General features: G+C 37.2%; 3 protein-coding genes, 1 long non-coding RNA gene and 1 pseudogene across 5 annotated transcripts; 3 read left to right on the top strand and 2 right to left on the bottom strand.

Moving 5' to 3' along the window:
- Positions 1 to 1,926: 1,926 nt before the first annotated feature.
- On the bottom strand, positions 1,927 to 17,168 carry mlycd (malonyl-CoA decarboxylase). Its single transcript, XM_059565190.1, has 5 exons — positions 16,548 to 17,168; positions 7,531 to 7,643; positions 7,280 to 7,436; positions 6,877 to 7,029; positions 1,927 to 3,940 (listed from the first exon to the last, which is right to left on the bottom strand). Exons 1-5 carry the CDS (start codon positions 17,091 to 17,093, stop codon positions 3,395 to 3,397), a joined length of 1,515 nt encoding a protein of 504 aa, XP_059421173.1. The 5' UTR covers positions 17,094 to 17,168; the 3' UTR covers positions 1,927 to 3,394.
- Positions 17,169 to 23,891: 6,723 nt separating this feature from the next.
- On the top strand, positions 23,892 to 48,993 carry LOC132155771 (DNA topoisomerase 1-like; annotated as a pseudogene).
- Positions 48,994 to 50,020: 1,027 nt separating this feature from the next.
- LOC132155708 (uncharacterized) lies at positions 50,021 to 51,445 on the bottom strand. 2 transcript variants are annotated; one of them, XR_009437343.1, is made up of 3 exons: positions 51,229 to 51,445; positions 50,294 to 51,034; positions 50,021 to 50,160 (listed from the first exon to the last, which is right to left on the bottom strand). It is a non-coding gene; the product is annotated as an uncharacterized LOC132155708 (long non-coding RNA). The 2 variants fall into 2 exon arrangements; XR_009437344.1 differs by having other exon boundaries at positions 50,043 to 50,175.
- Positions 51,446 to 52,239: 794 nt separating this feature from the next.
- Positions 52,240 to 87,118, top strand: LOC132155707 (solute carrier family 66 member 2-like). The gene is made up of 5 exons (XM_059564422.1): positions 52,240 to 52,483; positions 55,501 to 55,740; positions 56,726 to 56,859; positions 77,745 to 77,961; positions 86,910 to 87,118. Exons 2-5 carry the CDS (start codon positions 55,541 to 55,543, stop codon positions 87,082 to 87,084), a joined length of 726 nt encoding a protein of 241 aa, XP_059420405.1. The 5' UTR covers positions 52,240 to 52,483; positions 55,501 to 55,540; the 3' UTR covers positions 87,085 to 87,118.
- Positions 87,119 to 105,277: 18,159 nt separating this feature from the next.
- LOC132156262 (potassium voltage-gated channel subfamily G member 4-like) lies at positions 105,278 to 143,904 on the top strand. The gene is made up of 3 exons (XM_059565189.1): positions 105,278 to 105,469; positions 106,879 to 107,797; positions 142,604 to 143,904. The coding sequence occupies exons 2-3, from the start codon at positions 107,048 to 107,050 to the stop codon at positions 143,468 to 143,470; spliced, it is 1,617 nt and encodes a 538-aa protein (XP_059421172.1). The 5' UTR covers positions 105,278 to 105,469; positions 106,879 to 107,047; the 3' UTR covers positions 143,471 to 143,904.
- The last annotated feature ends 275 nt before the right edge of the window (positions 143,905 to 144,179 follow it).

Genomic DNA, 144,179 nt, shown 5'->3' with positions numbered 1-144,179 from the left:
TGGTCTCTCAGTTTGGTTCACTAGGCTACACAATCATGGGGAAGACTGCTGATCTGACAGTTGTCCAGAAGACAATCATTGACACCTTTCACAAGGAGGGCAAGCCACAAACATTCATTGCCAAAGAAGCTGGCTGTTCACAGAGTGCTGTATCCAAGCATGTTAACAGACAGTTGAGTGGAAGGAAAAAGTGTTGAAGAAAAAGATGCACAACCAACCTAGAGAACCGCAGCCTTATGAGGATTGTCAAGCAAAATCGATTCAAGAATTTGAGTGAACTTCACAAGGAATGCACTGAGGCTGGGGTCAAGGCATCAAGAGCCACCAAAAACAGACGTGTTAAGGAATTTGCTGAACCACAGATGACAGAGGTGTCTTACCTGGGCTAAGGAAAAGAAGAACTGGACTGTTGCCCAATGGTCCAAAGTCCTCTTTTCAGATGAGCGCAAGTTTTGTATTTCATTTGGTCCTAGAGTCTGGAGGAAGGGTGGAAAAGCTCATAGCCCAAGTTGCTTGAAGTACAATGTTAAGTTTCCACAGTCTGTAATGATTTGGGGTGCAATGTCATCTGCTGGTGTTGGTCCATTGTTTTTTTTGAAAACCAAAGTCACTGAACCCGTTTACCAAGAAATGTTTGAGCACTTCATACTTCCTTCTGCTGACCGGCTTTTTGAAGATGCTGATTTCATTTTCCAGTAGGATTTGGCACCTGCCCACACTGCCAAAAGCACCAAAAGTTGGTTAATGACCATGGTGTTGGTGTGCTTGACTAGCCAGCAAACTCACCAGACCCGAACCCCATAGAGAATCTATGGGCTATTGTCAAGAGGAAAATGAGAAACAAGACCAGAAAATGCAAATGAGCTAAAGGCCACTGTCAAAGAAACCTGGGCTTCCATACCACCTTAGCAGTGCCACAAACTGATCACCTCCATGCCACGCCGAATTGAGGCAGTAATTAAAGCAAAAGGAGCCCCCACCAAGTATTGAGTGCTTGTACAGTAAATGAATATACTTTCCAGAAGGCCAACAATTCACTTAAAATGTTTTTTATTGGTCTTCTGAAGTATTCGAATTTGTTGAGATCAGGAATTGTTGGGTTTTTGTTAAATGTGAGCCAAAATCATCACAATGAAAAGAACCAAAGACTTAAACTACTTCAATCTGCGTGCATTGAATTTATATAATACACGAGTTTCACAATTTGAGTTGAATTACTGAAATAAATAACTTTTCCACGACATTCTAATTTATTGCGATGCACCTGTATGTTCATCCAGTCTTGGGCCTGTGATTACAGTGTGAGGAGTTTCTCAAGGGCATCCTTTAAACATTGTCTGCTTTGTTCGGTTTCTACCCCGTGATAAGTTTAAGTGAATATCATAAATTTATCAATTATTTGAACTTTATTTCTCACTTCATTAGTTTCTAGGGCATCATACGGAGGGACGGGGGAGAGAAGATGTGTGCCTCCTTAGAGAGTAAAAATGCAATTTCACAGTCAGCTTACACTGAGATACTTTACACAACAATAGAGTGGAAAAAAAGGCAGGAGGCCTACTTGAACACTGCAGTCTGTTATCAGACACTGGAGACGGGAGTCTTGGAGGAATAAAATGCTTGTTGGAAAGTGCTAAATCTCGTTAAACACCGCTAGTTAAACCACCAAAAAAACAGATCTGTCCAACTTAAATGTTAACAAAAAACATTTGAACATCCTCCATTGCCCAAAACTGATCAAACCGCTGAGATAGTATGTCATGTTTAGATTGGAAACAAAAGAAAGTATCAGTTTTGGAAGAAGCTGAATTTAAATTCATAAATAAATATTTTTATCTGGCACGTTGTGCACATTGAGACACATTTAAACTTGAGACTTGAACATACATAAAGACAGCCATTTCACAGTGAAGCAGATCACAATAATGAAGGAATCAAAGCATCATTTATTACAGCAGCTTCCACTCAGTCGTGCTGGAACGCTCTCTTACATACACACGCTGAGAAGTCAAAGACATGACAGGGGCTGATAGATTCTTCCCGCCTCATTACCCCCAGTCTTTGTCAGTCATTACCCCCAGAGTGCAGCATAAGTCCACGTCAAAATCAGCAACCGGATAATCAAACAAAAGCTCAAGCACTGCTTAACAGGACTAAGAAAAATAGATTATTTTGGACGATTATCCTTTTCTTGCTTGAAATTGGTGGAGTTTTGGCACATCTAAAAAAATTAAGTGGAATCTCTTTTTCACTTCACCAATCAGTAAACCTAATAAAAGGGATAGTTGACTTAAAGATGGAAATTGTCGTCATTTGCTCACCCTCATGTCCTTCTAAACTGTATGCTGTTATATAGATAACTTTTTTATATATATTTTATGTAATAAGTTTTATAGTTAAATTGTATATATTTACTTGTTTTTACATCAGATCCCAAAATCCCATATCCATGTGTACCGCAAATGTCAAGAAAATGTATCTTCCTCTCTAGTTCTGTTCCAAGCTGCATGCTAAAACCCATACAACACAAAGAGTATCTTGATTTCTGAACAAATGCTGATTCAATGCTTTCAAATGCTTTCAGAATACTGATTAAACTCCTGACTCACTTACAGAACTGCAGTTTTAATTTCATTTTCAGTGTAGGCCGTCTCAAAATAAAGTTGTATGTTTACAACATATACAACAGTAGTGATCACAGTGTGTCAAGTTTCAAAAATAAAAATTGGTCTGTTTAACTTGTGAACTGTAAAGTATTCTTAAGATAACGTAATATTATAAAACAAGCTATTTAAGTAATTATTGCTTACAAATCAAATATGCAGGTTGGACATCAATAGCATCAAGTGTCATTGGTTCTTTTATGTAATGACATCAATCCTGAGCCATAAGTGATTTGCATGAATGATTTGAGAGCAAAAAATTATTTACATTTCAATTTATTCTTAACAAAAAGTTGTATGGGTTCACAGAATATAGTGACTAAATCATATGGACTACTTTAATACTTGTAATATTTTTTTATCTCTGACATTATGTTGTCATTGTAAACTACTGATGGATTAAAACAAAAAAAGCTGAAGGATGATTCTCTAAAAAAAAAAAAACGTTATACAGGGTTGGAACTTCAGGGTGAGTATATGATGATAATTTTCTTTTTTGGGTGAACTATGCCTTTAAAATTTGATTTTTTGAATTATTCCTTTTAAGAAGGGCAGAGTACAATTGTCAATTTCTGAACTAACAATGAAATTGACAATGAATGACATACTGGTTTCAGTCGTAGATCCATATAAGGCGTGTTTAACCCTGTGCTGATCAGAGTTATGCAGAATTATAACTCTGAATTTGAGTGCCAACACATTTTGTCCCAATGCAGAACCAGTGTTTTGAATCAGAGTTTGCTGTTCTTCTGGAATTGTGACACCAGTCCCATCACCTGCTCAGAAGCCTTGACGACTTTATTCTGCAGGTAGGTGGCGCTATTAGTGCTGGTCTCTTGTAAAAAGTAGCGATAATTAACCATTATGCCGCAAGAGCTGGCGATCCCTCGTGGGCTTGTGTCCGCTTGCCAGTTCAGCCTCCACATGGTGGCGCCGTTCTGAAGATGAAAGTTGGCCACAGGATTTAGGGCGTAGCCCCGCCGTTTCTCTCCGTACAGATACCAGGCGCAGAGCCGCATTAGGGCAGGTTCCAGAGCACGGATCAGGCGGTCGGAGCGGATCCACTCGCTGGTGCTGATGAGCCTGCGCAGGGCCTCCAGGGCCGGGGCACCAGGGGGGGCTCCAGTCACATCCTCCACCTCCATCCACTCCTGCTCAGACAGAAGCTCTATGGCCCGTCCCTCCTTCTTGTGCTGTCCGAGAGCCCCTTGAAGCCATACGGAGAAGCCAGGGATGGGAGACAGACTGGAGAACTGGGCAATGTGAGGAAATTCACTCTGCACAGAAAGGGAAACAAAAGACAGTTAACACTCAAATGAATATCTATTCCAAACACACACATTTTATATATGTTGTATATGTTTAACAGTAAAATTAGTATTTATTGTAACAAAATAGTTACAATACAGTAATACTGAGTACAGTAATACATACACTATAGCTCAAATTGGATCCCAAAACATGTAGCTTGAAATAACGGCAAGAAAACACATCTTTCTGTTGAGTTATGTATGTGAGCAGCATATTAAAAAAACAACAACACAAGGAGTGTCTCGATTCATGGACTAATGAGTCTTATGAGCAGATTTTAAGCAAATGACTCTTACGAACTGACAAACTAATGAATGACTCAAAAACTCTCAACCTCATTAATTACACAATCAAATCAGACAGTTTTTGCATTGAATGAGTTCTGAATGTGAACATGTCTTGTGAAACTTGAATTAGGATCTGATTTACTGACTGGTTGTTCACATAATAAAAAATAAAAAGTATTTTTTTGTTTTTGTCAACGATACAGTAAAAACACTGAACAATGTGAAATATTGATACAATTAAAAAACTATTTACTATTTTTATATATGTAAAAAAAAAAATTACTGTGATTGGAAGAAAAAAAAAATTCAGCTGCTATTCTAGTCTTCAGTGTCACGTGATTATTAATCATTTTAATATGCTGATTTGCTGCTAAAAAACATTTCTTATTATTATCAATGTTGAAAACAGTTGTTGCTGAATATTTTTGTGTAAACCTTGATATTTCTATATAAAATACCTTTATCATCTCTCCTTAGACTTCTTTTTCTCTTTATTTTTTATCCTCCATCCACACTCCATTTGTACTAATTTAAGAACCATGCTGAACAAGTCCACCTTGTCTCTTTCTCTTCCCCCACAAGGACATAGACACTCTCATTTTCTCTCCCTCTTCTGCCCACATTCAACAAGAAGAAAGCACTGAACAAACCAAATGTGTCAGACTGGTCCCCAAAGGAGCAGAGATTTTAAGTCCTCCACATCTCAAGTCCATCACACTTCCCTCTCGCTCTCATTTTTCGCCGTGCATCATTCCTTCAGACAGACAGCAGTGAAGGAAGATTAAGCCTGTCCAAGGGTCACTTTTCATTCATCAACTCAATTTTCTGTAAAACATCAGTCAGCAGGTTTAAAGCTACAGAGAGGGAGAATGGAGCGTAAGGAAAAGAAGAGAGTGAATGAAAGATAGAAAGCGAGTGCAAAAAAGCCCCATGAGAATTCTGCTGAAAGAAAAGCAAACCCTCCTCCCATTCTCCTAAATCACACCCTGATCTTTCTCCACTTCTTTTTTTTCTGTCTATCATCCATCCATCACGCCAATTGTCCCCTTGTGGCATGGCAAGTCACCTTTACTCTTTCTTCAGCAGAAGGATGGTCTCAGACTCTAATCTCAGGCACTTTATACTTTTTTTCAAACTACAAAGTTTTACAGTTTTAAGTTCTCACAGATTTAATCAGTCAACAATAATTACAAAGTTGTTAAACTTGGCATGTAACTCATCTCATATGAACACGAAACTGCCTATGTATAAGTCTATTTATAACAGTAGTAACAATAACCTCAGTAACAATACTACTGCGAAAATTGTGTTTTGCTAGAAACTATGGTTACCATTTTTGTAAGGGTCATATGGATATTTATGGACCAAGACGGAGAGAATTTGTTTCAAAGGAAAACAAGTGCGCTGCATGTGCACACACACTTCAGAAACTAATTCAAATACAAACCCAGAGCATCGACATGTACAATTTGCATGAAATAATATCTATCAACTGTCCATTTCCACTCAAATGATGCCTTCAATCTCTCATCTGGGGAAATCAGCTCTCTGAGAACCGCAGCCCTTCACAGAGAGCTCTTTATTAGGGTTAACCTCTATTACACAAACAGCCATCCAGCACTTTGTTTCACCAACATTCCCGCTGAAGCAAAACTCATTTAAATCTCTAAACCTGAGTGCCTCTCGTTTCTTTTCCATTTAATTTAGCCTTCATCTAGTAAAGAGGCAGGAGCTCTGTGACATGCCATGTGTCCCTCCTTCTTTATGTAATTCAGGGTGACAGCTGAAATTGTATTAGCTTCCCTGCTTTTTCTCTCTTCCAGCTAGAAATGCGCTAAATGTGGGGCAAATATATTAACGGTGCAGATTTTAGGTACAATTTCTATTTTGTGTTTAAATAATTAATTAAATTGCATATTAGTTTTTGTTTACAAAATACAAAACCAGGGCCAGCAGGCAAAAGTTGGCCAGTGATGACCTTTGATATCACAAGAGAAGGGTTGCAAAAAACAGAGAAAATTTTTTGTTTGTTATTTTTGGAAAAAAAAGTAAAAAAATAAAAAATAAAATGTATTTTTTGCAATATATATATATATATAAATAACTGTAATATTTTGAATATACCGTATTTTCCGGACTATAAGTCGCACTTTTTTTCATAGTTTGGCTGGTCCTGCGACTTATAGTCAGGTACAACTTATTTATCAAAATTAATTTGACCTGAACCAAGAGAAATTAACCATTAGAAAACATTACCGTCTACAGCCGCGAGAGGGCGCTCTATGCTGCTCATTGCTCCTGTAGTCTACACTGAAGACATAGAGCGCCCTCTCGCGGCTGTAGATGGTAATGTTTTCTCTTGGTGCTTGGTTCTAAATAAATGCGACTTATAGTCCAGTGCTACTTATATATGTTTTTTTATATTTTGGACTGATGCGGCTTATACTGAGGTGCGACTTATACTAAGGTGCGACCTATAGTCCGAAAAATATGGTAGGTGTTGAAATCCTACTGTTTTCCTAGCATTTATTATTTATCCATAGTATGCAATAATTCTTCAAACAGCTGTGTTGAACATCACTTTTTTTTATTTATTTTCTCATTCATTTACCCACCTGCAGTTCTCGGACCACCCTCTTGATGAGGTAATTTCCAAGCTCCACCCCCTGCAACCCAGCCTGAGTGGAGGAGATGGAGTAGAAGATGGCCGCATTGATCTTGTTCACATCCTCATCCGTGTCTAGAGTGGAAAACTCTCTTACAATTCCCTGGGAAAATAAGAGGCACATGGTAAATTAATAAACTCATTGGAGGCGCTGGCAGAATCAGTGTGCTGTTTTGGAGCATTTTTACTGCCTGTGTTATTCCACAACTGTCTCCTTGCGTATTTTTCTGATCGTAGCAGGTTTGCACAAGGACGCTCTCTCCCTTCATGAACCCAATAATATGTTTACACTCAGTTTGACCATAAATTATTCTTTGTGATTAATAACAAATGCGATTTCCATTTGCATTTACCTGGATATTATTTGCTATGTCTTCAGTTAAGGCAACGTGCAGCACCACCAGTGGTTCTCCAGGCATGGAGGCGTGGGTGAAAGCATAACATCTCCGGTATGGCCCCACTCTGCGTTTGATATCCGTCCAGTTCCGCACAGGATGGACTGCCTCATACCTGTAGGTTTAAACAAACAGACAACAACAACAAAAAAGGGTCAACTGGGAAGGCAAATAAAAGGAAACCTTTATACATATAAGAGAGATCTTACTGGCTGATCTTCTGAAGGATCTCGCATGGGGACTGCCAAGTGATTCTTTCGAGTCGGAGTAACCCAACGGAGAACCATTCTGACAGAAGACCCTTCAGGGTGCTGTTCAGATCCTAACACGCCAAGATATACAAACACAAGAAGCACAGCACTGAGGAATGTCAGAAGTGAACATGCAGTTCATCACTAGAATACACATATAGCATAAAGTCCTGTATTTGTTAAATAAGTTCTGAAAGTGGTCATATTTAGGTTCTGAAAGTTGTTATTAATATTTTAAATGCACTTTGTAAATCATGGGACCCTGAACCAGTGTTATTTTACTATTATATATATTTGCTATCATAGTTTTGTTATGGTACAGTTTTAGTTTTATTCATTTCTAGTTAGTAATTACAGTGTTCCAACTTAGTTGAATTTGTCAACAAGTTTTTCATATTTAAATTTTATTTTATTATTTTTATTAATATTTCATATACTTTTTATTAACAAAAATAATAGATTTTCATAGTTTTGTTTTATGATAATATCCCTAAACTAGCCAATTTAATCTCAAAATTACGTATTTAATATTTAAGACTCAAATTAAAAAGATTCATTCACATTTTAAAAATTGCCATAGAATGCATTTATACAATATTTTAAACTGTTCTCTGATGTCCCCAGAGTGTGTATGTGAATGTTTATTTCAAAATACCCCACAGATAATTTTTTATAGTTTGTTGAAATTGACACTTTTAGGTTATGAGCCGAAACGCACAGTTTTTGTGTTTGTCCACTTTAAATGAAAATGAGCTGCTGCTCCCACCTTCCTTTTCAGACTAGTGCGGATCTCAGTGTTGCCAAGTCCAAGGTTTTAAGTGACCCCAAAGCTAATTTTACCAGGGTAATTCCACCAATAGCATTTATTTTACCCCACCGGAATGTGATTTTTACTGGGGAATCCCCCTCAAAAGTTTTGAGTAGCAATTGGGCTGGTTTTGTTGTGAAAACCTGGTTAACGGAGCTTCAAGAGCTCATGCGTGATGCTTAATGTCACTTTATAGGCTGGCTGTTTCCACACTGCGGCCACACAACTGTGTTCAAACACCATATAAAATTGATTTTTGCATTCTATGGCACCTTAAATTTTTTCTTCCAAACACACATTTTTCTATTTTCTATATAAGCTATGCAAGTTATGTTCAAATTAAAACAAAATATTTTAAACAGCTTCTTTATTCATAAATCCATCCAACACAAACTTGTTATAAATTACATTAAAAGTTAAAGATGGTTATACATAGTTCAGTTAAAAAAACTGAACTGATCCACCCGGAATGGTGGTTCCCAATGCAAAACTTCTTCCAGTCTGCACTCAGACCATTTATGATAACTAAGCTGCCGAAATTGGTCATTCAGAAATCATCCCATTATTGCGAAGAGGTTATTTACATACAGTCTTAAAAGTAGAGCGGCAAAAGCAGCCTGTTTAATCCTAAGGGTCAAAGAGAGTGTTTCAAATGGTCATGCAAAACTAAATCATGTGCATAAAACCTTGACTAATATTATAAATGGACTTCAGGGAAAAAATAATGCAGTGCAAAAGTGTGGAACACAGCCGGTTTAATATTATAATTCATGTGTAATACCTACCAATTTTCAAGAATCGTTCTCGGTACAGCTGCGCTTATAATGGTGCCTAATTATAAAGTGTGCAGCTTCCGTCGAGGGAATTAATATTTCACAGCCACAGATCGTGTGAAACCATCTCACAGTTGTTGCCATTTCATCTGTACAGTACACAATACTTTCAGAGGAGTCTCATTTTCTTCTTCGGCTCTTAGCATCTGTTTATTTGCTCTGGTGGTGTTCTCATTAGATCGGCGAGATTTGTGTTAGCATCCATACGAGGACGCTGAAAGATTTCTGTGGTAAACACAGTTCCATTTCATCGAAGAGCTGTTGCTTCCCACATAAGATATGGTTCTGCACTCTCCCTCGAGGGTCAGATTTCTTTCATAATGGTGATGAGCAACACAACATGCATACAAATATCTGGATTTATTCGCCGGGGCACTCACACAAAGTGGCTTTTACACTAGCCTGTCCCACAGATGCATGTGCTTAAAAGAATTGTGGGGCTGTCAATCAAACATCCACATCGGCCATCTGTACGTGCTTTGGCTTCATCTATAGGTAGTACACATAAAATCTGACCTTATTGTAGCACTTTCAGCTGTGCCTGCAAGCAAAAAGATCTCGAATTACCATTTCTCCGGCACGCTTTTCCCTATAAACCCGCTCGCTTAGATCAGCATTCATAAATTTGTCACTAAGTAATGCATTTGTATGTGGAAAATAACCAGGGGGTGACGAGGTAAAGGTGTCGGAGGCTCCCAATAGCTCAAAACAATCTAACAAAGTTGGAATTGTAATGCTGCCTGAAAACAGGATGGCTGTTCAAGGAAAGCAAGGCGATCAGGGACTAAACTGGCAATGCAGTCTACGTCATTTTGCTTTTCTGTCTATCTCAGCTTTACTCAGAGTGCAATCCTCAGCCTATGGCCGGCCCAGAAGTCACCGTTCCACTTAACTTTAAACTCATCAAATCCTCTCTGGACTGGGAAATTACTTCTAAGCATTTATTTGGTGTTCTACCTTAAAATTCAGGGCAGCCGAAAGCATTTGAAATTCTTCAACCGAAAGAGTTTTGTATTTGCTTACACGGCTGAATTTACTCTAGGGCCAAGCGTATATAAGTGGAATCCAACTTTGATATGTGTCATTGACTGCAGGCCACAACTTTCAAAAGCGCTGCGCTGTTTAGACCTCTTTTTATTTTCTTGTGTGCATCAGAGAGGGGAAGATATCTAACTCACGCTAAACTATAGACTTCAAGGCAGATACAGAGATTGCAAATGATTAAATCCCACCATAGTGCCAGAAAAACATTTGCCACACTAAAAACTTGAAAGGGCAGAGAACATTTGCCCACCAAAGCATCTCAGTCACGGACAAAAAAAAATATATATAAATAATTATATTATTGTGTTTAAAAGTTTTTTTATATGCATTATTACATTTTTGATTACATTTTATTTTGTGCAATATATTTTTCTTGCATTTTTAAATTTTGGTTAAATGCTTATTCTTTTTATTTTTTTTATTCGTGGCTGTAATACTTTTGGCGGAACATTAATCCCATAATAGATTGCAGAATTTGCTCTTCACAAAAGGAGCAAGAATGTCAAGGACGTGTCCCTGAAAGTGGGCTTTTGACATTCTCTGATTTTACTGATGTGAAAGAAAAGTGAAGAAGGAAGGTGCAAATGGAAGAAACCTGACATTAAAGCAATTCTCACCTGTTCATGCGTAAAAATTAAAGCCTGTCTTGAGCATTTGAGAAAACGTCGCTTTGTAAAATATGCTGGAAAAAATATACAAAAGTGGTTTGCAGAGATAGCACATCCAAAAAAAAAAAAAAACATTCCCACAAAATTTACTCAGTCTCTTCTTGTTCTAAACCTGTGTTACATTCTTTTGTGGAACGTAAATATATTTGGAAAGAACTTTGAAAGTTCAAACACTTTTTTCATTAATAAATGAGATGAACATGTGATGCAGATTTTAAATTTACATTTACACCAATTAAAGGATTAACAGTGTAAACACAAAATATTATCACAAATGTAGCTTAGCAAAATATGCAAAGAAATTATAGAAATTTCTTATTAGTTTTTTGATTTTCACTTCATGTAAAACAGTGTAATCAATATTACAATATTAATTAAATGTATATAGCCATTGTAAACATTTAACGTTTTCGTCTGGATTCTAGTCCAGAATTTTCTACTTCAAAAGGCTTTGAATACAACTTGTTTCAAATGCTTCAGAGAGCAGATCTCCCCTGCTAATATAAATCTCTAATGTAAATCTCAAAACTAATGGACTAAGGAAATGTAAATGTCTTAAGGCACCCAATGTAACTTGCAGAGGACATGTCAACGATGTCAACCTAAATTGCTCAAAGAAAACCACTCTTAGCTCTTGGTGATTGTCCATTATAATGCAGACTTGGAGGAGTTTGGCTGTCTATGTCTGTTTATTGAATATATATCAAGAAATGCACCTGGTCAAAAATTTTAACTGACGTTTCTTTAGGATCTTGCATGATAATTCTGCTTGTGAGAGTTTAGGATGTGCAAATACATTTTATTGCAAAGCTCAGCATCTTAGTTGTTCTCTGTCTTGACTGATTATTGTCGTTTTAACTTTGCTCTTGTCAGAGCATGGAATCGTAACTAATCTAAGCAATGGGAAACTGCATATAGGGAAACTGAAAAACGACCTTACCCTGCAACTATCTGCAAATTTCAACCAATTGTCACTAGCTCATAGACATATTAATGACATATCAATGTCACAGAATCTTTTCTGATAGGGTTCAGTGGGCTGGAGGTGTGCCAGATGGTCTCTCTGAAGCGTTCCTTAGGGATATGCTGTTAAGCAATATTATAACGGAGAGAGAAGCACAGGACGCAACCACTGAGAGCTGTGCTAACACTCACTAACTATTAAAAAGACTTTTAAATGAAGTGCAGAATACACAATGATCATGCGACCAAATTATTTCTTGGCTGAATGTCAGCTTGACATGATTGGTGCTTTCAGGAAGTATTCAGCATTCACAGATTATTTTCCACACAAAATAACTCAAATTACAATCTATTTAAAATAAATTTTATTAGGTAATTATTTATAATGTCTAATGTCTTATAATTTAATACTGTTTAGAATAGTAAACTACCATATTAATCTTATTATTTCTGCATTAAATGAATTTTTTTTAATTAATTAATAATAACCAATTTCCAAGTTAATAAATGAAAACAATTCACAAAATTAAACATGCACATAATAGTGTAAGCTCATGAGACAACAATTAAGCATAATTATTCTTGCATATTGGTCCTGCTTCACATACAATACAGACCAAAAGTTTGGACACACCTTCTCATTCAAAGAGTTTTCTTTATTTTCATGACTATGAAAATTGTAGAGTCACACTGAAGGCATCAAGGGCTATTTGACCAAGAAGGAGAGTGATGGGGTGCTGCGCCAGATGACCTGGCCTCCACAGTCACCGGACCTGAACCCAATCGAGATGGTTTAGGGGTGAGCTGGACCACAGACAGAAGGCAAAAGGGCCAACAAGTGCTAAGCATCTCTCGGGGAACTCCTTCAAGACTGTTGGAAGACCATTTCAGGTAACTACCTCTTGAAGCTCATCAAGAGAATGCCAAGAGTGTGCAAAGCAGTAATCAAAGCAAAAGGTGGTTACTTTGAAGAACCTAGAATATGACATATTTTCAGTTGTTTCACACAATGTATATGTTTTGTATATAATTCCATATATAATTCCACGTGTTAATTCATAGTCATGGAAATAAAGAAAGCTCTTTGAATGACAAGGTGTGTCCAAACTTTTGGTCTGTACTGTATACTACTAAGAAATAGTAGATAATATGCAGTAAGCAGTACACAAATCTTAAATTCTGAAGATAATAAATGTCAACTCACCCTTCACTGAAAAATATGTCAGAGAAACTAATTTCACTCATTTACAAAGAAACGGCAAGTAACATTAAATTAAATGAGAAATTAAGGTAGAAAGACCAAAGTAAAATGTTCTCTTATAACGTTTTTACTAAATTAAAATTAAATTACCGTATTTTTGGACTATAAGTCGCACCTGAGTATAAGTCGCATCCGTCCAAAAATACGTCATGACGAGGAAAAAAAACATACGGGTCCTTCTCAAAAAATTAGCATATTGTGATAAAAGTTCATTATTTTCCATTATGTAATGATAAAAATTAAACTTTCATATATTTTAGATTCATTGCACACCAACTGAAATATTTCAGGTCTTTTATTGTTTTAATACTGATGATTTTGGCATACAGCTCATGAAAACCCAAAATTCCTATCTCAAAAAATTAGCATATTTCATCCGACCAATAAAAGAAAAGTGTTTTTAATACAAAAAAAGTCAACCTTCAAATAATTATGTTCAGTTATGCACTCAATACTTGTTCGGGAATCCTTTTGCAGAAATGACTGCTTCAATGTGGCATGGCATGGAGGCAATCAGCCTGTGGCACTGCTGAGGTGTTATGGAGGCCCATGATGCTTCGATAGTGGCCTTAAGCTCATCCAGAGTGTTGGGTCTTGCTTCTCTCAAATTTCTCTTCACAATATCCCACAGATTCTCTATGGGGTTCAGGTCAGGAGAGTTGGCAGGCCAATTGAGCACAGTAATACCATGGTCAGTAAACCATTTACCAGTGGTTTTGGCACTGTGAGCAGGTGCCAGGTCGTGCTTAAAAACAAAATCTTCATCTCCATAAAGCTTTTCAGCAGATGGAAGCATGAAGTGCTCCAAAATCTCCTGATAGCTAGCTGCATTGACCCTCCCCTTGATAAAACACAGTGGACCAACACCAGCAGCTGACATGGCACCCCAGACCATCACTGACTGTGGGTACTTGACACTGGACTTCAGGCATTTTGGCATTTCCTTCTCCCCAGTCTTCCTCCAGACTCTGGCACCTTGATTTCCGAATGGCATGCAAAATTTGCTTTCATCCGAAAAAAGTACTTTGGACCACTGAGCAACAGTCCAGTGCTGCTTCTCTGTAGCCCAGGTCAGACGCTTCTGCCGCTGTTTCTGGTTCAAAAGTGGCTTGACCTGGGGAATGCGCCACCTGTAGCCCATTTCCTGCACACGCCTGTGCACGATGGCTCTGGATGTTTCTACTCCAGACTCAGTCCACTGCTTCCGCAGGTCCCCCAAGGTCTGGAATCGGTCCTTCTCCACAATCTTCCTCAGGGTCCGGTCAGCTCTTCTCGTTGTGCAGCGTTTTTTGCCACACTTTTTCCTTCCCACAGACTTCCCACTGAGGTGCCTTGATACAGCACTCTGGGAACAGCCTATTCGTTCAGAAATTTCTTTCTGTGTCTTACCCTCTTGCTTGAGGGTGTCAATGATGGCCTTCTGGACAGCAGTCAGGTCGGCAGTCTTACCCATGATTGCAGTTTTGAGTAATGAACCAGGCTGGGAGTTTTTAAAAGCCTCAGGAATCTTTTGCAGGTGTTTAGAGTTAATTAGTTGATTCAGATGATTAGGTTAATAGCTCGTTTAGAGAACCTTTTCATGATATGCTAATTTTTTGAGATAGAAATTTTGGGTTTTCATGAGCTGTATGCCAAAATCATCAGTATTAAAACAATAAAAGACCTGAAATATTTCAGTTGGTGTGCAATGAATCTAAAATATATGAAAGTTTAATTTTTATCATTACATTATGGAAAATAATGAACTTTTATCACAATATGCTAATTTTTTGAGAAGGACCTGTATAAGTCGCACTGGACTATAAGTCACATTTATTTAGAACGAAGAACCAAGAGAAAACATTACCGTCTACAGCCGCGAGAGGGCGCTCTATGTCTTCAGTATAAACTACAGGAGCATTTTTTCTCAATATATGGAATTAAATTCTTCTTCTTTTTTTCTTTTTTTCAATTCACCTGTTCAAGTCCACAATAATTGTTGACTTTGTTAAGTCTCATTACTAAAACAGCAGATCAGATCATCCCTGCTACCATGAAGACCAAAGAGCTGCCCAGGAACTTTGAGATAACGTTACAAAAAAAAAAAAATCAAAACCAGAAATATTTTTGAAGAATTATTCCTTTTTTTGGTCTGGTAAGACCTGTTTGGCCTGAAAACACTCAAGAAAAGAAAAGAAGAGATATCTAAAATTCTGCTGTATGGAACTTAAACTTGGTAAATGTGAAAGATTGAGCTGAAAGCATAATTAAATTAACCAAAATATACAACGCAAAAGGATTCAATTTTAAGTGTTAAATTTTGAAAACGACAAGCATTCCAATACTGCAGACTTTTGCAGGCATAAAAATGAATACAATTCCTAACAGCAAAAGGTATAAACTAAAATACTTTTTTGATTTCTAAATAATTCATAAAAAAATTATGTTCTCCAACAGATGAAAAATTATATCAGTTTGCCCAAATTTAGAGGAGTTATAAGGCACTGTAGATTTTGTATGTACAACAGACAAGTTTCCATGATGTCAAGGCCTAAATTAAAATTGCATGCCATAAATTCATGTGTATATCTGGCACCAAAACATTACAAACTTATCACAGCTGAAGCCTGTGACGTTCATTAATGTGGGGCAAAGGTCGTTTGGCTTCAAACACAACCAACCATGCGAAATCAGAGACCACCAGGATCTAAAGTAGGGGAAAGGGCACATCACAAGTTCGCATGTCATGTCATAACCAAAGCCAATGTTAGAAATGCATATTCACTGAAACCACTGGAAAAGCCAGAAGGTCATGTGGAGATAATGCTGATATTTCTACAAATATGTCATGTTTTCAATAATTAGATATTTATTGTACAAAATGATGGAAACATCGAGTTCATCAAAGAGTCAAGGTAATAAGAACATTTATGATAGTCATAACCTGGGGACACAATTTTTTTATATGTTCACTAAAATCTATATGTATAGTTTTGTTTTTCTACATGCTTGATTATAAAGCCACAGAATTCTGCTATGGAATGATAATTAAGGTAACTTTTTATTTCACCATTTTTTACTTTTTTCTGAGGGGGAAAAAACTGAACACAATTATTCGATTACTCGATTATTTGATACTTTTCTGATTTTACATTTCGCAGTTAAGTTCTTTTTTCTGCCACAAAATAAAAAATAAAAAGGTAATTGTGACTTATAATTCTGACTTTTTCCATGCAACTGCAAGTTTATATCTCACAGTCTAGACTTGTAATTTTATATATTTTAGTTCTATCCATATTTTATATAGATATGTTCATGAGGCACAAAACAAGACACTCTTTTTCTTGGAATCACCCAAAAACTAATACATTTGACATCTACATTTCGTAAAGGATAACAATAAAATGACGTGTATTTACCCTCATGTGTGGGCTGTCAGTAATTTTTGAGGACACTAACTCGATGAGATCTGCCCTGAGGTCCACCAGGAACTTCACCCCGCCCTGAACCCTGCTGATGTGCGTGAGCAGCTGTCGGTAGCGGGGTGTTAAACTGTATCGTAACCTGTCCTCCACCTGCAGGATGGTGGCCACATCCCGCGCCTGAGTGTCCAGCAACTTCGCAGCCAGATCCGAAGCCCATCTGTGATCTACCCCGAAATCATAGGACAACTTCTCGAGAAGCTCCAGTTTTTGCTCTTTCTCTAAACGTTTGTAGAAATGCATGAACTCCAGACTGTTGGATTCAGGTGGAGGTGGAGACTTGTCTCTCATTTCATAGCTGGGAAATGGGGCCACTGTCTTTTTCAGGATCTCCTCCATGCTGTTGTGCCATGCGAAGGAAAAACATAGATACATGTTTCTGAACTCCCACACTCTGAGTCCCTGGACCTTTTTTAACACTGCTCTGTGTCGATAAGACTTTAGCAAAGAGCGCGCGGCTGTACATAAGTGGAAAGGCGTCATTGCGCCCCTGACAAATACGAACCAAAATAAACCTTGTACATAATGTTGCGCTTCACATCCACTTCCGGGGTCTCTTAAAGGAACCGCGCACTGAATGTCAAATGCGTCACACCACACTACACAGCGCATTTTACTCACAAACAATGAGAGATGTTCACACAAGCTCAGAAATATGAAGTAAGCTTTTAAAAAGTCAATTAAGTTAATTAATACTAAATTAAATACTATTAAAATTAATACTATTAAAAGTTAATTAATACTAAATTAATATATTAATGTTTTGGGATTTTTAAAGGGTAGGGAAGGGTAGGTGCCTTAGTAAAAGTATTTTAGTAAAAGAGAAAATGTGTATAAAATATGTAAATAAATAAATAAGTTCATTATATGTGATCTATCAGTGTATGCAATGAAGTCATAAAACTGCATGTAATGTACAACTGGATATTTTACATTAGGTTTCTGTTCTGGATATGTATGCAAAATCATTTATATTTAATTACATTTTCCCATTTACATATTTAATCATTTTAGAAACTTGTAATACAAAACTGTCTTATTGTACTCTGATTAAACATTATGGATAAACATTACCCATTTATTCATATGGTGATATCTTAAAAATATTACAATCGTATTCGTGTGTATAAATTAATTAGTAAACTTATTTGGTGAAGTTTATGAACATATTAATTAAGACATCTACTTTGCACATGGGCTGCCTTCAGTGAAATCTGAATTAATGCATTCAACAATGAATTCAGTTGAATTGTTGGCATCGACTTTTAGGGACGGCAGAAGGCTCCAACTCTGTGAAAGCTCGAGGCTCAAGTGATGATGCATATGTGTGAGTACAGCTGTTAGGGAAATTACAACACACCACTAGGCCCCTTATAGATCACAAACAAATGTTGCACTGCATTTTCAATTGCATCACATCCTCAAACACTTGTCCAATTGTACAGTAGGTAAAAGAAGCCCTTGATCTTGACTTACTACCATCCTGTAATTGTGCCTTGCTAGCAAACACTCCATTCAAACCCACCATCACCCCTAATGCATCTGTGAATTCTGTATATGAGTATACAAGTGAGCTAAATATTTGTTATTCAGCTGAGAACAAGCATGATTTAATGGCAACACAAACAACAGCTGCACATTATTATACACAGCGCTGCACTTTGCAGCAGGAAACGCCTTTCGTGTTACTGCGAAAGATGGCGACAAATTGAGCCTCCCAAACAAATGATGTGCACCAGAAATCGTAAATCTAACCAAGTGTGAAGTGAGCGCCAAAGAGCTTGCATTCATTATTCAGAGTTATACTCCATCTTCTTTATGAATAAATTATTTTACTTTGATATCTAATGCATTATAAGGGCACACTAACGCCGGGGACATCCATCCATTTCTGGCGTTTGTAATTAAGCTGATGAAAGACTTAGACACCTGTAAGTGTTGCCGACAGCAGCCTGTTGTGACGAGGCCTGCTGGGAGACTGTCACACACTCCAGTGAAGGGAGATGTGTATTTGTAAAGCGATAACATGGATTCAGAACTCTTCAGCACTAATGGGCTTTTTATGTTCCTCCTCGTCTCATCTATTCCCACTCCTCCTTTTTTTCTCATAGGTTTGTCTTTTGCCTCATATTCCTCTAATCATTTCTTCCTCTTCCTTTTTGTTCCTCCGCAGAGTAAAGCTCAAGAAAAAGAAAGCAAAGGCCAAAGGCAAGGTGAAGCCTCAGCATGAAGGAAAAGGGAAACACACAGGAAGGTAGTTTTTCAATGTCACCATTAATTTTCTTTCGTCAAGCCCCTGGGATTCTCTCTTCAAGTCTGGCTTAATTAAGAGGCCCTGTTAGCTTTGCTCTAAAGGAATATTTATGCAGACATATCATTCAGAGCCTGTTTCGTACTGTAGGTTACAGAGGCCCAAATATAAAAAGAACAGACTGCTACACAGAACATAACCTTAACGCATTTTGTCAGCGAGCAATCAAGCCTGTGATAGCGATTCATAGGTTATGAAAACCTTGATGTAACAAGAATACACTGTTACACAGAGCGAAGCAAACAGTGCAGTCTTCCCTCTTCAGGGCGGCTGCACAAAACCACTCATTATCTGTGAACGATAGTAATAGTATTTTGCCATTATGCAAGTCTTTTCATAATGCAACCTACTTCTTGCCATGCTAATATTTTTGTAGTGGAATATGATTCTCCTTGACAGCTCCGAGCTCCGGTTTGGCCTCAAGTGATCTAGATGGCTTTCCCTGATAGCAGGTTGTAAGCCATTGATTAGACTGGGCTTCCCTGTGGTGTGTCAAACCCACAAATACTGTAGCCCTACTTTCCCCTGCACCTTTACATTAGCATAATGCAGCTTCTAAAGCTTCTTCATCTCTTTGATATTTCCATGTATTGTCTCTTTTTATTTATTACCTGCCAACCATCTTAATACAGTGTTTTACTGGTACTCGTAGCATGGAATAATTAAAATGTCAAATTAAAAATGGTTTCCACAAAAATATTAGTCAGCACAACTCTTTTTAACATTGATAAGAATAAATGTTTCTTGAGCACCAAATCGCTATATTAGAATGATTTGTGAAGGAGCGTGTGACACTAAAGACTGGAGTAATGGCTCCTGAAAATTCAGGAATTAAGATCATTTTAAAATATAATGAAGTAGAAAGCAGCTCTTTTCATTCGTAGTGATATTTCACAATATTCCTGTTCAAACTGTATTTTTGCAAACATAAATGCAGCCTTGGTGAGCAAGAAAATATAAAAATCATACCAACCACAATCTTTTGGGATATTTACTTGCACACATATATACATACATATACATACATTTTTTGAAAAATTATATATTTCATTTAATTCTTAAACGTTTGAGAAAAGCAGTACATCAGATGTTTGTTATATTCTTTATTTTAGATGAAAACACCTAAAGAGGAAAGCATGGACAAAAGCATGTACAACACTGACAGAGGATACAGCGAGATCGCTGTGTCACGTGTCACGGTATTTTTGGTAGCAAGGACTGCACATGAAGTTTCACAGATTCAGGCTTTTGATTTAGAGAAATGGCATCAGCAGCCAGAAGCTGCACTTGGAAATGAGTTTTAATCCATTTACTATTCAAATATGCAATCATACTTTTTTTTTTTTTTTTACTTTGGAGTTGATTAAATTAATTCTGATGATTTGAATGTGCGCAGTTCTGGACAATATCCATTCCAATTTTTTCGCTACATTGGCTGTCTTTCAGAAATTTAATTTATTTATTGGAAAGAAAGCTGTGGCATGTCCGAAAAGTAATACATTTAAAGGCTTCAGATCAGACTGGGTGGGAGGGGGTCCTGGGGTGGAATGGATTGGAGCCTGAGGCATAAATCTGCGCAAGTAAACATTTAACATGAATTGATATTTCATATACAGAAATACATTTCATATATACGATTTTTATATATAAAAGCTGTACCATCTAATATCTTTCATTGACTGTTTCTGTCTCAGATAAGATAAGAACAGTACATCTCTAATCAGGGACTTTGACAATCAGGCGCTTTGTAAATCAACTCCTGCTGGTGATTGCAGGTGGGAGGTTGATTTACACGGCAGAGGTCAGATTCTAAAACTGCTGAAGGTGTCCGAGTGTTCTTTTACACTTAATCTCTCCCTGAAAGTTCTCTGCTGAATTGAACCATTTGTTATGGTAATTGTAATGAACTGATTTGGTCTGCTCACCTCCCGCCACATCTGAATCGTGCTTTATGGAAATAGAAAACCTTGTCTCTCGTTGTAATTATCTTTGGGCATAATTACTGTAATTATATAATTATCATCAGTGGCCATTAAGCATTATTGTGTAATCACCATAATTTAGTCATTGTCATTGGTCAGTGTATATTTGTCCTTTTGGGGCGGGTGGGGGGGTGTTTAGACTGAAGTTCTTAAAGCTTTAAAATGTGTTTTTGGCTGTTTGTCTGTTTTAGCTCTCAGGTGAATGTGAAGGAAGATCCAGACTTTGTAACAAAAGGGAAAGGGAAAAAGAGGAAAAGAGGAAAAGAAAGGCAGATAACAGAGGGTGGTCCCTCTTCTGAAGCGCCTTTGTAAGTGTTTATTTTTTCTAGGCGTAGCAATGAATGAATCAGTGGGGTAAGCTGTGCCACTTTTTACTTAGGGGTAAATCACCCCATAACTTACTCACCTTAATATAATTCTAATCCTGTATGATTTACTATCAAAAAAAATGAGATGTTAAGCTAAATCTCAAGGTTGCTTTTGGTCTATACAGTGAAGCTGGAAGGTATTGATGACAGCTCACCATTTACTTTCATTATAGGGAAAAGAGGAGCTTGAATATTTAATCATTTATGCCTAATCTTTAGTCAAATAATTAACATGGTTTTGTACATTAGAGGTTCACCAACATACATGATCTACATTTTATTCCTGAATAAATGTGCTTTTACATTATTGAATATAAAATGGCATTTTCAGATGGATTTCAGAGATCTTGCAATGAATTGATCGTATTTTGTTTAATTTATTTGCCAGAAAGATTATGGAGTTTCTATTGATTGTCAGAGTTGCCTTTGACTTTTTAGCATAAAAGTGTTTATGTGCATTAATCACAGACAACAGTGTATGAAAGTGAAAGTGAAGTGACATTCAGCCAAGTATGGTGACCCATACTCAGAATTTGTGCTCTGCATTTAACCCATCCGAAGTGCACACACAGAGCAGTGAACACACACACACACACACACACACACACTGTGAGCAAACACCCGGAGCAGTGGGCAGCCATTTATGCTGCGGCACCCGGGGAGCAGTTGGGGGTTCGATGCCTTGCTCAAGGGCACCTAAGTCGTGGTATTGAAGGTGGAGAGAGAACTGTACATGCACTCCCCCCACCCACAATTCCTGCCGGCCCGGGACTCAAACTCACAACCTTTCGATTGGGAGTCCGACTCTCTAACCATTAGGCCACGACTTCCCCCTGAACATGATGGGCCCATTCTAAATTTATGCCTTTATTTAAACAATGGGGATTTTATCTTTTTTAAAGTCTCTTCTGGTATACCAAGACAAATGTATTTTATTAAAAATCCATAAAAAACAGCAATATCATGAAATATTATTACAGTCTAAAATATTTTTTTTTTTCTTATAAAATGTAAAATGTAATTTTCTCCTATGATGACGAAGCTGAATTTTCAGCAGACATTACTCCAGTCATCACTGTCACATGATCCTTTATAAATCATTGTAATATACTGATTTGGTGTTCTAAAAAGGGATGCTTTACATGACATTCAAATGTCTTTGAAAGGCCAAAGAAGAAGAAGAAGAAAGTTGCAGAAGAGGGACAAGGAAACACAGCAACAGCGGGCTTTACCCAGAATGCATTAGCGGTACATTGAATATAGAGTGAAGAACTGAGTGACAGACTGAAATCCTAGTTATTTGGGTATTTGAAAACCAAAAATCTTGTCAAATGAAACGTTGAGATAAGGCACAGTCAGAAAGTTTGGAGATTCTGTATGTCAGCAAATTTTGCATTAACAGTAATTCTATACCATACAGGGTTGATTTTATATGAATTTCTTCACTGCATGTTAGCACTTTCCATTTTTTCACACAAATCACAGAAATGTAATTTCATTCATCTTTTGCAATTTATCTGAACTTCCAGCAATCCAACTGCAGGTCAACAGCAACTTCGCAGTCACCCTCCAATTTGATGGATTTAAAAGACCAATGTCGCAAAATCGATTGCCTGTGCTGAAAAGCCGCCACTTTGTTCAACAACTGTTGCTCTCTACCGGTGATAGTAATTTTAGTTATGCCGAAAGCAGTTTTGGAGAACATTTCTCTCTTGCAGAGCCAAAAATCTTATTCTCGAATCCGTTTACAGTTTTGTTTTTGGTGTATTGTGAAAAGATGCAGTCTACACTGATCCTCAGGACTTAGTTGAAGAATTAGTTGCACTTCAATTTCTTATAGTTTTAGTGTTATCTTTGGAAAAGTAAATGTTTTGTGTCTCATGTGGATCCACCAACATCTCAGTGAGAAAAGCTTTTTATTTGAATAGCAAAATTCCATTTGTCACTATTGTATTCCAATAGTACATTGTAACTAAAAATACATGTTTAGAGATATTATACCCTGCAAGTTTTACCTCAAAAACTCTAAACTTGCAAACAAATTGTTAACAGCAATAAGGCACGATTAATCATGTTTTTGCATATATCCTGTTTTGACAGTTTCACAGTTCGTAGTAGAGTGTTAATCTCCCTGTCAACGTCTGGAGCGTAATATTGTGCCAAAAGTTTATTTCAAGCTGTTATGTAGGTGATATGTTCAATTAAAAAGTGTTCAGTTCAAAAGAAAAAATAAAAATAATAATATTAATAATAACTATAATAATAAAAGGAAATTCAGGGTTCAGCTTAAACATTTAAATTGAACTGAGATGTTTTGAAAACTGTTGTTGAACATTTTGAATTCTGCAAATTTAAATATGCCAACAAGGTCATGTTGATTTATATCATGTATGAATAATATAGGAAAATATTATATAAGCAATATATAAAACTATTAAAATTATAATAATAGTATATATGAATAATAATAATATAACTCTGAGTCTTTAAAAGTTTTTTTTGCTATGTACTCAGAGCAACAATGCTGTATTACAGTTTTATTTGAAAGTAAGCAGCTATTTTAAATCTTATTTTCAGTATACTGGAGGTTACTAGCACATAGAGAGAAACATATTGAAATATGGAAAGTCTCACTCCTCCTCAGGTGACTGTGAGTCCAGCATTGCTTGTTTTAAATTGGTCGCTTTTTGGGGATAAAGAATTGCAACTCCTGCAAAATGCAGACACTATTCACAAAATCTGCAAAAAAGGTACCCCCTTTTCCCTTTCAAATGTGGTAAAAGAGGAAGGAGGGAGTTCCGTCTCCACTAAGAAGAATAAAAAAACAAGGAAGAGATCGAGGCAGCCAGGGCTTTCAAGATAAAGAAGAGGAAGAGATGGAGATGTTAGGCTCTCTGCATGCATCTGCATGTCTGTACAGAAGAGAGACACCTTTTAGCCCGGAGGTTTTGTTAGTCTATTTTCTACTTTTCTTGACTCTTTCACAGTAGGGTTGTGATGGTGCGGAAATTTTCCCACCGGTTAATCGACGTGTGACAACACCGATAATACCGGTGTCACTGTGGGGGAGAGGGGGTTCCTTCTTTTACTTGCTTTCCTTTGCTTTTTAATAGCCCTTAAAAGTGGCGTGGGCATTTTACATTCCCTTTCAAATAGCGGCAATTCGGTGTAAAGCAATTGTTCATTTTTAGTTCATCTGAATTTTCCCTCTTTCCCTCGCTTTCATTCACTTTTAAAATGCTTAAAAGCGCCGTGCGCATTTTACTTTCACTTTCGAATTAGTGGGAATCCGGTGTCAATTTCTTAAATGCAACAACAAAATACAACGCCAAACTCACTTTAGCCTTTATATAAAATAGAACTTTAATTACCAAATACAACCAATGCAAAAAAATACAAATACACCTTGCTATAATATAATATAAAATAAAAAATAACTTACTAAAGTTTAAATAGCTATACAAAACTGTAAATAAGAAAAGTAGAAATTTTATTAGCAAAACATATAAGAAAGCTTGGAGGCATGGCATACACCTTGATGTCAAATAAAATAAATAAATTAAAGTTTAAATAATGTAAAATCAGTCAACACTGTGGAACCAATTAAATAAGAAACAAATGTTTAAAAAAGCTTCCAAAATCACCTTAGATGAATATGAAAAGTCAACAGGCTTTTCAAAATACTGCCAAACAGATGCTTTTGCATTACCTCTCTGTTCTGTCTCACCTCACTCTTACCTCACTCTCCTCACTGTATGAATAAAATCTGATCTGTGATGCGACTGTTGTTCAGCACGCTGCATTGAGCAGCCCTGTTACATTTTTAACTTTAGTGTCTGTTCTTTTACTTAACTAAATTATTTTTATTTCTATAAATAAATAATCAAATCAATTTCTATAAATAATCAAAATGACGGTGGGGGTCGGTGCCGCGGTGCACAAGTGACATAACTGGTGTTGGAGCTTAACAACAGTATCACCATCAGCACTGTCTATCACGGCAAGCCTAATTCACATGTAGGAAGAAGAGAAGTATGAGGATGGAATAAAATGGAAGTTTCTAGAACACAAAGGGCAGTATTTCCCTTCCAAGTATCAATCCAGATGATGTCAAGTTTTATTATAACGGTACATATTAAGACATTATAAAGATCTAGTTGTGTCTGTGTTACTGATGCATCACATTAATTCGTTCATTGGTCAGTGCTGTTCCCTTTAATTTTCTCTGTTTGGGCACGCAGCTCACCTCAAGGTTGACCTGTTCCTCTGCTGGTGTCAGGCGTGCTCCATAGAGCACAGGAAGAGTCTTTAATCTCTTTGCTAAACTTTAAGGTCAGCTTCCTCTATTAATATCCACTCTGCCATTTACCGTAGAGAGGTGTTTCTTAAACTATAAGTGCATTTTGAAAGGCCCAAGCCATTAATCTTGGTAGAATAAACCAGAGGGAGAAGTATATGGATTTTGTAACTCTCTGACTCTCTGAATGGTAAGCTATAAATGCAGTTTATAGGCCAAGGCCAAGATTCTCCGTGATGCATTTATACAGTAGTCCTATTTTGCTGTGTGTGCTGTTGTGTCCTGTGGGAACATGAGTCTGATGATGACGCATTTTAAGATGGTTATAAAATCCTTCAACAATCTTCTGTAGTAGATCTCTGCAAACAATACCTTGTTTATGTATTTTTGACTCTTATGCTTTATGTTCTTTTGTCTTAGGAGGAAATAAGCTAATAAATAGATGAACTAATGTTTATCTACGTAATTTTCAGAAACAAACCTTTAGTCATTAGAATACTCATATTTAGGAATAGTGTACACTAATTACTTGCATGCAATTAGTGCTTTCGACATGAATGAAATCTCAGATCATTCAGCTTACGAAGGAGATATGTGATGTTTTTTTTTCTCGACATGATCGAAAGAGTGAATTTTCTTTTAGCTCCTTGCAGGCCTAATGCAGTCACACAACATATTTAATGCAGACCATGCAATTCTTTTTGTACAATTTCATATGCTTAGTCTATATTTCTTCTACTGATATGCTACTGCTTTTCTGCACCATTACAGCTGTTGATTCCTCTTCAAAGTTATTGTCACCTCAAGATATAAAGTGTCACCCTATAAAGTTTTCAAGAAGCTGTGTGAAGGACGTTCATTTTACAATAAGGTAATTGTGAACTTGCACATTTTTAAAACATTCTTTATTCTTGATTTTATTACTTGTGTCATGACCTCTATATATGACCTCTTTAATCATTTACGTTATAAGATGGCATGTGATTTACATATGTGATTATTTTTCATCTGTACATGCTACCCACTACTAGTCTCTTTGGCTCCATTTTTCCTCCTGTCTTGTGTCTTGTTTCAGATAAGCATAGAGTTCAATAGAGTAGTCACCACTGATCATCTGCAGTCATTCTTGGATGGACTAGATGCCTTGGTCTCAACAAAAGCAGATGTAACATCAAGCAGGAGCTTGAGCATTAGCAGTTTTACAGTGCCTTGATAAGGAGGTATGAATAAAAATGAACTCAATTTGATCAGTTTGCACTAATCTAAGTGTTCTAATATATGTATATTGGAGTCACTCAGTCTTGTTTTTGATTATTTTATGTAGGACACAAATTGGAACTTCTTGGCCTTCTACGCTTCTTTTCAGAGGAGACTTCTGAGATAATCAAGATGTGTGATGTAAGAAAATATTTAAATCTTGTTAATGTACTGGTGATAGTGAATTCATTGTAGAGCAGTATGTGTAGGGAATAAGTAAATCAGGTTTTGATTACTATATTTGTTATTATTATTTTATCCCAGAATCAGTAATAATTTATGCTAAAATGCTTTTTTGACTGTCAGTCAATCTGTACTTTACTATATAGCGTGCCTAAACATGTCATCAATAATATCATGTACAAATATAACAAAATATTAAAGTTTTTTTTTTTTTTTTTTTGCTTTATCTGGAATCTCAAATGCTGAATGTTGGTAAAGTGTTTACTATAAGGAAAAACCTTTGAGCATTTTTTTGGAAATAGACCAATTTTACATGCGTGTTCTTATTGCTTTTAGTGAGAGTTTACTACATGAGTATTGTTCAACACAGTCAATGACCATGTATTGTGCTAATCATTCAAAGGTCAAAAAGCTACATGTACTTGTTTATATAGAGAACACTTACAATCTTAAAAGTGATTGATGAGCCGTTATTTTGTATCATTACACACGGCCTGCCACTCCTCATTTTTCCCCAATTCATGCCTTTTTCTTTCCCCCTCATTTACATTTTCTATACCTCTTTTATACCACTCATCTACCTTTCTTCTAGTACTGTACTGTATATTATTAGAGAAACTTTGATGTTTTGATGAAATGGATGTTTAAGCACTTGTGTTCTTAAATGGCTTTTTAAAACCGGTTTTCTTACAAGAATTTGTATTCTCAAACCAATGTTAAAGTTTGTTCAACATTACTTGAATTTATTTCAATACATTTTTTACATTTTTGAGCAAACCAGTTACAAGTCTATTTATTATGAGCTGATTTGAGTTTTCTTGAACTGATAATTTAACATAGTAAGTTGTTTTAACTCAGAGCATCAAGTTGAAACAACAATTGAACATTAGTTTAATAAATTGTAAAACTTAACTTCTTGAGTTGAAACAAAGAGTATCTGTAAGTTGAGTTAACTCACATTTTTAAGGCAGCAGGTGAACTTTCGTTTATAAGTTTAACCAACGCGAAATGTTTTACAGTGTACGCACAGACAATTAGTTAAAAATAAGGGTGCATTTTCATTTCACGTTGATTTTAAATATCAATGTCAATATATTAACATTAGATGATCATCAAATCATCTACTGCATGTTTATATAACATACTTAATTAATGGTACGTTCTTTGACCCAACCCACACGTAGCTGGTTGTTAGCTGGATGCTTTATTCGTCATTAGAGAAAGTAAATATGTTCTGTTTTGTTGTAGGAAAGCCAGTGAAGCTCAGCCTACCAACTAAGGAAGTGGCTCTATTGTTGCTCAGAAGCTGGATCACGAATACACCACAAAAGATGTCTTCCACACAAACTTCTTTATGGACTGGAGGAAAGTAAACCTCTCCAACACTTGTAAGCCCATCTCAATCTTTAACCATAGTTTTACAGTTACATGTTTGTGGAGGCTCTAGGAGGGATGGGTGTCAGGTTATGAGTACGAAACTGTTATGAAGCTTACAGCATCCCAGAAGGCCTCGGGGCATATCATGCAGAATTAATTCCGTGCTGCTTAGTGCTCAATGCTCTTGAAAATACGATTTGTGTAAAGGCATTGATATGCTAATCCAGACAACTCGCTTCCCGCATATGAACAAATCCAATTTAACTGTTTTATTATAACACGGAAGCCCGTGCTCGCTTCACTGAGCACAGTCCCCGCCCCGTGCCTGACTGTCAATCTCGAGAATGAGCGAGAGAGGAATCCAAGTGATGAGACACCAGCTCTTTTTATTATAGAAAAGTGTGTTTTTGTGTCAACCTGTTTGTTGCTCGCTGTTTTTTCTCCAGGGTGATATGCAGAGTAGAGGTTGCAGCAAACACGTTTAAAAATGTTAATTTAGATGTGCCATGACCGTTTGACCAATTTAGTACTTATTAATGAAGACTAAACTTCAGAATACCATTGAGGGCTCAGTGGAGAATTAATTTCTTGTGTTTCAATATATGGCTGCCCACAGTTGTGCCCACATTCGTTGACTGTGCAGTGTAGACAGCAATTAGAAAAACAAGGTCAAAGAAAAGTGTGCTGGAAGGGGGAAGGCATGTTTATGTGCTTCTTAGCATTTGGTAATTACTGCACATTAGAGACCCGCCAGAACTGGGCGCCACAGGACGTAATCAGAGAGCAGCTTAACTCATAACTAGATACAAAACTGTTTTTAGGATAAGTACAAATGCAAGTATATAATTCATCATTGATTGCTTTTTCTTAGTGATGGCTTCAACTAGGGAAGCAACAATTTAAATTCTAGCCAAGACAGATATTTTTTTTTCCTAGTTATGTTGACAAGTAACCAATAAATGTCTGATATATATATTTTGTAAATGCTAGTGAATTTTGTCATCACAACATTATTATGTACAGTATGAGGATGAATAAAGTATTTGGACATACTGCATCTGACATGTTGTTTCTATCACATGACCTTCCAGCATTAGTTGCCTTGTTTCACTGCTATTTGTAATACCTTTCCGTGACCTCATGAGATAGGAAACTGTCCATTGAATTCAGAATCTCGGTGGAAGTAGCAAGTCGACCAACTTTTTTATTTTATTTTTATTTTTAATACTATGAATTTGGACATACTACTCATTTTACTTACAGTTAATCCCCTACTATATAGTATTGATTTTGTCCATACATTGAATGTCTGTGGTCACCAAGACTGTATGAAAACAAGCATTCATTAAAATATATTTTTAAATATATATTTTGTAAAAAAAAGTACAGACCAAAAGTTTGGACACACCTTCTCATTCATAGAGTTTGCTTTATTTTCATGACTATGAAAATTGTAGAGTCACACTGAAGGCATCAAGGGCTATTTGACCAAGAAGGAGAGTGATGGGGTACTGCGCCAGATGACCTGGCCTCCACAGTCACCGGACCTGAACCCAATCGAGATGGTTTAGGGGTGAGCTGGATCGCAGACAGAAGGCAAAAGGGCCAACAAGTGCTAAGCATCTCTCGGGGGAATCCTTCAAGACTGTTGGAAGACCATTTCAGGTGACTACCTCTTGAAGCTCATCAAGAGAATGCCAAGAGTGTGCAAAGCAGTAATCAAAGCAAAAGGTGGCTACTTTGAAGAACCTAGAATATGACATATTTTCAGTTGTTTCACACTTTTTTTTTTATGTATATAATTCCATATATAATTCCACATGTGTTAATTCATAGTTTTGATTCCCTCAGTGTGAATTTACAATTTTCATAGTCATGAAAATAAAGAAAACTCTTTGAATGAGAAGGTGTGTCCAAACTTTTGGTCTGTACTGTATGTATGTATATATATATATATATATATATATATATATATATATATGATAGAATTGTTATTTTTGAATGAACTATCCAGTTAAATACAAACCCGATTCCAAAAAAGTTGGGACACTGTACAAGTTGTGAATAAAAACAGAATGCAATGATGTGGAAGTTTCAAATGTCTATATTTTATTCAGAATACAACATAGATGACATATCAAATGTTTAAACTGAGAAAATGTATAATTTTAAGGGAAAAACCACTGTGTGGCATCCCCTCTTCTTTTTAAAACAGTTTGCAAACGTCTGGGACGGAGGAGACAAGTTGCTCAAGTTTAGGAATGTTGTCCCATTCTTGTCTAATACAGGCTTCTAGTTGCTCAGCTGTCTTAGATCTTCTTTGTCGCCTCTTCCTCTTTATGATGCACCAAATGTTTTCTATAGTTGAAAGATCTGGACTGCAGTTTGGCCATTTCAGTACCCGGATCCTTCTTCTACGCAGCCATGATGTTGTAATTGATGCAGTATGTGGTCTGGCATTGTCATGTTGGAAAATGCAAGGTCTTCCCTGAAAGAGACGACGTCTGGATGGGAGCATATGTTGTTCTAGAACTTGGATATACCTTTCAGCATTGATGGTGCCTTACCAGATGTGTAAACTCCCATGCCACACGCACTCATGCATCCCCATACCATCAGAGATGCAGGCTTCTGAACCTAGCGCTGATAACAGCTTGGGTTATCCTTGTCCTCTTTAGTCCGGATGACATGGCATCCCAGTTTTCCAAAAAGAACTTCAAATTTTGATTCGTCTGACCACAGAACCATTTTCCACTTTGCCACAGTCCATTTTAAATGAGCCTTGGCCCCGAGAAAACGCCTGCACTTCTGGATCATGTTTAGATATGGCTTCTTTTTTGACCTATAGAGTTTTAGCCGGCAACGGCGAATGGCACGGTGGATTGTGTTCACCAACAATGTTTTCTGGAAGTATTCCTGAGTTCATGTTGTGATTTCCATTACAGTAGCATTCCTGTATGTGATGCAGTGCCGTCTGAGGGCCTGAAGATCACGCATCCAGTATGGTTTACCGCTGGTCGCATAGTCCATAAAAACGTAAAACTTTAGAGTAGAGAGTTTGAATAATTTGATCATTTTAAAGTGTTACATCTTTACCATAATGTAGCATCTAGCATAATATTGCATAATCTAGTCCTTTTAAGTTGGTGCTAGAAAAGGTTATGTAATTTAAATGTTAAAATATATAAAAAAAAGCATATAACTGTTATGGTGCCTGTATATTGTGCATCCCTAGCCCAACCAGAGTTTGGGAAGTCTGTTCTGCAAGGTATTACTAATGCTGAATTAGACTTATGTCTCAAATCTCTTTGTACTGTAAAAATTTTTTTAAGTAGACTTACATTTTCAAAAAAAAATCGCAGAAACTTAAATTAAAGGAGGGACCCACGGTACTACAAGACGGTACTACTCAGATCATGCTATCAAGCAACACACTAGAAACACTCTGAATGTCTTAGCAGCCATATATTAATTCCCTTTTAACCCTAAACATTTTAGCAGTCTGGTAGTGAGTTTTACATGGGCAAGATCACTTGAGGGTTGCCATATATACGAAAAACATAACTAGCCCAAAACTAACTTAATGACCCTATTTCAAATTTAAAACTTCAAAATACCACTCCTGCACCTAAATATTTACAGTCACTGTTATGTGTTATACACAATTTCAGCTTCCCTATATAGTAGTAATCATAACAGAACTCACAAGAACCTTAAAGGCTCCCTACCAATGCCAGTCCCTAACAAAACTTATCAATATCAAGCACAGTTTATAACAATTTATGCAATATATCAAATCTTTAACCCACTGGAAGAAAAATTCTAACCACGGCAACAGTTTAAAAGTTAACTGATGAATGGGCTACTTTTTTCCCCATTTGTTTTCACAGAAATGACCTTTTACCTTTAAATACAGTGAGACATTTCTCGATTGCCAGTTTGTTGTGCCATTTAGTAAATCTGATTTATTCAACGCTATAGAGTCATGGATCATGCTGTGCTCTTATGCGTTGTAATTGATTTGTGGGTCTGTGATGATTGAGAGCCTGTTCATGTGCCATTTTTTTGGCCCTTCTCTCACTTTCCCTCTTATTTTACTCTTATCCTCCCCTCTGCGCTGGGCTCTGCTCCCTGGCTAATGGCCCAGGGGTGCCATTAATGGTCGAGCATGTGTATGTGTGTGACAGAATGGGGAGATGGAGGGGGGCAGGTCAGAGGAAATTGCTTGTGTGAGGTCCCATGGAACATGTTCTCTTCACCAGCCCCAGGAGGAAAGATTACAGTGAATCAGTGTTAGTGTGACATTTAGCACCGCAAAAGTGCAAGAATAAATCATAAGCCGACAAAAGAGAAATGCATATGGCAGTCCTCTGTGACCCCTCCATCCCCTACTTTCTTTTCTCTCCTCTCGTTTTTCGCTTGTCATCCTCCTCTTTCTCCTTTCCTGTGCCCCATGGGGAAGCTGTGATCATCACAGGTGAGGGGATCTCGGTCCTCTAGAGCTGTTTGGATGATCTTTAGTGTCTTCTGATTTAGGATATACTTGTTGTTACTGTATGTCAGAAGACAAGCTTTTTTAGTCACTTTTTTTAGTCGCTTTTTTTAGGCAGAAGACAAGCTTTTTTAGTCACTGAGATGTAGACAGCTGCTAAAAAAGCATGAAATTGAAGACATTAAATTTGATGTAGGGCTGTCAATAGTTACAAGTTTAACCAATGTACATAAAATATGATTTAATTGGTGACATTTTGAATATTGGCTGAGAAAAGCTACAAGAAGTAGATAATTCAAAGACATTATCATGGAAGATGAGTAAATTATTGAATACATTAAAATGCTGTAGGATTAATTAGCATTAATTATTTGTCAATTTATTATTAGCTTACACAGTATAGCATGGCACTGGCAATGCCAAGGTCAGGGGTTTGATTCCCAAGAAAAGCCGGATCTGATGAAATGTATACTTTGAATGCTAAATTGCGTTGCGGGTAAAAGCATCTGACAGATAAATACAAATTAAAATATAATATTTGAATATAAGCCAAATGTGGCAGACTTGGGGGGGCTTTTCAGTGTTCCAATTCAGAATAGGTATAATGGTCAAATATGGCATAATTATTGCAAAAAACAATTGAAATGTTCGTAAAAAATTTATGATCAGACACTATTGTTTGATAAATTGACCATTCAGAATAGTCGCTATGTGCAACAAATGTCTCAAGCAGTTTCAAAGAGCTGAATCTTTTACCCAGTCTCAAGAAAAATGTATGGTTTCCTTCACAGAGTTGCAATTCATGACAGGACTGCCAATTGGAATCAACTTGAATGCATGGCTAACTCAAAAACCTGCTGTAATCTCTCACATTCTTGACCCCTGAGAAAAGTCAAGACATAATGAAGGTAGGCCTGCTTTGATTATTTAAAGGGGTTCTCTCTTGCGCTGATTGGATAGATGGATGTTATTACTGATGATGAATTGGCCGTGTTAATTATCTGCTCTTGCTCCTCCCAAAAATTGTTAATAAAACATCACATATTGTTCATCATAGATTCCTCTCTCAGTGTTATGATTCAGAGCCTTTACTAACAGAAGCTTTGGGATAATTTGGATGATTTGAAAATGGATAGTTTCTTTGCCTAAACAGCACTCTTTTTCATTTTCTCTCATCAGTTTTTTTCTCACATATTCTTCCTTTGCAACAATTCTTGATACTGTATGTGCAATTCAAGTGTTTATGGGTTTTTCTGATCCTCACACAGATACTGTACGGTTACCCAAGGTCAGCCAAAATTCACTCAGTTCAAGCAATTTGTGCTTGGTCTATCACCCTGTATGGATACAAAGAAGCGCCCTCATGCTTATCAGATGTCTGGTAGACATATGATTCGAGCAGCAGCTACTATCTTTAAAGTTTGGATGGGACTAGTTTTCCCTGAGGAGCCAAGTTAAATTTGTGTTTCACAGCTTTTGATATTGATTTTAACCCTCTCCAAATCTGTTTTTCTCACCCAACCTCAGGACAATTTTCTTTTACAAATTATCTGCCAGGGTTGTTGTTTTTGTTTTTTGTTTTTTTTTTAACTCTGAGGTCCTCTGAGAAACCAAATGCCAAGATTTCTAGTTCCAGTGCCTGGTAAACCGTTAATATAGATTTAGAACTTTTATGCCAAAATAACAGTTGGTGGTTTAAGTTCTGCTGCCATCTAATTTGAAAAGAAAATTAAATCAATAAGGAAAGTTGCTGCTCAGAACAGCCACTGTAGAGCAGCGTCTGGACTGATCCTCATCACTTTTTTTTTCTTTTAAATATGTGCATAATATTTTAACTAGCATATACTGTATATAAGTTTGTTGTATTTTGTTATAAGTTAAGTTGCATTTTTCAGTACTTAGAATAAAGCTTAAATAATAAAATATTAATATTAGATTAAAAAAAAACTAAAATAAGTTAAATTACTAGATGTAGTAAAATTGTAATAAAAATAGATTAAAACCATCAAAAATATTTGAAACAAAAACTAACATAGAAATGGCAGACACAACTAAATTAATACAATGTAAACTGCTGTTAAAATTCATTAATAAATGTTAATAATTATTTTAAAATAATAATAAAATAGTACATAAATAATGCTAATTTAACATCTGTAACACCACAGAGATCCAAATTCACAGACGTCTTAAGTTATCCTAGCTCAAACTTCATTTGGAAAGTCTTGGGTTTGCTAGCTCTTCTGAATAGGAGATGCCTTTGGAGGAGAGACAGCTAATAATGGATCTGAACAAGTGTGATTTTAGAGAACTCCATGCTATGCATAAACAGAAGGTGGAAGCCAGGAAGAACCTAAACAAAGAGGAGAAGTTGGTAGGTGTCCTTCATAACATCTGAATGTTTTAAATACGGTATAAATCAAAGTTACAGTCTTTAAATTGACCAATGCTCTTTTGATGTTCCTCCAAATTGATAAATGTTGTCTAGTTTAACAAAGAGGCCAATCAAAAATTGTTGAGGAGTATGGATACTGTGTGTTGGACCACCATAGTGAATGCATTGGGAACTTTAAGATAGAACCTGCAGGGCTTTTCCGAGGACCATCCTAAACATGGAATGCTAAAGAAGAGGATTCAGCCTGACATCAACTGCAGCAAGTGAGGAGTCCACTGTCAACATAGTTTTTTCGAGGCATAATATAGGTTCAGAAGTGGGATCATTGATGTATCACTCATAAATTCAAGGCCTAACAAAAGCACATCACAGATATGTTTCATAGAATGTTGTATGCCACTACTTTCCCTCAAGAGCTCTTTTGAAAAAACATGCATATGCTATACCAAGTAATGTTTCTCTCTACAAGCAATATAGACAATGCTGCACCCCATAAACACAATCAAGCCTATTCTTATTATTGGGGGGGGTTGCTCTAGAAAAATGTACTGCAGTATACTCTACCTAGATAAATTCAGATTGGTCGTTTTATATCTTTTTCTTTATAACGTTAAAGGTTCTTGGTCAGTATAAGCTGCAATCTTGACTCAACTTCACGCAGTTAGTCAGAAGTCTGGCAACATAAGAGTAATATTTAGTGAGTACCTTATTTTCACTTGATTAAAATGTACTTGTTGTCCTCTCCCTTCTCTCTCTGCCTATACATCCCTTCATTTCAAACTCATCTTCACGTCCTCTTCACCTCATGACTGTCCGACTCTGTCACCTTGTTCATAATAGATGTGATTTGATGTCACATTTTAGCACTGGGTCTAGAACAGTCAAACAGAGCAGACGTGTATTGTCGCGTTCTGCCGATTCACGCTCGTGTAGTTTCAGCTCAGCATCTCATCTTCAGCCTCGTTCCTCTCACTTCCTCTCACTAATTTAATAAGGAAGCAAAGCAATCCTTTTCATCCAAATGGAGTGAGGGACACCTCTCAAGAAACCTAGAGATAATAACTGAAGAAGGACAGATTCACAACACCCTCTCCGAACCACCGCATCACTTTGCTTTTCTTTCCTGAGTCCTTACATTTGTCTGTTTCCTGTTGCTTTATATGTGCTGAATTATTGAAGGTTAAGTTAGACTATATTGGTCACTATGCTGTTGTTTTGCCAAGAAAGTACATTTTTATTTGTACAAATTAAGTGTTAGTGGCTGGATTCAGATTGTAATGTGCAATAAGGATTTTTTAAAAATGTGTTTTCATACAAAGGTCATTAATGATATTGGTTTTCTTTCTTTTTTCCTTTTTTGGATTTGTGTTTTTGTGATTTTTTTTATTATAGAATTTATTTTCATTCTTAAGGATTCCATGAAATCAGTATGAGTTTTGTGGCTTTTAGTTCAAGGATTCCATGAAATCAGTATGAGTTTTGTGGCTTTTAGTTCATGTCTGTTAATTTGAAGTCATCTTTATGCTAGTGATGTGCCTTTAGCTAATATACTGTATAGGCTTTTTGATATTTTCTGCCCCAACTTCGTGTTTCATTAGAAAAATTAAATTGCACAGGTAAGGCTGGCAAAAAAATGTATTAGTCAAACCATTTCATGGCGTTTAAAAGCTTTTTTTTATCTCTTATGAAAAATCTCTTTGTCACCTCAGAATTCAATCTGTTCCTTTGCAATAAGATGGTACTTTAAGACCTATCACTCGTGGTGTGTCAGGCCGAGCTGCCCTTTGTCAGATCATTTGGTTTTTCTTTTTGACTTTTTTTTGTTTCCTGTAGGGTGAGAAGGATTTGGAAAAGTATGAGGTGGCTTGCAGACTGAAGACTTGTGTGGATGCCATCCGAGCCCAGTACCAGGAGGACCTGAAGTCCAAACAGATGAGCACACGACAGAGAGCCATAGCCCTCTACTTTATTGACAAGGTCAGGCCACACAACCTGCATAGACATAATTTGTGTACTTGCACTACATCAGAGGGCTTTCAGTCATGATGACTTTATTTCTTGGGCATTTGTTTAAACTGTGACAACCACTCATAGTGTTCATAGGAGGTTATATTATAGATTTTTCCCTTGTGGCTAACTTTGTTAATGGAGGTCTTTTGCACTGCATATTAATTATTTTGGTAACTGAAGTTGAGTTGCAAAATCCAAGGATTTTAGAACAAGATATTTTTGCATCTTAATTTCAATTAATGGACTGAAGATCTGACAGTTGAAAATGAAATCTTTTATTCAAAAGATCAAAGTTCAGTTTCTCATCTTACGGATAATTTAAGTTATTTAATGAAGCTAGACAATAATATAATGTTGATTCATAAATAGTATCCCATGTATTCAATAAGTGTGAAGTATTCAAGGCTGCTTTCATTGACCCATCTGACCCATAGGTGGGAGTTTGATTGACAAACGATCTGACCAATCATAACGCAGAATCTGCCATTTTGTCCGACATTGATGTATTGATGTCTTTCCACGATTGAAACAAGATGTTCAATAATGCTTATTTTGTGCTATAACTAGTAAAGAGGAAGAGGTGATGGGTTCACTTGCAGCTTGAACTACAAGCTTCAGCGTCACAACAATTTAAAGAGCCACAAAACAATATTTAATTCTTAAAAAATGACCAAATTTGAAAACTTTGTTTCATACCATAAGTTACCTGTTCTGTTTTGTCAGTGTCCTCTTTCCTCTATTTTTCACTGTGTGAGAAAATGAGGGTTGGCCTGAGAACGCCATGGCTTCTTGGACGTAGCAGCAGTAACTAAGCAAGGTGGGTCTTTGCGAAGGGTCAGTTGACTATTGACTTATGCAACATATTTTGCAAAAACAAATAGTTGCAACTGTTTCACATAGCAGTAACTTTATTTGCCACAATGTTACTTTCTCATAACTGTTTAAATAAATTTAAAAAAAAAGACAATTTTTGTCACAATTACAACTTTATCATACTTGTCTTGCAACTATTTTTCTAAATTTCACTATGAATTCATATCTATCAGTTGAGACAATTTCTCATTTTAGCAATTTTTTCAATTGCAACTTTCTCGTAATTGTGACTGTTTTTATGATTGCGACTTCTAATCTCACAATTGAAAATGCACACACACTCTACACTGTTCTGTGTGGAAATACTGCCTGCCTCAAAGTTCACATCCAATATCAAAGGTTTTATGAGTCGGTTCTTATTACATTCTACAGTACCATACTGCAGCTAGTCTACTGTCATATCCAGAAGTTCACAAACAGATAAGCATTCGCTCTAAGACGTTCTGGAGATGTAGTGTCATGTCTGTTTGAGGCAGGTGTACTGTATGTTTGTGTTAAACTCTTCAGCTGGCTCTGAGAGCAGGTAATGAGAAGGAAGAGGCCGAGATGGCAGACACCGTGGGTTGTTGCTCACTACGTGTGGAGCACATCACTTTACATGACACACTGGACAGGCAAAAGTGTGTAGTACAGTTCGACTTCCTGGGTAAAGATTGCATATGCTACTACAACAAGGTCCCTGTGAACAAAAGGGTAAGAACATTTTTAAAAAGACAGGTTGTGCTGGCTTACATATTTTAGTTTCAAGTTTCAAACGTCCATTGACTATTTGAAATCCACATCTAAATTATTATTATTATTTATTTATTTATTTTTTACCTTTATTTGCGCTCGGCTGCTAGAATTTGTTCACTTGCATAGGTTTCAAAATGTAAATGAGAACATTTGAAAGAAGTTCATCAAGTAAAAATTAATTAGTTTCTAAATATCTTGCAAGTTTATTTGGCAACAGGCAGATTTTGCGGAAATGTTAGATGTAATTGCAGGGATGGTGAAAACCAACCCCCACTTCCTCATCACCCCATTATAAGCATAATTAATAACAATTAATGCCTTTGGAACTTTGTGCGACATGATCTGGAGCTGATCTTTGGTTTTAGTTCCTTTTAGTTGCTTTTATTCTTTTTCTGTTTTTAGTAAAATAACCAATCTGAAACTACATGTCCAGGTGTCTGAGGCTACATTGGAAATGTGGCATTTAAAACCAAATTTTAGAAAAAGAAAAAAGAAAAAAAGACCTCTATCACTAGCTTGCTGTATTCTTTTTCTATTCTATCTGTTTTCTTTTTATTTATTATATTATTTAAAAGCCCTTGCTAAGTGTGCTGTGTTTTAGCTAACTGAGACTTATTATAGCCCTTGTATATCATTGCTCTTTTGTTGATTTTGATTGCTTCCATTGTCATCATTTGTAAGTCTTTAAAAAAAAAACTTTTGCTAAATGTAAATGTAATGTAGAAATGAAATAATAATAAATAGATAAATAAATAGTTAAGATTCTGCACTATTTTTAACTCACTAATTGAATAATGAAATTTGTGAGATTGATCAGGTAACTGATCAGTTTTACTTCAGTTGAAGTGCAATTTGCTCTTTCAGATCATCTCAAATTATGCTGGAGAACATGATTATCTGGTTTTACACAAACCTGTAGATTTCATGCAGCTCAAGTGCTGCTGTCATTAATGCAAACAAATACTAAGGCAAAGTAGAATTCACATTAATGTCCCATTTTAACTTTTCACTCAAACTATTATGCTGATAATATAATTTGTAATTAAAAAAATCAATTTGGACCTGCTTTATTAGGGTAAGTTTTGAATGTATGATCATGTTAATTTTGATCTCCCCTCTAATGGGCTTATTAGACAGGAAGGTCAGCATATGAATCAATCATTACTACCATACGACGGTGTTAAATTGCGGGAAAATGTTCCAGAAATATAAATACTGTCATTGCTTGGCGAGTGGTCTGTTTACTTTCTTCTTCATGCATTTGGCTCAAGGATAGATTGTTATTCAAATGAGACTGATTTAAAAGCACCAACATCTGCTACCATTAATTGGTTCCATGCATATTTTAGCTGGTTTATTTAACAGGAGTGGAGAGAAACAGGACTTCTGCGAAATGTCAAATATAATTGAGAGTGCCTCTCCCTATCTCTTTCCTTTCCTCTAGACCTCTGTTCTGTGCATATGATAAACTATCTAACATGTGTTTTCTGTTTCAGGTTTTCAAAAACCTCAAGCTTTTTGTGGAAAACAAGCAAGAAGGAGACGACCTCTTTGATCGACTCAATGTGAGTGTAATGTTCTGAAACGGCAGCAAGACAGTCATAGATTTTTCATTCTGAGGGATATGATTCTCGAGAGACTTGCATCACAAGAGCTTGCTCTAAAGATTGGTGGGGGTTTTTTCAGCCTGTTTTTTTTTAAATATATATATATATATATATATATATATATATATATATATATATATATATATATATTTCAGTCTTAATTTTTGCAGCTGAAAAATTCTGCCCTCACTGAAGGACAGAGAGACGGATTTTGACAGAAAATTTAAAAAAACTCTTTTTTGTGTGTGTCAGAAAGAGAGAGATAGAAATGTGCCCTTTCAGTGAAGTCAGGTTGGTAATGGCGGGCTATTGTGGGAAGGGAACGTTAATCTGTACTTTGGGCTCTTCCGAATGACTCGGCGAAAGGCAGAGTGAAGGGGTGAATGAGGGAGGACACAATAGAGTAATTCTGTCCCTCTTCCACAAAGTGCTGCAAATCTTAATGCATGCTGCTGTGCTTTTAAGTGTGTGCATATATGATGCTCAGGGCCGGCCCTGACCAATTTGCTGCCCTAGGCAAGATTTTACCTGGCGCCCCATGCATCACAGCCCATTTCACCCTGTCATTGTGTTCATGATTTAGCATATATATATATATATATATATATATATATATATATATATATATATATACACACACATTACAGCAGAACTGTTCCCAACACTCATAATAAATCATCATATTAGAATGATTTCTAAAGGATCATGTGATAGACCGGATGTCACATGTGACACTGAAGAATGGAGTAATGATGCTGAAAATTCAGCTTTGCATCACAGAAATAAATGATAATTTAAAGTATAATAAATTGAAAACAAATTATTTTAAATTGTAATAATATATCAAAATATTAAATTTTTTTCTGTATTTTTGATCAAATAAATGCAGGCTTGATGAGCAGAAGAAACTTCTTTCAAAAACATTAAAAATAGTAATGTTTCCAAACTTTTGGCCTGTACTGTATCCCCCCAAAACTGCACAACTGTAGAGTAAAACATTAATAAAAAAGTGATAATAAAAAATGCGTCTTAAAACTGACATGATTGTACAAAATCACAGTCTGGGGACTCAGAACTCAGAACAACTGCTAACATTAAGTTTAAGGTAAAAATAACTGCCATGAAATTATAGTATCTTACTCCTATGCAATAAATTGTTCATTCACTACATCTCTTTACCTCTGTCTTTATCCTCTTCTCTTCTTCTTGGCACTGTATCTATCGCAGACTATGCTCATTTATAATGTGTCATGTAAATTCGGCCTTCCGTCACAATCAGGAAACTTTGACGGTGTCTAGAACTGGCGCGAGCTGCCAGGCCCGTTTCTACGAGCTGTGTGTTAACAAAAGCAGTGCTGTCTACGTTGGATGCGGCGTCGGGCACGCTACACAACAAATTACCAACAACTGATCGTGCGCGCGCTCTGTTTCTGACGCACTTCAAGCACTCGATGGGCGGGGGAAGATTGAAGAGCCGGATTTTTTTTTTTTTTTTTTTTGCTTTATTTGGTAGTATTTCGAATTAATGGTTTTAAATAGTAGCCTATTATAAAAAAAAATATATGTAAAAAAAAAAAATTCACTCGTTCACTCATTCTGGCGCCCCTATGGATGAGTGGCGCCCTTAGCATTTGCCTATACCGCCTATGCCGCGGGCCGGCCCTGATGATGCTCACGTTGTTTTATATATTACACACAGCCAGTTGCAATCATTTGCCTAGCTATCTAAAAAAATATTTTAATAAAGAAAAGCTTGCATAGGAGGATAAAAATAGGGTTATTAACTCACCTATTACATGTTCTATTACTTTTCTTTACTTTTTTTACGTGCACAATAAAATGGGAGAAAATACACCATAAATGTTTCCACTTGTTTCCACAGTTTCCACTGTTGTTTTGTTTCTTCTCTTCATATTCATATCCATACTATGGCAAAAAGGCCAAAATAATGAAAAAGGCTAACTATAATTATATACAAACTAATATGCATGTCTACTAATTATAGTCGTATCCTTATAATACAACTGTAGAGCTGAAAAGGGACATTTAGTCATTTTTATGAGGATTTTTATGAGTAGCTTGTCAGGTTTAGCTAACATTTGAGGGACATTTTGCAGCAGTTGTGTTCCCAAAAGTATAGTTTGGTTAAAACCAGCTGTGCTGCTTTGAGTCATTTGGTGTCCTAGCCCAAATGTCACAGTGTTCCCTGGTGAACAGTGTCCAACAGACCGACATGTTCAACATGCATCTTGCCATCCGCGTATCATCATCAGACGGCAGTGCGTGTGCTGAACATCAGCAGCGGTTGACATGCTAGGACACAGCTGGTGTCATTTTCATTTAGTATCTCTATGGCACAATTTTTTTATTTTGGGGGGAAAATAATATTTCACCTCATTTTTTGGAAGCTTGGGGATCCCTGATAATATCCATCATAAAATTTTTTACCCCCCAATATATGCATTAGAAAAAGTTAGTATCTTGATCACAAATTATTCCAAACCAATCAAAAACATCAAACAATCAAACAAATTACTAATAATTAAAACACTTCCTGTATAAATGTTCCTCATATAACATATTAGCATACTGTAAACCAACATCCAAATGACTGTGTGTCCTTGTGTATATAAGTGTGTGTGTCATTCCTTTTGTGTCACTGTGTGTGTGTGTGTGTGTGTGTGTGTGTGTGTGTGTGTGTGTGTGTGTGTGTGTGTGTGTGTGCGCGTGTGTGTGTGTGTGTGTGTGTGTGTGTGTGTGTGTCACTGTGTGCGTCACTGTGTGTGTGTGTGTGTGTGTGTGTGTGTGTGTGTGAGTGTGTGTGTGTGTGTGTGTGTCACTGTGTGTGTGTGTGTGTGTGTGTGTGTGTGTGTGTGTGTGTGTGTGTGTGTTTGTCAATGTGTGTGTGCCACTTTGTGCGTGCTACTGCGTATGTGTCACTGTGTGTGTGCCACCTTGTGTGTGTAACTTTGTATGTGCCACTATGTGTGTGTATGTGTCACTGCGTGTCACTTTGTGTGTGCCACTGTGTGAGTGTGTGTGTGTCACTGCGGCGTGTGTGTCACTGTGTGTTTGCCACTGTGTGTGTGTCAATGCATGTGTGTGCCACTGGGCGTGTTTTTGTTACATATCAGGACACAACTCTGTATAATGACATGGGTATGATACAGGTATTACAAGGAGAGGGTGACTTATGAGGACATATCCCATGCCCCCATTTTTCAAAATGCTTATAAATCATACAGAATTAGTTTTTTTGAGAAAGTAAAAATGCAAAAAGTTTACTGTGAGGGTTAGGGTTAGGTGTAGGGTTGGTGTAGGGCCATAGAATATACAGTTTGTACAGTATAAAAACCATTACGTCTATTGGATTTCCCCACTTTCACAAAAACAAACGTGTGTGGGGGGGGGGGGGGGGGGGGGGGTGGTGTGCGTGCGATATAAATTATATCTATTTATATAATTTTTTTATTTAAAAAAGTGGTTTGTTGCCTGAAAGCAACACTATGCCATAGAGGGTTGAAGATATAACATCAAGCTTCATTAGAATGTATGACTGTACTTGTATCGTCTTCCCCTGGATCACACAGTTTCTGAAGTAAATATTTAGATTTTTAGTACATTGGTCTTAAAGGAAAAGCGAGAAAGGGTTTTAGTGTTAAAAAGATTTCAAATGGGTGTGATATGGGCACATATCAGACAGCTTGTTGGTTGCATAGCTTGTTGTGAGCCCTTTTTAAGACACATCTTGTTGATGTAGGCAGATTTAATGGATATGTTTTCTTTATGTCTAGAACATACAACCCATACTCCTCCACTCACAAATCCATTAAAGTTGGAACAAATGTCTGATATCTTTGGGAAAAGAAAAAAGACTGCTCTATGGAGGTTTGCTCTTGTTCTTTCTCTTTTTTATGTACTGTATGTATTCATTTTCTATACAGTAAAGGCAACATTGCCATCTTGTGGTTAACAGTGAAGCTGAATGGTAAAATATGATGATTTCTCCATGTTTATGTTTGAATACTACCTTTAATGTGTTGTTTTTGCCTTTGAACACCGAGTTCCTTTATGCCAGGATTGACTGCGAAGGTTTTAGGACATACAATGCCTCCATAACCCTGCAGCAACAGCTGAGAGAACTCCACAACCAGTCTTTTCCCTTCTCTTTCTCTCTCCTATTTTCTTTTTCCATTCTATCAGTCAAATTTTTAAATGAACATTCAGCATTCAACTAGTACAACTTCCAGATGTTCTGTCATGGCGTCAGTATGGATTTATGTTGAAACATTTGCTAAAATGCTTGAATATGATGCCAATATGGATTGCTGTCAAGATTGTTCCGAACAACGTTGTATATTTTGACAACTTTGAATCCACAGGAACGTATGGGTGTTCTTAGTATGTCAGTGTGTCCAATATATTTTTAACTCCCGCTGCCTGCAGAAAACACGCAACATTGTGATGGACCCGAATCATCCAGCCCATCAGCTTTTTGAACTGTTGCCATCTGGGAAACGCTTTAGGTCAATCAAAACACGTACAACCAGATTCATGAACAGTTTTTATCCCAATGCCATCAGGATAATGAACCATGAACTGGAACTACAACCTCAAATTTTTACTATAAGACACTCTTGACATGCAGTCAATTAAGTGGAATAACATTAAGCACCTTACTTAATAATTGGCAATTTGCAATATGATTGTAACTACTCTTGCTGTGTACGTTGGAAAGTATAAAATTTCATTGTACGCTGTACAATGACAATAAAGGAATCAATCAATCAATCAAACTTTATGTAAGCAACATAATCAACATAGTCTCTACTTTGCGAACACACAACGTGTTTAGCCACAGTTTCACGTCAGTATTTGAGTCCATAGTTCATAGCAGCCTCACTGCAGACTGTCCATCAGGGTTATTCGTTTTCTTGTTTTTTAATATTACTCTGTGTGGTTTTCATTTGTAGTTTGTTTTCAGTTTGTCTCTTCAATTTATATCTTATTTTTTATTCATTATAATAAAATTTCTAAATTTTTAATTTCTTAGCCCAATCTAATACTGCTGTGGCGAGTTTTTAGGTTTAATTCTAAAGGTTTTCTTTTTTATTATTATTATTTGAGTTAGTTTTGGAGTTATAAAAATAGTTTAGTTTAATTCTCCCAGTTATGTTATGTTACATTTAGTTTCTATAACCATTACCATGCTGTCGATGTCCAGAGTTTTAGACTTTATTTGCACACTTGCAGTGTATATATTGCTCAAGTTGTAGCTAATCAGAAAATAACATTTCTGAGCTGCAACATTGAGTTTTTCCTACAACGTAACTATAAACTGCTGATACATCTGGATTCAGTCAAAATTGCTCAGATTAGAAAGTGTTTATGTGTCTTAAATGTGTTTATGTTGCTTCATGAAATCCCTATATTGAAAAGAGATTCACTTTTTTTTTTAAGTTACTTGTAAAAATGAGATTAGTGGACTAGAAATAATGGTCGTATAAATATGGTGATTTTTTTTAAGTATAAATATAATGTTAGAATTCACTGTTTTATACATTATATTACATTTACATTTAGTCATTTAGCATACGCTTTTATCCAAAGCAACTTAACAAATGAGGACAATGGAAGCAATCAAAATCAACAAAAGAGCAATGATATACAAGTGCTATAACAAGTCTCAGTTAGCTTAAACGCAGCACATGTAGCAAGGGCTTTTAAAAAATATAATAAATAAAAAGAAAACCGATAGAATAGAAAAAAAAATAGAGCAACCAATTTTTTTTGTCATATTTCATTATATACATTTAATTCAACTTTCTGACAAAATGTCCTGTTGCTCTTAGCTTGTTATAGTCATGAAATATCAAGAAAAAAACTAACAGAAGATATTGCTTTTAGCTCATCATGCCTGGTTAGGATACAGTTTGATGGACACATTTCATTCTCTGTGAATGGGATTCTCATTAATTACTGTATTGTGTGTTTGCGATAATGAGAGACTGCTGAATGTCTGTGAGTAGTATAACTAACTGAGTCTCTCTAGAGTGAGTGCTGCAGTGTGTGTGCATGTGATGTGTGTGTAATGCTGGGCTGGAGGTGTCAGATCGCCACTGAGAGGAAATCTGTTTTCTGCATCCGCTACAAGCTCTAATTAAATCAGCCCAGTGTGGGGCAGCGTCTCGCTCATCAGGTGCCACGTACTTTGTGTGTGTACTGTAAGTGGTGGGCATGTTGGCCTGGAATTTACAAATTTACACAGACAAGCCTGTTTAAGGTCCTGTAACTTTTTTGCATTTTAACCATGTTTTTGGCTTTTTTTTTCTTCTTGATTTCACCTCAAATTAAAAAGAAAGAAAAAATTACAGTTTTTCATGAAGAAAGTGCTTTTGAATTTTTTTACCTTTACAAATTTATTTAGCCTTTTTAAAACTATTTATATTACTGTTAAGCACAATTCTCTTTACTATAAGGTGAAATTTATTTTAATGAAAAAATAATATATATATATATATATATATATATATATATATATTAAATTGAAGCATCTATACTTAATATATGCACTTATATCTACTGTATATGTATTTATATTTTTTTATTGCTAATTTAAAGTCATTGTTAGGGATGTAACGATTCACTCAACTTAGCAAATTAAACAAAAGATTAAAGGATGATTCTCAAAAATCTGTATTTTCTGCAAACATTTTTCAAGATCCATGTAGATGTCTTTCCAAAAAAAGACTATAAAAGAACGCCAAAAAGACACCAAAGAACCACATGATATAAGGAATCCATATAAGCACCTGTGAAAAAAAAAAGAAAGTACAACATCGCTGGCGCCCGCTGGTGGTTACGTTGAATGGCAAATGCACGGTTTGCCTTGTTGTAAGAGAGCAGCTATGGAGTCTAACTTATATATTTATATATTATATAAATGCACGGTTTGCCTTTTTGTAAGAGAGCAGCTATGGAGTCTAACTTATATATTTATATATTATATATATATATATATATATATATATATATATATATATATATAGTCTAACTTATATATTTATATATTATATATATATATATATATATATATATATATATATATATAATATATAAATATATAAGTTAGACTCCATAGCTGCTCTCTTACAACAAGGCATATATATATATATATATATATATATATATATATATATATATATATATATATATATATATATATATATATATATATATAAGTTAGACTCCATAGCTGCTCTCTTACAACAAGGCAAACCGTGCATTTGCCATTCAACGTAACCACCAGCGGGCGCCGCCAAAGACCTTTGAACAATCCATGGCTAACCTGCAGGCAAAGGCACTGGAGATACAGGTGCGGTGCATATATATATATATATATATATATATATATATATATATATATATATATATATATATATATATATATATATAAAAGAATATCAGGGAAAAGGTCTTTATTTTTTTATTATTATTATTTAATTTAACAAAGCAAACTTTCTTATATTCTAGATTAATTGCATTGAGTTTTTTTTCTAAGCTGTAGGTCGTTACCATCAGAATTAAAACAATAAACTCTTGAAATATTTCAGTTTGTGTGCAATGAATCTAGAATATAAGAAAGTTTGCTTTTTTTAATTAAATTACAAAGAAAAAACTTTTCCATGATATTCTAATTTTTTGGATGCACCTGTATGAGACTGAATAGAAAGAAAATAATTTTATTTAATATCATGAAAAAAAGCATCTGAATATCTTATTAATTTTTTTTCTCTCTTCTCTTCTTTTTTAAGATTGAAAGCAGGAAGGAGCAGCTGGACTTGGCTAAGAAAAAGCTAAAGCAGGCTCAGAAAACAAGCTGCTTATGTCAGAATCTCATTCCAGGCCTCTGAATAAGGGGACGTTTGTTTGCTCTTCCAGCTATTAGAGTCATTTTGTAGATGAATATGATATACACATGTATAAAACATTTTATGTGAGTTCAAGGTTGTGGAGAAGAAGAAAGCTGTGTAGAGGTGAGGAACAGCTGCTGAAGATGGAGGTTCAGGCTACATACAGAGAGGAGAACAAACAGATCGCCCTGAGCACCTCCAAACTCAACTACCGTGGCCTGGTGATGATGTCACTCTCAAATCCACCAACATGCTACACAGACAGTCTCGTTCTATTTCATATTAGAATATTATCAGTGTTTCTTTACTTTATTTTCTGCTTCTAGGTGTAAGAACATGGAGGTGACACTGGAAAAAATGTATAACAAAACCTTAAAGGATAAGTTTGCCTGGGTTATCGACATGACTGAACATGACTTTGTGTTCCGTAAGGTGATTTATCTTCCAATATGTTTTGTGCAAAATTTAATTGAATCTGTTAACTAAATTGTGCAGCACTGTTTTAAAAATGTTGGCCATTTATATTGTTCAGTTTTTATTTCAACCAAATTCACATGTTCCAAGTTATTTTAAGAAAGTTAAATAAATGGTCTTTCTTTGTAATAAAATCCCTAGTCAGTTTTTTTTTTTACTGTTACTGTTACTACGAAAGCTTCTTGAGAGACAAAACTCACACAAAAAATATTTTGGTTATATTTCACCCCAAAATCAGAAGGAAAAAAAGGAGAGAATAAAAAAAAAAGAAAATAAAGGTTATTAATTTAGAACAATAAGATTCTTTATTTTTGCATTGTGACATTATCATCACAAATGTGTTCAAAATATACTGTAATTCTGATTAAAATAATGTGGGGAAAAAATAATACAGTAATGAAAATCACCTGGGCCTGATCCAGGTTTATTAGATTCTGTATAACATATTTCCATGATTCACGAATGCATTTTTATTATAAATCTAATGAAAATTATAATTCATTTAAAATATGAATTATTTTGGGGGAAAATGCTCATGGTTTGACCTTTTTTTTTTTTATACTGATTTGTTTTAAGACCAATATAATATACCAATGCAAGTCTTTTTCCTTCCCGGATTCCAGATTCAAAAATAGATTTTTCTTGGGTTGGAAGTCTTCTCAAGCGATTAAGTCAAATTTTAACTGAAGCCATTGATGTACCGCATTATGCTGTAGACCTTTGATAGTGGTATGGTTTTAAATTGCATAGAAAAGGTGTTAATCATCATCTTACCCAGCTTAAATATTGATCAAATATAAACAAAGTGATTTACTTGAGCGTATTTGACCCAAGAGATTTTGCATGTCAGCATATGTTTCTTTGATATGTTTAATTTACTTGCAACTGCTAGAGAGGAGCAGGTGACACAGTGAAAGATGGTGATGTTACAAACTTCTCAGTTTGGCTATACCAGTAAAGAGAGATAATGACACAGGTTTTAATAAACAACTTTAATTCGACAACAAATTCACTTTAACAGGAATGGTGTTCGTTTGGCACTTGGGCTAGTGCTATTACAATAATGCAGGGTCCGGTTCTACAGTTGGATGTCATGTTTAAAAAGTCCTTTGCAATCCATTGCAGAAAAAGTGTGTGTGCGGGTAGCATACAGTCAAATTTTAGGACTGACTTTAAATCTTTCATCATTACATCAAAACAAAATATTTTAGTCACCATAGAGAAAAAGTTGCTGCTCCTGAAGAGTTTTTTTTTATGTTTCTTCTATCTCAGCATTCTGTGAAAGATAACACTGGATCAGGGCAATGCATTTTAATATAATATACCAGTATGAAACTCATTTCAAATTTCCATTTAGAATCAGACATTCATATCTGGTTTCTAAAATATCGATAGAAATAAGAAATTACCTCTACTAGGAAGCCTCTCCCTCTTTGACCTTGTTCTCCCCCTCAATCTCTTCCACTCCTGCCTGAGTCATCAGGTCTGCTATATTCTTCTCTAGATCATCGACGCGGGTACTCATTTCATCAAGTGAATCTTATTAAGGAAGATAGGATCAAGTACAGATAACACCCCTGTTTAAATACACAGGCATTGAGTGCATGATTAAAGCAATATCTCTGTAGATTTTGACTGTGAACTAAAATTGTGTTTACTACACCTGCATAGTACTGAATTAAATCATGTATGCATTTGGATTTTTGTAGCTAGTTTAATGAACCTGGCCATGGGATTTTGATCTTGTGGTTACTGACAAGATGCTTAAATATCGCAGCCCTAAAAAAGACAAATTACTAAGGATGGAAGTTTTTTTTAGCAGTGTATGCAACATGTAATGCCATGACTATGGATTTAATATTTTCTGCTCCGATTTAAGACTTTATATATTTTATTTTTTCTTTAATTTGTGGACGTGCGTATTAATACTTTAAGACCTGCAGAAACCCTCTTTCTCAGAGTAGGGCATTTTGCTCTCATGTTTCACATGGACTATGTGTAAAATTTGGGGCATTATCTCTGGGACTACGTCCGCTTCACTGAAAAATTAATTATACAGCTATTCTAAAACAAGAAAGGATATTTCTCCCGATGATCTGGTCTGACATTGTCTGGAATTTATCCTGCATCTGCTGCAGCAATGTCTGTACCTATTAGGGAGAAACATTCAAATCAGCTCAAGTCACGACAACAATATTCTCAGAAAAAAATCTAATTTAGAATATTAAACGAAGTTGACATCGCATCAAAATAATCCAACTAGAACAAATAAACACTAAAACAGGGCCTAGCATTAGCCTAGCTTAGGAAACCACAACAATATGTAGTTTATTATCAAACCTACCACTGCTGTGAGATCCTGCGCCGATTTCGGGTCTATCTCTGCCATATTTTTTAAATAAATAATCTGTACAAAAGCATAAATATATTTATTCTTCTTTAAATTGTGTATCTTCTCAGCTCTTTTCCGTCTACTGATCAGCTGTTGGATGAAACGCGGAGTCGTGACAAATATCGCGAGATTTTAGAGAGCTCTCAGTTCGAGATTCCCACAGCTGCAAGCAGGCAAATCAACCTCTGGCGTGATCAAACGATGCACAGTCATTTCATCTAATAAAAGAGGGGGAAAATAACCGTAGAAGGTTACACCAGTATAGGCCAAAATTTATATAGATAATTCAGCTAATGTTTGTTGTTGTTTTTGACCCATTTCAGTTGCCGAGATTTCCAAAGTCTTTGTACAGCCCATAGATATATATGCAAATTTATGTGTGTGTGTGTGTGTGTGTGTGTGTGTGTGTGTGTATATATATATATATATATATAACAAGGAAGCGATTTTTATCAGTTTTTTTATTACAGAATTCAACTGCAAGTACTTGACAAATTTCTCCCATTTACACATTTTGTAAGTACAAATTGAAACACAATTTAAATAAAATAAAACAAACTTAAAATACAACTTAAAAGAAGGTAACATGGACATGACATAGCCTACGTTAAATTAATTTAACAGAATGACAAGACTTCTTTGTGCTTTTCGATTTAAAAAAAACAAAAACTTTACAGATTCATAAATTACAAATAAATGACAATGGTAAGAACATGAGCAGAAGTGGATACTGGATTTTAAACAATTCGCTTTTATTAAATAATAATAGCCTACATTAAAGTGCGAAGTCTTAAGAATAGTTGGTAGCCTAAATAGCCTAAACAGGGTTTAATAACCAATCATTGGATCTTATGAAATATTATAGCCATTAAAATGAGTAAACATTTGGCAGAAATAATCTGGGACATTGTTTTGTTATTACCACGTTTTACCATATAGGCTACTCTAACCTCAAAATGAAGACAGTGGGAGTAGTAGCGCTACTCGAACTAATAATTGGTTAGATCTCGTGGTGTTCCCTGTTTATTTGTAGTTTTTTCCTTCCTGTTCCTCTGTAACATTAGACCGATGAGAGCTGCGCGGTCGATCCCACATCTCCAAACTGCATCAGCCTGATTTAGACTAGATGATGGCTAGATGAGACAGCATATTCTCGAGTGTGTGTGTGTGCTGTTATAGTTGCCAAACAAAGTCTTCGCCCGACAAGGTATGCTTGAACTTCCTAAGGTTTTTTTCTCTTCTTTGCAACTTTTTACTGTTAGGGTAGGCTATCAAGCAGTTTCGTTTCAAAGTAAAGCAAAACCTGCGCTGCGTTATCGAGTTTGCCGAAAGAGATGCAGAAAAAGTTTGAGTTTAGCGTAGCCTATAAAGCGAAAAGCAACACAGTGTTCTTGCGTTTAACTGCTTCGGCGAGTTCTTGCACGCGATGATACATTAATTTTCACTTTTATTTATCAGGTTCACTTGATACTGAAAAAAGACCAGCAGTCGTTAAAACATATATGCTACAATCGGATTCATGTATCCCCGAATCGTTTGTCCATATCCTTATGGACAAATCTGTTTGTGAATCGTGCACGAATTGTTCTTATGAATCGAATCTTTTTCAATGAATAATTTGAGCCGGATCACAAAACGATGTCGTTCATGAATAAATCTGAAACAACATCGAGTTAACAAGGTGGGTTGATGTTTTTATCCTTTGTGCCTCGAAATTATAGCCTACATAACTCTGGAATATGTCCGATTTGTTATGAGTCGAGAAGCCATTAGTGATTTTATATAACTTTAAAGTAGACTAAATTGATTTAGCTGATAAGTCATAAGTTGCATCAGTTATTGAATAGCCTAGAGAGTAATAGAGTAACTGAGGTTTTTATGATTCGATTGTTTTAAATAACTTATTTCCACTTTGTGGTAAATAGATTTTACTATATAATACTTTACATTCAAATCAACCTACATTTAGGTTCTAAATTAGCCTACGTTTTATGAGTTGAATCATGGCTGTGACAAAGTGGCTGTCAAATGATTTAACTCCAAATACTAAAAATTAATTTAAAAAATAGAATAAATATGCATACACGGCTTTATTCTTTAACCCAAAGCTTAGATCTTTTGATACATGACGTAAAAGTAGGCTACAATTGAATCATTTTATGAACCGATCGATCGAAACGAATTGTTCAAAAGAGTCGAGTCAAATAATTCACACTTCCTATCGCTAATAATAGTCTTAGTGGCAATACACACGAGACTTTATTGGTCTTAAAACAGCTATCGGAGTGCGACTGAACTTTTCAACTGTTTGACTGTTTCAAATGCATCAAAACCTATTTTTAAGTAAAACGACTCTTTAGGTTGGAACCAACTTAAGGGATTTCCCTACTGTCCAAATTTGCTGCTGGATCCGATTTCTAAAGATGATAAAACAGATGTGCACCTGGCGTTATGAAGTCCCTCAAGCATAGGCCTACCAAACGTATTTTATGCCCATGTTTGCATTTCTTGAAAAATGATAGCTTTCTTATGTCCAGCAAAGCCCAAAAACTGTTTACAGTATAGGTTTGGATCTAAAGATCTGTTCATGTAGGAGACAAAATAGAGAGAAGTGGAGACATGTCAGAAGAGCCCAACCCCTTACGGAATGCAGAAGTTATGCAACACCTCTATATACAGTACTGTAGCAGCTCTCATTGCTAGACCTCTGCATCACGAGTGGATCACAATGCTCAAGTACTTGGTTCCAGCTGACTTTATGGCGATTATGGAACATTCTTTACTAATCTGATCACTTAAACCCACAAAATCTCCTTTAAAATGTTGCAGGACCTTTAGACTTGATTCTGATCTTTAGTTTTAAGATTGCAAATTTCCTTGTCAACCATCAACACTAGCAAGCTAGAGTACTGGTCAAAAAAGTTTTGTTGAAAGTGACAACATCTGTAAGAACTGTTTGGAAATTTTTTTATTGATTTTTCTTTGGGAGGGCAGGGGTAGTATTTCTTTTATAGTTTTATGTAAATGGTTATACTGTATGTGTTTTAAATAAAAATAGAATTTAAAGTAAAATATTTTTTTTTGAACACAGGGAAAAAAACAAAAAAGTGAGGTAATGATGAAAATCATAAAAATACATGAATATATAAATATATGCACACAAAATTAAAACACTGAAATGTACAAATATAGGACAGTATTGAATATAAAATGCAGTATTTTAATGGATTTATAGCTCTCTTGATTTTTCTGATTAATTATTATGACTGTTTAATTTCCAGCTATTGTTTTGTTTTCCGTAAAGAAAATGTAACATTTGATAAAAACTAAATTATATGTGTGAAAAATATAATAAATATTTAAGTGTTTTTATGTAAAATTATGTATTACAAAAGCTCTTATATTTATTTATTTTATAAATTATAATTACTTAAATTATAATTCAAGTATATTTAAAAATATACATTATATATATATATCAATTACAATTTAAATTAATAATTTTCTTTCTTTCTTTCTTTCTTTCTTTCTCTCTCTTTTTAATGTGTGTGGGCCAGTAAAGCTGCTGGTCAAGTAGAAATCTGAATTAAACAGAAAAACAATTTAATGATATGTTAGCATAGATTACACTTTCTTGCATCACAAACCTTTTCTTACATCCTTTAAAGAACATTCACACCCTCAGGAAACATGTCTGTTCTGAATTGGGGAACTGAAGCTTCAAAGTAAGCTCAAAACTATTTCATAACTTCTCAGCTGTGTATTCTAGAGCATGCAACTCAGCTTGTTCTTTTGATGTTACGTTTGGTCAGAAACAAAAAGGACCCTTATCTTTTGGTGCACAGACTTCCTGTGAGCCCAAGCGTCCTGTTTAGCTGAGATACCATCAGAATGGGTGGCAGCATGTAGATGACTATTACTGTTCCTGACTACTCTGAAAATTGTCCCTCATTGTATTTCATGTCCAGAAAGGCCCAGATCAATCATTTACAGTGTGTTTATATTGTAGGTATTGTTGTTCCTGTGGGAGCTTTAAGGTTACTGAAGGTGGCACTGTTGCTTTTATTGGTGCTGTAAGGGTTTGTTGCAGCAATATATGCCTATTTTATTAGTTTTAGCTTTTTTTTTACCTAGCAGACATCAGCTAATTTAATCTTCACTACATTGCATTGTACTTTATATATTTGTGATCAAATGTAAAAGCTTCCTAACCTCTTCTTGCAGGGTATGGGAGTATAAAGACTGGTTTGTGAAGGACTAAGTGATGGAGCAGGGGTCAGAGGAGAACATGGAGAGCTCATGGACTCTGCTCTCCTGGCTGGCTTCTGGTGTGATGGTGTTTGGAGGTGCGTTGCCCTACGTCCCCCAGTACCAGGACATCCAGAGGACCATTAACGCTGAGGGATTCTCAACAAGAGTCTGTCTGGTGCTGCTTGTTGCTAATATACTTCGCATTTTCTTCTGGTGAGTGGAGGAGAGTTAAATCAAATGAATAATGGCTAATTTGTAGTATATGTATGTATTTGTTTATTTAGGTCCCTTTTTTTTTTTTTTTTTTTTTTGAAATGCAAATCAATTTCTAACCTTTATATAATTTGTTCTTTCTGGATTTTTTTGTTAATATTCTGTCTCTATCCATTAAAATAAACCTACCATAAAAATGACTGACCCTTCATTTCTTTGTAAGTGGGCAAACTTACAAAAATCAGCAAGGGATCAAATAAATATTTCCCCCCACTGTATGATATATGTCGAACTTATAAAATAATTTAGTCTGCTTAAACCCCGCACCTTTTCACATTTGACTGAAAATTAGCACTCAAATCTTCATCCATCCAATGAATGGCCAGTGGATAGAAGCAGACCCTATCCAACATTTTTTTTTTGGACAATCCATTTCACTTGCATATGCATCATAATGTGGAAGAGAAGATCTGTCTCTATTTCAGTTACATCATGACTTTAAAGGAATAGTAAAAATAAAAACAACACTTGCTGAATATTTACTCACCCTCAGGCTAAGATGTTGATTAATTTTGTTTCATCAAAACAGTTTTGCAGAAATGTAGCATTACAGTAGAAAATGGATGCCGTCAGAATGAGATTTCAAACAGCTGATAAAAACAAAATAATAATCCATAAGTAATAAGCATAATCCACATTACTGTTGTTTTCTCCACATTTTCATTTTTTGGTGAACTATTCCTTTAATGTACAAAGACAACCTTATTAAGCTATTAATAGGTTGTTTTCCCTCAAAACAATGTCAAAATTACCTTTGTTTGAGTATCTGAACCAGCCTAACATATCAACAATGGCTCAACAAATGGCGTGTGTTTGGGGCAGGGCTTTCCATTTGGGAAACCTTTTTGAAAACAGTAATTTTTGGTTTCTCCAGTGGCATAGCTTATACACACCTCACATTTAAGTTAATTGCTTTGTTTTGCAGGATAGGCAAGCAGTTTGAGCTGCCTTTGCTCCTGCAGAGTGTGGTGATGATTCTCACCATGTTGGCTATGTTACATTTGTGCTGTTCCATCCAGAGCAGTAACCGCGTCAGTACTAAACAGCACCACATCACAGGTAATCACTTTGAACACTCTGTATCCAGTTACAGTCTGAAACGCTTTGCTTGAAAACTGTGCTTTTGCTACATAAAGTTTGGTTCACTATTTTGTTATCTCATACATTTTTAAGTGTGGTTAATGTGTCAAGTATTTTGGGGGATCATATTAAAACATAAATCATGCCAGTCTAGTCCCACATTCATTTATAATGAAGATGTTAAGTGTATGAGAATATTGGCATAACTTGGGCCAAGGTGCTAATTGTGTGCAATTTCCATTATGCTCTTCCACAGAATTGATTAATGATAAAGTTAGACTCCAGCTGATTGGCTTTTTCTGGGTCTCGAGTAGTCTTACTTTAATGAGATCACTGTCTGGGAGGGAGCTTGGATGATAACATTTTGTTATGTTGTAATAATTAGAAAATTGAATGTGAAATCAGACAGAGCCCTAATTTTCCAGTCATGTTGACTGATTAAGATGAAGGCTTTAGCTCGCTCATTCACTTTGTTATAAGGTTACAGTTTACAAAGTCTGTGTTAATGCTAATCAGCACCCATTGTTCGATTTAAAGAAATCAACATTTTAATCGGACAGTCAACTGACTGAATTCTAATATCAGCCCTCAAAATAATGTTTAGGCATAAATGTAAGATTTATGTATTGTATATAACAATTTTACGCAATTTGGATTATACAGTTTTAACATAAACTAATAATGTAATGAATATTTGTCAGTCATGCATAAATGAAACTGGTAAAAAACTAGAAATATTTGATAAACTAAATGTTTTTTTCCTAAATACAGAATAACCAGGTTTATATTTTATCATCAAGAAGTAATTTTTTTTTTTTTCGATCTAATACATTTTTGACTAATTGAATATTGATTGTTCTATAGCTTGTCATAATTTAGTGGTTTATACTTTTTAATTGAAAAAATTTGTTTTCACATCAAATAGATACATACAGTAATAATAAACTATTCTGTGATGTTTTTGAGGGCAGCAATCATACCTTGTTCCCTATGTATAATAATAATTAGAAAAGCCTAAACTTATGCAAGTATTTATTTATTTATTAATGTTTTTTTTTTTAAAGGACCCATGATATGGATTATTTCCTTTTATTTAAATGCTTTTTAATGTTTCCTTAGGTGTACCTATATTGTTAGTATGATTTTTACATTTAAAATTTAGAAATAAAAAGCATTTTTATATCCTAATATTAGCCCTCTGGCTTGAATGCTCTGTTTGAAGGGGCGTGTCTGCTGTGAGACTCTGAGTAAACGACAACTGTTGTGATTGGATGACATCTTTGCATTTGAAATGCGCATTACATGTGGAACCCCTCTCAAATATATATATATATATATATATATATTATTGCAACACGTTTTTGTCTCACAAAATGCTTTCACCACAACTAACAGCAAACACATGAATACAGTAAGAGCTTTGTTGTGCAGCATAACAGCATCATTCATTGTAACGGCAGTTTGGGCAAGTGTGCAGATATACTCGCGATGTGTGACAGCACCGAAAAAAAGGAGCATTCTTTGATCGCTTTCTGTAGTTAAATCACAATTTAAATAACAGATTTGTTTCATGCTACTAAGAGAAACAACGTGAAGTTGATCGTTTAGTCACTGGCTTGATTCACTAATGCATAAACAGTATTAAACGATTTAGAAAGAAAGTCTGTGTGAACTTGAATAATTAGCTACACATCAGAAATCACTGATCACAGATCAGGCATTAATGAACACTGTTACTCACTGTTTGTGGCGGTGCTGTCGAATCCATATCATAAAAGTCTGTTTGTAACGCCTTTGCTGACATTGCGACTGAATTATATGTAAATATTTGGGCGGGCAAAGCAGAGAAAGGGGAGGTAACATTTCTCTTTACAACGTCACAAAGAGGAGATTCCAGATCAGCCCGTTTGAGCTTCCGTTTTCTCAAAGGCAGAGAAAGATAGTAAAATCTCGATTTACTGTACACCGATTAAAATTTCTAGAAACTTGGGGACCATATACAGGCTAGGGGAACTCATATTAATGTTAAAAAAACCTCAGAAAGTGACATTTTCATGTCATAGGACCTTTAAATAAATTTTACTTTTAAATTCCCAAGGAGGTTTAGTAACATCGATCTATCGTAAACCTCTTAGCAGAAATACTATCCTCAGAGCAGATAGCCATCATCCTAAACAACTTATTAAAAATATTCCTATTGGCCGATTTTTACGGCTTAGAAGAAATTGTAGTAACCATGCCGAGTTTGAGCGCGGAGCAGTAGAAAGGAGAGAACGCTTTCGTAATAGGGGCTATACTGAAAACGACATCTCCGCAGCTTATGAACGAGCTAGATCAACGCAACGATCACATCTCTTGATTAAAACAAAACACGTCTCTAGACAAAGACTTTGCTTCTCCACTGAGTTCTCTCATATTGGCGGAGAAATAAAGCATGTGATTAAGAAACATTGGCACATCTTGCAGAGCGATCCAAGTCTTAAAGATATATGTGCAGAACCGCCGCGCATTACTTTTAAGCGTCCGCGCTCAATGAGAGATAGGTTGGTTCACACAACCATGAGCCCTTCACTTAAATCTACGTGGTTGCCGGCTCCTCCTGTGGGTTTTTATAGATGTGGACATTGTACCCATTGCTCTAATTCAAATGATACTAAGCAATTTTTCCATCCTCAGTCAGGTAAAAAATACAAGATTAACTCCTTTATTAATTGTAATACCACCCATGTGATTTATATGTTGAAATGTCCATGTGGTTTAGTGTATGTAGGTCAGACGAAACGCCCCCTTAAATTACGCATTGCAGAACATAAAGCAGCAATTCGGAACCATAATATGGACCTTGCAATTGCGAGACATTATGTACAAGCTAATCACGGCTCTAATGCGTCCTTAAAATTTTGGGGGATTGAAAGAATTCTACCCTCCCAACGAGGCGGCGATATAGTCAAGTACCTACTACAAAGAGAGGCGTTCTGGATTTTCACTCTTAACACAGTGGAACCTAATGGTCTGAATGAGGAACTGGGTCTCTCATGCTTTTTGTAATTCACACTGGTGTACACCTGAGTGCCTAATTATGATTAATTAATTGATGTACCACACCCATCTAGGCTTGTGGCCAATGATTTGAACTTCAATGCTATAAAATCTGTATGTTGCCATTCATTGTTTGACTCTGAAGAAGACGCATGAGCGTCGAAACGTTAGTCAGTTTTTATTAATAAATTATTAAACGCTGTGTGCACCGGTTCTGTTTCCTTGGTCCGAGCTAGACCTTGGTTTTCCTCTCTTTAAATTTTACTTTAACTTCAATCTTATAAGTTGGAGAAAAAGATTTGCTTTAACAGTTCATTTCTGTAAAGTTTGTTTTCTGATTTTAACACAATTTTCAAATTTTATTTATTATTATTATTTTTCTTTAATTTTTTTTCTTGTATCATCTCCCCCTAGTGTGTCTGCTAGCAGCAGTTTCAGTGCTGAACAGTGTGGGTCAGCGTGTTTTGTCTGAAAGGCGGTTAAGGTGTCCGGTTGCAGCAGGGACAGAAGGGAAGGGTGTGTGCTGGACCCAGAATAGCAAAGTTAGACATCATGTGAGACCCTCTTTAATCACTGACTATCCCGTTGGCTATGTGCGACCTACTGCCCACCTGTCCCTGCATACGTTCACACCTTCACACCTACACACACACACCAACACACACACACACACACACACACACACACACATCAAAACACACATTTTGTATTGGCGGTGATAGGGAATATGTAAGATCATGGCACATGTAAACTTGAGTCTTGTTTTCCACTGCGAGCTATGAATGATTTTGCATTGACTCATTGAGAGAGGTGTTACAGTGTGACCTTTAGAAGACCAAATTAAGGAAGCCAATGTCCCATATCTGTTTCATCTGTTGTTTTAGAGTGTGCTTTAAATGCCAGTGTGCTTTGCCCTGGAGTTTGTGTCAGTTCGATTTCATTCAGTCTACTTTTCCTTCTTGTGGCCTTTTCAGAGTATATCTACATATATTTTTAGCAAAACTGTGTCGCTGCTTCACAGTAATTAGCCGTTTTATTACTGTCATTATGATAAAACTACATTCATCCTGCAACTAGGATCTTACACTATTGTTCAGAAGTTTGTGGTCAGTGTTTTATTGTTTTTGAAAGAAGTATTTTATGCTTATCCAGGCATGTGCAGTATGCAGTAAAAACAGTAACATTGTGAAAAATATATTACCATTTAAAATGAATGTTCTACTAAATATCTATTTTGATATTTTTTAAAATGTAATTTATTTCTGTGATGGCAAACGTATATTTTAGTCTTTTGTGTCACATGATCCTTTAGAAATAATTTTAATATGCTGATTTGGTGCTTAAGAAACTGTTGTACTGCTTAAAATTTTTTGTTGAATCTGGAATCTTTTATGAATAGAAGTTCAAAAGGCTACCTGTATTTATTTTACATTATATTTAAGATTAAACATGTATTTAATCTTACTTTTAGTCAATTTAATAATTTTAATTTATATTTTATATTTATAATTTATATTTTAATTTTTTTCTTGATCAAAGGATTAATTCAAATTATTTTTTAGTGACCCAAGCTTTTGAACTGTAAATATTTAGGCCGCAGGTATGTCTTGAGTTATTGATTATTTAATTATTATTTATTTACTGATGTTTTAATCAAGGTTAAAGTGGATCCCTGACTTTTAAAGGACCATTTTGTTAAATTAAAGTAATGAGACATTAAAAACTAGAACATCAGAGCCCTCTTGTGGAGACATGTGGATCATGACTAGAGTTTGAATGTACAGGAATGGCCCCAAAAAGTATTTAGTAGTGAGGGTAATAATTTTACTTTATTATTTATTTTTATGGGATATACATGAACTTAGTTGAGAAACAAACTTGAGTGAGAAACAAACAAGTGTGGCTGCTTACTGGGATCTCAGCTCGGATACTCATTATCAGTAATACTCATACGTCTCCAATTAAGTCAAATTGTAATTTAATAAGTTTGTGCATCCAGGTGACATGGTTTTGCTGAAGATTTAGTTGCTAATACAACAGTTCAGCTGTATCCATTATTTATTAGTTAGAATTTCTTTGTGTGTTCATGTGTGCACACTTCAGCTTTACAGCAGTGTAAAGTTCTGATTCATTAATATGTGAAAAGTCCACCTGGAGTTCCCGCTGTCTTGTGAATATTTGACATAATTGTAAGGCTTAACACTTCTGCTGTAAAGATGCTTACAGTACATGAATTTTTAAGGCTACATGGAATATATCATAGACCCTTGCCTTGTCTTTCCCTCCCACTGAACATGTTTTGATGTTTTTATACAGGCTCCTGTGTAAATGTTGTGTAAATGTCAGCTTATGTGAAATATGGATAATATCATACAGCAGGAATTAATCTGCTCACATTTCCATCTTCTTGCTAAGTAAGGCATGACTTTTTGGCATGTAACAGGTCCTGCATTATTTATACTACAGATTTAAAAGATATTTCAAATAGTATTGCAGATTTGCTATTACATTTAAAAACAATAAGGCTTAGAATTTTCCAGAGGAGCACAATAAGACAAAAAAAAAAGCAGATGGATTTTTTTTTTATTCTCGAGTTTGAATGTTTCCAAAAAAAGGATTAAGTATAACAATAATAATAAATCATTATATATATATATATATATATATATATATATATAAATAACCCCATACCAATGCCTTGGAAACCACATCCTTGCACTTTTATATGCATTGCACCACCCACATTTTTAAAATAGCTATTTTCCCCATTCCCTCTGCACATATCTGTCTCACTTTACTTTGAGTCAGGCGTTCGTACAGCTCATCCATTAGCGCAGGAAAGCTCTTTAGTTCTTTAGTGTGCGGCCGTGGCTGTGTCTGCTGGTTATTTGTGAGTTGCTTTTATAAATTCATAATCTTTGGCCCTCAGTTCTGGGGTCTGGTCTCAGCAGGGGCTTCTCTCTCACTGAATCAGCAGTGGATTCTGACAGGTGGGTCACCTCCCCATCCCTCAATCACTCCATCCTTACTGAGCTCTGGCAGAACAGTCAAATGGCACATAACAAGGTGAAGACTCAGTTAGGGGAGAGTATTTTAGAGCTTGAAACAGCACCGGAGGGTCAAGCTCTCTAAGCTCTTCTTAAGATGCCTTTTCGAGAGCTCTCCAGCGATTCTAAATCTATTTCTCCTTTTACGCACTTCCATTCTCCTGCTGCCCTTTTGCTGCTCTTTCCCAAACTTGATTTCCATCATACCTTTGGCTCCTTCTCTATCATTCTGGGTAAATTTCTCATAAAACCTGTGCTTAAATGTCATTAAAATAATGTTGCAATGAAAAAACAATATATATTTTCTTTATGAAAAATATTTTTTTCTTTTTGGTGAAATGTGACTCTGGACACGTTTTAATGAGATTCACCCCTCTAGCTTTCTCTTTGTAGTGATTTTTCCAATCATTAATTATTTTAGGGACTGCTGCCTTGGTTATTTCTGATGCAAGGTTCAGAATAAAAGTATGATCCCATTATTTTAGTTTACATGTAATGCATAATACTGTTCAAAACTTGAATTTACATTGCATGATTCATTTGATTCCTCATGGGCTCACACCTACAATCAAGTTTACATTTTACAGTTACAGATACCATTATGGACAAACATAGTATGTTTTCCATGTTACGTAGTATGCCACATGAAAGTATCTTTATAATAGACAATGCAATGACTCCTAAATTCTCCCTCTTTTCTCAGTGTGGATGATCAACTGATAATGTTTCTGGAATTAATCGCATATTATATAACTTATTTCAATAATAAATCATTTTTTTTATTTTAAAATGTACTGATAACCACCAAAATAATAGAGGTGGCACAGTAGAAAGCTACATGATGAATCGGAGTTCATCATTCATTGCCTGTCATTAATTGCCGATACTTGTATATAGATATTTTTTCGTACTTAATTTGTTTAGTTATCCTTTTGCTTTGACCCAGTTAAGTTGTATATACTTAGAATGTTAAGTATTTTCACCTTCAAAATGCAAGTTCATTTAACTTAAGGTATTTAATTTTCCTAATTTAAAATAGCAGGTTCAACCAAATAAATGAATGACATTAGAATAATGCAATATACATGAACTAAATAACATAAAATGTAACACAAAACAGTACTGTATAATACTGATAGCAAATATGAGAAAAGAAAAATTATATACAACATAATCGATATGATGTCACACTTCAGACATTGTCCTTTTACAGTTTTTCAATGTAAATGTTGTATATATATATATATATATATATATATATATATATATATATATTTATATATTTTATGTATATGGCAGTTTATTCAATTTACTTTTACATTTATTTATTTTTTTTTTATCCTTATAACTGTTATGTTAACCAAGCTGTTTTTTCCTGTAGTGTTTTACATTCCTTTTCTGTATTCAAAAAATATATACATTTATACAATCCTCATCTTAACTTTGTATAATGCAGATTAGATGCTCAATAGTTAGCTGGGGGTTTCATCTGGGCTTTGTTCTGCTCTGACCATACGTATCATGCTGTGCTTTCTGGTGTTCAGTTCCCTTGTTGCCTCATTAAAAGATATTAGATACAGCTCTCCGATGCCCACTCAGACCCCAGAGTTGGGTTCTGCCTTACGGTTAGCGCAGCTGCATATTTCTTCTAATGGTCCACACTATTCTTTACTTCTTCCTTTTGCTTTTTCCAGTGACCTCAGACTCATTCCTTTGATTGCACTCTCTCATTCTGTCTCAGACTCTTGTTCTTTATCTCTCTCTCTCTCTCTCTCTCTCTCTCTCTCTCTCAGCTTGTCTGTTTCTCTCATTTCCTCATTCACTTTCTCTTTCTCATTTTCTTTGCTTTCTCTCTCTCTCAAGGCCCATTTAAACCGGATCTGTATCATCCATCAGTCGCGTGCAGACAGATTCCACCCATTTCATTAAGTAGAAGATAAAAGGTGCCCACTGCTCTGTGCTACACTGAGCTACTTGAGAATTAGACAACTTTTATTTGTCTACTAAAAAGTTTTGATTATGTTTTTGTTTGTGAGAGCTTTTGTAGAAAGCTGTTTCTGGATCTCCCAGTGTTACAGACCCACTTCTTGTTTTGAGTCATATCCATTTCACATGGAAGATATCCGTTCAAGATCAACCACATCTATGTGCTGTTGCTTTTATTTTATTTAAGGGAAGCTTATGTCTCAAAGATATATTTTTATCCAAATTAACACACTGTTGTTTGATTTTTATTTAATAAAGAGTTGATAGTTGACAGTTGAAATTTTAATCCTGATTCTGGGAAAATAAATAAAAATATGAATTTGTACATTTAAGCATGAAGTTCAAAGTATGATAATCTAAGTAAAGAGTCAAATAAACAACAATCCTCATATAACAACTTTATATAAATAAATTCTAGGAATATTTATTCATATTCTATAATTTAATTTAAGTTGAACTTTTACGGCCTTATACGTAAAAAAAAAGACAGCAACTGAGCTTTTAAGTTGCAATAGTTGTACATTTATTTACAGTGTATATTTATTGTTGGACATTGCTTGTAGAAATAAATTGGTGAGAGTGTGAATGGTGAATTTTAATTTTAAAAGTGCCCATAGTTGAAGAAAAATGCTTTCTACATGATTGTGGCATGAAGATGTCATTCAAGTCCTCCAATATACACTGAGGCATGAGAATCAAGTTAAATTGTACATAATGAACTTTAACCCTCTTGCCCTTTTGGTGACACGGTAAGATGAAGGGGACAGTAAAGCATCAACATTAAATATGAATGACAGACGGAAAGCAAGAGGGGATTTGATGAAATGCATTTGCTTACAAGTGCCACAGCCCATAAAGTGATGATGTGTTAAAAGTGCAAGTGTGTGTATGTATATGGTTATGTGTCTGTGTGTGTTTCACATGGCTCTATAGTTCTCTCTTGTCCATTTCTTTCTGTGTCTGGTGGGGCAAATAGCTGATAGTCAGTATAGTGCACTGCACCACACTGCAAATTCATTCAGGGAGAAACGCAGTATAAGAGACGCTCAAACTAAATAATTCATTCAAGTCCTGTGGCTATACATCCTGCTTTTTATTACACAGCTCTCTTGAATATTTGAGCTATGGCATTGAGCGGTCAGATATTTTTGACTAATGACTGCTAAGAAGTATATCGTTGTTGTCCCTGGCAACATGCCAGTGCTACTTTCATATCGCTTTTGTATCCTAAATATGAAAATCATAATATGATTCACACTTTTTCATAATTTGGTCAATTTACAGAGAATATGCTGTTCAAAACTTAATTTTTCTCAGTTTTCTTTTCACTTTCTTTTCGTCTCATATTTCATGCTCTTTACTGACATTGTCTCCATGATAAACAAGGACAGACATTACTTAGAAATTTTACTAAGAGCAGAATTGTTGGTCATGGTGAAATTATGCCACAACTGAGGAACAAATTATTTATTATTTTGAAACTATTTGTGTCAAAATTAATTATACATAATGTTTTACTTACTAAATATTGATATTAAGCCTATCACAGGGTTTTTATAGTTAACTAAAAACTAAAATTAAAACAAATTTTAATAAACATTCATTGATATAAAATAAAATACAAAAAACATTTGTATTTCAGCTAGTTGCAACATTTATTATTACTAAATAAGAACATTATTCATATATACTGTGTGTATATATATATATTATTTTATTTTTTTTATGACTGTGTATAGGAATTAATTACATGATTTAATCTTGCTGTATTAAATGATGGAAGCATAAACAATCAATTATCAAAATAAATGTTGAATTTCATATTAAAAAGTGTCCAAGACAGTTTTAATGTGACCTTCATATAACAGAAAAAATAAAAAATAAACTCCTTTGAAGACAAAGACAAAGTATATTTGAAGAACTACGCATTGATGAAATGAAAGATTCACCTTGCAACATAATAATCCCACATCCTGCTTTAGTTGTTGATGAATTGTTCTGTTCTGACTTTGAAATGAGTTTCTAATCTCTCTTCTCACCCACTCTCATTTGTACTTTGTCCATTTTTGTCCTGATGGCACTTTTTCCCCTTTCTCATTAGCATGAGTTTCACACCCTTTCCTTTCACTGTGAATTATGTCATTGACTGAATTGTGCAGCACATCCTGGATCTCTGCAGTCTTTATGCAGTCATGGTGCAGCACAAACAGCTGCATTGTCATAGCAGGTAAATCTTGCATTGACTCAGCCTCTTTGTTTGGGGAATCCCTCCTGCAGAGTCTGTGTGTGTGTGTGTGTGTTCTTTATGCTGTGTCCTTGACTCACCGTCAGTGTCTTGCGTAGTCTTATGTAACCTGTATCAGAGTTGCTTTTAGTGCTCTCTTCTCTCTCTCTCATCTAGCCTTTCTCTCCTTCTCCTGCAAGCCTAATGCTGCCTTTTAACTCCAGAATCCCTAAAGAAATACAGACAGTCCGGTGTGTTTTTGCGGGTAAAGCAGTTAGGGTAAGATTTCATCATATAGTAGAGTGTTCATCACTTGACATTGATGTGGTAGTGTGGACGCTGGAGTTTAGAGTTACTTAATTGCTTTTCAATGATCTCACACATCCCTTGCAGTGATCTGTGGCCCCCTTACTGGTTGACTGGTTGAGTTCAATGTGACCTACTAAATAGAGTAAAACTACATATTATTGCTGCTTTACAGTGATAAACAGGATTAGTAAAATGTGTGCTGAAAAAAAAAAAACCTTGGGAGAAACCAGGCTCAGTCGGGAGGGACAGTTCTTCTCTGGTCTCCAGGCTGCAGTGCAGGTCAGATTGAGCAGAGGACTCAACTGGTTCTTATGATCTTGTGCTGATGGCATGCACAGGTGGATGTGAAGAATTGCCTTGGCAAAGCGATCTTGATGTCATTATCCTGAGGTTAGAGAATGGTCGAGCATGACTGGTGAACTCAAACAGAATATAGTCATTCAGGCCACAGTCTGAGAAAATGCTTTTACCCTTAAATCTCTCTTTTTCCCCTTTCATTTTATGGCCACTTAGATTTATAACAGAGAAAGATTAAGGTTTTGTAGGATAATCCTGACATATGCATGCACACACACCGGTGTGAAGGTGATCTGGATGTCCATCAGTAGCAAAGCAGCTCTACAGAGAAGAGGTGTGATAAGCAGAGATGGACTAAAAACAATAGTCCTCTGTTCAATAATGGCTTTAAATGTCGACCATTACACACCATCAACAAGGCAGCTGAGAGGAAGATAAAATGCTTTAAATGACAGATAATCCCTAGTGTATGTGGTCTCTGATGAGGCAGTGAGGCCTTCTTCCATACTTCTAGTTTACAATCAACAAAGACTGACCTAACAGCTAAAAAATCTGGTGAACCTAACAAGGAATTTATAGTATACTAAAAAATATTGTTGATAACCATTCATCTAAAAACACTGTACAACTAAAGTTCCATTTTGTTGGTTTGTACTTTTAATGTGGTATAATACATTTTCAAAGTTAAATTGGTGGCAATACATATTGGACATGTAAAAATGAAGTTATGCTTGTTTACAATAATTATAAAAACAAAAAGATTGTTTAATACTCAATTTCAATGCCAAGTCTAATGGTACACCTGACAGCCTTTTAATTCAAGTGTATTCTGAACAAGACTTGTATTTACAAAGCCCACTATTCACTCATGAATATTAATTAGGCCAGCAGTCATTTTTGTCATGACGTGCTATTTGTAATTTTCCTAGTCTGTCTGATTGTCTATCTATCTGTAAGTACTTATATAAATAGACATTTAATATAAAATAACATTCGTTCTATCCTATAGCATAGAATGAGTGGAATTTCTCCTCAGGTAATCTATAGTGCACTGTCTGATGCAATACTGTAGCTGACAGCTGCATGGTTATAATTTATCTCTAATAGTATCTATCATGGAAGTAAAGTAGTGTATAAAGCCATTTCTGCTATGCTGTTGGGAAATTTCTGCACCTTTTTTGTTAATTTAGCCAATGTATTGAATACATACCTGGGGTTTTGTTTGTTTTCTTCTAAAAGAGATTAAAATTAAGCAGAGCTAGGGGTTTTAAGGCTTTTCTGTATGAAGAAGTACTTACCCAGACTGTTTTAATCTTCTTTAAACGTAAAGGAGCGACCATGTCTAAAGTGTCAATAATTCCTGTTACACCATCAAATATTTCTGAGCTTTTGGATATGCTGAGGAATTGAGACAAATTGGGAAAATTTGTTACAAAGCAGTTTTTTTTGATGTTATGGTTCTACTATATTTTTAAAAGGAGTTGAATTTGCAGCTTTAGCTATATGAAGTATACAGTACATGAGACTAGATAATCATCTGAGATATCACTGCTCTGCTGCAGAATTTCAATGGCATTTACATAAATTCCACGTGATAGTATTAAATCTAAAGTATGATTATGACAATGTTGTCTAACCACAATATAGTTTAGAATGTCTATTAATGCTGATCTCAAAGCATCTTTTTCAACATCTACATGGATATTTAAATTGCCATCAATTAAGACAGATTGGCAAATTCATTGATAAAATCTGTATGGTGCCCTGGTGGTCTGTATACAGTAGCCTGTACAAAAATCACAAGGAATTTATCAATAACACTTATTACACTAGATTGTTATATAAAGTACTATTACTTCAAACAAATTATACTTGAAGCCAGACCTCTTAGAAATCCTGAAAATATTGCTATAAATTGTAGCAACACCTCTCCCTTTACCTTTTGGATGTGGCTCATGATTATAACCGTAATCCTGGAGGTAGACTCATTGTTTCTGTCAAACAGAGCACATCTAGTTTATGATCTGTGATCATATCATTTACAAAAAGTGCTTTTTGTAGAAATCTTATTTTCATTAAACCAAGTTGTATCATGTGTTTATCTATTATATCTGTTTTTTTAATTGTTTAGCATCAATCAAAGTTTTTTTGTATTTGCTGGTTCGGGGAACACACACAGTATCTATAGTATGATATCTAGGTGAAAGAGTCTCTGAGTGCTGAGAATTAACTGACTTCTGTGACATGAGTTAACAAGCAGATGGTTGGTTTAGCCAGTCTGTCTGCTTCCTGATCTGGGCCCCAGTTAGTCAAGCACAAACTCTTAAGACTGTGTGCCATATTTCTGTAGAGAAGAGTGGCACCACCCCTAGAAGGATGAAGACCATCTCTTTTCAACATGTCAGGTCTGACCCAAAAACTCATCCAACTGTCTATGAAACCTATAGTATGTTATTCTGCGGGCATCACTTAGACATCCAGCCATTGAGTAATGACAGTCTGCTATTTATCTTGTCGCCACAGTAAGCAAGGAGGCGGCCAGAGCATATTACAGTGCCTGTCATCGTCCTTGCAAGTTCACACACCTCTTTAATGTTATTTTTAGTGATCTCCGACTGGGGACGTCGAATATCATTAGTGTCGGCATGAATAACAATCTTACTGAATTTACATTTAGCATTTGCCAGCACTTTTAAATTTGCCAAGATGTCAGGCACTCTGGTGCCCGGTAAACATTGTACTATGGTGGCTGGTGTCTCCATTTTCACATTCCATACAATAGAATCACCAGTAACAAGGTCACTTTCATCAGATTTCTCAGGGGGTGCGTCACTGAGAGGGGAGAACTTGTTTAACGTTTTGATCGTAATGGAAGAGCGGTGTTGTGTCCGGCAACTATGCTGACCTCACACACAGCCAGTCACCCTGCTGCGGGGGTAATAGTTAGCAGAATCAAAAGCCATATCTAAGGCCCTCACATTCTTACTATCCTCAATTAAAGTTTGGATGCATGTCAGCCTAACTATTTCCCTGTATTTATCACATATGAATCCTTTACCACTGACAGAGAAGGCTACACTATACATGTGGGAAGCAGTGCAAGTGACAATAACAGGATAAGAAGCCATGACTCACTGTGATTAAAAGAGAAAATAAATGGTAGGCAATAACGTCATACTAACTGAATAATAACATGCTGCACTAGCGGTTTAGATTAAAAAGTGAACAATGTTGAATTAGTTTGATGGATAATATCAGAGATATGGTGAGAATTAAGTTATATTTTAGCAGTTTAAACAACAGAGAGTGATAGTAAGAGAGATTCCAAAAGAAAAACAGCTACACAGAGCTACAATCGTAAACCACTCAGCAGCATGGCTAAACTTTTCAAAACTTTTCCAAATCTGACCATAGTTAAAACTGTTCTCTTTTTTTTATTATTATTTATTTACTTTTATTATTATTACCATAATTATTCTACTTACTGTATACATTGGTGGTTTTTCCGGGTTTTTATTTATTTATTTATTTATTCATACATATTTTTCCCCTCTCTTGTGTATAAATATCAAAACAATAATAAAAAGACCAAAAAAAACAAAAAAACAATCGGCTATATAAACTTTTCAAAATCCTAAGTTAGTTTATTTTTAGGTTAAAATAAAAAAATTAAAAAAACTCAGCATTGTACCATTCTACCATAATGTGTTATTAAGTAATTTTCTGTATTGATTTTTTACAGGTGTTTTACCTGTATTTTGAAATAAACATTGCATTGTTTGATGTTTTATGGTTGAAGGAAATGTACTGGTAATTTTATTCCAGCACATTATCTGGTTTTCTTTTGTATTTTCTTTTCTTAACATGACCATTGAATGATGTCACAATCAGCTAAAACAGCTCTTCTATTTCAAAACATTTTCCAGCATCGCTGATGCCTACCAATAGTCATTTTGCTTTGCTGTGAGTGCTGTATATTCTACACTGTAAAAACAATCTGTGACATTTACAGTAAAATACCAGCAGATGTGGTTGCCAGAACTTCATCATAAAAAATATGGTAGCAACATTTTAGGTTTTAAAAACTTATATTCACAATAAAATAAAATTTCATCAACTGATTTAATGTTAATAAACCAACATATAATTTTTTACTGTAGCATTTTTACAGTCTTTTACTGTTAAAATCAAAATAATTTTCTACAGTGTAGTTTTGTTGGTTTTTGTGATAGAGTTCCCATACTGAAGGCTATGGGTGATATTTGTCTGAAGAAGTCAATCTTCCTGAACCACCACTCTCTATGGCCCAAGGATGCTTTGTGAAAGAAGCACATTGACCATCATGGATCACAGAAGGTCACACTGCAGTGCCGTGACTTACTAAGGTTAAATTAATCATTTGACTTTGTATTGTCAGGCAGTCAAACCCCTAGTAACATCTCCCCACATTGTGACACAGATGTTCGACCTCTAGATGCTAAGTTGTTTTCTCAGCACATGCTGTTCTAGTCGCTTCCCTTGGGGTTAACTGCTTAATTACCCTTCCTAATCCCTTACATAATTATCTGTTTTCATCTAATTTAAAGTCTCTATTTAAGCAGGATCTCAATCGATCACCTATTTCCAACACAAAATGCTAGCCAGCCAAGGGCAAGCCTTGAGGTGTCCCATCACACTATCATAGTTTTCACAACCACCTTCTTATTATTTCACGATGTGTTGCTGTAAAGTTGCATCAGGGCTATCAGAGCTCACCAAGGTTACCTGTAGGCTGTGGAGACATTCAGGTTGGTGCATTCGGAGTTGGACTTGCTCTGTGCCTGTTCCAGATGTTTCCTCATATTCCCACCAAATAGTGTTAATTTCGTCAGACGAGACGAGACGAAATATGTTCGTCAACAACCTTTTTTTTCATGACTAAGACGAGACGATGACAAGACTGCACCACTGTCCAAAAACGCTGACTAAGACTAAATTAACATGCATTATTGTTGACGAAAAAAGACTAGACGAAAATGTTTTGCATAAAATAAAAACTAAGATAAAATCTCTCTTCATTTTCGTCTACAATCGTCTCTGCTTTTTCATCAACTGTTATGCCTTTAAAAATTCAGAACGAGTTTGCGGCTTCACATTGTTGCTTAAGTTACAGGTCTCATACTCCTGTTGCTGCCAGCCTGTGGCTGCAACACGAAACTGCTGAACGCACAACACCCAAAGCGAACACGAGTGATGAGCGAGCGACGACGACATGCTAGGTCGAAGGAAGAGGCTCGATATTTGTGTGTTATAGTTAGCAGCGGTCTGTTATCAAGAAATAAAATAGTGTGTGCGTAAAAAGAATTTGTCCACACGCCGCTCAAAAAATACAAAATAAAAAAAAATTCCTGAGCGCAAGTCCACCGTCTAGGCAGGCTTTTTGTGTTAAATTATATTTCCTGTTGCTGCGCAGGCTCTTTTATTGTATATGACAGCTTATGTCCCGATGACCGGTCTTTGCATTACGATTAAAAGCAGTATCAATAAAGTAAAAAATTGTGATCAGGTTAATCATTTGTGAATGTGTCTCCTAAATCAGAGTTTGAAAACCAGACACATTTAACATTTGCATCCAACAAAAATCATTCAACAAGTGTATTTTGTCAGGTAATTATGACATTTAACCAATGTTTGAGATATGTGAAACACTTTTTTTACTGAAATGTTTATCAGTAATAATGTGTTATTTTAAAAAAACACTAACATTTTTTGACTAAAACTAGACTAAAATTAAAAGACTTTTAGTCGACTAAGATACCTTGAGTTTTCTTTTGACTAAAACTAGACTAAAATGACGAGACTTTTAGTCGACTAAAACATGACTGACAAAAAAAGATATGTGAATGACTAAATATGACTAAAACTAACAAGGACATTTGGCACAAGACTAAGACTAAATTAAAAATAGGTGACGAAATTAACACTACCACCAAAACATTTCACATATACGACACTTTTTCTTGATGAACTGCTTCACTAATTAAGCTACAAGGTTGCTAATTAATATTCACTGAGCTCTAAAAGGATGTTAAAGTAGATAGACTGGTAACAAGTGCAAGCTATGGGTATTCATGCATGAAATCCATTGCAAAGTAGTGTGTGTGTCACTGTATTTCATGAATATTCAGTGAGTAAATCAACTTAGAGTAGTTTTGTCAGTCAAAAAGACACCGAATGAGAAGGTTCATTAGGACTCATACTGCTTATCATGGATAAACTGTGTGTGTAAGAGAGAAAGAACAGCTTAATATAAATAGAACCATCACACTTGACAGAAAATATACTGAACACATGAATACTAATCATCAATACAAAGTAGTATCACCAAATTGTATAAATATTCATGAAGTGCATCAGGTTTAAGCAGTTGTGATTATGTCAGTCAAAAAGAAAATAGAAATTTACTGAATATTCAAATGAGGAGGCGGTGTGAAGGCTTCTGTGGATTATTGATAGACCAAAGTGTATGTGTGAACTAAACATGGCTATTTTTGCACATGTTACCAGCTTCAGCAGTCCTGGACATCTGTTCTTCAGCATGCCTTTAATTTTAGTGTTCTCAAAACCCAGAAGCCTGCTGCAGCCACCAAAGATAGTGTCCACACATTGGCAGAGACATAGGAACGATCCTTCCCAGCACAATAAAAAATCTCATCAGGCTCTTTTCATAAGTAGGACACAGTTCTAAATGCCTAATTGGCATGAATAGGAGATTCCATTTAAAATGAAACTTTCCTCAAATTGTATTTATTTTTTCTGAAAGGTTTACTAATTAGACCTGAAGTATTTTTGCAACAAATGTGAATCTAAAAATGCATTTTATTTTATTTTTTGTCAGTGATCACATTTTCACACTTCGGGAAGTTTTCTTTATGGTACGGTTCAGCTCTTAAACTCTGCGGGGAAAGATTTGGCTCATGATTATTAATTGAGTTATTATTTATTTATTTTTCCTCTTTTAAATATGATTATGTCCCAAAAAGTGACAATTTAATTGTGTCCATTCTAGGGAGTGGCAATCATTTATGATTTTGAATGCATCAATATTAAAATTCTGGCTGATAAAGATAAGCTGTTATTTTTATGTATTAAAAATGAAAACCAAACATAAAAATTAAATATTGGCTTGTAAGTGATGAAGCTAAAATGGAAAAATGACGCTGTGTCTGCAACAGCCCACATATCATACATCCTTAGTATGTACACACATACATATATACATACATATACACACATACATATATATTAGGAACACACACACACACACACATATATATATATAAATATATATATATATATATATATATATATATATACATACAATAAAAATATACATAAAAGTGTAAAATGTCTAATATATGATTTATTTCTTGCTTCTTCTTGCATGTTGGCAGCACATAATCAAGGATTCATGTCATACCAGAGACATCTGCATCTGCAAATAAATATGCATGATCATGCATGCAAAATAAATTTGTGCATAAATAAACACTCATGGGATTCTGCAAAACTTCAACATGGCTCTGAATGGCTTTGAGTTTGCAGCTAATGGGCATAGCCCAGAAAAATTACAGAGCCTGGACAAACATCTGCCATAGGGTCCTTGAGCTTCATCCAGGCATGAACAGAACTTGAGAAAGGGCTCATCAGGCGGTAAACCTTGGGAATAGGGCCACTGTGAGAGAAGCGGAAGAGATGGTTTATTTGGATGGGCCTCCTTATTACAGTAGTTGTCATTCTCTTTAAAGGTTCCTCTAGCCTTTTTTGTTCTAGCTAAGATTGAAGTGGCTCGTGAAGAAGTAGGAAGCTAAAAACTATGTTACTGGCCTGAAATCTTGATGTGAGCTGAGACTACAGAGGGTTTTATTTTTTTATTGTTTTCAAGAGATTAATGCCACAACACACACACAAAGGTTAAGGCACACTTCGGACTTTGAGGTGCTGTGTGCAAACTAATTGAAATGTTTGATCTGTGGACATCTAAGAAGAAAAGGCTGTGCTCTATATCTTTTGTTTTGAAGTGTGACCGTTCCATTCTGAATGCCACTAGTGGAGAACAAGATATCCTGAGCATGACAGGATATAGCTTTCTCACCAGCCAGGATGAAGGATTGAAACCATTTATAAACTGTTTCTAGGGTGTTCTGGGTGTTTGCTGGTCAAAAAAGCCCATGATGATCTCGTCCTAAATTATGGTTTGGATGACTCGTTCAATGTGAGTCTGCTGGATTCGTTTGGCCTGTTGTATTGTCTGCCAGTTCATTTCTTTAGAAAAGTAATAGCACATCTCTCAGGAACAACCCATATGATCTGAGACTTAATTTACAGTGTGGGATGACCTACATGGTGCATTTTAATACTTAACAATATGTTATGAAGATAGGGAATTAATTAACAGAGTAAGTAATCAGAAGATACAACCTACTAAATGACAGCGTGTGGTGTGTGGGCTCTCTGCTGCGGAACATGACACTCCAGTCAGAGCTGTAACAAATAGGGCTATTATTTAGCTATCAGTTCTCTGGAGCTGATGTCAGCTCATTTCAGGATCCTGTGCCATCAGTTTTGGTGAGAGACAGGTACTCGTTGATCATGTTAGGATGTCTTACATGGTGCGTGATCACTAATGTAGAGATGACCAATGTGATGCAGAAGCTATCTTCACTTTCTTGTGTCTTATTTGTTTTCCTCCTTATTGATTCTTAAGAGAAAGGACAAAACACATCCCAAATTTGCTGCTAATTTGAATAACATTTCCATTTTTACATTAATTAGAGATTATCACTACTTAGAAAAATGTACTAATTCATCTTATTAACTGTTTATTTGATTAAAAAAAAAAAATACAATTATCACTTTCACATTCATATAAGAAAAATTTAGGTTACTTGATGCACTTTTATATAACACATTTTTAATGCTTTCCAAGTTAAAATACAATATGGACATGGTCAGAAACAATGCTCAGGTAGGCCGTGGCATTTAAACAATGCCCAATTGGCACGAAGGGGCCTAAAGTGTGCCAAGAAAACATCCTCCACACCATAACACCACCACCACCAGCCTGCACAGTGGTAACAAGGCATGATGGATCCATGTTCTCATTCTGTTTACGCCAAATTCTGACTCTGCCATCTGAATGTCTCAACAGAAATCGAGATTCATCAGACCAGGCAACATTTTTTCCAGTCTTCAACTGGAAAAGACCCGGTGGGGTCTTCTGCTGTTGTAGCCCATCCGCCTAAAGGCTGTGCGTGTTGTGGCTTCACAAATGCTTTGCTGCATACCTTGGTTGTAACGAGTGGTTATTTCAGTCAAAGTTGCTCTTCTATCAGCTTGAATCAGTCGGCCCATTCTCCTCTGACCTCTAGCATCAACAAGGCAACAAGGGCCCTATGCATAGGCAGTCCTAATGGGCCCCTCCCCCTTGAAAATATATATTCCAGACTTTTCAAGGGCCCTCTCTTCCTTTGGGGCCCTGCTAATCAGTACTGGTTTTACCCCCAGTCAGACGCCCCTGAGAGAACAGTCAAGGTTTTGTCTTTATTTTATGCTAGTGCTTAATCCTCACTGCAGAATGTTTGTCTGTGTTCCCCTGGAGAGCCTGGTCATTTATTTCACGGCTCTTAGGAAAATTGTAAATTAAATGTTGAGTTGTCATAAATGAGTTTCTTTATATAATGGAGATTTGAAGAAAGAGGCACACAGGTTTCGAAGCTCATTTAACTTTTCATATAGCATGAGGGAGTTTGTGTGAGGTGTTGAGCATTGTGACATGCATACTAATGATAAAATGCTTTAAAGTGTCTCTTTACTATTTTCTTGGGTAGTGTTATAGAGAGATGCTTTGAGATAACACATTGTCTGTATGTGATATATTTTTAAGATACTTTTTTGTCTTTCTTTCTTTGTCTCTCCTACAGATTTGGACCTTCTGTATTTCTGGAGCTGGAGTTCTTTTGGGGACTATTTGATATTTTGCTTTGCTTTCACGCTGCTGTGTGCTTTCATAACGTTCCTCTTTCTGGACTGGGTCCTATTTGTGGAGGCCTTGGGCTCTTTGGCTGTCATGTTTGAAGCCATGATGGGACTGCCTCAGCTACTGCAGAACTACAACAAACGCTCCACCCGAGGCATGAGGTAAACATGGCCCAAACTGTTATTTATCTTTTATTAAAATGTTTAATTCAGGCCTTAAATTACATTAAAAATGTTACATTAAAACACCGACTGGAAAATGCAATCCCAGAATTCATTGGGTGTAGTATAAAAATGCAGTTTAAGTAATGCTGACGGTAAATATTAGGGATGCACAATATATCAGTACCATATAATTTCTCAGCTGATATTAGAGGTAATGTATCACTATTGGATGTTTCATTGTTCATGCTTTTTTCCCCTATATTTTTACATTTGCATTTTGATTAATTGAGCATTAGATTACAGCAAAGGTGAAGTTATTCTTTAAAAGCACTAATCATTTAATAACAGCTCTATCCCAAATGAATCTGAAAATGAATAAACATTTTTCATAATGTACAATATGTTATGATGCTTAAAGGTATATTTCACCCAAAAATGAACATTAGCTGAAAATGCACTCAACATCAGACCATCCTAGATAAATTTAGCATTACATAACTTGCTCATCGATGGATCCTCTGCAGTGAATGGGTGCCGTCAGAATGAGAGTCCAAACAACTGATAAAAACATTACAAAAATCCACAAGTAATCCACACGACTTCAGTTCATCAATTAACATTTTGTAAAGTGAAAAGCTGCATGTTTTTAAGAAACAAATGATGGATTTTGTTTCTTAAAGTTTTTAGCAGCTGTTTAAACACTCATATTGGTGCATGCCTAGTAAATGTATAGTTTAATTTTTATGCAGAAGAAATTACTGTTTACCCAGTACTGATTTATATAATGAAATCAAGTTTTCTATGTGCTTTACATGAGGAGCTCACACAGTTCTGCCCATGTAAAAAAAAAGAAAAGAAAAAACAACTACAAAAGCACTGTTCATTTCTGTTATGTTCCACGTACACATTGAAAATGTTCAAACCATGCAACAGCAAATTTGTCAAATCCTCTTGTGGCAGTTTTTGTTCATTGTTGCCATAATATCTGTCACCATGTAAAATTCACACATGGTAAATGTTTGCAGGACATGCCTCCCCCAAGACATCATTCATTAAAGGCACATTATAATGACATCTAATGAGCTTGTTAATTGATGCCATAGCCCACTCTGCTCAAATCCGAAGACTGAAACAAAGTTGACCTTACTGGTACTTTTTGGAGGGAAAAAGTCTGCAATGAGCACCATAGAGAATTAAGAGCAAAGCTAATATCTTTAGCCTCAGGCTTCAGTCAGCAATAGTAATCACAGCTCAATTTCAACTTCACTTCAGCTGAAGCAAGCTCTTTTTCCCTCTTTTTATTGAAAAAAAAAAAAGGAAAAAGCCCTTATCTCATGGTCTTCTCCACAGAACTCAGTGTGACACATGCTCCAGACTCCTCTTTATGAGCCAAATTAAACATCGTGAGCACAGTTTAGGCTGAGAGAGGGAAAATGGAAGCCAATGTAAATGGCATTTCTCTGGAAATCCATCTTTTTATGAACACAGTGAATGTGTCACTGCCATAACGTGTAGTGTGTAATGCCTTTGCCCTTGATGGGATTTCAGAGTGTCTGCAGGCGTCGATGGCCCTCGACCGATCACTGCACTGACATCTGTGTTTCTTTGCGTATGCAAGAGAATTTATTAGGGCAAAGCCTTTAGAGACATGGTTCAGAGCGTGTATTTAAAGCCGTCCTTCAACATCTATGAGTAAAAAATATCTGTCACCAAGACAGCACTGCATTGTTCGTGTGTGTTTATACAGTATATTGTGTATATACCTGCGTATAAATATGTAGTGAACCTTTAAAACCGAAAAGGCTCAACACAAACTTGTTGGGATTTTGTATAAAATTATTAAATGTGCAGTGACTACTAAAACAATACAAAAAAATATATACATAATATAAAATCTATCAACATTTACTCATCCTGAAGTAAAAATGCATCATGCCAGGTTTGACATATTGCATTTGTGATCTGTCTGTAATTATGTTTCAGTATACAGACATGTGAATGAGAATTGAGAGCTTCTGCAGATAATAAATAATTAAGAAATTTCAAATCATACAACGTTATTGTTTGACTACAGAAAATAATATCTTAAAATTCAAACCTAGGCTTATTGGAAAACATACCTATGGCAATATTTTTGCTAAATAATTTTTGCTTTTTGCACATTTGCCTGCACTTAATAGTCCAGTAGATGTTTTAAAAAGAGATGAATCTGGCAATGTTTTATTACGGTGGTTGCTGTATATATTGCAGCTCTACAGTGGCTCTTATAGGACTCTACTGTGTTAGAACATAACATACCATGTACACTAAACCAAACTGAGATAGAAGCACATTTGATGGAACAATTTTAGCTTGCTTCTACATGTCTTTGAGCTCTTTTATCATAACTCTTGTTTCACAGTACCCTTACCTGAGTGTATTGCTCTACCAGGTGTGCTACCAAGCAAGTTTGCTATGTCAGAAAAAACCATACATATGGAGCAAGTTATGTGATACAAACGTCATTTTCAAATCATGCACTATGGTAAAAGTGGACATTGAGCAAGGAACCATACTATATTCTTTGCTAACATTATATCTGCTTCTCGAAATACTTTTTGCGTGAAAAGGTTTTGGTGTTTTAATGTTCATTTCATATGGAAACTGCAAAGAATTCTATGTGTAGGTACATTTTTTTAATATTGCAAAAATGTCAGTATAGGCACAGTTTTTTTCTGGTTGGTTGTAAAATGCTTTTGAGGTTGGCAGCTCACTAGATTGTGGAGCAGAGCTTGTGTTTGTGTTGCTGTGCCCTTGTAGAGAAAGTCTTATGAGGTATTGATAGTCTACACATCAGTAGCTCTACCAATGACACATACACTACTGTCTTTAACAAGACCAACCATCCATACCCTCTAACAGTCTTTAATACGGGCCACTGAAGCTGGGAGGGTCCAATGCTGTGCCCTTGAGCCAGACATTTATTGAACCTGATGGATTTAAATGCCCCCCCCCCCCCCATGCTATTCTCTGAAGTTTCCATCTCTTGTTGACCTTCTTTCTCCTCGTTTGAACTTCTCGTTGATTCTGTGTTCACTTCTGCTGCTGTTTAAATTCATGTCGCTCTGGTGGAAACACAGATGTAAGAACAGGATAAAGTGAGAAACATAGAGCAATGTGTGTCACAGACTGTGACTGACATTAATGGACCGGGTATCCACACTGGCTCCTTTCTCCCATGAGGCTTTACCCCATTTTTCAGATTTTGAAAGGCCATCAGAATTCTTGACATGGGCTTTTTTTGTGTGTTCACGTTTGTATTTTTACAGAAATGGATTCTTAATCTTTTTCATTTCAGATTTTTGACCCTGAGGGCTCTGTTGACACTTGTGAGCAAAAGGAGCTCAACCGGTTTCATCTAAGGTTTTTTTATTTTATTTATATATTTTTTCACACTATTGTGTGTGTGTGTGTGTGTGTGACAGCCATGTTCAGTGTGCATTATATTTCAAATGGCTATCATATTCACCCCATGAACACTTTTTTCTCCTAAAGCATAGTCTCTAACACATTGACTCATTCTCATTATCCTCGGTTTACATATTGTCTGATGCAAGCAAAGACCTCCGATACAGGCAGTGGTCGAATTGTGAAAAAAAAAATCAGAGGGGATAGTGTGATATTTTGCTTTTTGTATTTGTTTTTGTGCTGGCACCTACAGAGAATGATCAAAGCAATGCAAATACACGTACATGTTAGGTGTTTGTTCGTTCATTCAACTTGAAGCGCACCGATCATTGTATGACACCAAAGTACCAAGAGAGTGATTTTAATGCATAAGGAGCCGTCTGCTCTGCTCTCTATAGCTCTTATGAATGTCATACAATGATCGATCTGCACAGCACAAACAGCCAAAATAGGTCACCCTATATTATTAGCCTATTTATGTGCTGATATTCAGAAAAGTACATTGTTTGTACATTGGATATAAAAGCATAAAAACTGATACATGGGTATTTTTTCTTTCATTGAAAGCATCCCCCCTCAATTCGAGTCCTGGATACAGTCCTGGAAACAGGTTGTTGGAGTAGAGGGCCATTCAGACCAAGACTTATAATTACAACTATAACTATAAAGATTTAATAACCGTTCTAATAGTTAGAATCTAATGACAAAAATAACTGCAGCTTAAAATAAAATATTATTATAGTTAGTGTGCTGAATTGCTGATAAACTGTATATTATTGTTATCTATATATTATTGGTTATCGGTATACCTATCATTCTTGGTGTTAATGGGCCTCAAGAAAATGAAAACCTTTTCTGATATTACAATACTGGCTCAACTGCTTCAATAGTGTTAAAGTTATGTTTTAAGACATTGGTTATACATAAAACCTGCTGTTTTAGCACAATTTATTATGTAAATAAAGGTAAATCGAAAGAATATGCATACTTCAGTATGCAAATTTTTTAGTGATAGCATCTGAGTTTGTTCAAGTCAGTTTTAGGTGAACTGACTTTGGATTTGTGTAAATTAAATGTTGCATCACAGACGCATTTGCTTCTTATGTCATGACACTGCTGCATTAGATCCAACAAATAACCTGACAGTGTCTTTGTATTGTAAGATTATTTTCAAATTGAGAAAATGAAATTAATGAATTTCTTTAATTCAAAGCACTATATTTAATTAAGTCCCAAATACTCAGATTACACAAGATCACATTGCCTGCTGTCTCTCACTTCTCCTAGCTCCGATACCTCCACAGGAGCTTTAAAAAAAAAAAAAAAAAGAAAAGTTAACAAAAAAAAAGTTTGAGCCATTCAGGTCTAATGTCGGCTGAAACCAGTTTCTGGGGTTTGGGCTCCATGCTAAGTCAAGAGTGTAGTTAGCATCAGGACCGTGCTGTGTTGATGAAGCTGAGTGCGCTGTAATCTGTCTCCCTAACAAGCAGAGACACACAGCCAGATTCTCCCACGAAACTGATCGGCCTTGATTACCCCAGGGAGTTTCATGCTCAAAGGAAACGTTTCCCATATTTATAAAAAATAAGGAAGCAGTGGATGTAACTTCGCTGTACTGGGAATCTGGGGAACAGAAACTGTCCTCACTAGTATAGATGCAGGTCTGATTTGTTGTGGCTGCTGTTATGACAACTGGTGTGAGCTATTTGTCTTTCTGTGGTCTGTTTGTGCATGTGATCTACCTAATATTCACTTCAAATGGTGCTCAGTGATACACCCTGGCAAAAAAAACTCATTTATCATAGCTAGCTAAGGAAATGCAGAAAAATGGATACATACAGAGTGAAAGAAATGCTTTATTAAACTAAAACAAGTCAACAATGAGGGATGCTTTTTCTCTTTCCTACTTAATGACAAGAACATGGGCTACTATACTTTTAGAATGAAGTATATACATTGTATACTACTTCCTGTTGTTTAATAACATGAAATATGTATGTATATTCTCCGAAAATAAGTCTTATTATCTTACACAGTTTTGCTTTACAAGTAAAACTATCATGTATTAGAAACTTTACTGAAAAACAAATTAAATACATATTAAGTAAATATTATTTCACAATGTACAGTACAAGTTTGGGGTCAGTAAAATGTTTGAAAGAAGTCTCTTATGCTCATTAAGGCTTTTTTTACAGTTAAAAAAACAATACTGTAAAATTTTGGCATGTTATTACAGTTTAGAATCACTATTTTCAATTTTAATGCTATATTTTAAAATGTAAATTATTCCTGAGGTGGCAAAGCTGCTAAAAAATATTTATTTATTTTTCTCCATCAATGTAGTGAACGTCAGTTGTTTCCTGCATATAGAAAATAAACATACTGTATAGAGTCACACGATATTAAATAGAAGCCAATAATTGTGATCTGCTGAGCCAATGATAATTTTCATGTTATGTCCAATAACTGATAAATCGTATATATTGTAAATCTAATCTAAAAAAATTTTATTCAAGAGTGGCAGGAGTTATCTAAATCTTAAAATTATATGAATACCCAATATAGTCCCCTACTGTTAAATCAAAGAATTTCATCCTTCATGGCTGATAACCAATATTCTGTGAATATTTATTGCATCCCTAATACAGAGCATATGATTCATAATTCATAGTCCAGAAATAGTATGGTAGTATTGTGTTCAAGATTTTTCACCTCCGCACACATTAGCAAAGTACTGTATGTCTAGACATATTTCGATCTTTGAGTTGCTATCGCTTAGAGGCACGCAAACATACAGAACTTTATCAGTAGAGATGTTGCCCTTACAGTTGTTGGCTTGGCTGTCATGTCTGGGTTAATTAGAGAAGAAAAAGCCATTGGAGTGGATCCCCACATGATCCAATGTGTGCTTTGGTTTGCCGGAATACTGCACATTCCCCATTGATCAGTCTGAGCCGTGTGATTGAATTAGATGAGCCGCTAGCAACCACGACTTGCCAGGACCAGTACCGCAACAGAATTATTCACATTCCCTCCAGGGCAAAGCACAGTGGAGCAGGGGGAAAGAAACAAGAAATATACAAGACAGCAGAGTGCTGGCGTTCTGGAGGGAATGAAAGACAAAACCATTTTTTTTTTTTTTTTTTTCTGGCTGACATGCAAATTTAGATGACATTAGCATCGCTCTTAATGGGTTTCTGTATACAAAAATAGAGATATATCATGGGGGATGTTATAATCAAAAGTACTGATGTAAAGGTCGCTTAAACACTCTACTTCCATCCAAAGTATGTTGCAGCTGTGCTGAATGGATTTCCAGACTGTTTTGATTAGCTAAGCTTTGTTTGTAAGACAGTGATCTGTGTGAGCTTGTTTGATAACCATATAGCCTAGTGAAGAAACATAATTTGACCTGAGGCCTTTAATGTCTCTATCACTTTTTGTCTGTCTTTCTTAGAGGTTTTGTGTACATTTTATCACATTGGAATTATAAGGCTCTATCTGCATTCTGGGAAATTTAGAGATATTGAGCTTCTAAGTTTTTGCATTCCATATAGTGTATATCACATCAGTCCCAACATCTACACAACTTATTCTACCTTCTATCTTCACTCTTTTCCTCATTCTGTCTGTCTGTGGTAACTTTTTATCTGTCTATTTATGATGGTAATGCTCTGTCTAGTGCTCTATCATTTGTTCTGTCAATTTATCTGTCTTTATCTGTATGTTTTTTCTTCCATTTTGTCTACAATAAATCCTTTCTTTCTTTCTTTTTTTCTTTCTTTCTCTTTCCTCTCAGCGCAGATATGAGAGTGTCGGGTTGAAGAGGATCAATTGAAGGCTTGTCAAGGTTGAGTGCAGGCCTGTTCAGTGTGGACTGGGAGTGCTGTAACTGTGGCTTCAGTTCTCCCAATCAATGCAATAATCACTTCTACCTCTCTCATATGCCCTGAAGCGCTGCTCGCTGTTTGCTGAGCGTTTCTTTCATCTGCTGTCAATCCGCATAGGGCTTGGAGGGGAGCAGGGGAAAAGATAGTGGTTTGTTTTTGTCAGTGAGAAAGGGCGTGTTTGTCTTAGAATGAATGTTTGGGAACAGTTGAAAATGTTTCTGCTCTCTAGGCGGAAGATGGAGAACCATTAAGTGGTTTTTGTGTAGTCACTGTTATCATTGCTCTTGTACAGATGACCCACGCTCCTTAATTACCTCATTAATGTTTCATCCCCATTAATGATGTTTGAAGATGGTCTCTAGTCTAGAGTAAACTAATGCTAAAGACGAATGAAGGAGGAGAAGAGTGAGGGGTGTAACTTTAAGATCAGTCGTAAAGGAAACATTTCCTCTCAAAGCATATTAAACGGCATTTCCAGCAATTAAACGCACTTTTGGGGGGGGGGGTTTGGAGCACCAACCATCAGCGTTTGGTGGAGAAAGTGCTCCAGGACTATGAAGATGTAGTGCCTAATTTTTTTGATTTAGCAGGGCAGAGAAAAGACGTTTTAGCACAGTAAATATAAATAGATAAATGAAGACATTTCACACTGCTGTTAGCAAACATTGCATCTCTTCCCAGCAGATGTTCCTACATCCTCATTCACAATCTTCCTTTGACACCAAAACAACGCATAGACAGTGATAAGAAAGAACATAATGCACAATAATCAGTGTCATGTTGAGATGGGTGAGTTTGCAACATCAAGTAGACAACTAGCTAGAATGAACCATTTCATTAGTAGCTGTATGCTTCTGCTGCCCAACATTGTTTGAGTGACTTATTTCTTCTGTCAGGGCAACTGCTATGAGTATGAAAAGTCCAATGATCATTTCTCTCTGTCTGTGACAGATGATGTATAGTCTGTACTCATCTTTATCCCACCTTTTCTCTGTTTACACTTGAATGAAGTTAATGAACTCATTCAGCATAAATACTGCTGGGAAAGCAGCATATATACGTGGTTTCTTCTTGGAAGTTTTCACAGCTAAACTTTTCAAAAATGAAGGAGGATTGACAATAACAAGTACTGTGCTTTGGTGGTCCCACCTGTCCCAGGATGCACTGTTCCTCCTGTCTCTAAAGGTCAAATTGACATTTGAATGTGAATTCTCTGCATATAAATGGATCTATTCATAGCTTCTATGAGCCGTTATATACCTTAAGTTAGACAATTGTGTCTACCCATTTCCTCATCCCTTCACGATTTTATAGAAATTTTATATAAATAATTGCTTCCTCTAAATTCAAAAATTCAATTCTGAAAGCGACACCCCATTGCACTCTATTGCACAAGACTCCAGAGTCTTGTAAATGTGTGTGATATACAGATGTACGACTTCATCAAGTAGGAGGACAGGAGATTGTATAATACATTAGTCTGATGTGTTGGTGAAGGTTTCGAATGAGGTTCATTTATCAGAGTGTTCATTTATATGTATATATATATATATTTCTCAAAACTTCAATCAAATTTTCTATTTCTCTGTCTCTCTCCCTCTTTTACAGTGTAAAGATGGTGCTTTTATGGACGGCTGGTGACATCTTTAAGACCACGTATTTTGTGATCAATGAAAGCCCCACCCAGTTCGTGGTCTGTGGTGTGGTACAGATCTTAATTGACATTGCTATTCTTCTCCAGGTGGGCTACTACGGCCAGGACACCAGAACCAAACTGGGCTGAGATCACTACAGTAATGATGGTGATCAACACTCCTAAATAAATTTTGATTTTACTTTCACTATTTTTATTTTATTTTATTTTTTTAATACACAGTGGGGTTCAAAAGTCTGAGACTGCTAGTGAAAGAAGTTCAATTTTGCTTTTCTCTTATTGAATATGTCTTAGATTTAATGATTATATTTAATCATATATTTATTTATTATTTTATCAAAAGATTTTCCTTTTAAATAATTGCATTATTAGCATGACAATTTGTGTGAAACTTTCCATTGGAAATGTTAATTTATTTGGAAAATAATAATTAAATAATAATAATAATAATCTGACCTTTTTGTACACATTTTATTTTGGATCCCAGACTTTTTTGCCTTATTCAAGTTATATCAAGTTATACATAAGGTTTCATTCAAAGAAGAGTGAACAGGCCTTATATGCACCGGCTGGACATCCTTATACCTTTATATATATATATATATATATATATATATATATATATATATATATATATATATATATATATATATATATATATATATATATATATATATATATATATGTATATATATATGAATGACTTTATTACCCAACTTTAATTACCAAACCGTATCAGTGGAAATGCATCAGGGTATGCCTTAAATATGTAATGCTCAACTGATTTATCATGTATGATTGCATTGCAAATGACAAAAACAGATTTGTTTTGTTTTGTTATCTCATATCAATAGTCCCTTTTTAGCACAATAATTTCACTTTACTGTTGGTACCAGTGTTTTGTAAAAGATTTTGATTGGGAAATGTGTAATAGTCCTATGAAAAAGCAATTGTAGTTAGTAACCACACAAAGCCAGAGATGGACAGCTTTGAGCCATATTGGGTTCATAGTCTGCCCTTTCCTTTAAAGATGACAGTGATTACCTCAACCAGTCATATATCGTACATGTTTATCCATGCATGTCACACCAAGATGAAGGGCAGTCTACCCACAAATATTGACATTTGGACTGTTTTTCTGGACTGCTGAGAGAGAAAAATGCAATCACCTCAACTCAGATGCTTCTGTGGTTGATCAGCTATGAGGAGACCTCATCATAAAATAGTTACACTCTATTAAGTTATCATTCACACCGGAACGGAGTTATGTTCTATTTATCACTGCGAAAAAAGGTCAATACAAGTTTAAATCCCACTATAGCGCCAGGCTGCTCAGGGAGGACTACATATGTGGCCTTAAAAATGCACTTTCAGATTCCTTCTCACTTTTGGCTCTCTTTCTTCCTCGCTGCCCATATTTCACAGTAGGGATTTTGACATGCCAATGGAGTGTTTAAGCCCGTTGGCTCCTTTAGCATTCATTTATCGTCAACGTTTAGCCGTAGGTTATGACAGATGGTCACAAGGCCTCAGCCTCTCAGCTGTTTACTCCCTGGGCAGCATTTTTGGCTTTAATTCTCATTGTGGTAAGACTTTGTGTGTGGTAAATATTTGTTCTGTTGTGCTGTTAACCACCCCATTAACATATCTGACCCCAGCAATATATAAGCTTCCTGAACTCAGGAAGCTTATTGACAGTATATCAGTTATGTTTATCAGTAATGTATCAGTTTTTCATTTAATTTTTTTAGTGACAGTAAAATAGACTCAAATCCAAAGACTTCCTTTTTTAAATAATCATGGATATTGTTTTATTGTGTCTGTTTATATTTCCAATTTTCACAGTTTTGTTAGTTGCACATGACTGTTACAGTAAATAGCTTTGTAATTCTCTCATCATCAGTGAGGAAATTGCACTGATGAGCAAGATAACGGTCTATTATGTGTTTAATGTTGTGGGATAATGATCGTTTAATGCTGCCTCAATGGTCTGGTCCAAAAAAAACATTTTTTGTCATTTAGGTCAAAAATGTGCCTTAAAAAATGACACATCAAACAATCTTTAACCTGTCATTATGAATGCAGCATTATGGACATTATTCTTTTTTTTCAGGATATTAGGGATTATGGTATTATGTACAGATTAAATGACTGAAATGTTATTGTATGAAAAAAATCTATATTTCATATAAAAACACATGAAATAACCAAACAATACTCTGTACTTTTGTCCTTACTTTATTTATTTTGTCTTTTTCTTCCTTAAATCCTGTTGTGAATACCAGATAAACCCACATTGTCAGCATGTTATGTAACAAGATCTGTTACATAGACTTATTGTTGAATTTTTATTTTTTTTTATTTGCTGAATTATTTGTATTTGCCCAGCGACATTTGATTTAATAACATCTGATGCATGATTGCACATTTGAAATTACATGTAAATTGCTTGTGTGACCAGTGTAGTGGGGTGTAAAATTGAAAAACCAAATTCCATCCTTCCCTGATTCTGTACTGAGCATGTGTGACAGAGACAGTGAATGACCCTTAGTGATCATGAAGACTGCTTCGCTGATCAGAAAGTGTTCAGCTTTCCTGCACTGCACTCTGACCCACAGTTCTGAACTTGACAGTATTGCACTTTACAAGGCTGCATGATATTTTATAGATGAGAGACTAAGCCTTCAGGATACCTGTATCCGTTCATTAATTGAAATCCCATACATTAATAGTACGGTAAAAATAATTTTTTAAAAATCATTATCAGTGTTTTTACTGTGAGTTTCCTATCAATTTAATGTGTCATTGGTGATTAATTAAAACAAATCTTACCCCGAACCTTTTAATGGTATTATATATTTTTTTATTACTGTGTATTATTATTTATTTGCATTATTAATACTTAAATTGTAAAATTAATTTAGAACATTTTCATTTATATAACTAAAATAATTAATTTGCTCATATAATGCAATACACTCACCTAAAGGATTATTAGGAACACCATACTAATACTGTGTTTGACCCCCTTTCACCTTCAGAACTGCCTTTAGTCTATGCATTGATTCAACAAGGTGCTGAAAGCATTCTTTAGAAATGTTGGCCCATATTGATAGGATAGCATCTTTCAGTTGATGGAGATTTGTGGGATGCACATCCAGGGCACGAAGCTCCCGTTCCACCACATCCCAAAGATGCTCCATTGGGTTGAGGTCTGGTGACTGTGGAGGCCATTTTAATACAGTGAACTCATTGTCATGTTCAAGAAACCAATTTGAAATGATTCAAGCTTTGTGACATGGTGCATTATCCTGCTTGAAGTAGCCATCAGAGGATGGGTACATGGTGGTCATAAAGGGATGGACATGGTCAGAAACAATGCTCAGGTAGGCCGTGGCATTTAAACGTTACCCAATTGGCACTAAGGGGCCTAAAGTGTGCCAAGAAAAATCCCCCACACCATTACACCACCACCACCAGCCTGCACAGTGGTAACAAGGCATGATGGATCCATGTTCTCATTCTGTTTACGCCAAATTCTGACTCTGCCATCTGAATGTCTCACAGAAATCTAGACTCATCAGACCAGGCAACATTTTTCCACTCTTCAACTGTCCAATTTTGGTGAACTCGTGCAAATTGTAGCCTCTTTTTCATATTTGTAGTGGAGATGAGTGGTACCCAGTGGGGTCTTCTGCTGTTGTAGCCCATCCGCCTCAAGGTTGTGTGTGTTGTGGCTTCACAAATGCTTTGCTCCATACCTCGGTTGTAACGAGTGGTTATTTCAATCAAAGTTGCTCTTCTATCAGCTTGAATCAGTCGGCCCATTCTCCTCTGACCTCTAGCATCAACAAGGCATTTTCTCCCACAGGACTGCTGCATACTGGATGTTTTTCCCTTTTCACACCATTCTTTGTAAACCCTAGAAATGGTTGTGCATGAAAATCCCAGTAACTACGCAGATTGTGAAATACTCAGACTGGCCTGTCTGACACCAACAACCATGCCACGCTCAAAATTGCTTAAATCACCTTTCTTTCCCATTCTGACATTCAGTTTGGAGTTCAGGAGATTGTCTTGACCAGGACCACACCCCTAAATGCATTGAAGCAACTGCCATGTGATTGGTTGATTAGATAATTGCATTAATGAAAAATTGAACAGGTTGCTAATAATCCTTTAGGTGAGTGTACAGTATATACATCATGGTAATGAGAATCTGAAGGCAACTGAGCTTAAACTGTCATTAAAATAATTTTTGTTTTTTTTAATATTGTGGAGAAATGTGATCTGTGCATGTTTTCATCAAGAGATTTACCACTTTCATCTGTGTTATGTTTCATCTGAAAAATGTGTGGTTGATTTCTCTGATATCTAATAACAGATGATTCTTGCTCAACTTTCTTGATGGACCATCTTATGTCCTGTGGAACGTCTCTGCTGTGCTTTAAAGCTGTTCTTGAGATGTCCTGATAATTGCTTCTACAGTGGTGGGTTGACCTGACCTGAGTTATGGAACATTTCTCCTTTGCCTTAATATCGTTTTTCCCATTTACTTACAGTTACCTGAGAGAAAGGGCAATTGTGTCATCTGTGACATGATTGATGTTTGTATTAATTTCCTATTATGGACACAAAAACATGTGGAATGTTGCCAGTGATGTGTCTTACCTAACTATAGTGCAGGTGTCATATTCCACAGGACATAAGCTATTCTGATAAAGGCAACATGCCAGAAAGTATACTGTACAATAATGCAATGCTTTTATTAAAAGGTTCTTAAAGCGAGCAGTATATGTCTAGATTCAGCTGCTGTCGGTGATGTATTGTAGATGCTTTATGAATTATGTGGGCAGTTGGATATTTTGTTCCTACAGTATCTGCACAACATCATCTAATGGGGTCAGGGGGTCATGCTGCACTTTAGCTCTTCACTTGAGATACCATTACAGATATCATTAAACATATGCATTTTAAATAATCATTTATAATAATTTGTATCTCAAATGAATTCTGTTCTTTTGAACTTTCTATTCATCAAAGAGTTTTCAACATTTATAGTAATTAGAACCATTATTAATAATTGAGCACCAATAATAATTTTTAATAACTGTGCACCAAATCAAAATTAGAATGATTTCTGAGGGATCATGTGACACTGAAGACTGGAATAATGGCAGCAGAAAAGTAATTTAAAATATATTTAAAAAAAAATTTTTTTTTACTGTATTTTAGATCCAATATACAGTATGGTGAGCATAAAATACTTCATTCGAAAGCATTAAAACAATAACTATTTTGAACTTTTGAGTGGTAGTATATAAATTATAACAGATTTGGTCATGTTGCTTGCTTGTTAATAGATGGACAATATAAGGGAAAGTTCACCCAAAAATTACAATTCTGTAATTATTTACTCACCCTCACAGTGGATCCCACTGACTTTCCTTTTATGGACAAAAAACCACTATAATTTTTCAACAGAAGAAAGTAGTAACACAGTACAGCTGGAATGACACAAGAGTACATTTTAATTTTTGGGCTTTTTATTAAGGGTTACAAAACATACATTACAGGTGCATCTCAATAAATTATAATGTTGTGGAAAAGTTCATTTATTTCAGTAATTCATCTCAAATTGTGAAACTTGTGTTTTAAATAAATTCAATGCACACAGACTGAAGTAGTTTAAGTCTGAATCTACAATTTTCATAGTCATGAAAATAAAGAAAACTCTTTGAATGAGAAGGTGTGTCCAAACTTTTGGTCTGTACTGTATATATATATATATATATATATATATATATATATACAGTTGCAGCATTTCAGGTATTATGAGATTTTTGTTTTTTTTCTGCATTTCTCTGCATATTTTCATAGCCGTGTATGTCAAATGTTTGGAATCATTCAGATAATGTTTTTGACAGAAGTGATAAAAACTGCTCAAAAAAAAAAGTTTTTCTTATTATTATCAATGATGAAAGCAGTTTTTGCTGCCTAATATTTTTGTGGAAACGTGTTTCTTTTTTTCAGAATTATTTTATAGGTAGAAAGTTCAAAAGAACAGAATTTATTTGAAATACAAATATTTTGTAACATTATTAATCCCTTTGATAGATTTTGATAAATTTAATGCATCCTTTCTGAATGTGTAGCCTATGTACATAGAATTTCATTGATATTTAAATGTTAAAAACAAATTTAAAATTATACATTTGCATATAATATTAATAATTTTAACTGTAGAAAATGTAAATGTATTGTCTTGTTAAATTAAATATACATTTTATACTGTATCGTATGATAACTTAGAGTTAAACAATTACTTATTTTTTCTGAAACATTACTTCTTTTTTTCTTCTGTTAACATTTTTTAAAGTGCTTTAGACATACCATTTATTACTTTTGCTTCCCTTTGGATTTTTCTTTCTTTCATTCTTTCTTTTCTGTGTAAGGTCAGGCTGTCAGCTCACACAGCCTCTCAGACAAACTGCAGCGCCAACGGTAGTCAACAAAATGACTCACTGCCGCCGATACTGTGCACTGCCACTGCTGTTCCAAATGGTTAGCAGAGGGGCTGCACTCACTGACTTCCCTGAATGACTTCCTCTGAATGCCCCTGGGCTCCTTTACCCGAGCAATTAGCCCTCAATCTGATTGAGGGCAGTCTCCATCTCAGCCTGAATCACTGTGCTACACCGTATTTAAATCAATATCAGTTTCTCTCCCAACAATTACAACTTTTTTCTCATTACTGGTGATTCAAATGAAACAATCACGAATCGGGCTGTTTGGCAGTGGAACTATTTTCTGCTCCCAGTTTGTTATGAGCCATGTTAAATTATACGGTAAGTTTATGGTGCGCACAACCTTCCCCTTACTTTCCTCCATTTAATAATGGGGAAATATCGATTTAGGTTTTTAGCATAATGATGAAGCATATATTACTATGACTGATATAGATCATAACTGTCATTGTCTTTTCACCCATGCTATAGGCAGACTGGAGAAAATGTCCAACTGGGGAATTGCAAAAAGTCATGCAAAGGCTTTGGAAATGGAGCGTAACTACGGTACGAAGGCATCTGTGAGAGATTATGAGAGAGGAATATCACTTTTGTTTATGGCCGCACCCTTCCCCTTGCTTTTAAAGGGACAGTTCACACAAAATGGAAGGTTCTGTCATTATATATATATATCCTCATGATGATCCTATCAAGATATTTAGCAGAATCTCTATGCTGCTCTTTGTGTGCTGTAATCTAAACGGAAGTAATTTATTTATTTTCTATAATTATTATTTTTTTCTACCAGTTTCTATTTTATAGATGTTGGTAATACTTTTTAGCTAACATCTCTGTAAGAGTAAGCACAACCTCTCTTAACCTTCCATGAAAAGTGATCAAAGAGCAGAGGAGACATTAGGAGTCACACTAACATGGTGTGTTTCAGATCAGAAATGGTCCATGCATCTCTGTTTCCTTCCTCACATCACAGAAAATTTGATTTCAGGAACAGAACAAAGCACTGTTTCCAAACTGCTCCCTGGCAGGCTTATATAAAAATATGGATGAGTGCAGAAGGTATTTTATTAAAACAATGATATTTCAGTCCATACAGAGAAGTTGCCCATGATTATCTACCTATATATCTTGCGGTACTTCCGTCCATCTTTTAATTTAGAAATTACAATTATGAATAATATGAAAAATATGAATTTTAGTTCATTTTAGTTCTACTTCCTTACATTTCTTAGAATTTGACCATGTTTTATTATGAACATTTATGAACAGCTGCACATTTATTGCTATTGCGTTGTGTGCACATTTATTTTTATTGCATTCTGTGTATCCTTTCCATAAGAATCCATAAGATTAATTCAATGTCCTTGAAACCTCTTTTATTTGCCTGCATTGACGCTGTGCTCATGCTATAGCCACAGCCTCTGGGAAATGCAAATATATGTAGCGCTGAGGCTAATCATTATTTCTGTCCACACTTGCTGAGCTTTATCTCCTTCTATCAGTCACAGCTCCCATCTCTCTCACCTTTCGCTGTTCCTTATGCCCCCTCATTTCCAACCCATCTCTTTGGTGAATAGCTGCCTGAATGTGTTCTTGCCATACATTGCTATACATTGTGTCCCCTAGGGTAGACCCCTTTTGTTAGGCATGACTCTTATTCCATGGCAGGGGACGTCAAGGGCATCCTGGTCTATTCTGTGGCCTGCTCCAACCACCTCCCCCTGGTGAATGTTATTACCCATCCCCTGGGCAGTTATCCCACACAGTCTAATTAAACAGGGTCAAAACCATTACAGAACATAGTACAGGACCCTCCTTGTCACTGCTGAAAGTGACCTTGAGAACCTCATGACGCAGGTAGCTTTGTTTTGTTCATTCGATGCTAATGTGCACTTCAGCAAGAAGATATAAAGTTACTAAATGTATAATATTCTATATGACTCTGCTTGTTCCTGTATATTTAGTTATTTATATCTTATGAGTTGCTTTATCTTTCATTCTCTCCATTGATATTCATTACTTCTCATGTTGCCATTTCAAATAGAAATGGATTCACATTACATGATATAGAATTCATCGCTTTAGTTTCAGCAGGGAGCTTGTGCAACATCAAGGCCAGTTTTGGTGGTCTCGGAAAAAAAAAATATATGCATCATTAAGCAGAAATAGATTCAAAGAATCATTTAAATTTCAGAGTAGTCAGAACCTCTAAACTGGCCCTCAGTCAAAGCACTTTGCTCATCATGAACAAGTTCGTTCAATGTGGTAGTGAGAGGAAATGCAATTATGAGAAACCAAGACTGTTTCTACAAAGTAAGATTTCAATTAATTCTAACAAATCCAACTCTGGCAGGCATAGCAGAATCACTAGCTGGAAATGTGCATTTGGGATTTATCTGTTTCAGAACACTGGATAGTATAGGGGTCTACACTTAACTACACTAGCCTTTGCTTCATTTGCATAATTTCTTTATTTCATATATATTCACTGTTCTCGGGTGAAGTTTTCACCATTCCAGGTAGGGTTTGGCTACTCCATTATGTGGGCAAAAAGTCTGTTTTCCATTGAAGGCCTTTCAAACTTAGCTGTATATTCTAACTGGTGCTGACTGCAAACTGCAGATGAGATAAATAGGAATGCTGCTAACAGAGTTTTCAACAGGTATTGTAGACCTCCTTGGGCTAGACAGATGGGGAGAGTTCTTCGGAGAAGGTGAAAAAATTGGCAAGATTAAACGGAAATTTAACCTCTTCTGCCCTACAGACATTGGAGCAGCTCCAACCAGTTTTCAGAGGACTTACATTTGCACTTTTTCTACTAGACACCTCATGAAAAATTCACAGCCTGGTTGATGCTACATCTAGTTCACTCAGTGGACCTGACTTGTAGATTGTTCTTTAGGTTCAGTCCTCTGCTGTATATTCCTTCTTCTTCTTCTGTCTTTCTCCCTCCCATTTTTATTTTAAATAATGAATGTTCTGTGTAAGATAATCTGAGCTTGGGAAAGACTGAGATCATTGAAAGGGATCCTGAGCACTGTGGGTTAAGTTTCCATGCTGTTTTAAGCCCTGGTCAGGTTGGCAGATGAAAAGTAACAATTTTTGGAGAGAGAAAGCATTTTACAGATGTAACCCTTCCCCGTAGTTTTGTGCTGAAATCTTGTGAACCTCATGTTTGATGTAAGAGTTTTTGAAAGGTCTCTTATGCTCACTAAAGCTGCATTTATTTGATCAAAAATCATGTGTGTGTGTGTGATTGTGATCAGTGTGATGGCACCACAGTGACTTTCATTACCTTGTTTAAAAACTGTTCTGTCAGGAGTTATTAAGTACTCTGTAATGATGGACAAAGCAGTGTGACTTTAGCGATAGCAGACTTTTAAAAAAAATTTAAATGCCTAGAGATTATCATAAAAAAACTAGGAGCACTCCTCTCACTTCCTGAAATTGATCACAGGATGGGTGTCTTCTATTTGAACATCTCTCTTTTCCACTTTCTCTAACCTGTCCCTGACCCGCTTCACAGTGCAGTGTGAACACTGAAAATGCATTAAATAAACCCAGTGATTTACCACAAGCTGACCTATGGTGACACTCAGGCCCTCCCACACCTAAGGGGAAATTGATGGGACCAACTGCATAAAGTCTTTGAAGTTGTGACCTTTAGTGTCCTTTCTCTGATTTTCCCTCTTTCTTTTGTTTTTATTAGCCATGGGATGTGAAAAAGATTTGTACCCTTAATTCTGAACAATTGTTAGTAACTGCTGTATTATCTCTTATAATCAACTAAAGTAGCAAGTAAATGTATATTCTGAATACTCATAAGTGTATGTATTCCATTTTGAACATGTAGAATCATGATTTGTGTTTGTACTGTAAGTAAGGTATATTGTTTAGTCATACAGTCATTATAACAAAATAAACATCCCGAAGGAATTGTTGATTTAAGAAGAAATTATGCTATTGTTTGAGAGGAAAGAGGCTAAGGATTAATATAAAAGACTAGTCATGTGATTATACAAATATACTGTATATTTGTGCAAAAACAATATAGGGGTCATTATACAAAAGTATAGAACTGAGAGCTGTGTAATCAATTCTAATAGGTTCTTGGTATTTAAATGTAAGACTTGTATTGTTAACTATCAGGAATAAAAATAAAAAGAAGTTAATAAAGTTTTTTATTTTTTTTATTCATACAACACTGCATAGAGTAAATTAATACAAAGTATCCGTAGAATAAGCGACTGTTTTCATAAACCCTGTTTTTATATTTGTTGGTTATTTAGGTTTGTTTTGTGAATCCCAATGAAGGGATTAATATGAGACCAGAAGAAAAGAAGAAAATGAGCTTTTGAAATTAAAGATCTCATTAAGCCCCCATCTCTCTCTGTTTCTTATTTTCTCTCCATTTTCTCTTGATAGCCTCATGGTAACAGCTGGAAATTATGTGGTTTCTGACCATCCATATGTGTCTTTGTTTACACCTTTCAATATCTGCAGGCAAATCTACGCTTCTCATCATATGTGTTGCTCTCATTTCTGTCCACTATACACTAGTCTCCCTGCTGTGACATCAAAATATGCCAGCTTTACATTTGATATTGGTAATTATGTTGAGAGTGGAGGTGAATGCACTGTAACCATATCAGCAATGGATTAGAAAAAGCTCCCCAGTTCTGCCCTTTGAGACCCAGAGCAGAGGTTTCAAGTTTTTTTCCATTTACAGAGTTTACTTCATGCTTCACTACCAGAACAATTTCCATTCAAAGAAACCTGAAAGAAACAGAAAGACGGTGGTAAAAGAGTGAATCACTATAAGAAGGACTGTCATCAGTGTCTCTGGTTGTTGTGTATATTATAGTAACATATTTGAAATAACTATTTGGTAATGATACTGGCATCACACCTGATGGGAAAGTAACATTAATTTGCTCAGACAGAATTGAATTCAGTTGGTATAATGCTTATAGTATTGGTCTGTATAGTGTGATTAGTGAGACCAAGAGATCAAATGTTACTTTCTCTGTTTCTTAGTCGGCTGCATGGCCAGTGAAAAATGTATGTTTTTAACCTTCATATCAAATAAAATTTATTATTGCTATAAAGAGCAGTTCATGCGCATTTTGGGTTACTTTTTCATATTTAAATGGGATGGTAGCATACTTTTCTTTTTGATAAGAAAATATAGAAATGCTAGATTTGCATTTTGTAATAAATGCTCAGTTTAACCTATATTATTTTAATGAACCTAACTGGTGACACAAAATTCAAATACGATCCATCACGAGAGATTTACTTTACTCTAATTGACTTTAATGATCTTAAATACTGCCTATAGTTTGGCATGTATGTTTTATTTGGATAGTAAATCTTTAAAATGCACAGTTCAGTCATCCTTTTATCACTTGGTCACTGTGAAAACCATTAACCCTCTCAAGGCAGGCGTTGCTGATTTGCAACAGTTAAAAACTAACAACCTTATTACTCCAGATACATATTTTATGTATCTGGAGTACTAAAAACTTTACTAAAGGTTACTAAAGTTACTAAGTTACTAAAACTTAATTTGAGCCTGAGAGGGTTAAAATACAATTTTTAAGTTCTGTGAATTCTTCTGTGAAAAAATGTTGGTCTCTGTTCAATCAACAATTGGCACAATCAAGTGTGAGTAATTTAGTTTCAAATTAATAAATTTTTAAGTGTGCAATGTTTGTAATGTGCTTTTTAAATACACATTTTTAAAAGAGCATATTTAAATATACATATTACTTGAGCATATTTCTAGATATCTTTTATGACAGCATATGTCCTCATCCATTTTCATTATATAGAACGGCCAGGTTATTCTTCAGAATGTCACACTACGGATACCAGGGAGGAATGAAGTTGTGTGCAGTTTGTTTCGGCATGAGGGTGAGTAAATAATGACAATTTTCTTTTTCGGATGAACTGTTCCTTTAACATATGTGTACTGTATGTGAGTGGATGTGTGAGATTAAAAGCAAAAGAGGTGAGAACTGCCCATGATGAAAGGAGAATAGGGAGGCTGGTTGATTCTGACCTGTATTTGATTAAGAAGAATGCAGAGAGATTGCTGCTGAGTTCTGTACCCTAAAGGTGTGTGTGTGTGTGTGTGTGTGTGTGTGTGTGTGTGTGTGTGTGTGTGTGTGTGTCTTTCTGTGTCTGTATCAATATTTTAATCTTCCCGCTACACTCCAGAGTGTACCTCAAATACAAGGCATTACCATTAATTGTCATCTTAAACACATTTCACAACACTGCTATATTACATCAGCTAATCAAAGTATGATTAAAGCTGAGATGTTTTCAATTGTTTACCAAGGATCCCTTTATGATCATGATTAAGATGCTTTGTTTTTCTGCTTTGTTTTGAGAGTGGGAGAATCACCCAATTAGCAATTCTAGAATTGATAACCAATCTCTAAACCTTCTGAAACAAAGTTTTTGAAAATGCGGTTTGTGGTGTTAAGTATTATGTTCTCTTTGGTGTTTGTGAGACCCCAAGGCCATTTATAGATTTAAAAAATATATGCTTATCATTAAAACTTTTTCCATGTACACAAAAGGCCTATTTCTCACAAATACCGTATTGTTCAAAAATTTGTCTAAATCTGTTTTAGTAAGCACTTCTCCTTTGCAGAGATAATCCATCCACCTCACAGATGTGGCATATGAAGATGCTGATTAGACAGCATGATTATTGCACAGGTGTGCACGATAAAAGGCCACTCTAAAATGTGCAATTTTACTGTATTGGGTGGTCCTGGGGGGTCTGAAACCTAGTCAGTATCTGGGGTGACCACCATTTGTCTCATGCAGTGCAACACATCTCCTTTGCATAGAGAGTTGATCAGGTTGTTGATTGTGACCTGTGGAATGTTGGTCCAGTCCTCTTCAATGGCTGTGCAAAGTTGCTGCATATTGGTAGGAACTGAAACACGCTGTCGTATACGCCGATCCAGAGCATCCCAAACATGCTCAATGGTTGACACGTCCAGTGAGTATGCTGACCATGCAAGAACTGGGATGTTTTCAGTTTTCAGGAATATTGTACAGATCCTTGCAACATGGGGCCTTGCATTATCATGCTGCAACATGAGGTGATGGTCGTGGATGATTGGCACAACAATGGGCCACAGAATCTCATCACGGTATCTCTGTGCATTCAAAATGCCATCAAAAAAATGCACCTGTGTTCGTTGTCCATAACATATGCCTGCCCATACCATAACCCCACTGCCACCATGGGCCACTCAATCCACAATGTTGACATCAGCAAACCACTCACCCACGCAATGCCATACACGCTGTCTGCAATGTGCCCTGTACAGTGAAAACTGGGATTCATCTGTGAAGAGAACACCTCTCCAAAGTATCAGATGCCATTGAATGTGAGCATTTGACCACTGAAGTCGGTTAAATGGTCTGTGGTTGTGAGGCCGGTTGGATGTACTGCCAAATTCTCTGAAACGCCTTTAGAGAAATGAACATTCAATTCACGGGCAACAGCTCTGGTGGACAATCCTGCAGTCAGCATGCCAGTTGCACACTCCCTAAAAATTTGTGACAACTGTGGCATTGTAAGTTTGATAGTTTTAGGTCACTTTTTGTTTACATCAAACATTATGGTAAAGTTGTTATTATTTTTTTTTTTTCATGGAAAAAGAAGTCATACAGGTTTGGAATGGCATGAAAGTGGGTTAACAATGACAAAATATAATTTTTGGATGAAGTAACACTTTAAATATCATGGCTTTTTTTATCAAAATTATTGTACAAAAGCAACTTCAAGCTAGAACCAGCCTTGCTCCTCATGTTTGATGCTGTGGTCAATATTCCCGTTGTATGCAGTGTATCAGCAAAGAAATGAGAAAGAGCTCTATTAACTCAGCTAGCTAGCAAATGCTTCCTGACAAGAATATTGAATTCTGTTGGAGTGTAATGATTAATTGGACCAGGCAATATAACAACCCAGCATGTGTTTGCTTATCAGAGTTAGTTCTCAGCTAAAATAAAAATAGATAATTTCTTCCAGGTTTTAATTATTATTTTAATTATTATTATTTTATTATTAATCTTATTTGCCCCTAGGTATGGAGAGGTGTGGAGGAGAGAGGCTGACTGATTCAATCTATTGGGGGGGGGGGGTGTTATGATACATGTCAATGGCTGAAGGATCTTAATTTTAAAGCTGGGAATCACTGTAATGAGTTAATGATTCTTAACAGGAATTGAGATTCAGGTGAGCTACTGAGCAGGTTTGCTATATCAGAACAGCAAAATGTATTAGTTTACAAATCAAACACTATGGTAATTATGTTTTAAGGTAATAGTATTGTGCAAGGAATCTTTATTAATGTTAATATGCCCCTGAAATCATAATTACAGGAATAAAAGTTGTTGGTGTCACTGACACTAGTGTAAGTTTCAGCTGGAAATTGCAGTGAATTTCATGAAATAGGTATGTTTTTTTTTTTCGTTTTTTTTTTTTTTTCATTTTGGAAAACTGACATGTTTTTCCAATGAGTCTATGTTGGTATTTTGGAGTATTAGTTAACCAATATCCAAATATCCAGCCATTTTTGTGATTGCACAACTGATTTGAAAAATATTTGCATTGAAAAAACTTGCATTGGGATATTGCATTGAGATATTGAGGGTGATCCTGACCTGCAGGGTCAAAAAATCATCCTCAAAGGTGAGTTCTGGCGGTGTTTCAAGAGAGGACAAGTACTCAGCGCCCAGTTTTCATTCAATTTCTGATGGATAAAATCAAATCTCAATCCATATTTGTTCCTCACCCTGTTTCACTCATATATGTATCACATTACAAACGTTAAATGGGTTAGAAAAGCAGTTTTATGTAGACATTAACAGGAGATGAGACGTTGCAATCTTAAGAAAGATAGAAAGAAAGATAGAAAGAAAGAGAAAGTAAGCAAGCATTTCCAGTGTTCTGACTTGATTCATGATGGGCTGGGAAATGGAGCTGTGCTGTCTGTAAACTGATCAGGGAAGTGAGATGATCGGGTTGAGCTCTCAAGTTCTTATCCAGGTATGTCATTACAGGTAACCCGAGGAGCAGGGTAAAGCCTGCTGATGTAAATAGACTCAATTATTGTGGAAATAAAACACTGCACACACAGCAGAGCCCAAAGAAAGTCCCTCACTGTGAGATGGCCGGTCCCCTGTTAGTTTCACTGCTGGCTGCAGTAACGGCAATGTCATGTGTCAACAAGAAGTGGAAGCTTCTAGAGTTGCATGTGAGAGTTAGTTGATAGGCAGACAGATTCATTCTATAGAACATGAGATATGTTCGAAATGCTGACAGGGCACTTTTGGTACAGGAAAGGCTCAGATGTACTTCACCCTGCACAAATGATGAAGACCACACTATTTTTGCCCCTCATGTATGGGGATATCCGGTATGCAGTTTGCTTTCTCACAAGCACACACGCATGCACACATGCAGAGAGGTGGTGTGACTGAGGGAGTTTTACGTTCCTGGCTGTTCTCAAATTCAATTTAAGCTCAAAGGGGGGTTTGATGTCTGCATAAAGGGATAGGTCCACTCATCCAGTCCTCCAGCATTCATTTTTAATACGGAACACCATGGAAGGCTTCAGACTCCATATCTCTCTCTTCAAAAATCTCCATATAACTGCCCCAAAATTCCAGATGACTGACATCTGCCATCCCCCAGGAGAAAAGCTTCCCCTAGCTGCCTTCGGGATTTGATTACAAATTTGAATGTTATGTAAATCCTCCTGAATGAGGATTGCAGTCCAAATGACAAAACAGAGCATGCTTATGTCAAAACCAGCATTTCATGCTCCATCATACGGTGCTTTACGCACAAAAAAAAAAAATCACATCTATGATTATATTGAATCAAATGGTGGGGGAGGGAATTAATCAAACACCTGTTTTTGGGACTGAGAAAGTCTCACAGCTCTACAGCTCATTCTTCTCCATGCTTTCTCTTTTTCTTGTCAGGCCACAGATCAACAGTAATCTAGTTATTCACACATCTGCTTGAGGAGCAGTTAGGTTGATCGGAACATTCACTGGATCATCTGAATACCACATACCACTGCCCATCAGCTGCAAGAGCTGCTCCCTGTCCCGTCTCCAGCACAATTCTCTCATCTGACCCCATCTCGCTGTCGCTGGGGATTACAGTTTAATCCTCCAACTGATTCCTGTCCTTTTTCCCATCCATCTCATTCTCAAACAGTCTCTTTATCTCTAAAATGTTGTAGGTCTGTCGCTTCCACCACTGTATCCTTATCCTCCAGTTTGTGTATATAAGACAACACCACAGAAGGGTGTTGTCTGGGAGACAACCAGAAACATTGTCCTGTGCCCTTGGGGAGTCCACTAAGGTATGAGTGGTCTTCAGGACTGTGAATCAAGTAATGGCCCTGAAATCGCATATACAGTAGAGTAGGATTGGGAATACTTATCACTAAAATCAATAACATATGTAATGAAAATGATTGAAGACAGATGTTGTCTTGATCAAAGCATTAAAAAACTATTCTGTGCAGAAAATAACACATTTACTTAAAGTTTTCTGTATATATGGTATCCATGCCTTTACATTGTGTAAAAAAAAATTACAGCAAGCGATTAAACGTTAAATGTTGCTCTCATCGTTAAACTAAATACATAAATTAACTTATATGTTATACGTCCTTATTTGAAGGAAATCAAATGGAGGAAACATTTAACAGATTAAATTTTCAAAATACATTTTTTTTTCTAAAATGTAAATAAACAAAGATTATTGTAGTGTATTTTACAAGAAAATATTATTTCAAAATTTCATACAATATAACATTTGTTCTTCAAAGTTTCATGCTTAATTCAGTGTGTTACTTGCCATTTCTATGTAATTATTTGTGAATTTTAATAGCAACTTCTGAGAGAAAATTGTGAAAATTCTCATTTTTTTTCCCCAGTGTACAGGGTATTAAAAAGGCACTAAAATTTAAAACAGCTTTATTATGTGAGAAAATAAGTAAATGTACAGTATAATTGAAGGGTGCAAATCCAAATAAAATGATGGGTGGCAAGTGCATATCTGTGCAATTATTCATGGGTTCTATGTGTGCAGACCTTTGGTATCCAGTGATGGAGAGTGTGAGTGCACAATGTCCTGTTTGTAAGCTGTGGACTCAATAATAGTACTGCCAGTTGAACAGCATGTGTGCAAATACTGAATCAAACTAACTGGGCTGTCCTGAGGTGTTTGCACTGTTTGCAATGCATAAATACGACACTATGATATCTACAAGTGTCAGTGTGTGCAGCAAACACAGAATCTAGATGCACTTACCTGTACATCTTTGAATAGTCGTGATGGAACTACGTACATTGCGGCTGAAACAACCTTTATGAGACAAATATCCTGCTGGGAATGCAGAATATGCCTTATGCTCTTCATATTAATTTAATAAATTCAGAAATAGCTTGAAAACTGCCATTGTGACCACAAAAGGGTTCAAATGGAAAAGTCAAGTGTCCATTGCGAGTGTAATAATTCATCACGCAATGACTTGCACATATCAAACTCGTTTAAAACAGGAGAAGATAATAAAATAATCTGCTGTTTATAATGTTTATTGTAGGAGTGCGAACGGTACGTGACTAGGGATACATACAGAACATCCCAACGATGATTTAGACTTCGCTCTGAACTTAGAATGAATCTCTCAAGCGTGAGTGGGGCGCGCCACCGACTTGCGTTCACTCACACACACGAGCTCGGGTCTGAGCGCGGGACAGTGATGATGTGTCAGCGAAGAATATTAGCGTTCTGGCCATTTTCCCGCTCCTGACTTCAGCATTCCACCAAGAACCCTTAAGTAAATACTAAAGTGAGTTCGTTAAACCGTTTATGGAGCATTGTGGAGAGAACATTTCTCTTCCGAGGAAAGTGAAGACCGGAGTCGTGTCGTGGGGTGAGTTGGGAGTTTTCTACTTTGATGCTCTTGTAGATTTCATTTAATAAACTTATATAATAATTAACGTATGTATCGTTGTATTTATTGCGTGTTTATCGACTTTTAGACTGTCAAATGAGCTTTTTGATTTCGCTTAGCTTGATTTGATGTCTGTTCTTTCTTGAATGTACTGCACACAGCCTAATAATTGTATTCAGAGAAATGTTTACTTTAATTTTCTAGGCTGTATTGTATGTTATTTGAACATATACAATTCAGTATATTTTCTATTGTTATATGGTCAGTGAATGAGACAGCTTTTTTTTTTTTTTTTAAATGTTTAATTACGTATTTGTGATAGTACATGAAAGTGATGGGATGGGGTAAGGAACGTAATTATTCATCTTGTCGATTCTGATTCTTCTTAAACGATTCCGATTCCTTAACGGTTCCATGAACGATTCTGTTGGTACTTTTGAGGAAGAAATAACGTTATCTGTATTAAACAATTCCGCTTTGTGCTGCCTTCTGGTCTGTGTTGACACATGCCAGATGATCAGATCATTTCAGATTTCAACAGAACGTGTATAGAACAAGTCAGAAATAAATTTAATTCAGTTATTGCAAAATGTGTTTCCATAGACTTTTAAAAGACTTTTATTTTATTTTTTTAGTGATGGCATAAATATGATCCTTAAAAATGGCTTCTAAAATTCCATCCATCCATCCATCTTCTTCCGCTTATCCAGGGCCGGGTCGCGGGGGCAGCAGTCTAAGCAGAGAAAGCTTCTAAAATTGTTGAATAAAATGCTAACATATAACTAATTGCTATTCAGTAAGTGAGTTAGATTAATTCAGATTTCTGATTCGCTAAAATTATCCGACTCTTTCTTCAGAAATAATATATTATAATAGGCTATACTTAAAAATATTTGGGATTTAAATGTTGCTTGCAAAAAGATTTGTCAGAATAGAAGTTTTTGAATGGTTGTCAATGAAGAAAAATGCTCTTTGCAACCAAAAAATGCTCTTTTGCTCCCCTCACTTTCTGTTCATCGGCCTGTACTGGAGAGAATGTTCCTGATAGAGCCACTGCCACTGGGCTGCTTAACACACTTCCCTAAATTAACTTTCCACACAGTAAAGCAAGCCTCGCTCCTCACGGGAATTAATAAATAGTTTATCACTCTAGCTCCCACCCTAGCATAATCTCTGTTAGAAGTTGTGGGATGTATGGAGGTTTCTGCTAATACTCCCAGCCTCCAGAGACCGCCAAACAACAGTGACCTTCTTTACTGAAATACGAAGAACATTTCATGCAATTTCCATGTCATTTTAGAAAGTTATAGGATTATTGGAAACGTTGCTGATTTATGTACACAACTTCTTGACTTCTTTGAATTTTGTTGTCTTTTTTTCTCCAACAGTGTGCAAAAGATGTGGGCTGTTTGGGTCTTCACTGAACAGTGCATGAAATCCTTTTGGATCTACCTTCGAAGAAATACCTCAGTGCCCAAAACCCAGGTATCAGGCTAACGCTAAGACAACCTGAGTTTCACCCAACCCATTTTGTTAACTTTCCTCTCCAGTGCCATCATGCCAATCATCAGCAATGCCAATCATGACTTCAGCAACCTCTCAGTCAGTGATGACAGCAGCTTGGACCACATCTTTACAGAGATCCCAGAAACTGAGACCATCAAGGGACTTTATTATCAGCGTGCTCAGTTCCTTCGCCGACCAGAAGATCTGCTTACTGTTGACCACAGCCTGCAGGCCCTCATCAATGTGGGGGGCAACCGTTACACCTTCCCTTGGAGTACGTTAGAGCAGTTCCCCTTGACGCGTTTAGGACGTCTCAGACCCTGCAGCAGTCCTGAGGAGATTGCTTGTGTTTGTGACGATTATGATGAGGCATGCCGTGAATTCTTCTTTGACCGTAGTCCCAGTGCATTCCGTGTAATCCTCAACTTCCTAGCAGCAGGAAAGCTCCGAATGTTACGGGAAATGTGTGCGCTCTCGCTGCATGAGGAGCTTAACTATTGGGGCATAGAGATGGCCTACATGGAACGCTGCTGTAAGCGCAAGATCTACACTCGGATTGAGGAAGTCGCTGAGCTCGAGCGGCGGGAGGAGGAACGCCGTCAATGCAATATGCAGCTGTGCCCTCCTGCTGAGGAGACAGGTTACCGCAAGTTCATGAATGATTTGAGGGACATGGTGGAGAACCCTCAATCGGGTTTGCCAGGAAAGATGTTCGCCTGTATGTCTGTGTTGATGGTGGCAGTAACAGTAATCAGCCTGTGCATCAGCACCATGCCAGACCTCAGAGAGGAGGAGAACAGGGTGAGTGCGAACAAATTATCTGATCTAGCCTGATCAAGAGGATGTTTCACCCAAAAAAGTTTCAAAAAATGAAAAGTCTGTCATCGTGTCTTTCCAACCCAGTATGAATTGTTCAAAATATCTTTGTTTGTGTTCCACCAGAGAAAGAAAGTCATACAGGTTTGGAATGACATGTGGGTGAGTAAGTGGATTTTCTCATTCTCATGTCCTTCCAAACCCATAAGACTTTGGTTAAGTTTTAAAACACAATCTAAGATATTTTTAATGAAACCTGGGTGGTTTCTGTACCCCCATTGAAAGTCCAGGTAACCAAAACTTAGAAGATCATAAGATCAAAGAAGCAAAACTTAGAAGATCATAAAGTCAAAAAAGCATCATAAAATGAATTTATATGAATAGAGTGGTTTAAATGTGCAATAGGAGATCTGGGAAAATGCTAACTTTAGCCTGATAGCACTGAAAGCGTATTCCCACCCTCCCTGCAAATCTCTGTCCAAAACTAAGTTTTGTGAAGGGATACAATCACTTCATATGATGAACAGATTTAATTGAATGATGACAGAATTAAAATTTTTAGTTGAACTAATGCAATCTATATAATCTGAAACATTCCTGTGCTCTCAAACCCATAGATCCTTTCATATTGAGCCAACACACTGAAAATCGAATGATTTATATGGAAATGCATGTCTCACATTTCTCTTTGGTGTGTTTTATTCTCTTCATCTTTATCTTTGAGTTTATACAAGATGCAAGCAGAAAAATCCAAATGCATGTTCAGCTGTTAACGCAGACTCACTTCTCCTCAGGTAGAATGTGAGTTTGTGACTGGAGGTGTGTTTCCGGTCTTCAAGCAGACCTGTGCATGCTGTAGCTAGTGAGAAATAATGAATGCACCTCAGCAGGGCTCCCCAATGTCAGTAAATACCCAGAGAGTAATGAACTAGACCAGCAATGCCTCCACAATGTCACCAAATACACATAGAGAATAATGAACCAGCTCCATAGAGACCTCTGGAATGTCAGCAGGCACACAGTGGGGTCCACTTGAAAAGACTAGACCTTTTTGCTGTTAAATGACTATGCATTTTAATCGCCCTTAGGCAGACACATCACAACATCCAAAGTGGAAGTGGTAGACCGCTGGTTTTTAGCTTCATTTGCCTGAAGTTTCACTTCCCATGTTTTCATCGAAAATATGAATACTGTGCGTGTACGATTGTATGTGCTTGTGTATATGTCAAGGTAAGATTCTAGCAGTGTCTAGGCAGTTACGCCAGCATGTAGCGTCCAACAGGCAGAGTCCCGCTGGAAGCAGCAGGACTGTCATATATAATTCACACTACCGGGCCGTTTGTCAATGTCAGCGGCATGGTAGAAAAGGAAAGGCCTGAGCATGGAGTCATTCATCTCTGTTCATAAATGTGTGTGTGTGCACAGATAAATGGTTGTGCATATGTACACTCTCGCAGCATTTTCAATTCTTTGTGTACTCGAATGTGAAGATGTACAGATTAATGTTTCACAGTTTTGTATGTTTACAAACATCAAACTTTTTTGCAAAGTTTTATGCCCCTATAAATTATATACAACACAATTTTAACTTAGATCTCAATATCAGATGCGCAAAGACAAGGCAGCAAATCTCTAGTAAACAGGAAACACAGAAAAAAAACACTCTGAGCAAACTTGTAATTAGCTGATAGAGAAAAGCAGTGAATAACCCATAGGCTTATCTGAATGCTTGACATTAGTGTGACAGAATAGAGGTCTTCTCGGGTCGTAAAACCTGTACCAGACTGAATAACTTCTTACCCTAACCAGACATGCATAAATACATTTTTTTAAAGAAAAACCCAACCCGAGACAGACTCAATGAAATTAGACCCGAGTCCGACCTTACCCAATGGCATTTATTTTCAAACCTGACTGGACCCAAACGTAAACGGCATTGACATGTGTACAGCCTGCTGCCCCACAGTAGTAAAGAAAAATCCTGGGTTCCTGACTGATTTGGCTGTGTAAGGGAAACAGGTCAATTTAGCTCAAAGGGAATCATTTAAGATTTTACAGGGAATTTGAACAGAATCACTGTTTCACGGCTGATCACTGAGACGCCCTGCGATTCACTGAACGAGCCGTTTAACATCAAATCTGCGCTGGATATTAATATCCAAAGTATAGTGAAAACACTATCAATGACTAAAAGCATGGCTAAAAGCTAAAGCTAGGAAGCAAAGCTACAAGCTAAAAGCTAAAAGCAAACTAAAAGCATACTAAAAGCTGGCATGACTGATAGCAAAAGCAAAGCTAAAACTAAAAGCATACTGAAAGCAAACATGACTAATAGCAAAAGCTAAGAAGCATAGCTAAAAACTAAAAGCAATATTTTATGGTGTCCTAAGTATTTAAACTGGCCTGTTGACCAAACCCCAAATGTTGTCTTGATCATTCAGATATTGTCTTGGCTCGGGGGTATCATAAATTATATGTTATCTTATCAAGCATGTGGTCCGAATTTTCCCGCTCTTGCAGGGTCTAATTTTGGACATGATTCCTATAACAAGAATTTGATACATTTGACAAATAACTGATGGTCATGACTGTTTCAAGCAAGCACATTCAAGCACATACATATGAAACATGAATATGTATCCTTAAGCTATCCAATAGTTATTAAAAGACATACACAATAAGTGATTAAACATGATAATCAAATGTGTGGGTTACATATAAATGAATATGGAGTTAAGCGATGGACTGATATTCATTTAAAAGTCATTTTGAGTTCATTTTGGTCCATATATATGTAGAAAATACAGTTTCTGTGCCATTATCTGACATAGGGATGTTCTGTGGAGACCAGAGGTTAAAAGGCCCCCCTTAGGAATTTCAGTCTGGTTCTGCTAGGTGGGGGAAGTGTTTAAGGATATTGTGTATAACTCTCATGGGTTTACATGTGATGTCCGGCGTTGCATAAAATTTGCTCCAAATTTGACAATCTCTTCTCTGAATTGAAATTGTCAATGATTGTTCTAGTGGTGTTAATGTTGAAAGCTGTTCTATGAAAGAGTTGGTTGGTTGGTTAACTTGTTTCTGACTTGTGGAACTAGGACTGATTTATGACCTCCGGTTGCCTTCCTGAGGAATTTGGCTCATGTTTCAACCACAGCCCTGATCGACTCTTTAATTTGTCTGGTTCGAGTCAGATACGCTACAGCTGCTTCTCCATTACTTTGATTTAATTAACATTTATTTAATTTGTTACTTTATATTATTGGCTGCCTGATGTGACCAGTGGATAAAAAAAAAATACACTTGATAGTTTGAAAAAAATTTAAATAATAGCCTAATTATTCTCTAGTGTTGTCTGCAATCTAATCTCAGGCGAAAGGCTTCTGCACACAAAAAAAAGAAAAGCCCTGCATGAACACACAGCATAATGAAGCGAGTGGATTTTCCTGATGATGATTTCATGATTTCTGTGTGTAAGGTTACAAACATATCCTCCTTTTCTATTTGCGCATCCGGGATAGTTTAAAAGATGTCTGGTGTAGCTTGTCCGAGGTACTTGTTGAAGTTCTGGACCTGAACCCGCTCAGGTCTCAGGTTGGACCTCGGGTTTTCGGATCCAGACTTGTGAAGACCTCTAAAACAGTCCCCTGTAGCTTATGCAGCTAGTGTTTTAGCTCTCAGGCCATCCTTAAAAATATTCTTGTTTGCCGTAACCCGACCGACCCTGTCAATTTAGCACCGACTCAATTTTTTTTTTTTTTTTGCTTTTAGTCCGACCGACTTGCCGATTGTAAATTTGCGTTAAGACCGACCAATTATTTTTTTACTCTTCAAACAACTAATACAAACGCAATAAAATACTATTAATTATATATTAATTAATTATAAATTGCCTTGGCCTACATACAAATGAAGGCTATCTTCTTTAATTTAAAAAAAAACCCTTGACGTCATCTGTGTTTACACGGATGTCACACTGTGGCCGGTGCGTTCGCTTCGTCTCAGACTCTCATTCATTGTCAGAGTCAACGGTTCGCACTTGGTAATGATGGCTGCAGTAAACTAAATGTTCGCGGTCACTGTTCAAAGTCATACGGGTTCGGGCACCATAATACATCTAAAAAAAATTCATTAAAACAGCTCGACACCGCTTTAACTTGGCACAAGGTTCTGGAAAAACTGTGCCCAGATCTTTTCCCATCCCTTCTCCTCTCTAGTCTAAAACCGTGACCGTGTCGACTGTCACTTTATGTTCGAAAACCTATTGCACGAATCAAGCACGAATTAACCAACACAAGTTTCGAAAACGAAAATAAGAAAATGATTTTAACCTTAACCCGACCTTTTCTCGGAGCGCGTCCAGGTTTTTTTTTTTTTTTTTTTTTTTTTGAACAGGCGTCCCACAGCAACTGCACCTTCGGACAAACACGCACAACAGCAAATAATGGCTACTTCTGCACAATGTTTCTCTTTTTACAACAGAAATGTGAATTCAGCCGGTATTCAGTCTCATACAGTTTCGGGCTTGAATCGCCTAGGGCTGTCAAAATAGCTGAATAAACTAAATTTGAATTTTTTACTTAAATATGATCAAAATTCGAATTGTATTCGAATTTTAAATGCATAATTTCAGTTAGGGTGAAGAAAAGCTTTTTGCTTCTCTTCTGAGGCTCAAGATAGCGCATCGAGCAAAATATTACTGCATGTTTATTCAAAGCATTAGAATACATGACTGTGAAAAAAACATAATATTTAAAATAATGTTTATGAACCAATTATTATTAATTAAGTTGCTTAAAGAATTATAAACAAAACAGCATCATGTATGCATGCATTGTTAAATAAATAAAAAGGGCGGAAAACCAGTCACACAGGATACATTTTTTCATTTAAAAACATGAGATGTGCGAAATATGCGTTCTGTGTGAACGGCTTGGTTTCAGTTTTGATGTAAACAAGATCTTCTCCACATTGATTTTTTTTTTTAAGTGGCTTCAACTGGATAGGCTAACATAACCTTATAATGCAATGACACATACATCGTCATCGCATCTCGTGCGCGTACACGAGGTGAAAGATGAGAAAGCAGATACTGCGTGTCGAGCTCGTCCGCCTTTGAAAGTTGTGTAGACACAGCTGTGTGCCCGGCGAGATGGAATGGAACACGTACCGGGGCTCATAAGGCAGCTTCCTTAATGCACACCTAAAATTCATATGCGCATTCGAATGTGGATTTTTATTTTAAATTCGACGAATATTCGAAAAAATATTTTTTTTGATAGCCTAAGTAAATCGCCTATGCGATTTTCTTTGTTGTTGTTGAAATTTAATCGTAAACACAGCCATGTTGAAGCCTGCAGTAAATGTTTTGCATTATGGCAGTCCACTCTGCTTATTGTTTTTAGAAAATGTTGCACTCCTGTTTGTCATTTTGCACGTAACTTCACGCCAATAAATCATCAGAAATATTGGTCTTAACCAATATATTGAATCTTTACATTCCTCCTGCCTGTTGTCCGTGGATTTACCTATATTTGGTGTTATTTGCCGTATAAAACTTTAGACATGCAAAATCGATTTTACAATCGATTCAATGAACAATCGTCATTGAAATCGAACAGGATTTTTTTCACAAAAGTGACAACCCAAGAAAGCAAAGTAAACGTTCTCTCATTTGTAGGTTGCATTGATACGTAGCGGTGGATGCAAGTAAAACAGTACCTCATTTTTTTTCTCACCTGAAATTCATGCAATAAACATGTTTTTGACAAAGATTTAAATTTGATTGTGGCCTATATAGCCTGCATCAAAATGAGGTTTGCAATGATGCGCCTGAAGGCACGGGTTGAAGACCCAGTCAGTGATGTCACGATATGCTAATTTGTTTAAATTCATACCGACGTCATCACCATCACAAAAATTTACCTTTTTTTACATTGAAACTTGAAAAAAAAAATATAGACCAACCTACCGACCCTTTTTTTTTTTAAATTACTGTTACTGCAAACCAAAATATTTTTAAGGATGGCCTCACTGAATCTACATGAAAGTACATTGGTCTCAGAAAGTATCTGGACACTTGAGCAACCCATAAATATGTATGAATGGAATTAGATGACAAAATATCAAAACAAGTGGCATTTATTTTAAAGTAAAGTTTCACAAGCACACATTTTAAATGTTATGCAAAACGTTTTTAATATACTGTTCAAAATAAAGACAAAGGCATTTAAACATTTTCCAGTAGTCAGATGTCAGTGGAACATGCCCATATTTAAATTTTAATGTGATAAACTACACCTGTGTAAAAAATGAGGTGAACTGACCTCATCCATTAAAAATCGAATTAGAACTTAAAGTCATTGGTAAATTAAAGTGAAGTTAGTTCTGCAGTAAAGGCTAGCATAATTTATGCAACGACATTCAGGCATTTTAAGTGCCCCAGTGTATTTCTAGGGCCTCTGTATGCCTGTATTATTCCTAAATGTACAATTAAATTTTTGTTTGGTATTTTAGTGTGACATGTATGAAGGTGCTTTAGTGCCACGAAAAAAAATAATAATAGTAAGAAGAAGAAGAAGATTACGAGAATAAAGTCGTAATATTTTGAAAATAAAGTAACAATTACGAGAATAAAGTCGTAGCAATTAGTGGTGTTAATGTTGAAAGCTGTTCTATGAAAGAGTTGGTTGGTTGGTTAACTTGTTTCTGACTTGTGGAACTAGGACTGATTTATGACCTCCGGTTGCCTTCCTGAGGAATTTGGCTCATGTTTCAACCACAGCCCTGATCGACTCTTTAATTTGTCTGGTTCGAGTCAGATACGCTACAGCTGCTTCTCCATTACTTTGATTTAATTAACATTTATTTAATTTGTTACTTTATATTATTGGCTGCCTGATGTGACCAGTGGATAAAAAAAAAATACACTTGATAGTTTGAAAAAAATTTAAATAATAGCCTAATTATTCTCTAGTGTTGTCTGCAATCTAATCTCAGGCGAAAGGCTTCTGCACACAAAAAAAAGAAAAGCCCTGCATGAACACACAGCATAATGAAGCGAGTGGATTTTCCTGATGATGATTTCATGATTTCTGTGTGTAAGGTTACAAACATATCCTCCTTTTCTATTTGCGCATCCGGGATAGTTTAAAAGATGTCTGGTGTAGCTTGTCCGAGGTACTTGTTGAAGTTCTGGACCTGAACCCGCTCAGGTCTCAGGTTGGACCTCGGGTTTTCGGATCCAGACTTGTGAAGACCTCTAAAACAGTCCCCTGTAGCTTATGCAGCTAGTGTTTTAGCTCTCAGGCCATCCTTAAAAATATTCTTGTTTGCCGTAACCCGACCGACCCTGTCAATTTAGCACCGACTCAATTTTTTTTTTTTTTTTGCTTTTAGTCCGACCGACTTGCCGATTGTAAATTTGCGTTAAGACCGACCAATTATTTTTTTACTCTTCAAACAACTAATACAAACGCAATAAAATACTATTAATTATATATTAATTAATTATAAATTGCCTTGGCCTACATACAAATGAAGGCTATCTTCTTTAATTTAAAAAAAAACCCTTGACGTCATCTGTGTTTACACGGATGTCACACTGTGGCCGGTGCGTTCGCTTCGTCTCAGACTCTCATTCATTGTCAGAGTCAACGGTTCGCACTTGGTAATGATGGCTGCAGTAAACTAAATGTTCGCGGTCACTGTTCAAAGTCATACGGGTTCGGGCACCATAATACATCTAAAAAAAATTCATTAAAACAGCTCGACACCGCTTTAACTTGGCACAAGGTTCTGGAAAAACTGTGCCCAGATCTTTTCCCATCCCTTCTCCTCTCTAGTCTAAAACCGTGACCGTGTCGACTGTCACTTTATGTTCGAAAACCTATTGCACGAATCAAGCACGAATTAACCAACACAAGTTTCGAAAACGAAAATAAGAAAATGATTTTAACCTTAACCCGACCTTTTCTCGGAGCGCGTCCAGGTTTTTTTTTTTTTTTTTTTTTTTTTGAACAGGCGTCCCACAGCAACTGCACCTTCGGACAAACACGCACAACAGCAAATAATGGCTACTTCTGCACAATGTTTCTCTTTTTACAACAGAAATGTGAATTCAGCCGGTATTCAGTCTCATACAGTTTCGGGCTTGAATCGCCTAGGGCTGTCAAAATAGCTGAATAAACTAAATTTGAATTTTTTACTTAAATATGATCAAAATTCGAATTGTATTCGAATTTTAAATGCATAATTTCAGTTAGGGTGAAGAAAAGCTTTTTGCTTCTCTTCTGAGGCTCAAGATAGCGCATCGAGCAAAATATTACTGCATGTTTATTCAAAGCATTAGAATACATGACTGTGAAAAAAACATAATATTTAAAATAATGTTTATGAACCAATTATTATTAATTAAGTTGCTTAAAGAATTATAAACAAAACAGCATCATGTATGCATGCATTGTTAAATAAATAAAAAGGGCGGAAAACCAGTCACACAGGATACATTTTTTCATTTAAAAACATGAGATGTGCGAAATATGCGTTCTGTGTGAACGGCTTGGTTTCAGTTTTGATGTAAACAAGATCTTCTCCACATTGATTTTTTTTTTTAAGTGGCTTCAACTGGATAGGCTAACATAACCTTATAATGCAATGACACATACATCGTCATCGCATCTCGTGCGCGTACACGAGGTGAAAGATGAGAAAGCAGATACTGCGTGTCGAGCTCGTCCGCCTTTGAAAGTTGTGTAGACACAGCTGTGTGCCCGGCGAGATGGAATGGAACACGTACCGGGGCTCATAAGGCAGCTTCCTTAATGCACACCTAAAATTCATATGCGCATTCGAATGTGGATTTTTATTTTAAATTCGACGAATATTCGAAAAAATATTTTTTTTGATAGCCTAAGTAAATCGCCTATGCGATTTTCTTTGTTGTTGTTGAAATTTAATCGTAAACACAGCCATGTTGAAGCCTGCAGTAAATGTTTTGCATTATGGCAGTCCACTCTGCTTATTGTTTTTAGAAAATGTTGCACTCCTGTTTGTCATTTTGCACGTAACTTCACGCCAATAAATCATCAGAAATATTGGTCTTAACCAATATATTGAATCTTTACATTCCTCCTGCCTGTTGTCCGTGGATTTACCTATATTTGGTGTTATTTGCCGTATAAAACTTTAGACATGCAAAATCGATTTTACAATCGATTCAATGAACAATCGTCATTGAAATCGAACAGGATTTTTTTCACAAAAGTGACAACCCAAGAAAGCAAAGTAAACGTTCTCTCATTTGTAGGTTGCATTGATACGTAGCGGTGGATGCAAGTAAAACAGTACCTCATTTTTTTTCTCACCTGAAATTCATGCAATAAACATGTTTTTGACAAAGATTTAAATTTGATTGTGGCCTATATAGCCTGCATCAAAATGAGGTTTGCAATGATGCGCCTGAAGGCACGGGTTGAAGACCCAGTCAGTGATGTCACGATATGCTAATTTGTTTAAATTCATACCGACGTCATCACCATCACAAAAATTTACCTTTTTTTACATTGAAACTTGAAAAAAAAAATATAGACCAACCTACCGACCCTTTTTTTTTTTAAATTACTGTTACTGCAAACCAAAATATTTTTAAGGATGGCCTCACTGAATCTACATGAAAGTACATTGGTCTCAGAAAGTATCTGGACACTTGAGCAACCCATAAATATGTATGAATGGAATTAGATGACAAAATATCAAAACAAGTGGCATTTATTTTAAAGTAAAGTTTCACAAGCACACATTTTAAATGTTATGCAAAACGTTTTTAATATACTGTTCAAAATAAAGACAAAGGCATTTAAACATTTTCCAGTAGTCAGATGTCAGTGGAACATGCCCATATTTAAATTTTAATGTGATAAACTACACCTGTGTAAAAAATGAGGTGAACTGACCTCATCCATTAAAAATCGAATTAGAACTTAAAGTCATTGGTAAATTAAAGTGAAGTTAGTTCTGCAGTAAAGGCTAGCATAATTTATGCAACGACATTCAGGCATTTTAAGTGCCCCAGTGTATTTCTAGGGCCTCTGTATGCCTGTATTATTCCTAAATGTACAATTAAATTTTTGTTTGGTATTTTAGTGTGACATGTATGAAGGTGCTTTAGTGCCACGAAAAAAAATAATAATAGTAAGAAGAAGAAGAAGATTACGAGAATAAAGTCGTAATATTTTGAAAATAAAGTAACAATTACGAGAATAAAGTCGTAGCAATTACGAGATTAAAGTTATATTTTGAAAGTAGCTTCTCTTTCACAATGAAACACAGCCTCCACAACAAGGCGCCGGCACAACAGCGAGAATCAGTTACGCCTTCTTTTTATTGCGTGAACATTTGGGCGGCTTTATGCAAATCCCACATTGTGATGCAGACATGTGGGGGCATGTTAGAATGAGCCATTTTGGGAGGGCGTAGTTGACTCTTAACTTTTATAAAGAATATCTCTTTGGATTTGAGACTTTAGTCTTTGAAACTTTACAGATATTCTTTATTGCATCATATGACCGCTTTAACTAAATGCATGTGAAGAATGAAATGTTGGGCACCACAGATGTTTTTTTGCAGAGTAGGCAGTGTGGAAGATTTTTTTATTAATAAGATTTGTATTAGTCAAGTATAATCAAGGTAAATCTAGTCATATATATGTATATATATTCCATTATAATCATATAGCCTGTGTGTGAAAAGAATGTGCCTGTCTGCAAAAAACATCCTGACCCACAGATAGGAAAAGTCTGGAAAAACATACAAATGGGCCTTTTTCTTTACCATGACAAGTCTCAACTCTACAGGGAGGAACTGAAATGGAGGCATAAGGAAAACTATAGAGAATAGAAAATGCCCTGTTAAAAACAAGAAAACTCTCTATATATGGAGATACCACCTAGCATTCGAGATCTTCTCGCAGAGAACATCTCAGCTTCGTTTCTGTCTGAAATAAAGTCTATCTTCTGGAAACAGAACCCAGAGACTGTGTGATTCCTCAGATCCACGGCAGACGACAATACACTACAGCAGTGTAATTTTCACATTAATCAGCACTTTCTGTTCACTCTAGCTACTTTCACTTTTTCTTCTTTCTTAAATACTAATTTCTACCTTTGCTTTTCTTCTTTGGACTGCTTTTCTCTCTGTCCTCTTTTCTTTTCTCTGCCTTTTCTCACCTTTACTCTTGTTTACCACTCTCTGCCCCTTTCTTCCCCATGCTGTCTTATGCACTTTCTCCTTTTCTTCTCCCTGGAGCTGCAGGTGTAAATTTTGCTTTGTTTGAACTACAGCAGCAAGGACTCAGAACTGAAGGTGTTTGTATGCCATGAGCATCCTCTCACTCACCAAGCGCTGATGGCACACACACTTATTCACAGTGTCCTGTAAAAATGTAGCTGTATCACTGACAATATTAAGGATAAAACTACATATTTTCAATCTCTCTCTCTCTCTCTCTCTCTCTCATATACTGTATATATATATATATATATATATGTAGTTTTGCTTTTATTTATTTTATTTTTTAATAAAAGACAGAGGTAAAGACAGAGATATAGAATTTAGAATGGCATAAGGAAAAGTAAATATTGACAACTTACTTTTTTAACATGAAAATGTTACTTTTAAAACATTAATAATTAGGCTGATTTCTGATTTTGAGTTAACCTGATATGGAGATTTGTTTTTGAAAGTTGGACGTTTTGAGTCACTACTTAAAAAATGCAAAGCTTTTGGCATTTTTGAGGATTGTTAGCATTCAATAAACAGTGCAAGATGAGATGCTACAGTTTCATTATGCAAACTTTCTAACAACCAAGATATTGCACACTGTCAGTGTGCTATTTAAATCACTGGCAGTCTGGCTCTAATAAAATTAATTTAAAATTAATTAAAATAAAAAAGAAATCTGTTGAGCTTGTTGTAGTTGGAGGATTGACTATTTAGATTAGTAGTACATATGAACAAAAAAAAAACAGGACAATTATGCAAATATATATGCAAATTATACACTAAAGCATGTTTGAATTGGCCTGAATTGAAAAATGTAGAGGAGAATAAATTATTTAGTATGATGTCATGAACTCAGTCTTTTTAATTTGGCTAAAAGTCTCCAGCCAGTGCATCAAGCAAAAAGTGGATTTGTATTTGCTACAAAAAAGACAACATAATCAGTTTGATTTGATGGAAACCTTCCTCGCTTGATCTGGCATATACTTACCTCTACAGCAATAAAAATCTTTTATACTGCAGATGTATTCACTAGATTACATGCATTAAGACATAATGAACAGCCTTGTTTCTGAGCCACAAAGATGAGCACATTATCTACAGTACATATGCTAAATGAAATACTGAGAAAAAAAAATGAATGGGTAAATTAATCATCTGTCCTCCTGACTGCACTCAAGCACACAGAAAAAGAGAACATTTAAAGCCATTTTACAGCTCTGCATAACTTTCACGCATGTGAGACTCATGAGACATATGAAGCTGGTCTCTGAACCTTTAGTCAGTGCACCAAAGCTGGTTTCATTTTCCTCTTGACCAATCATAGTCTCCACACACCCATCAGTGACAGACTAGCTAACGCTATACATATCCTGTTCATGCTTTGTTGGACAGAGTATAACAGAGGGTCAGATGGTGTCGGTACAGGTGCAGGGCATGAGTGGTTTTGGTGTTGTGTTGCAGTTTTGCATTTTGGCTCTATAATTTGCCAGAAGGGGAGTTCCTGGAGCAGGTGATGATGCAGGGTTAGCAATGATCTCAGCTAGTGTTCTTTGGCCTGGGCTCTTACTATAAAACAAGAGAAGGTGAAAAATCCACTGTGCAATCTGCCACGGGTTTCCTCTTGAGTGGGAAGATGATGGTTTTGAATGGTCAAAACCATCATGATAAGCCCAGGTGACAAAGTGAGAAAAGGGAAAAGAAACACTAGATGAAGACTGGGTGAACTTGCATGTTTCCATTAATGGGATGTTTTTTATGCCATTTACATTAAGTAATAATTTCTAAAACAAATAAGTTCCTCTTATACTGTTTTATCCTCAAATACTTGGCATTTGTAGGATCTGTTGTTTTTGTTGTGGTTGTTGCATCTTTTAGAATGTTCTCACTAATTTATTGTTCTGATTTACATGATACAGACCTCATCAATTTGCATTATTAACATTGGTTTACAAATGTGCACATTAGACAGTGATGAGATTTATTCCAGTGGTTCTCAATCTTTTTGACTCAAGGCCCCTACCAATACCCAACAAAATTTAAAGGCCCCATGACATTTCCATTTGTGTTTTTTTTTTTTTTTACTCACAATTTCAACCTGATAAAATATTTTAGAGCTTGAGATAAAAAGAAAAAATATATATTCTTTATAAAAAATTCCCATGGACTTTTAAGATTTTATTGATTTACATGACTTTTCCAGGTCTAAGAATCACACTTTTAAAATTATATATAATTATATATTATTTTATATTTAATGTCCATGGCAATCCTTGTTCTTCAGTTAAAGAAAAATGTTGAGGGGGTATTAAGTTATTTGTTTTTCCTTGATTTAAATAATTTTAAGTGATCTTTAGGCTCCTTGGAATCTTTCTGAGGCCCCATAGTGGGCCCCGGGCCCCTATCTGAGCACCACTAGTTTATTCTAAACCACATACGACTGACAGAAATTAGATGGAGTTTAGTGGGTCATTCTTAGAAACTATTTAAACTATCCTAACTATTTTAAAGTCATGACTTTGAGTCAAACCATGAATTGATTTGACTGGTGCTCTGACAAAGAAATAACCTTTAGTAAGCTAGTACACAAGTTCATATGTTTGTAAAATTTAAAATACTTTGGGTTGGGAGGGTCGTTTACTAATTCCATGGCTTTGAGTGAGCTGAGTTTTAGTTTTTTCCATTTTACGAGAATGCAGACTGCCTTTCTGCTGCAAATGGGCTGACTTTTTTTGTAGTAGTAGTAGTAGTTCTACATTTGATCAAGCGTATATAGGAAGAAAGAGAGCTGGCGACCCTGCGGTGCTCCAATATTGATGCAGGAGAAATTGGGAGATGATTGCCCTCACATGCAGGTTACAGAATAGGTTTTTATATAACACTCAACAGGAGGAGTTTTCAAGTCACAAAGTGTCAGTGTAGGTCAAAAGTGATATTGCACCAGAATCACCTTTGTTAAAGCTGGAGCTGAGGTCCCGAATGATTTAACTTGCTTTAACTCTTTAAATGAATAGCATGACTTGAAAGAAAATGTGGCCTGCTGTTTACGATTCTGAGCACTAACATCTTTTCAGTTCCAAGGTTACAGGGTTCACAAAAAAAAATACTCTGTTGTGCCTCACAGGTGTACGTAGAAACAAGCACTCAGGTGGCTGACTGTATGCAGTAGTGCTTGTCTTTGTTGGTGATATAGTGAAATGTTTACAAGCTCAGGGTAATGGTAAGGTTGATGGTTTTAGTCAGATTGGCAAGTCACTCAAACCCTGGTTGCTTCAAGACGGCCTGAATGCATCGTATACAATAAGTTTGATAATACAAAAATGTAATGGACTTCTTGCTTTGTATTTAATGCAATAGAAGAGAAGCTAGAAAACGACAGTGAGAAGATGCATGGGATACATTGTGTGGTGCTATAAGGCCATTAATGTATGTGGGGATGTCTGATAATTTTTCTTCTTGTGCCGCATACTCATTTTTGAGTCAGCAGATGTAGAGATAGTAAATGGTGTTAATCGTGCCATCCATCAGAAGATTCTTTCCACAAGTAGCTTCATCCCAGAGTTAAAGATGCATTTTTAATGCTTGCCCGCTTGTTGTCTTCACCTACTGTATAATTTTCTGGGATTAAATTGCAAGATGTACACAGCTTGTGCAGGCTACACATTGTGGGTTCTTTTATGTCATTTTAGCTCACTCTTTCACTACTTGCTTGCACATAGACATATAATACAAACACTTTTACAAAACAATCACAGTTTCAAACTTTTTCACATTGTTTTAAAGTCATGAGGCAATATAAACTTTGTGAAGCTTTTTCATATTTGTGAACTTTGAAAAAGAAAATGTATGGCACTCAAATGTGTATAATTAAAAATAATACTTTTCGTTATATTTATAAAAAAATATGCATAATAACTGAATTATAATAATATATACATATTTAAATGTTTTAGTACTTGACTCTCTTTCTAGAGTTAATACTTAGCAGGGTGACCTTTGACAACAATTACTGTGTCTATTGAACATAAAACTGATGCCTCAACTTCAATAAGTTAAGCGGGAACTGTTTGCAAACTACAGTGTTTAAGTCATTTCACAGATGCTTAATTAGAATGACTGAATCTCTCCAGGACATCAGTGTTGTAAGTGTGTGTTTTGGTGTATGCTTCAGGTATTTGTCCTGTTTGAAGATGAATCACCCTTGAAGTCTCAGTGCTGTAGAGAAACATAGCATTATGCACCCATCTCTAAGCTTTAATCAAAGGCCTGAATCTTAGCCTATGCAAGTCCATGAATGCAGACACTTATTGCTCTATATGCTCAGTTTTGAGTTGTTTTATGAAAATGTGTTAACAGAGTTGCAGTATAGCAACATTAGCATGTAACATAAAACATTTATTTACTGTCAGTTTTGTCTTCCAGCCTCATAGTATACATTAAAAAATCCACAGATTTTTAAATTTCCAGGAAGCAGTTCCCTTTCGAAAGGGAACTCTACACTACGTCAGAATGACGCTTTGGGGAACGCCTCAGGCGTGACAGGTGTCTGAAATCACTATCAAATCATGGCAATCATAATGACCGGCGACAGCCCGTGAATCATTAACGTGAATGATTAACGTGCGACCTGCAAGTATAAAAGGGAGCCTTGCAAACATGACAAACATCTTTTCGTCTTCAGGGACTGTCTGTTTGATATCGCTGGAAAAGTCGGCAAAGAAAATGAAACGCACGGAGAAGGCTGAAAGCTTCAGGAAGTGTGCGGATCCGTGCCCAAGGTATTTGACGCCGGGTGATTCACACGAACTGTGCGTTCTCTGTCTGGGCAAAGAGCATGCACAGGCGGCTCTTGAGGGAGCTGTCTGTGCAAACTGTGAGCGTTTTGCTTTGAAAACGCTCCGCTCTCGTCTAGCCTTCTTCTCGAGTGAGGAGGGCTCACCATCTGTACCTCGTGGCTCAGGTCCCGCTCGCGCTGAGGAAGAGCGGCGACTCGCGTCGTGGGGTTCCCAGAGGGATCTCGCCGATCGTCTTGAGAGGGGTGTTAACCTCTCAGATGATTCGGCGGATGACGAGGGTGAGTTGCAGGTGGATGACGAAGAGGATTTTTCTCCTACTGTTCCTGCAACAGATGCTCTTCAGGACGGGCAGGTGATGGATGAGGAGGAGGTCATTCAGGTGGACCCTGAACCCTCTCAGCCACCCTGCCCCGTGTATGCTGAGCTGCTGGATGTAATGGAACGCGCCACTGACAGGTTGCAACTGCCATGGCGGCGTGTTAGGGGAGAAGTTGTTCGTGGCAGGCTGGACGATCGATTTCTCCCCGGCCATAGACCACCAGCTCAGGCGAGCCTTCCATTTCTTCCTGATCTCCATACTGAGATCGAGAGGGCATGGAAGAACCCATACTCTGCTCGGATCCACCGACATCAGCGGGCTAGTTTCGCTGATGTTGAGGGGATCGGCGAGTATGGGTATGTGTCGATGCCGCCCATTGACGAGACGTTTGCGAACCATCTCGTGTCTGGGCGGGCGTCGACACTGAGTGCTCCAGCCCTGCCATCCAAACCGCTCAAGACCACAGCGCGTTTGAATGGCAGAGCATACACGGCAGCGGGTCAGGCCGGTGCTGCCCTGCACACTATGGCGGTGTTGCAGGCGTACCAGGCCGACCTGCTGGGGGATCTCGACCAGGGGGCAGGGCTGTCCCCTGAGGCGGTGGCTGAGCTGCGCCGCACCACAGATCTTGCTCTCCGGGCCACTAAACAGACTGCCGCTTCGATCGGTCGATCGATGGCGGCAATGGTGGCCACGGAGAGGCATCTGTGGTTGAACCTGGCTGGCATCGGGGAGAAAGAGAAGGCCTTTCTCCTTGATGCACCGGTTTCGCCCTCTGAACTTTTTGGCACCTCCGTGGAGGCGGTGGTTGGAAAGTTCAGGGAGGCGAAGGCGCGCTCAGCGGCGTTTAAGACCTGTATACCGCTGAGATCCGGATCCGAGCCCAGACAGGCGGGAGAGCTAGTGTCGCCTCTCGTGCACCCCCTCCATGTAGGAGCAGGTCACAGAGGAGGCGTGACTCCCGCAGGAAAAAGAAGGATCTGAAGGAGGTGATCCAGTACAAACGATCACAGCGTTAGTGATGGATCATCTCCTGGAGGGCTGTTACTATCCTAGCCCTCTCCTCTTTTTCCCGACTCCCCAGGCGTTTCTTACACCAGGCCTGGGGCTGGGTCTAGGATGAGAACAAGGTTCTGATGGCCCGCCTCGGCTTGGTTGGTGAGAGCGCCTCTTTCAGGCATGTAAAGTGATGGCCCCCAGGTTCATAGAGAACTCTCTGGCGAGTCTTCACTCTGCACACCGCAGGTGAACTGGTTGGTTTTTAATATAATTTCTGTGTGTATACTAACACTGATTTGTATTTCTCTACAGACCTTGTTCCCTGTATAGACCTAGGGAGTCATTCTTAGAGGAGCAATGAGGTAAGGTATTGGAACTTCAGGGCCCTGAAGCCCCCCCCCCAGCTTGTGGCTAGAACGATTTAGGGAGAAGCTCAAAAAAAGATTTGACTCCCGTGTGAGTAGATGATGGCCTTCCTGTCATGACATTTTTATGCGTGGTGGGCCACCACTCATTTCTATGTTAGCCTCAGGGCTTTAAGCCGCCTAGGGGTAGGGTAGTTGGTCTTCCTAAAAAAAAAAAAAAAACTTTTTTACTTTAGGTTTAGACTGACGCTGGCGCTTCAGATAGATCTTATGTCCTACCTTTCGGTTTGTGACATTGGTATCCTGAGTACTTCGCTCCCCTGGCAGTAGGTTGAGTGTTTCACAGCCTCTCAATCAGGTAGGCTGTGGCTCCTCTGAGCCCTCAGGTAGATCTATGCTTGTAGGTCGGCCCTAACCCGGGCCGCCTCTGTAGCTGGCCTAGGCTATGTTTGGGATGTTGGAGGCGTTTTGCTAAGTATAGCTGCCGCATTTTATTATGTGTAGGCTTCCTCCCCGAGATTTCAGCCTCCTCCCTTAAATGGGAGTTGTTGGCCAAAGCCCGCCCCTTTCACTGCATTCAGGGGTGATAGAGTAATGCAGGGTGGTAGTTGAGGTATGATCCTTCAGGCGGGTCAGGCTGTCTTTCGCTCTGCGATGTGATAGTTTGCCAGACCCTGCCGAACAGAGCTACTTGTTTTTAGGCCTCTAGAGCTGGCTCCACTCAGCCCGTTGAGCTGAACCGCTCGGACGATGGGTGAAAGTTGGTTGGCTTGCAAGCAAGCTCCGCTCCCCCAGGCTGGGCACAGGACAAATCCCTGTCACCCTTTGGAGCCACTTGCAGGCCCGCTCCCTGTCTAACATTTCAGGGGCATATGGTGTTACTCCCCCGCTAACGCAGGGTAGTTTTGAGTAATCCATTCTCAGCTCTGTATTATTTACCTCACACCATGATGGCTCCGGTTGAGCAGGGAGTTCTAACTACATTTCATTCCGGTATTTGAACTCCGCTCCCTTGAAGCCAGAGCATTGCCATGAGCTGATGCCCTTGCATTTAGTAGGTAGGCCCTTAAAATGGGGCCTCCACTAGGCAGAGTGGCGTATGTTGTACTCCCCTGCTATGAGGGTATTGCTTTTTGCTGAGTACACTGCCTTTGGCAATGTGATTAGGTACCAGGATGCTGTAAGCGCTGTAGTAACAGTTTTTCTGCCTTGAAGGCTGCACAGTTAGGTAGTAGGCCCCAGCAGGCCTCCTTGACTGGGTAACCCCTAAGATAGGGCTCCTAGGCCAGCTCACCTTTGGTGGTTGGCCCTGGTAGTTTGGGCAGAAGACTCACTACCGAGTAGTAGGTCTTAACAGGCCTCCTCGGAGGTGGGTCACAACATTGTGGAGCATACACTAGGTCGAAACTTTAGGAAAGTTTTTTATTAGTATGGTTCCAGCAGTGTTCATTAAAGTAGCAGAAAGACTCGCTATCAGCTAGTGGGCTCGACCGGGCCTCCCTGTTAGGCGAGTCCCCAGCAGCAGTACACATCCAGCTGATTAGACCGTTTCAGGAAGTAGGCCTCTTCAGGCCTCCCTGAAGATGGGCTCCCACATTTTTTGTGGAGATCAGGTAGTAGGCTTTACTAGGCCTCCCTGAGGGCTGAATCCCTCATACTGTGGTACTAAGTGGCCCTGAGGTTGAACTATCAGGTAGTAGGCCTCATAAGGCCTCCCTGAAGGCAAAGCCCCATAGACAGTCAACTGGACTGCCAGTCTGGCCCACTGTCAGCTGTGGTTTTCAGGTAGTAGGCCTCTCCAGGCCTCCCTGAAAGTAAGCTCCTTCATGTCATGGTTCTCTGGTAGTAGGCCTCACCAGGCCTCCCTGGAGTTGAGTTCCAACATACTTTGAGTTTCCACTTAATGTGGGTTTTCTGGTAATGGGGTAGTAGGCCTCTCTAGGCCTCTCTGTAAGCGAACTCCTATGTACTGTGGTAGGCTTCACTAGGCCTCCCTTAAGTTGAGCTCCCAGGTTTTGTGGTTGTCATGTAGTAGGCCTCTCCAGGCCTCTCTGTAAGTGAACTCCCATGCGCTGTGGTTATCAGGTAGTAGGCCTCACTAGGCCTCCCTGAAGTTGAGCTCCCACATACTGTGGTTATCATGTAGTAGGCCTCTCCAGGCCTCCTTGGACGGTTAGCTCCCACTTACTGTGTGTTCCACTGAGCATGGTTTTTCAGGTAGTAGGCTGCACCAGGCCTCTCTGATGGTGAGCTCCCACATACTGTGGTTGTCAGGTAGTAGGCCTCTCCAGGTCTCCCTGAGTAGTTTCACAGTGGTGCTGGGTTTTGTAAGCTAGTGGCCGCTTACTTTCAGTTTAGCAGACCTTATCAGGCAGCTACCAAAGGTGAGCTTGCGCCCTGGCTCGACTCAAGTTTTTATTCTCTGCTACGGGTTCCCTCCTGGAACCTCTTTATCTTGCTACAGCCTGGTTGCCTACCAGGTAGATCTAATGCTCCCCTCACTGAGGGTCAGTATGAGTATGTGGTCTCCTGAGTCTGATCAGTCGGTCGTAGGCCTCTCATGAGGCCTCCCAGTTAGATCAGTCCTTAGGCCCTCACAGGCCTCCTTAGTGTTTTGAAACACAAACACTGGGTTGATCCGTGGATTGAGTAGAGAAACTCCCCTCGCTGGCAAGGGTTGTAATGCACTATGCTGAGTCATACTCTCCAGGATATCCCGTCTCTGAGATCCGGTCCGAGTGGTTCACTGCCTGCTTCGCAGTCCCTCGGGTTGGATGCCTTCCTAAAGGCAAGTGTCCAGAGGCTCTGTCTTCGGACAGACAGGAAGTGGCCAGACTATAGTGTATGGTGACACCAGGTCAGGCCTGCCTGGTGGCATTTCAGGTGGCACGTTCCCCTGAATAGTGACTGGCTGGGGTTCCCTCAGGTTCCCTAGCCACATTCCCTAGAAGGGACCCCTTCTAAGAAGTTGAAGTGTGGTCCTAGGCCCTTGAGCAGGCCCAGGTAGACCTTTCACTAAAACTATGTTTATGGAGGGTTTTCTGTGGTATCATATAGCTTGGGCTATGACCGTAGGGAGTGCTGTCACTGACAGCCCAGTGTGACCTGAGGGTGAGTGGTTCTAGCGTTTCATTTGAATTTGCTAGTTCTGTCAGTTGTCACTGCCGCTTGGCAGGCACTCCCCTTAGCATGGTGGCGTTGGTATATCGTTCCCCAAAGCGTCATTCTGACGTAGTGTAGAGTTCCCTTTCGAAAGGGAACGTCTCAGGTTACGACTGTAACCTATGTTCCCTGAGAACAGGGAACGAGACACTACGTCTTCCTGCCATGCCTCGGGGCCTGCCTGCAACAGTCCCTTCAGACGATAGGATGTTTGTCATGTTTGCAAGGCTCCCTTTTATACTTGCAGGTCGCACGTTAATCATTCACGTTAATGATTCACGGGCTGTCGCCGGTCATTATGATTGCCGTGATTTGATAGTGATTTCAGACACCTGTCACGCCTGAGGCGTTCCCCAAAGCGTCATTCTGACGTAGTGTCTCGTTCCCTGTTCTCAGGGAACATAGGTTACAGTCGTAACCTGAGACGTTTTTCTTTCAGTTATATACACCAGGGATATTATGCAACTCAATGAAATGAGAATACAAACAAAGATAAGTTGAATAATATTGGTAACCAAACCATTTTGGTGCCCATTGACTGCCATTGTAATGACAAAAACACTGGAATTCCTCAAAATATCATCTGTTGTATTCCACAGAATATAGAAAGGTCAGAGATGGAGAAAATATTGGCAAAACTTGAATTTTTGGGTGAAATAAGCATTGTATATTTCCAACAAGCACCCATTGCATTCATACTTTCTCTTTACAGACTAGCAGGATGAATAAATCTACCCGTTGACCTCTTGGTTATTTTTCCACTGTTATGTTTATGGGCTGGCTGTTAGGTATCCATGTCTGTTCAATGTCTCCTGGGTCCTAACTAAAAGCTAGAGATGCTGCTCTGAAAGGGAAGGAGAGGATGTTACAGTGCCGTTTACACTTAGGCCAGAAACATACTTGAATGCATGGCCAACAGCGGAAGTAGACTGTCCCATTGTATATACTTTCCATGCATTGTTATGTTACTGTGACAAGTAGATAGCTACAACTGGTAGATAGCAAGAAAGATGTCAATTTAGTGTGAAAGTCTTTTTTCTACTACAGTCATGCAAGCTAAATTAATTGACTATCTTCACTTACTGACTACACCTCTGATTTCTATAGTCTATAGTCTGAAGTAGAGATGCTCTGGCAGAAGGAGACCACAAAACTGCAGGTGTAGGACTACAGTAGTAAACCTTGCTTGACAGGATTTGCAGTTACCTGCCATAAAGGACAGATCAAATGGGCAGAGTGCAGCGTTGGTCTTCAGGGATGGGGGAACGAGGATGTTGAAGAGACTGAACAGAATGAGAGCAATTCAGTTAGATGAAAGATGTGGGTGTGTGACCAGTTCCTCCAAAGGTCGTGTTATAGTCATAGTTGCAATGGTATTCGTTTTTGTGTCAGAGATATGTGGGTGAGTCAATTTCTGAACTCTTTCAGCAGACAACCCTTTGCAGCCTTTCTCTACAAACAGCTGATCACAGTCAAGTTCAGTGGGCACCGTGACAGATATTATGAAAGGAACTCAAAATCCTCCCTACAGCCTAAAATCGCAGACTCTAATCATAAAAATGTAATTTACTGTGTAATGCATAATGTCAAGGAATTTGTCAATTGTATATTTGTACATTAGAATGTACTTCTCAAAGAAATAATAATAATAATAATATTTAGACAGTTTATTAAAACAATGTTTTTAATTAATATAAGAGTAAACCTCCGTTGTGGAGCAATTTGTTTGCCAAAAAATAAAATTGCATTCATTACATTTTATAAGATTAATTCAGTCGTGTGTTAATTAAAAATAATCATTTATTTGATTAATCATTAATTTAATTACCAACATTTTTGATAATAAATTTTTGTTTAATCATAAAGCACAGAATCCAGAAAACAATACTTCGGGTTTCTGGGCTAGGATGGATAGAGATAGAGAAAAAGTGAGCAATGTATTGCTGTTTGACAAATTATTATTCAGGAGGAAAAATTGAGTGGAGTGCATTTTGGAGGATTACACAGATTAAAGCATCAGGCTAAAACTGGATGTGCATATGTTGTTAGAAAGACTTGATGAGATAAAGAAAGAGACTTTAAAAAATAATAAGGTAAGGTGACAACCTGGAAAGCAAAGTCGTTTCAGATGCAGAGCAAGCTACGCGTTTTTATTATAGATTATGAAGACAAACATTTAACTTTGAAATAACAATAAGATCAGCAACATGTATTAAGAAGAAAGGTTTAGTTTTTGACTTTATATTGACTTTATTAACAGTTTCTCCCAAATACCAGTGTGATTAAATGGAGAGCAAATGAGCCAACTTAGTAAAGTCTGCAATCAAATGTCAGAGATTTCAATATGACCGATACAATTATTATTATTATTATACATTTTATTTATAGGCACCTTCATGGCACTCAAGGACAACTTACAAAGTCCATAAAACCAGTACAACAAACACATTAAAATCACATAAAAGCCTGCATTCTAAGATGAGATTTAAAAACCAGAAGACTTGAACTATTGCAAACTTCTACAGGAAGTGAGTTCCATAATTGGGGAGCCACATAACCAAAAGCTTGTAAACCCATGGAAGTTGTCAGAGCTTGTAGAAGAACAAGAGTAAATGCAGAAGATAGAATGCAGGAAGTAGAGGTCTACACGGGTCCAAAAATTAGTACCTGAAAAGACCCGTAAATGTGCTACACTGAACCGACCCGGACCCGTCTATTATTTTGAAAGTGTGACCCGGGGCCATGCAGAACAGAGAAATGTCAAAAATGTACTACCCTGAACCGATGTGGACTGTCAATTATTTGAAAGCTGGACCCAAACCCAGCCAGCAAAACAGACCCGACTGGACCCTATCGGCACATATTCCACAACAAATTGCTATTATCAAGTTGATAAGCAAGTTGCGAAAATTAAACTTTTTGTCTAACCTAATGTAAGAAGCCTTCTCCCTTGTATCTGACTGTAATGCACACAATCCTCCTTGCCAAGAAGGTTCCATCCAAGTTATTTCTCTCTTGCCAATTGAAATGCTTAATACTGTACATTCATTAGTCCAGCTTCAAATGTCCACTTTCTGTGATGGTGATGGATGACAAATGCGACTTTGCAGTCTTGCCATTTTTGTCTCTCGAGTCAACTTGCATAATAATTGAGACTGTTTGACCATGGATTATAATAACAATTGCTCATCCAGTGCCATTCGCGTCTCTAATACGCATTAATCCACAAATGACTTAAGCTGTTAACTTTTTTAATGTAGCTGACACTCCCTCTGAGTTCAAACAAACCAATATACCGGAGTAATTCATTTACTCAAACAGTACACTGACTGAACTGCTGTGAAGAGAGAACTGAAGATGAACACCGAGCCGAGCCAGATAACGAACAAAAGACTGACTCGTTCTGACTCGTGGTGTATAGAAATTCTACATTGATTAAAAAAAAAATCAGGTGCTGGTTTCAGATTGGATCGCAATCGGCAGATACTCAGAATTTTCAGGATCGGATAGGTTCTGAAAAAATGGTATTGTTACATTCCTACCCAACACACAGGAAGAAACCGACTCTACACGAAGGTTGTAAAACCCCACAAAGGTGTTAGGTGATGCCCAGCCAGCAGCTTGACAGATGTCTGCCAGAGAGGCAGCATGCGCCAGGGCATAGGAGAAGGAGTGAGCCCTCGACCCCAGGGGGCAAGGCTCGCCTTGGGAATGGTATGCCAAGGCGATGAAATCCACTATCCAGTGGGTCAACCTCTGCTTGGAGACAGCCTTCCCTTTCTGCTGACCCCCAAAGCAGACGAGGAGCTGCTCAGAGCTTCTGAAGCTCTGGGTGTGGTCCACATATATGCAAAGTGCTCTTACCGAACACAGCAATGCCAAGGCTGGATCTGCCTCCTCCTGGGGCAGTCCTTGCAGGTTCACCACCTGGTCCTGGAGGGGAGTGGTGGGAACCTTGGGCTCGTATCCAGGCCAGGGTCTCAGGACAACGTAAGAGTGGTCCGGCCCAAATACAAGACACTCTTCACTTACCGAAAATTCTTGGAGGTCCCCGACCCTCTTGATGGAAGTGACTGCATTCAGGAGTGCTGTCTTGAGAGACAGGAACTTCAGCTTGACAGAATCAAATGGCTCAAAGGGACCCCTCTGAAGTCCAGTCAGGACAATAAAGAGGTCCCAGGGGGGCACCATGGGTGTCCCAGGAGGATTTAATCTTCTGGCACCTCTCAGGAACCTAATGATCAAGTCATGCTTCCCCAGGGACCGGCCGTCCACTGCATCGTGAGTTGCTGCAATGGCAGCAACATACACTTTCAAGGTGGAGGGTGACAGCCGGGAAAAGAAACCATGACTCTGACCGAGCATATCTGGGGGTCTTCTCGGTGAGAAGAACACCAATTTGTGAACAGACTCCACTTCAAAGCATAGGCCTGCTTTAAAGAGGGAGCTCTAGCCTGAGTTATAGTGTCCACCACCGCTGGTGGCAGATCACTTAGGTCTGCCGCATTCCGTCCAGAAGCCACACGTGCAGGTTCCAAAGATCTGGACACGGGTACTATATGGTGCCCAGCCCCTGAGATGCACAAGGGAGGGGCTGTCATGAGGAGCATGAGTCCTGAAAGCCAGGTCTGGGTGGACCAGTAAGGCAGTAAGACACCTGTAAGACACCTGTTCCCAATCCTCCTTGACCATGCACAGTGTCTGTGTGAGCAAGCTCACTGTGGGAAACACATAGTTGCATAGAGCCCGAGCCCAGCTGTGTGCCAGTTCATCCGTGCCCAGGGGGTCCTTGGACAAGGAATAGTACGGCTGGCAGTGGGAGGCTCGTGGGAAGCAGGTCTACCAGGCCTATTCCGAATAGACTCCAGATCAGCTGGAACATCTGGGGATGGAATCACCATTCCCCGGGAAAAGTTAGCTGCCATGAGAGCGCATCGGATACACGATTGAGCTACCCCAAAATATGGACAGCGTGAAGCGACTTGACCCCAGTGGAGGAGATGGCAGGCGAGTTGAGACATGCGACGTGTTCGTAGACCGCCCTGTCGGTTGATGAAGGAAACAGCCGCAGTGTTGTCCGTGCGGACCAACACATGCTTGTCTAGCAACAGCAGCCAAAACCACTGTAAAGCTAGATGCACTGCCAGCAACTCCAAAGCAGTCGAGGTCCTGTCCAGGACCCTGAAGCTGCCTGCCCTTTGCACGTTGCACCCCAGCCCATGTTGGAGGCATCTGCCATGACAAAAACATGCTGGGACACTTGTTCTAAGGGCACCCCAGCCCGTAAAAAAAGCCAGGTCTGACCAGGGGCTGAATAGGCAGTGACACATTGGTGTGATTGTGACACGATGTGTACCGTGGCGCCATGCCCATCTCGGGACTTGGAAGTGTAACCAGTGTCAAAGTGGTCTCATATGAAGCAATTAGAGCGGGATGCTATATGCCCCAGGAGCCTCTGAAAATATTTCAGTGGTATCTCTGTCCTGCCTCTGAAGGAACTCTGAAGTTCAGCACCGACTGGGCACGCTTGCTGGTGAGACGCGCTGTCATACTCACCGAGTCTAACTCAATACCGAGATTAGAGATCCAGGACTTATCCAGGATAGGTCGAAGGCCAACGCTTTTCTTAGGTACGATGAAGTAAGTGCTGTTAAACCCGCTCCTCATCTTGGCTGGAGGGACCGGCTTGACTGCATCCTTCACCAACAGGACAGCAATCTCTTTGCACAAGACAGAGGCGTCCTGGACTTACAATGCCATTGAACTTGGGAAGTCGCCGGGTGAACTGAATCGCTTAGCCATGTCTAACCGAATGAGCCAAACGGATGGGTTAGGCAGTGCAAGCCATGCCCCAAACTCCGTACGAGTGGCAACAAAGGAACAGTCGACGTACCCACAGTGGTGCTGTGATGGGAAGTCGTGTTGGATGTCGCCAAAAGCATCGTGTTCTGACTCATCACCGCAAAACTCCCCGTGTTCCTGGAGGAACTGGCCAGAGACGCGTGGAGAGGTGTTGCATCTCCGAAACTGCAACCTCTTTGCTACTGGCAATAGGGGAGTTGCGGGTCAGAATGAGGAGGCAGTGCATTGCTCATTGTCAACCCACGATCCTTGCAACTCTGAGGAAAGGGAAATTGCTCTTTTAATAAAAATGTGGATATGGCGGAACAAAAAGAAAAGAAAACAGAAGATTCTCCACCCTGCCCTCCTCTGGTGGAAGGAGTGGCACTGTCTCCACCAGCTCCTGAAGAGCAGTCTCCTACATCTCTGAGTTGCCTGTGTCAGGGCCACTTTGTTGTCTTCTTGGACAATTTCGCGGCCGGATGTGACACAGGGGGCGCCGCTCTCATGCACGGGGCTTGACGCGCCAGCCTCGAAGAACTCTCAGCCTCTCAGAGGACATCGCCTTCCAGCCGGACCACGCCGTGACAACACAGGTAAACACAGATTAGCTAAAATCCTTCTCAGAGCAGCGGCTGCTAACTGTGCCAGCGTTCGCCCGGAAAGATGTGCATAGATATAATTCTCATCAAATTCCTCCAAGACCAAATGACCTGAGCTAGGGCTGTGTGATTAATCAAAATCGAATTGAAATCGCGATTTGAGAAGTTGCAATTTGCTAATCGCAAAAGCCTGCGATGTAGACACGATATTACTCTGTTCCAGAGCATATGCATCACTGTCAGCCTTCAGTGACAGTCTTACTAACCAATAGAGTGAGCGCACCTCCGTTCTCCCCAATCAGCTCTGCTCTAGCCAACTGTGTAAACGCCCACCATTAAAAAAAAAAAAAAAAAAAAAAAACTGTAAGCAGGAGTCAGGAGAGAGACAGAGTGGGATTATGGTGTCTACAGGGTCAGATCAATAGTAAGGTAAATTAAAACTAAAGAAAAACGTTATGTAAATTAAGCTTTGAAAAGACAGACAATGAACAAAAAAAGATAATCTACAAGAGCTGCGTCACTGTGCCACAATGCATATCAAGAGCATCTCTTATTGCATGTTCGCTATTCCCCATTCAGAAGACCGCACACACAGCCTGTGTCTCTCTTCCCCACGCGGCGTGAATCCTGCATCACGGACGAGCCGTTCACACTTGCCGCACTCACGCAGCCTGTTTCGTAACGCTCGGTTATTTTCTCATATTCTATATTATATTATATTATATTAAACTATATTATATTCTGGCAGAATGGATAAGGGGCTCGACTCACGCTCACAACCTGCGTCAGCTTGCGCCTGGCTCCACGTTTAAAACACATGTAAATTCAGTCTCCCTGCTTGCTAATTTCACTTGAATGAATGAAACATTCAGCACATTTTCCACTTGTTCTTAAAATCCCAAATACAGTGTAACATGTAATACTTTAATAATTGACTAAAGAAATACAGTTCTTTATTTATATAAAAAATAAATATTTCCAGTGAAATTCAGTAACTAAGTTAATTCTATAAAATTAGTTATACCATTATAATCTTGTCTGCTGAAAAAAAAGTATGTATATATATATGTATATGTATGTACTGTATGTATGTATGTATATATATAGAACCCCTCCCAAAACACAATTGAAAATTGAAAGGATTTCAGGATTATAATGGGAATTGTATTGGATAGAACAACAGTAATTCCTATTGGAATAATGCCATGGATATGGAATAATGTTTATGGAAACTGTAAGAATTTTTTTTTCTTGTTTTTTTTTTTTTTCAGCAGGGTAATGCTACTCATACTGTGCTGCACATTATTGACAATATTGATCTGAAGCTTGACTTTGCAAATGTAAAATCACAAATCAAATCGCAATCGCAATATTTGTAAAAAAAATTGCAATTAGATATTTTTCCCATATCGCACAGCCCTAACCTGAGCTGTCATGTTTCTGACATTTCTCTACTAAGGACATGTTCTAATTCAATTTTAGGACAAACATTATTTGTTAAAAAGCCGCTTTTTCATATATAAAAAATAACTTTTGATTATTACATTTCTGTGTATTTATTTCATGAATGCTACTGTTACACCTGCTTTAACTGAAAAACTTAAAGCACTGTTTATTTAATTTATATCCTTCTTATTATTTAATTGTCCTGTTGTTTGTTATTTGCATCTTTGTTCTTATTTAAAGGAGTGTATATGTGTGTTTGTTTGTGTGTTTGTGTGTGTGTGTGTGTGTTCGTATTTTCAAGGGAGTAAAATGGAGGTTGGCTGCCAGAAAGACCCAGACGCGAGTATATCTGATCATCTGTCATGTTCCTGTCTGTCTCTGCTCTGTGACTGTATAAGTGCACAGCAGAAGTGTGAGGGTCTCTGGGTTACTGCGATGTAGCACACAGAGTTCTTTCAATGTCCCACTCAATCCATCTCTGTCTCTGTATCTCTTTCAATCCCTGGAAGTGACCTCAAGGTCATTTTGACACATGCCTTCATCAGCACACACAACCTGGTAAATACCCAACATGACAGATTTAGCACACAGTTACAAATTTTTTGCTTACTTTATACTTTATGTCTTTGAAACAATGTTCAATGCGAATATTGAATAGAGAGCAGCCAGGGGAGGAAAGAGTACACAGATTTAAATAAAAGCAATATGCTGACCTCAACAATTTCCTGCCTGCAGTCTTTTTCTAGGAGCTAAGAATGATGTGGCATTATTGACTCTGTGCCAGAGAATGTTCGACAACACAAATTTTGGCAAGAGAAAGTGGAAAACAGTGAGACAGATAATGAGTAATAGACACATAATGGTATGTGCTCATGTCTGATTTGTTAGAGCAGACTTAATCTCATTACATCATATCACACTATACAGCTACTTTCCCTGCACAATGTTAAATATCAATTTACCTCTCTTTCATTGTTTTTATGTTTTTTGGGCATCACCCATCACTCTTGCCTGTAGAAAGAGTTCTGAGAGAGTCATCAGCCTAATTTTTTATCACTTTTGTAACAAAGTCAGAAGCTCAAAAGTGTTAGAGACAGGACATCAGTCTTGGAACGTCTGCAAGCTTTGTGATATCTGCTGTTCTCCTAGTCTCACTTCAACCTCTCTCTCTCTCTCGCTCTCTCTTCTGTGCATGAGTGTGTGTGAATGTGCTTGCATAAAGGGATAGTTCACCCCAAAATTAAAATTTTATGTTAATCTGCTTACCCCCAGGACATCCAAGATTTGTTTCTTGAGTAGAACACAAACAAAGGTTTTTAACTCGAACTGGCATCCAAGATGTAGGTGACTTTGTTTCTTGAGTAGAACACAAACAAAGGTATTTGACTCGAACTGTTGCAATATGTCAGTCATATAATGGAATTGAATTGGAATCACGGCTTTGAGAGTCAAAAAAACATACACAAACAAAACCAAATTAAACCCTGCGGCTCGTGAAGATACACTGATGTGTAAAAACACAAAACTATTGGTCTGTGCAAGAAACTGAACAGTATTTATATCGTTATTTACCTATGTTCACCATCTTCTTCTTCCTGCTTTACAGTGGATCACAGACTTAAATGTGCATTACCGCCATCTCACTCTCAAATGGACCATTGACATTCGGAACTCAGAATATTTAACTCTCTGTCCAGCCCCTTGTCTCTTTCTGGCATCCCCATTCCCAGGTCCCCATATCTCATTCACTAATCAGCTCAAAGATTGGATTATCCCGAAAGCATTTCATATTCAATACATCCATTTATGCATTCTCAGACCCTCCCTTTAGATTCAAACAGCCAGCCTTTCCACCTAACATTCAATCAAAGAATCATACTGGAAGGTGGTTGTCAGTTCATATAACCTGTTTAGTGCTAACAAAGGCTGTAATGTGCTGGCAAGACTGTTGTGGTAGTTCTTTTTGGTTGTTTCATGTCTTCATTTTGCTCTGAGACTGCGGCATTTGAGTTGAGCCAAACCTATTCCAACCATCTATTTGGTTTTAATTTGTCATTATACTCTGCTTATACTCTGCTATTCAGCCATAATGCATCTGAATCCAACATGTAAAGTCCTGATATTCAAAGCTGAAGTTTGGTCACAAAATAATGCTCTTTCAATTGTTAAGTCTACTAGTTAAATATTGTGAAAAGTGTGATAAATATCACAATACTTTCCCATAAATATTTAACATCTCATCCTTCTGTTGCTTAGATTTTAATGCTAAATGCACAGGAAGCATCACATTTTGGTTTTATTTTGATTATTTGTGCAATCCTACCACTGTGTATGCTGATCTCAGAAGCCCTTGTATAAGTCTTCATGGTAATCTGTTTGTCAGCTCTGTAGGTGATTTCTAGATGTATACAGACTGTATAGATTTAGGGGCTGTGGTTGATTGGTTTTGAGCACAAAGGAGGGGGGGGTGTCATTGACATTTCTAGTGGCAACGCAGAGATAAGGTCACCCTAAGTGCATTAGTACTGAGAAATTGACAATCAGCCTGACAAGTTGCAAATTGTTATCCTTCTATGCATAATGTCTGCAGCTGCTGCAGTCACAACCGCTTCACCCCACCACTGGGAAATGAGGAGTAAAAGTCAGAGAAATTAGATGGAAAAAAGGTTGTGGAGTAGAAGAAGGGAATGAGAATGACTGAGAACTGGGGAGAGTGGCAGAATGGATGTATGTGCTGGATGGAGAGGGAGAAATTATTTGCTTGTCATTTAAAATTGCTGAATTTACACAAATGAATCACCTCAGATGTGCGGCAGTTTGATAATATGTCCTCTCTAACTGTGAGTCTGTTGCTGCAGTAGAAGCCTGAAAATTAACAAAGTCTTTTCAGACTCGACAAGCAAAAGCATGAATGTGTTTTGAAAGGTTTTTGAAAGATTTAAGAGTTGTAGAGTACGTTTCTTTTGGCAAGGCAGGGTGTTTGGTGGAGCATGGAAGCCCGTCTGCAGAATTTCAGCTTTTACCAAGTCATAGTTGAATTCTTGATTCTGATTGTTTCAAGAATTTTTTTTTTATTGCATTGCTTTGAAGTAGTTCACAGTTGGCACTTGCAACTAGAGATTGACAGAATGTTTTTGTTGTTTTACAATCAATGCCAATACCAATGATCTTTATGTTTATGGGTCCAATTACCAAATTGAAGACACTATAAATAAATAACAAATAATCATTTGAGTACAATAATATAAAACAAATGCATTAGAAATATTTGTTATTCTATTTTTATTTATCATTATTATTAGTAGTAATTGTAACATTTATTCCAGTATAATATATATATATTTCCTACTTTTTGGTTGTTTAATATTAACTTGAAATATTTTGTCATGTATTACTCTTCCACAGTAAGTGGAAAAGTGTTGATATCAGTTAAAAATCAAACTAAGTATCGATGTCTATGTAATTTTTTTTTTTTTTTTTTTGAGGTAAGCACATTAAAAAGAAGATATGTACATGTGTGACAGTGAAACAATGCATCATCAGTTATTAATTACATTTGTTTTCTGAGGCTAGGTTTCGCATCATAGATCTTACTGCACCTTCCTGAACATTTGATGAAATGTAATCTTTTTTCTTTTACTGTTCACATTTTTGTTTTTGAATTACACCTGCATCATTGTGAACAGCCAGTTGAAATTCAAGTACCTGTTAGTGAGAAACTGAGCATGTACAGAAACAATAACATCACACGTTATACCAGCATATGCATATACCAACATCAAAACCATTACATCTTCAAGGGCCTTCAAGTATCTGCATATTGACCAGCTAATTTGTTGAAGGGATAGTTCACTCTCAAATTAAATTTTGATATGTTTTAGCTTACCTCAAGGACATCCAAGATGTAGGTTTCTTTGTTTCCTCAGTATTTCCCATTTTGATATTTTTAGGTCCAACCGTTCTTGTCTGTGACTCACATAATGGATGTCTATGGTCACCACCCCAAAGAGCATGCACAAAGGAGTCAAAATTAAACAATTCCCCATCATAAGTACACATTGATGACCTAATACAAGAAACGAGCGGTTTGTGTAAGAAAACGAACAGTATTGATATCTTTTTTACCTTTTGTACACAACCACGTCCAACTGATCTGAGTTCGCGAGTGCTTCCTGATGTGACGTGCGTGCGTGCGTGCTCTGGCTTTAGTCTGTGCAAGCGCGGAAAGCCCCGGATGTGATGTCTCGCGCATGCAGTAATTGTAATAAATTAATGTTTATAATGTTTAATGTTTATAATGCACTTTATAATCGTTGCGTTTATAATACAAATACAACACATTACTCACTCTATTGACAGCGTGCCATTGGGTCCCTCTGGCATTGGACGTCGCCTCCAGTTTATACGTGGCAAACTAAACACAACGTGCAAAACGCTGCGTCTCAACAGCGGAGAAAAATCAGGATCTTCAGTCAGGCAGGCGTGTGATGTGATACTGCCAATGTCCTCGTCGTCATCTTGTAACGTTAGTTGTTCCATTCGTGACAACATATGCTCTCCACTTCTGTTGGCATCTCACAACACTTGCTACTAAAACACCACCAATTTTGAAGAGATCTCTGTCTCTGAGGCTTGAAGACGTGCTGCTGCAGCGGATCGCTCCTGAGTACTTGGTCTGTGTATTCTGTTTCAAATAAATATGGTTGTGAAAAAAATTCAACGTTGTCTATGAATATATATTGAAATCGTCTTCCATTGCAATTTCCTGTACGTCTAAATATGTTTAGATCTTCACAGTTAAAGGTAAAACTTCCGAAATCTGTGTAAACCATAGGCAGTAAGTGTAAACAATGAGTGATGTACACGCGCGAGAGATCGCTTCCGGCGCTTTCCGCGCTTGCGCAGACTAAAGCCAGAGCGCGCGCGCACATCACATCGGGAAGCACTCGCAAACTCAGATCAGTTGGACGTGGTTGTGTACAAGAGGTAAAAACGATATAAATACTGTTCGTTTTCTTACACAATCCGCTCGTTTCGTGTCTTAGGTCATCAATGTGTACTTACGGTGGGGAATTGTTTAATTTTGACTCCTCTGTGCATGCTCTTTGAGGTGGTGACCATAGACATCCATTATGTGAGTCACAGACAAGAACGGTTGGACCTAAAAATATCAAAATGGGAAATACTGAGGAAACAGAGAAACCTACATCTTGGATGTCCTTGAGGTAAGCTAAAACATACCAAAATTTAATTTGAAAATAAACTATCCCTTTAACATGGCATGACTGTGGTACATTCCCTCGAGTTTTGCTTGAACTAATGCATCTCACCAAATATTAATTAAATCTGCTATCTCAGCATCTTTCCACTGATTCTGCTTGCTCCTCCCTCCGTTTTTAAGATTTAAGCAAGGCACTTACTGGCACTGAATGATAATGACATGATAAAATTATGTGGTGATACTGTATGCACATGTTAAAATAATGGGTGATTTCATATCTGGCTGCATCAGATGTGTAGTTTCAAGGATCACATCTAGAGGCATGTCACATGAAGGGAAAATCAAATTTAGGTCACTTCCAATGTGTTGCCTGAAGGGGGGGGGGTGGTAATTCAGACATTTCAAGGTCAAAGTGGTCTGGTTTGTCTTTTCCGTTTGCCCTCCTTCCCTGACTGCCTAAAAACGGCTAATTAACTGATACAGCTTGACTTATCGGTTAGTGTGACTTGAATACTAAAAGTAAACACTGGGTTTTCCTGGAAAATGTAGTGGCAGTCTGCCCTCTCCTTATCTTTATTTTCCTTTCCTATTTTTTTGTATTATTTACCAACCTTTACTTAAATCTCCCTTTCACAAACATTTTTTCTACTCAAACTTCTAATATACTGAGCCTTAATGCATTGATTTTAAATTTAGATAAAAAGCATTTTAACTGAATTGAATCGAGAATTAAATTAGTTTCTCACTCACTCTCCCTCCACAGGGTGTGTGTTCCCAGAAATGCTACTACATGTTCATCGTCGAGACTGTTTGTGTGGGCTGGTTCTCACTGGAGTTTCTGCTACGGTTCGTGCAGGCACACAGTAAGCTGGAGTTTCTCCGTGGACCCTTGAACATCATCGATGCCATGGCTATTCTGCCCTACTATGTGTCTCTGATAGTGGATGAGAACCCCACCAGTGAACATGAGCAACCCTCTGGAGGTAAGGGCTACCTGGACAAGCTCGGGTTAGTACTACGGATCCTACGTGCCCTTCGGATCCTGTACGTCATGCGGCTGGCCCGCCACTCTCTGGGCTTGCAGACTCTGGGGATGACGGTGCGGCGGAGTACGCGCGAATTTGGCCTGCTGATGCTCTTTCTCTGCGTAGCCGTGACACTCTTTTCACCTCTTGTGCACCTGGCAGAGAGCGAGCTGACCGGAGCACAGGATTTCAGCAGCATTCCCGCTTCTTACTGGTGGGCGATCATCTCCATGACTACAGTTGGTTATGGGGACATGGTACCCAGGAGCATACCCGGTCAGGTAGTGGCTCTCAGTAGCATCCTGAGTGGGATCCTAATCATGGCCTTCCCAGCCACTTCCATTTTCCACATGTTTTCCCGCTCCTACCAGGAGCTGAAACAGGAGCACGACAGGCTCTTTAAAGAGGAGTGTGCGGCGGCTGCAGCTGCTACCACAGGACCTGAGGATGAGGAGGACAGAGGATGGGTGGCCTTTCCTCCTCCTAGACTAGTTTTTACTCCAGACACAGAGACGCCAGGCTCATTTGAAGACCTTTCTGTTCTTGGGAATGGTGGAGAGACTTCCGGGAATAACAAGCACCCGTTACCAGCTGGAGCTTTTTAAGTGATGCATACACATCAAATGCTTCTCTAGATCAAACCTGTTCTTCCATGCCCTCATGCTGAACCCTCTTGTAGTGGACAGGGTTAATTTTCATAGACGCCTCTGTCTAAAAAGATTAAAGGTCCTTGAAGCTATTTTGTCTTCCATTAGCCACAAGCTGATCATGTCTCATTAATGCACTAATTCCTTCATATTCACACTGTAGACAGATTTAGCACTCCATGAAAATCCACACTATAGAAATAAAAAATAAAGCTAGTTTAACTTTAAAGCCACATCCAACACCGTTAGACAAACAAATCCAAAGATGTGTTTATTGGTTGATTATTAAGGTTCAAGAATTGCTCTTCCAGAAAACTTGAATATATAATTTCCTTTGCCAGTTTAGTACAGACATGCTCTTGTACAGGTCCAAATAAAAACAGTAATCTCAATGTCCTGTCCTGTTTTTTAGGGTTCATAGAAGGATTTTCTAATCCTCTTTTTTGAAACGCTCAATCATAAGACACAGTTACCCTGTTCTCTTCTCTTCATTTTACTAAACAGCACATGTGCCCATACCATCTGCCAGCTCTGACATGCAGCAGTTACAGAGTGATGAATCTATGATTGTTTTAGTGTTTCCTGTTAGAGTTAAGATTCTTTCATGGTGTGACCTCAACAAAGTCAACCTAGTTTTGTTCGTCTTCATCTCTTTTTGCTGAAATCC

This window comes from Carassius carassius, chromosome 13, assembly GCF_963082965.1.
Source record: "Carassius carassius chromosome 13, fCarCar2.1, whole genome shotgun sequence".
In the NCBI taxonomy this organism is placed as follows: Eukaryota; Metazoa; Chordata; class Actinopteri; order Cypriniformes; family Cyprinidae; genus Carassius; species Carassius carassius.
This window is presented reverse-complemented; position numbering and strand designations above follow the sequence as displayed.

Excerpts from the sequence above, each read along its gene's own strand:
- LOC132155707 (XM_059564422.1), top strand. The coding sequence starts at position 55,541 with ATGGAGCAGGGGTCAGAGGAGAACATGGAGAGCTCATGGACTCTGCTC. Across the intron at positions 56,860-77,744 it reads TAAACAGCACCACATCACAG|ATTTGGACCTTCTGTATTTC; the intron begins GTAATCACTTTG and ends TCTCTCCTACAG. Across the intron at positions 77,962-86,909 it reads CGCTCCACCCGAGGCATGAG|TGTAAAGATGGTGCTTTTAT; the intron begins GTAAACATGGCC and ends CCTCTTTTACAG.
- mlycd (XM_059565190.1), bottom strand. The coding sequence starts at position 17,093 with ATGACGCCTTTCCACTTATGTACAGCCGCGCGCTCTTTGCTAAAGTCT. Across the intron at positions 7,644-16,547 it reads CTGACAGCCCACACATGAGG|GATCTGAACAGCACCCTGAA; the intron begins GTAAATACACGT and ends TTGGCGTGTTAG. Across the intron at positions 7,437-7,530 it reads ATCCTTCAGAAGATCAGCCA|GTATGAGGCAGTCCATCCTG; the intron begins GTAAGATCTCTC and ends TTAAACCTACAG.
- LOC132156262 (XM_059565189.1), top strand. The coding sequence starts at position 107,048 with ATGCCAATCATCAGCAATGCCAATCATGACTTCAGCAACCTCTCAGTC. Across the intron at positions 107,798-142,603 it reads TCAGAGAGGAGGAGAACAGG|GGTGTGTGTTCCCAGAAATG; the intron begins GTGAGTGCGAAC and ends CTCCCTCCACAG.